At 36.4% G+C, this 144,179-nt stretch overlaps 4 protein-coding genes across 4 annotated transcripts; all 4 read left to right on the top strand.

Moving 5' to 3' along the window:
- The first annotated feature begins 26,257 nt into the window (after positions 1–26,257).
- Positions 26,258–27,920, top strand: LOC124979299 (ankyrin repeat domain-containing protein 26-like). Its single transcript, XM_047543804.1, has 3 exons — positions 26,258–26,553; positions 27,528–27,642; positions 27,741–27,920. The coding sequence occupies exons 1-3, from the start codon at positions 26,450–26,452 to the stop codon at positions 27,918–27,920; spliced, it is 399 nt and encodes a 132-aa protein (XP_047399760.1). The 5' UTR covers positions 26,258–26,449.
- Positions 27,921–31,908: 3,988 nt separating this feature from the next.
- On the top strand, positions 31,909–100,917 carry LOC124979298 (ankyrin repeat domain-containing protein 26-like). The gene is made up of 20 exons (XM_047543802.1): positions 31,909–31,970; positions 36,290–36,354; positions 39,195–39,259; positions 40,770–40,830; positions 40,926–41,080; positions 43,881–43,974; positions 46,614–46,642; positions 46,735–46,804; positions 54,647–54,711; positions 61,180–61,358; positions 64,032–64,199; positions 65,736–65,769; positions 67,883–68,758; positions 80,281–80,351; positions 80,790–80,883; positions 89,075–89,284; positions 89,924–90,138; positions 91,532–91,718; positions 99,650–99,692; positions 100,808–100,917. The coding sequence occupies exons 3-20, from the start codon at positions 39,203–39,205 to the stop codon at positions 100,915–100,917; spliced, it is 2,718 nt and encodes a 905-aa protein (XP_047399758.1). The 5' UTR covers positions 31,909–31,970; positions 36,290–36,354; positions 39,195–39,202.
- Positions 100,918–107,084: 6,167 nt separating this feature from the next.
- Positions 107,085–109,118, top strand: LOC124980487 (eotaxin-like). The gene is made up of 3 exons (XM_047546069.1): positions 107,085–107,258; positions 108,397–108,508; positions 108,917–109,118. The coding sequence occupies exons 1-3, from the start codon at positions 107,183–107,185 to the stop codon at positions 109,023–109,025; spliced, it is 297 nt and encodes a 98-aa protein (XP_047402025.1). The 5' UTR covers positions 107,085–107,182; the 3' UTR covers positions 109,026–109,118.
- Positions 109,119–139,577: 30,459 nt separating this feature from the next.
- On the top strand, positions 139,578–141,367 carry LOC124980613 (C-C motif chemokine 8-like). Its single transcript, XM_047546375.1, has 3 exons — positions 139,578–139,841; positions 140,575–140,692; positions 141,071–141,367. Exons 1-3 carry the CDS (start codon positions 139,766–139,768, stop codon positions 141,174–141,176), a joined length of 300 nt encoding a protein of 99 aa, XP_047402331.1. The 5' UTR covers positions 139,578–139,765; the 3' UTR covers positions 141,177–141,367.
- Positions 141,368–144,179: the final 2,812 nt, after the last annotated feature.

The following is a 144,179-nucleotide window of genomic DNA, read 5'->3' as shown; positions in this document are numbered from 1 at the left end:
CAAATCATGTCAAAAAACAAAAATGAGTCAAATGACTGGGAATACAAATCATATCACAATAATAAGCCTGAATGTTAATGGCCTGAACTCATCAATCAAAAGACATAGACTGGCAGATTGGATTAAAAAGAAAAATCCAACAATATGCTGCCTGTAAGAGACTCATCTCATAGAAAGATATACCCACAGACTAAAGGTGAAAGAATGGGGAAAAACATACCATGCACACGGACACAGCTAAAAGCTGGAGTATCCATCCTCATTTCAGATAATGTGGACTTCAAGTCAAAACTAGTTAGAAGGGATAAAGAAGGACATTTCATACTGCTTAAGGGAAGCATAAATCAGCAAGACATAACAATCATAAATATCTATGCCCCAAACAGTGGCTCATCCATGTACATCAAACAAATCCTTTTCAATTCCAGAAATCAAATAGACCATAACACAATAATACTAGGCGATTTTAAACACCTCTCTCACCACGGGATAGATCTTCCAAACAAAAATTGAATAAAGAAACCATAGATCTCAATAACACAATCAACAATTTGTACTTAATGGACATATATAGAATATACCATCCAACAAAGAACGAATACACTTTCTTCTCAGCAGCACATGGATCCTTCTCTAAAATAGACCATATTTTATGCCACAAAGCTACTGTTAGCAAATACAAGAAGATAGAGATACTACCTTGTACTCTATCAGATCATATTGGATTGAAATTAGAAATAAATGACAGAATAAAAACTAGAAACTTCTCCAATACCTGGAGATTAAATAATATGCTATTAATGATGAATAAATAACAGAAAACATCAGGAGGTAAATAAAAAAATTCTTAGAAGTAAACGAGAACAAAGACACATCATATCAAAATCTCTGGGGCATTATGAAAGCAGTACTTAGAGGAAGATTTATTTCATGGAGCGCATTCAACAAAAGAAGAAAAAAATCAACTAATAAGTGACTTAACATTATAGCTCAAAGTCCTAGAAAGAGAAGAGCAGACCAATACCAAAAGTAGTAGAAGACAGGAAATAGTTAAAATCAGAGCTGAACTCAATGAAATTGAAACAAAAGAAACAATTGAAAAAATTAACAAAATAAAGAGTTGGTTCTTTGAAAAAATAAATAAAATTGATAAACCCTTAGTCACACTAACAAAGAGAAAGAGAGAGAAAACTCAAATTACTAAAATTAGGAATGAACAAGAAAATATCACAACAGACATGAGTGAAATACAAAACATAATTAGAAGCTATTTTGAAAATCTACACTCCAACAAAAACAGAAAACCTCGAAGATATCAACAAGTTTCTAGAGTCATATGAATTACCTAACTGAACCAGAAGGACATACACAACTTAAATAAATCAATTTCAAGCAATGAAATAGAAGAGGTCATCAAAAGCCTACCAACAAAGAAAAGTCCGGGACCAGATGGGTTCTCAGTCGAGTTCTACAAAACCTTTAAGGAAGAGTTCATTCCAATACTCCTCAAACTATTCCATGAAATAGAAGAGGAGGGAACCCTCCCAAACTCATTCTATGAAGCCAATATCACCCTGATACCTAAACCAGACAGAGACACATCAAGGAAAGAAAATTTCAGACCAATATCCTTAATGAACATCGAGGCAAAAATTCTCAACAAAATTTTAGCAAATCGCCTACAAAAATATATTAAAAAGATAGTTCACCACAATCAAGTGGGTTTTATCCCAGGGATGCAAAGTTGGTTCAACATCCGGAAATCAATAAATGTCATTCACCATATCAACAGACTTAAAGTTAAGAATCACATGATTATTTTGAAAGATGCAGAAAAAGCATTCAATAAAATACAGCATCCCTTCATGCTCAAAACACTAGAAAAAATAGGGATAGTGGGAACATTCCTTAACATTGTAAAGGCCATCTATGCTAAGCCCATGGCCAATATCATTCTAAATGGTGAAAAACTGAAAGCATTCCCACTAAAAACTGGAAGAAGAGGTGTTGGAGAGGATGTGGGAAAAGGGTACACTCATATATTGCTGGTAGGGCTGCAAATTAGTGCAGCCACTGTGGAAAGCAGTGTGGAGATTCCTCAGAAAGCTTGGAATGGAACCACCATTTGACCCAGCTATCCCACTCCTTGGCCTATACCCAAAGGACTTAAAATCAGCATACTACAGAGATACAGTCACATCAATGTTCATAGCTGCTCAATTCACAATAGCCAGACTGTGGAACCAACCTAGATGTCCCTCAATTGATGAATGGATAAAGAAACTGTGGTATAGATCCAAGATGGCGGCCTAGAGGGGGACTGCACCCCCAGTCGCTCCAGAACCCAGGAGTTAAGAAGGGCAGGCATTGAGAGACTCAGACTGAAATAGAGCCACAGGTGAGTCTGCCCACTGGGTAAAGCTCGGCCCGGGTGGCAACCCAGATAGAGGTGGCTTATCGGAGCCGGGCAGGGCAGCTAGAGTCATCCACAGGCAGCCCTGCGCACTCCGGCGGTGGGCCCCGCCCACACAGCCAGCTTCTCCAGGTTCTCAGAACGGAACTGGCCCGATAGTGAGAGCCTTTCTGACCAGAACAAGCTCCGAGTCCCGGAGCCACTGCAGCGCAGCGTACTCCGGCAACGAACCAGCGGAGAGCCTCGATCCGCAAGCAGCCTCTGGGATCAGGGCAGGGCAGCCAGAGACCTCTTCAGGTGGCTCTGCCCACTCCGGCTGCAGGCTCTCTTCACGGGGCGATCCAAGATGGCGGCCTAGAGGGAGACTGCACCCCCAGTCGCTCCAGAACCCAGGAGTTAAGAAGGGGAGGCATTGAGAGACTCGGACTGAAATAGAGCCACAGGTGAGTCTGCCCACTGGGTAAAGCTCAGCCCGGGTGGCAGGCCCAGATAGAGTTGGCTTATTGGAGCCGGGCAGGGCAGCTAGAGTCTTCCCAAGGTAGCCTTCCACACTCCGGCAGTGGGCTCCTCCCACAAGGCCAGCTGCACGGTGCAGGCCCACAGTGAGAGCATTTCCGCACAGAGCCAGTTCCAAACCGTGGAAACAGTAGGAGGCTAGGGGCAGTTTTCTTCGAAGAGCTGCTTTATCAGATTCCTCCAAGACATCAGGCTACTGAAGGCTGGGAGGTGATACACTGGAAATCTACCGGGACACTATAAGCCAATAGTGGAAAACTGCAATATCTCAGGGTCCCACTGACAACTGACCAATATGAGAAAACAAGGGAAGAAAATGTCCCAAACAAACCTAGATACTACATCAATAAAACCCAATGACAGCACAGCAGAAGAAATGTCAGAAAGGGAGTTCAGAATGTACGTAATTAAAACGATCAGGGAAGCTAATGAGGAGATGAAAGAGCAAATGCAGGCATTAAATGATCGCACCAATCAACAGTTAAAAGACCAAATACGGGAAGCAAGAGATCATTTCAATAAAGAGTTAGAGATACTGAAAAAAAAACAAACTGAAATCCTTGAAATGAAGGAAACAATAAACCAAGTTAAAAACTCCATAGAAAGCATAACCAATAGGATAGAACACCTGGAAGACAGAACCTCAGACATTGAAGACAAATTATTTAATCTTGAAAGCAAAGTTGGCCAAACAGAAAAGATGGTAAGAAATCATGAACAGAATCTACAAGAATTATGGGATATCATGAAAAGGCCAAATTTAAGAATTATTGGGATTGAGGAAGGCTTAGAGAAACAAACCAAAGGAATGAACAATCTATTCAATGAAATAATATCAGAAAATTTCCCAAATCTGAAGAATGAAATGGAAAACCAAGTACAAGAGGCTTATAGAACTCCAAACATACAAAATTACAACAGACCCACACCAAGGCACATTATTATGAAAATACCTAACATACAAAATAAAGACAGAATTTTAAAGGCCGCGAGAGAAAAGAATCAAATTACATTCAGAGGGAAGCCAATAAGAATATCAGCAGATTTTTCAATCCAGACCCTAAAAGCTAGAAGGGCCTGGAACAACATTTACCAAGCCCTGAAAGAAAACGGATGCCAACCAAGAATCTTATACCCAGCAAAACTTACCTTCAAATTTGACGATGAAATAAGATCCTTCCATGATAAACAAAAGCTAAAGGAATTTACAAAAAGAAAGCCGGCTTTACAGAACATTCTCAGCAAAATATTCCATGAGGAAGAGATGAAAAACAACGATGCAAATCAGCAACAGGAGGCGCTAGCCTAAAGGAATAGCCAAATAAAGGAGAAACCAAATCATGTCAAAAACAAATATGAGTCAATTGACTGGGAATACAAATCATATCACAATAATAACCCTGAATGTTAATGGCCTGAATTCATCAATCAAAAGACACAGACTGGCAGATTGCATTAAAAAGAAAAATCCAACAATATGCTGCCTCCAAGAGACTCATCTGATAGAAAGAGACACCCATAGACTAAAGGTGAAAGGATGGGGAAAAACATACCATGCACACGGACACAGCAAAAAAGCTGGAGTATCCATCCTCATCTCAGATAATGTGGACTTCAAACCAAAACTAGTCAGAAGGGATAAAGAAGGACATTTCATACTGCTTAAGGGAAGCATAAATCAGCAAGACATAACAATCATAAATATCTATGCCCCGAACATTGGCTCATCCACGTACGTCAAACAAATCCTTCTCAATTACAGAAATCAAATAGACCACAACACAATAATACTAGGCGATTTTAACACACCTCTCTCACCACTGGATAGATCGTCCAAACAAAAATTGAATAAAGAAACCATAGATCTCAACAACACAATCAGCAATTTAGACTTAACGGACATATATAGAATATACCATCCAACAAAGAACGAATACACTTTCTTCTCAGCAGCACATGGATCCTTCTCTAAAATAGATCACATTTTATGCCACAAAGCTACTGTTAGCAAATACAAGAGGATAGAGATACTACCTTGTACTCTATCAGATGATAATGGATTGAAATTAGAAATAAATGACAGAATAAAAAACAGAAACTTCTCCAATTCCTGGAGACTAAATAATACACTATTATATGATGAATGGATAACAGAAGACATCAGGAGGGAAATAAAAAAATTCTTAGAAGTAAACGAGAACAAAGACACATGATATCAAAATCTCTGGGACACTATGAAAGCAGTACTTAGAGGAAGATTTATTTCATGGGGTGCATTCAAAAAAAGAAGTAGAAATCAACAAATAAACGACTTAACACTACAGCTCAAAGCACAAGAAAAAGAAGAGCAGACCAATACCAAAAGTAGTAGAAGACAGGAAATAGTTAAAATCAGAGCCAAAATCAACGAAATTGAAACAAAAGAAACAATCGGAAAAATTAACAAAATAAATAGTTGGTTCTTTGAAAAAATAAATAAAATTGATAAACCCTTAGCCACACTAACAAAGAGAAAGAGGGAGAAAACTCAAATTACTAAAATTCGGAATGAACAAGGAAACATCACAACAGACACGAGTGAAATACAAAACATAATTAGAAGCTATTTCGAAAATCTATACTCCAACAAAACAGAAAACCTCGAAGACATCAACAAATTTCTAGAGACATATGAACTACCTAAACTGAACAAGGAGGACATACACAACTTAAATAAACCAATTTCAAGCAATGAAATAGAAGAGGTCATCAAAAGCCTACCAACAAAGAAAAGTCCAGGACCAGATGGGTTCTCAGCCGAATTCTACAAAACCTTTAAAGAAGAGCTCATTCTAATACTCCTCAAACTATTCCATGAAATAGAAGAGGAGGGAACCCTCCCAAACTCGTTCTATGAAGCCAATATCACCCTGATACCTAAACCAGACAGAGACACATCAAGGAAAGAAAATTTCAGACCAATATCCTTAATGAACATCGAGGCAAAAATTCTCAACAAAATTTTAGCTAATCGCATACAAATATATATTAAAAAGATAGTGCACCACGATCAAGTGGGTTTTATCCCAGGGATGCAAGGTTGGTTCAACATTCGGAAATCAATAAATGTCATTCACCATATCAACAGACTTAAAGTTAAGAATCACATGATTATTTCAATAGATGCAGAAAAAGCATTTGATAAAATACAGCATCCCTTCATGCTCAAAACACTAGAAAAAATTGGGGTAGTGGGAACATTCCTAAACATTATAAAGGCAATCTACGCTAAGCCCATGGCTAATATCATTCTAAATGGTGAAAAACTGAAAGCGTTCCCCCTAAAAACTGGAACAAGGCAGGGATGCCCTCTTTCACCGCTTCTATTCAAAATCGTCCTTGAGACTCTAGCCAGAGCAATCAGACAAACCAAAGAAATTAAAGGGATACGAATAGGAAAAGAAGAACTCAAACTATCCCTGTTCGCTGATGACATGATTATATATTAGAGGAACCTGGAAATTCCACCAGAAAACGTTTAGAACTCATAAGTGAATTCAGTAAAGTAGCAGGTTACAAGATCAATGCTCATAAATCCAATGCATTTTTATACATAAGTGATGAATCTTCAGAAAGAGAAATTAGGAAAACTACCCCATTCACAGTAGCATCGAAAAAAATAAAATACTTGGGAATCAATCTCACAAAAGAGGTGAAAGTCCTCTACAATGAGAACTACAGAACACTAAAGAAAGAAATTCAAGAAAACCTTAGAAGATGGAAAGATCTCCCATGTTCTTGGATAGGAAGAATTAATATCGTCAAAATGGCTATACTACCTAAAGTGCTATACAGATTCAATGCAATTCCAATTAAAATACCAATGATGTATCTTGCAGAAATAGAGCAAGCAATTATGAAATTCATCTGGAAGAATAAAAAACCTAGAATAGCTAAAGCAATCCTCAGTAGCAAGAGCGAAGCAGGGGGTATTGCAATACCAGATCTTCAACTCTACTACAAAGCAATAGTAACAAAAACGGCATGGTATTAGTACCAAAATAGACAGGTAGATCAATGGTACAGAATAGAGGACATGGACACAAACCCAAATAAATAGAATTTTCTCATACTAGACAAAGGTTCCAACAATATGCAATGGAGAAAAGATTGCCTCTTCAACAAATGGTGCTGGGAAAACTGGAAAACCATATGCAATAGAATGAAATTAAATCCCTATCTCTCACCCTACACAAAACTCAACTCAAAATGGATCAAGGACCTCGGAATCAGACCAGAGACCCTGCGTCTTATAGAAGAAAAAGTAGGTCCAAATCTTCAACTTGTTGGCTCAGGATCAGATTTCCTTAACAGGACACCTATAGCACAAGAAATAAAAGCAAGAATCAACAACTGGGATAGATTCAAACTTAAAAGCTTTCTCTCAGCAAAGGAAACTATCAGAAATGTGAAGAGAGAGCCTACAGAGTGGGAGAATATCTTTGCCAACTACACCTCAGATAGAGCGCTAATTTCCAGAATCTATAAAGAACTCAAAAAACTCTACACGAAGAATACAAAAAATCCAATCAACAAATGGGCTAAGGAAATGAACAGACACTTCACAGAAGAAGATGTACAAGTAATCAACAGATATATGAAAAAATGTTCAACATCCCTAGTAATAAGGGAAATGCAAATCAAAACTACCCTAAGATTTCATCTCACCCCAATTAGAATGGCGATTATCAAGAATACAAGCAACAATAGGTGTTGGCGAGGATGTGGTGAAAAAGGAACACTCATACATTGCTGGTGGGGTTGCAAATTAGTGCAGCCACTCTGGAAAGCAGTGTGGAGATTCCTCAGAAAGCTTGGAATGGAAACACCATTTGACCCAGCTATCCCACTCCTTGGCCTATACCCAAAGGACTTAAAATCAGCATACTACAGAGATACAGCCACATCAGTGTTCATTGCTGCTCAATTCACCATAGCCAAATTGTGGAACCAACCTAAATGCCCTTCAGTTGATGAATGGATAAAGAAACTGTGGCATATTTATACAATGGAATATTACTCTGCAATGAAGAATGATAAAATTATGGCATTTGTAGGCAAATGGTCAAAATTGGAGAATATCATGCTAAGTGAGATAAGCCAATCTCAAAAAACTAAAGGACGAATGATCTCGCTGATAAGCGGATGAGGACATATAATGGGGGGTGGGAGGGGCTAGCATTAGGTTTAGGGTTAGGTTTAGAGTTAGGCTAAGGAGAGCGGTAAGAATGAAGGAAAGAAGGACTGTGTAGAGGGAAAAGAGGGGTGGGAGGGGTGGGGGGAGGGGAAAAATAAAATAAACATCATTACCCTATGTAAACATTAAAAAAAATAAATAAATAAAAAATAAAAAAAATAAAAAAAAAGAAACTGTGGTATATATATATACAATGGAACATTACTCAGCCATAAAGAATGATAAAATATGGCATTTGCAGGCAAATGGATGAAATTGGAGAATATCATGCTAAGTGAGATAAGTCAATCTCAAAAAACCAAAGGAAGAATCATCTCGCTGATAAGCGGATGATGACACATAATGGGGGGTGGGAAGGTTAGTGTTAGGGTTCGGGTTAGTGTTAGGGTTAGGGAGGGGGGCAAGAATGGAGGAAGGAAGGACTGTATAGAGGGAAAAGAAGGGTGTGAGGGGTGGGGGGGAAGGAAAAAATAACAGAATGAATCAAACATTATCCTATGTAAATTTATGATTACACAAATGGTATGCCTTTACTCCATGTACAAACAGAGAAACAACATGTACCCCATTTGTTTACAATTAAAAAAAATTGATTATATCATCGAAGTAAACGTGTAATTAAGTAGCTGCATAGGGATAATAACATAATAATCCTTTTTTATTAGAAATTTGGGAGGATATATTTAAAATCTTCAATACTTATAACATAATGACTCAACAACTTAATCATTAAATTAAGTATTTGAATGGGTAATCAGAAATACATGAATAAGGACATTCACTGTAATATCATTCCTATCAGGGAAAATATGTTATAGAATATCCCTATGATGGAATATTTTGCAGCACTTAAAAAAAATCAATGTTTAGAAAATGAATAGCCTTTGAAGAGTCTCAATATGATCACAACAGTAAGGTGTATGTACACCTTATGTATCATTACTTAAGCACACACCAGGATCTATATATGTGAATACATATATACATCTGTATGCAAGCTCATTCCAAGGGCACAAAAACAAAGGTATATCAAACTAATATTCCTGGGACTCCCAGGACCTGAAATTGGAATAAAGGAGAGTTTGGTTAAGAAAACCTTTTACTTGATCTATATCCTTTGATTTACTTTTAATAGGGAGGATATTTTCATACAATAGTCAGTCCTGCATGTATCCATAGGTTTCACATGTTCAGATCAAAAAACGCAGATTGGAAATATTTGAAAACAAAATTGTGTCTGTATTGAACAGACACAAATGGACAGACGTTTGTCATTATTCCCTAAATGATGGAGTGTAAGAACTATTTAATAGTATTTATATTGTATTAGGTATTATAAGCAATCTAGTGATGATTTAATAATGTATATGGGAGGGTGTTCATAGGTGATTTGCAAATACTGCACCATTTCATATACGAGGCTTGTGCATCTGAGGATTTTGGTATGGAAGAATCTGAGAACAACTATATAGGTACTATCTGAAAACTTAAAGCCAATTTAAAAGATTGTAAGGTAAAGAAAACATGCAATCAGTAATAATAGTTAGTCTTCCAAACAAAACAGACCTGGGACTCCTGAGCAGGGTTGAATTCCCACACACAAAACCAAAGGAACTTTTTTCAACAAATGCCATCCATCAGAATCTACCTACAGGCAGCAAAGGAAAACAGAGCCAAGCCCATTCTAGCCCCAAAGGCTGGCTGAAGATTCAAGAGCTCTGTGGTCATTGTTCAAAGGGAAGCCCGCAAGGCCCTGAGGAGATCCTAGGCACAAATGACATTACTCCTCAGTCAGAATCATTCTTCAGAACTGGAATGGACAGATGACCAGGGAGGTGGTAATGGAGAGCAGATATCACACACTTTGGAAAGGACAGGAGTTTGATTCCATATGAGAAGAGGTCCTCAGATGAGAATGTGAAAGCCAGACTCTGCCCAGAAGTCATGTGCATGTATTGTATTTAGAAAAGTCCAGGGAATAGCTCTGTTGCCTGGTTCTGGTGACCACCAGCTTAACTTGCCACTTACTTTTGTTGGTCTTGATTCCTTTTCGCTAATTTGAGGTACTAGCATGCATCTCAGAGGGTTTTCTGTAATTATCAAACAAAAAAAGTTGCCATGAAATTTCTCTTAAAGAATAGAGCAGGGCGGGGGGTGTAGCTCAGTGGTAGTGCTTGCCTAGCTTGCATGAGATTCCACCCTACCCTTCCATCTTTTATTCCCATTATTGCAAACAATAAAATGTACAAAATAGCTCCATTAAGGCCAATTTTGAATGGCGTTGTAAATAACCATTTGTGAAAGTTTCTGGCACATCTCCATCTGGGGATGCACCCACTAGAACCCCAATAAGTGTTTTGATATAACTTTGATAGCAATTCATATCTACTCTTCAAATATCAGTACAGATATGCAAACTCTCTGTAAAGAGTCAGTTGGCAAACATTTTAGACTTTGGAGGTCACAGGGTTTCTGTAGCAACTCCTCAACTCTGCCTGCCTTTGTAGGACAAAGTCAGTCATAGCCAAACTGTAAATTGATGGGCATGGCCCATTCATCCAATAAAACCTTATTTACAAAATCAAGTAGCAGCCTGTATTTGGCCTGCAGGTTACAGTTTGCCAACCTGTGCTATAGCAAGACAAGTCAGATGTACAGAAAATAATTGTTAGAGTTGAGTGAAACTGGATTTTTCTCTCCAGGAAAGTTGTTAATTGCAAACTTCCTTTACACAGATCAATGCAAAGCCAGTTCCAAGGGGCAAATCCTTGGACTAATACACAAGCCCCAGTGCTGTGATATTCTTTCCCCCACAAAAAGGAAGTCTGCAATTATTTAACAGAGCCCACATAAAGCACCTGCTGCATTCTCTAAGACTCGCTCAGTATAAGACACAGTATATAGAGGCTTGATAACTTTTTGTGGAATTGACAGTGCAGGGTTCAAAGTCAATCTCCAACCTTGGTGTTGAGCACTAGAATTAAAAACCCTGAAGGTCTCTACAGATCTTCTGTTCCAATGAGTGTCAGGTACAGGGGCTGCTGGCAGGATTTTGATACAGCCTGTGGCTGCACACTCCTCCAGCAGACAAGGGGAAGCCTGAATTGCACAATGACCAAAGTTCCCTTGAAGATCAGATTCTTGCCACAGGAGCAGATGACAATGAAGGAAATACATCTGTCCCCCTCAGCTGCATTCTTAACTACAATCTAGTGGGCCAAGGGCTCAGAAAACATGAATGGTTCATCTGCATCTTACATCATCATCATGGGTCATCAGCCCCTCCCTACCCCTGCCTCTCACCTCTACTTCCACTTTAGGCAACTCATAAAAGTTTTTCTGGCTGAACTGAAAGTGAAAGGAAGGATGATTGCAAGACATTGCATAAACTGGGAGGCCACAAAGAAGAGGTTCAAAAGAGGAGAGAATCACAAAAGCAAACATGAATAATTCCCATTTGCACACATGAACCCCCAAGACCAGGACCTCCACCCCCAAACCTCACAACCCACTATCATTACAAAAATCACAATTTCCCTATTTCTTAGTCTGAATATCATTCCAGAAATAGTTGAATTTCCAAGAGGCTCCCATCCTAAACAGTGTGGGCTTTGCCTTCATAGCTCACCCACTAGGTTAGCATACCTGGAAGCCCAGTGTGGGTTCTGCCCCAGTGCTCAAAAGACTAGCTGGTAGATATGAAATGGTCTCAGCTCTCAGGTTAACACTGCCTGTGACCCATGCAGAAATCAAATCAGACGGAAAAGCTACCCATGTTTTCAGAGCTCACAAAGACAATGAAGGTCACATGGGAGGCTCTCTCAACAGGTAATTATGGGAAGCATAATTACAACAAATATATGGCTGGTGACTAATGCATACAAACCACTTGGTAGATGGAAAGAAGTTTCATGTCAAGGAATTCCAGTTAAACCTGATACAGATTGAATATCACTAACCTGAAAATCTAAAATGCTCCAAAATCTGAAACTTTCTATCAACATGATGCCACAAGTGGAAAATTCTACACCTGACCTAATTTGACATTTCAGTCACAATGCAGGTACACTGAAAATATTATATAAAATTACTTTCAGGCTATGTATATAAGGAATATATGGAACATAAATAAATTTCATGTTCAGACCTGAATACTATCCCCAAGATATCTCATTGTATATATACAAATATTCCAAAATCTGAAACACTTGTGGTCCCAAGCACTTTGGATAAGGGCTATTCAACTTGTAAAGTCATTCAATTAATTGCACTTTTAATTAAAAGGCTCTGTGGCAAACAAACTAGTTTCTTAGTCTAGTTTTGTGATTTGATACCCACATTCTTGTTCTGCTAACTAATTCTTAGACTTGATAAGAGATTAACATGCAACCCTGAGGTACCAGAGGTTATCTGAGACTTGAACGCTAAGCTATAGAATCAGGAAAATCTGGGTAGGTTGTGCTTCTCAAAGAATTGCTCTTAGAAAACTTATCCCACTGGTTGATACAAAAAGGGGTGTATCAGTTGTATGATGGAATATATTAAACTTTCTTTGGACACTCTCAATGTACAATGCCTTATTAAAGGATATGAGAAGTCTAAGAATAGAGTTACTTTACATTAGGTAGAGGGGAGTGAAGGGAGGGGAAGAGGCATGGAGGTAGGAAGGGTAATAGAGTGAAACAGACATTATTGCCTCATGTACATATATGACTGCATGACTGACGTGATCCTACAATATGTATAATCAGAAAAGTGAGAGATTACACACCATTTATGTATCATCTATCAAAATGTATAAATGCATCCTACTGTCATGTACAACAAATTAGAATAATTTTTTTTTTAAAAGCCTGCCAGGATGCAAGCCTGTAATCTCAGCAACTTGGGAGGCTGAGGAAGGAGAATCACAAATTCTAGCCCACCTCAGCAATTTTGCAAGACCCTGCCTCAAAATAAAATGTAAAATGGGCTGGGGATGTAACTCAGTGGTAGAGTATCCCTGGGTTTGAGCCAGTGTACTGTGGGGTGGGCAGGTGAGAGGAGGACCTACTTAACTTTAAAATTTTCATGTTTATTTTTCAAACTGATTTACTGGGGAACCATTTTTCTTAATGGGCTGTTGCCCATGTACAAACATATAATTTGGCCACAGAAGTGGATCACAGAGGGAAAAGGTGCTGCAAGTGCATAACCATGAACTGTGCAAATGGAGATTGCAGAGGAGATATCTGGGTTGCCATCAAGATCTTTGGGTTTAAAATGAATTCTCCTGTAAGAAAAATCAGAGACCTCCTCCTTTTCCTCCCAAAATATACAAAAAGGCCAAGCATCTTGGAATTGAGAGTGGAAAACAAGACAATTCCCACATGCAGTCACAGGAAGCCACCGGCTCTTCCCCAAGCATAAAGCCATTTTGCTCCCTAGACGTTCTGAAATTCTACCCAGTTTCCAAGGCACTTCAGGAGAAGCAACCACTGATGTGGGAGAAATGCCTTTAAATGATGACCTGAAATTCTACCCAATTTCCAATTTCCTTCAGCTCTGCCTGGGTGCTGTCTCAGTTTGGTAGTTTGGTTCTCCAAAGCTGATGAAGACAAGATCAAGGGATAGGGCAAGGCCAGGATTATGCCCTTCTAGCTCTCAGGTACCCAAGTAAACCATGGCCTGTTTCCAGTAATCTCACCCATTCTGCTACACACCAGGCCCATGAAGATGAAATAAAGAATGGAAGAATGCTTTTGTGTACTTGGATTAATATTTGGTAAACTGGAGAATCAAAAACAAAAAGCATCAGATCACTTAATAGCAAGAGCAACCTAATATTTTGTCTAGACCTTCTGTGTCAGATTTTAAACCTACCCACAGAGACTTGAGGACAAGAATTGACACTCTCTACCCAAACCAGAGCTTCCCAGATCTTATCAGTTTAAAAATCTTGGAGCCTAGAAACTAGCATCTTCACCTCTGGTTTGTGTGGATGCTATACCCCCAACTCATGGGTCCTGTCTGCTTCAAACCAAGGCTCCATTTCTTAAGACAGAAATTTCTTGTTACTTATTACTAATTTTCTAACATAAAATCCTGTTTGTAACTATTTTCCAATTGCAATCATTGAGGGAAATGTGAAAGGAACAAAGGTAAAGGACACAGCAGATGAGGTTCCATCTAGGATCATCATTTCATGATATGTCAGTGTGTTTCTACTTTGTAGGATTTCTAAAATATTCTGCCTTATGAATGTTTCTGGACTATTGCTACATCTGGGGATAAAACAGCTCATTGAGAATTTAAAGCAGTTCCAAATGTATTCAGAAAAAATGGAAATGCATCCATGTGCATCAAACTCCTTCCTAGTGTCTGGAAGAACCTTCAAGACTACCTATCCTACTCCTTTACTCTGTTCCCAGCACTCTGCCCTGCTCTCTCCTCTTCACCTAAGCCAAGCTGCTCCCCCCAGCCCTGGTGATCTTGCATCTGATGGTACTCCTGCACGGAATCTCCTCCAAATGTTCATATGACTGACTCCTGGGTATTTCAAGGGGTCATTCTTCAAAGAGGCCTACCCACCCCATTGCAATGCCTCTTCGAAACATCACCGTGTCTTGTTCTCTTTATAGCTCCTGGAGTTGCTCCCAAATTGCCCGTGTTTATTGACTGACTTGCTGGCTGCATTGTAAGCTCTCATTTACTCTTATACCCTTGGTGCCTAGAACAGCATCTGTCACATAATAGGTGTGCAATGAATAGTTCTGAACGAAAGAACAGAAAGAAGAGAGGGAATGAAAGGAGAAAAGGAGAGAATCCAGAATCAGGGATTTATGCTTAAGGGACTAAGAGAATGCTGAAATTCTGCCAGGCATGGTGGCGCATTGCCTGTAATTCCAGTGGATTAGGATGCTGAGGCAGGAGGATGGCAAGTTTAGTCAGCCTCAGCAAACTGTCTCTAAATAATACAAAATAGGGCTGGTGATGTGGCTCAGAGGTCAAGTGCACCTGAGTTCAATCCCCAGTATCCCCTCCAAAATAATAATAATAATAATAATAATAATAATAATAATACTGAAATTCTAAGATGAAAGGAAAGATAATGGTATGAGATGTGAGTTGAAATTTAGTAGAAGCCAGAAGAGACGCATCAGGTAGATTCTTATGGGCCTTGTTAAAGATTTCATCTGGAGATCAAGACCAATGAGAGACCTCTGAAAAGTTTCCAAATCAGGAACAATATGATTAGATTTGTATTTTTAGAAAGATACCCTGGCTTCAATATAAAAAATGAATCACAAAGGAACAAGAAGGGCTCAAGCCAGCTACTCAGAGGCTGCCTCAGTGGCTCTCACCAATGAGACAGACATGGCAACAGACACCAGAATGACAAGAAGGTTTGTGGAATCACAGTGATTCTGAGAAGGGAGAGAGAAGGAAACACGTCAAGGCAGACTCTAGATGTTGGGCTCACCAGTTGGTGGAGCAGCACTGACAAAGCACTAGAAAGAGTCAAAGGGGTGGATTTGGGGGAAGAGGATGGAAATTAACTTTGGAGATACTGGTGTGTGGAGGGGCCCCTTAGACAGTCCAGTGCAACTGTCTAGTATTCAGCTGGAAATATAAGTCTAGAGTTCAGAAGAGACATCTGAATTGGAAGAAAACAAAGGATTCAAGAGACATCAGTAACCATAGCACGACTTTTCTTGTGACTAGGAAGGTGGGAGACAAATAGAGAGAGGCTAAGAAGATTCTGTAGTTTTCAATATGAGTCAGTGAAGACTGGGGTTGGTATTGACAGAGCCCAGGATACAGTAGCAATAGAATATCTGGAGAATGGTAAAATAATTAGGTCCTGCCCTGAAATTGCAGAGGACCTGGCTGAGCTATTGTAAAAGAATACGAATGTGTGTAGTGGGAGTGGTCAAGCCTCAAGGAGATTCATTTCAAGACAAGAGTACAGGGAGGTGCTTGCTTTGAATTTCTACAAATTAAGAAGTTAAGCTTCCCAAGAGGCTGAATTCTCAGGCTCCCTTCTAAATAAGTGTAGGTGTGGCCATGTGACTAAATTTCAGTAAAAGAAACAAATCTGTGTAGAGACATTCCATTAAAAGGGAAAAAAATACATTCTTTTGGTCCTCCTTTCTCCTAGGTGTAAGGGATCCCACGGAAACCATGCCAGACACGGGAAATCACATAAGGGAGTTTATTAAGCAAACAGAGTGTCTTCCTGCAGGGTAAGAGAGAAAATGAGAGGAAAAGAAAGGGAATGAGAAAGGGCGCACACAAGAAAGAGTGTGAAAGTGAGGAGGATAGAGAAAGTGAGTAGGAGAGAGAAGGATTAGAAAAGATGGCGGGGTTTCCATTCAGAATGAATCAAACAACATTACCCTATGTGAATTTATGATTACACAAATGGTATGCCTTTACGCCATGTACAGACAGAGAAACAACATGTATCCCATTTGTTTACAATAAAAAAAAAAAAAGAAAAGATGGCAGGGTAGCCACAGTGAAGCAGTTGAATTGCGCCAGGCTAACAGGACCAATAATGACGAAGGATACTTGCAAGCTGACTGATGAACCAATAGCTAGCTAGGATGTTCACAGACTGACAGTAGTTGGGAAGCAGGGAAAATGACTACACCGGAAAGATGGAGGGGGGGAGCAGCTTTGTACATTACATTCCCCCATTTCTGCTTTTATAAGAAAATCTTTTGTTCTCCAGTTCTTTCTGAAGCCTTCTCTCCCCTTCCTGCCTAAGTGACTGGGGCTGGCTTTGCAGGTGAGATGTAAAAAGTCTATTTCCCTTCCACACTTCCAAAGGCAGACGGTTTTCATGGACTTCATTTCCTCGATTTGACTGATCCCCTATTTCTACACTAACTGCCTGTCCCCAATTCTGACTTCTTACACCCCTCTAATTTTAGGAACTCCTTTGCTGTAGGGAAAGGGGGTTGATGACCACTCTGGCTTCTTCAAGCTGGAAGGGGGCAGCATGGGGCAAGCAGTTTGGAGTTTCCTTTTTAGAAATCAGGTTAATCAAGGGGTCCATGGTTAAAGTCTGGTTGGGGAAGAGCAGGTTGTAAAGGCATCTGGGGGGTGGGTGCTTCTATGAAAGAAGAACAAAAAGACATGAGTACTGAAATGAGATTAATACAATATAAATGTTGCAGAATCTGGAACATGCCAATGAATATCATAAAGATGACAGAAGTCAATAATTCCTCACCAGGGGGTGGAAGAACTGAGTTGTTCCCATAACAAGGCCTAGCAAAGGCTGGAGAGGACAAGGCCTTTATTTGGGAACTTTAACATTGTCTAGGTTATCAGGAATGTAAATACAACATTTAGTAGAGATACTAGCAAACATAGATTAAGCCTACCTGTGTCTGTAGGCCTTAAACTGACTAAAAACTTCTGACTCTGGCAGTTTCTCTTGATAGTTATCAGGCACATTTGCCTAAGAATCTCTCTTTTGTAGCTTTTAGTCTTTATCCTAGTGGGCTAACACAAGTGTACATCTTAAGTTACATATAAGTATTATTTCTTTTAAATGCCCAAGAATGGCTATATTTTGGTTTTAACTGTTTTGCTAGGTGTTTAAGATCAAGCTGGTCAAAGTGACCTGTTCCTGTCTGTTAAAGAGTCAGCTGACTTCCCACAGGGGTCACTCAGAGAACTTGAGAGCCTTAGCTTTAGTGCTGTTGGTTAGGCAGGGTCTCCTCAATGAGGTGGCTTCCCTTGGAAGCATTAGGGGTGTCTCCCTTTTTCCTTGACCCTCCTCTGCAGCAGGTGCACTGAGTGGCTTTTCCTCTAGTGGCCTCATCAATCTCCTTGATCAGGAGGTTGTGTGACCCAGAGTTGCAAACCTCCTTAGAGAAGTCCTCTTGTTCCCTGGGTTCAGGCTGACTTTGAGGGCAAGACCCAAATATGGACTTTTCTTGACCTCTGTATTTAATCTCAATCTCTAAGTTTGATCTTAACCATCAAGCAAGTCAGTCTTACCAGTCATAGAGTAAGAGTACTGGGCTTTAACTTCAATGTCTATGATTTTACAGTTATTTACCCCCTTTTATCTAATTGGGGTTTACATTATCTGTGCTATAGGTGATGGCTTACTATTCCAAGTTAATTTACAGTGTTCGCTCTTGAAGCAGTACTTCTGCAAAATATTGATTAGGCAACAATTAGAATTTACAAGGAAAATACAAAATGTTCACCAACAGTAAAACATTCAGTTTGTGCAATAGCTATCTTGAATTTTGGCTGAGTTACATCCCATTTGAGATCACAGTAATCTTTATAACAAACATCAAACTTTTGAACACAATTTTAAATGAATTAACACAACAAATTCCATTGATGGTGGTGGTCTGGGGACAATTGTGTATAAAAAGCACATTTTTTAAAATATTAGAATCACACTTAGCCCTACAGGATGCTTGCTGGGTAGGAGGCAGATGTGAAAAGATGATGACTGAAGCAAGAGCAGATGTACAGTACTGGTCCAGGTTCACTTGGGGGCGTGCATTTAAGTTAGTTGCATTGTCACAAGGCTTCATGTTATTTTCCCTATGGATTCCTTTTGACTGGCCTCATGTATTCAGTTAGATGTGTTTCTGATGTAACTCCACTGGACACCGTACATTCATATTCTGAGTAGCAAAGGATAAAACCATATATGCTACCTGTACGTATGTGCCACAAATGGGCATTCATTGAACATAACTTTAAATGAGTTAAAGTCTGGCTTACTTTGGAGCCATTCTAATGTGCAGCAAGGTTGTGAGGCAGAGCCCTATCTCAGGTAATGTGGGGCTTTTCACAAATCTTAGGTAAAATGTTCTAATCCTGAAGCTAATTTTTCCTCTTTTGCCATGACCAGCATGACCTAATTCTCAAGTTCAGTGAGAGGCAAAGGAGTATTAGAAAATAAAGGTTTAAAAACACAGATTTTGAAGATTAAGCTGAGATCAGATGGAGCTCTGTTCTATGATGGAAATGCAGATCTAAAGAGTTATGTCAGCAATCTTTATATATGTATGTAAGCATTATTCTTTGTTTTCAGGAAAGTTACAGAGACTCAGACATTAACATAACTTTTTTCAGAGCTGCAAAGTGCAGTTAGGAGCTCTGTGTAGCTCTCAAGGAAGTCCACTGTTCAAAGTTACTGTAAGGTGGGCAGGAACCAGAGAAGGGAGTTGATGAAACACTGGTTATCTAGCAAAATAATTTCTTTCTGCCTAAGAGCTGTGTGCCTGAGATCAATGTTAGAGCTGATAGGACTCCTGTACAGAGTCTCCCCAGGGAGGGTACTGCCACAGCAGTTAGGCATCTTGTGCCCCTGCACAGGAACACTCCCAGGCACCAGGCATGCCACAGCCATGAGGTCATCAGAGACCCCAATCTCAGTCACTGTTGTACCATTTTTGCTACTGCACATTACACTCTTTCTTAAATGTCATTTTAAGAAGTTTACATATATTGACTCCTGAGTCTATATGAACATTAGTTAACACAATTTAACATTATATCTAAAAATGAATTAAAGAAAGGCTGAGAGAGCTTTTAAGTTTCCTTTTGTGTGGCAAAGTGGTAAAATGCTTTCATGCTTAACCTTTAAACAAATCAGGCTCTCAATAACTTTTAGAAATACATTTAACAAGCTTTATATGTACTCTATTGATAATAGGTCCTATATAGAACATTAAATGATGAGTTTAAAATTACCATTACAAACAAGTTTAATTTGGAGAATAGCAGCTTGATAAATTTTCTGCTTTAAAGGCTAGTATACCTGGAAAATATGAACACATTTAATATACAAAGAATAATGTTTTTAAGTATGTTACTCCATGTAAAAACTTTGTAAATTAATTAGATGTCTCTAACAAACACATTTGAGTAATCCCATACATGTCGACTCTAATTCACTCATCTTATTGTAAAAAAACCAAGATATCAGACAAGTGTACCAACAGCATTTGCCGTCTCTTTCCTGTTGCAGAAAATTCCTAGAAAAATTGATGTTAGACATTTTATAAACATCAACATTTTATTAGTGTGACCACCTAGAGACTTGTGAGTTAATTTTAAAGACATTTTACTTCTATTAGTTTACCCAATTTAAATTGAACCTTTTTAAATCATGTGAATTAAATATTTGGATCCATTTTTAAAATTTTAATTTTTATGTGCACTTATATTTAACACACAAGTAAAGGCCTTGTAATGTTTATCTCCATTGCAATGTAACAGATGTTCAAAAATAACTCTAGAGTTGGATAAAAAGAACTGATCAAAAATCATTAACCTAGGTATGTAGGATCCAAATTATGAGCTCAAAAATACAGCATTTAAGAAAAAGAAAAGTCCTAGAAGAAAAATGATAATGGCCATTAATTATAGCATTAGAAAATGGGAAAGAGAAGAGCAGAGAGAAGAGGAAAATGGAGAGATAAAGTGTTGTGTTGTGGCCCAGGAGAAATTTAAAATGGACACTTTTTTTTCCTTGGGTTTGAGACTGGTCTTCCACTGAGCATTATGACTTCCTCCATTTACATTTCAATGTAAGCCTTGACTAAGATTTGGATCTGAAAGGGGCTAAAATGTTCTAGCAGAAACTTGATGCTTAGGGCATTTTAACCCTTTTTCCTGGTTAGTAATTAATTCAGGTTTGGACACAGAAAATTGTCAAACAATTATCTCCACTACTTGTAGGGAATGGGGCTGCTTATATTACACTCCTTACTGGGTCACGCCACTGATGGTTGGAGTGGTTACTCCCTCCACACCGGCGTATGTGGGACTTCGTGGCAGGAGGACTAGGTGGGTTGGGCCAGGGAATGGAAGCAGAAACAGAACGGGGTAAAGGAGATGGAGAAGCTGGGGAAGATGGAGAAGCAGGATCTGGAGGCGCCCGAGCCTGCAGGAAGAGCCAAGAAGCAAGAAAGAAGAGACTTGAAGATAAGGAGTCCCTTCCATCTGCCCACTTGCTCATGGAAGCTGTATGCCATTACACAAACGAATTTTGATGGCTTTAAGTCAGGGGTCAGGTGAAGGGTTCCCAGGGTTGAATCTGCCAGAATGGAGGACCTACATCCCATGGTGGAGGCTGATACAGCTGAGTCTGTGCCCCGGCGTCCTGAGGCCACAGAGTAGTCGACTGGAGACGAGAAGGCAGCACATAGATGGTGTCATCACACAAACATCAATGTGGGGCCAGGCAAAAGCCGAGAAGAGTTGAGGACCTGATATCAGGGTTTTTGAGTACAAGTGCAAGCGTGAGATGAGCCTCAACCCTGAGAAAGAATCTCCACCATAAATTCAGGAATCCACCCTGCAGATAAGACCGACTAAGGGGGCCAGCCGTGTCCAGGGGTGAATCAGCCTAGGAGAATCCGCCTAGGGGACTCACCAATCTGAAGTTCGGTGATGGATGCAGAGCAGAGCATCCGGGCAGAATGGAAGGTAAGGCTGTGTCCGGGGAGTACTGGGGCTCAGATGGGGTTCCACTCACCTAAGAGACAGTGGAAGATCCCATCCGAGTCATGGCACCAATGTAAGGGATCCCACGGAAACCACGCTGGACACGGGAAATCACATAAGGGAGTTTATTAAGCAAACAGAGTGTCTTCCTGCAGGGTAAGAGAGAAAATGAGAGGAAAAGAAAGGGAACAAGAAAGGGTGCACGCAAGAAAGAGTGTGAAAGCAAGGAGGATAGAGAAAGTGAGTAGGAGAGAGAGAAGGATTAGAAAAGATGGCGGGGTAGCTACATTGAAGCAGTTGAATTGTGCTGGGCTAACAGGGGACCAATAATGGAGAAGGATACTTGCAAGCTGACCGATGAACCAATAGCTAGCTAGGATGTTCACAGACTGACAGTAGCTGGGAGGCGGGGAAAATGGCTGCACCGGAAAGATGGGGACGGGGAGCAGCTTTGTACATTATACTAGGCCTATAGGCAGAAGACAGAAAGTAAATAAATAATTTTTTTAAATGTAAGAAGACAGGAAGAGTAGAAGATAGTTAATAAGACATTTAGAACCAGTTAGTAATAAATTTAGAATTACTCTCATTTAAAAAGCAAGCTTGGGGGAAAGATCTGAAACACCTCCATTAAATTCTATAGCATAAATGTTAGATTGTCTCAAAACACAACACCAGGAAGTTTCCATTCAAAGCAAAGGGTGACACACTGGAGAGAGGTGTGGCACGTAGGAAAGGGTGTCCCTTCACTTAAAAAAAAAAAAAAAGCAACACGCAGGCTGGAGCAGTGCACCTATAGTTCCAGCTACCCAGACAGGAGGATCACTTGATCCCAGGAGTTCAAGGCCAGCTTGGGAAATACTGCAACACCCCTGTCTTAAAAAAAAAAAAAAAAAAAAGCACGTAAACCAAGGTATTTTCCGATTGCACATTTGCATCATATTCTTTACAAATCAATATCAAGAATTACTTTGCATCACTTAATAGAGTATGTTTCAAATATTCTAAGAGCAAACACGGACAAGGTAAATGTTTTGTACTAGTAGTTCATTGTATGATACTTTTAAATTTCTCTATTTTCTCACCTTATTCTTTGCAAAGTCATTGCTAAACCCAATCAAAACAGCAAAGAAGGCCTCCCAGGATTCACTACACAGAGCTAAAGTTGTAACACAGGAGGACACAATAGGAAGATATCAGCAGGGATAATTACTATTGGAGAAGTTTAAATGGAAACTTCTAATTTAGAATAAGACCCAGTAGAAACAAGTCCAGCTATCTTAGGGGCATGTTCATATTTCCTCAAAATGTCCTTATTGTGAGAACCAAGAAGGCAAATGTGGAGGATAATGGACATTCTGGGGTCTACATGGAAAGGCACTGAGTGGATTTGGAACCAATACTCAGGACTTCAAAGTCATTGTGAATGAATCCAAGAAGATGAGCGTGGCACACAAGGAACAAGTTAAGGGATAAGAACTTTCCTGTTTAAAATAATGACAATGCTTCTTTGAGATCTGCTTCTAACACCAAGTGACAGCTATTTACAACCTCAGCAGGCACAGAACACAGGTCAGTAACAGGCCACAGGACAGTATCGCTCTCCTTCCTGCAGACGGTTTGCAGCACAGTTTAGCAGTTCCTCTGCTGCCTCTAAAAGTCACCAGAAAGACTTTAACGTGCCTGCCAAAACTTCCCCCCTTTCAGGCCTAAGAGTGCCAGATTCCATGCCAACCCAATGTGGTCAGATGCCACTTGGGGAGAGTGCCTGTGGACACCAAGACCAGAACCTTAGAAAGCCTGCCCTTTGGGGCTCAGTTGCCACTTGTCGCCACAAGGTGTCAGTAACGAGAAAGAAGAATCCCATCCTGAGTCATCAGGGAAGCTGTGGTTTTGGAGACAAGCAGCACTATCATCACTTTCTTAGGTATTCATAAATATTTCATTTACTTATTTGCCAATCCACCATGCAAACTCACCATGCAACCTCTAGGATGGTTTAAATTCTATGTTTCTCACACACTCAAGAGAAAAGACACACTGCTCACTTCAAGAGGACTTAGGTCTTTCACCCGGTCTCCTCCCCTAGGAAGCTGGAAACATAAAGTACAGTTATCTACTTCTTGTCTACCCTCCCCATATAAATTACCAAATGAGTGTGTTAACAGCTTCTATTTATACTGAGGTTCCAGGTACTTGTTTTTTGTAACATGCTTGAGTACTACTGGGTACAGAGCCCACAGGAGGGAAAGTCTAGCAAAGAAATCAGATGGTGTTTCCAGGTCTAAGTTGAGAAACAGACACCCAAGGACAACCTTGTGGTGCAAAAAGTCAGTCTCACCAATAGCGGATAATGAGAAACAGTGCTGCATATTTTCTGAAGAAGATGTGCTACAGTTATGCCAGAGATCTGTCGCGTGTCCATTGCCCAGGATCCACTGCTAGAAATAATAAGACATTCTGAATCAAAGGAGGCAATGAGGAGTGAAGGGAAGGGGAGGAAGCTGTCAGAGGGATGGCAATGAGCAGCCCCATCCACCTGGCTGCCTGGCCTGCTGCTGCTCTCCCCAGTATGATACAGCTGGAGGTCACTCCCTGGATAAGTTCACAGTTATGATCCAGAAACCTCCAGAGAGGTGGCAGTCTGGTACTGACATCATGAACTTTGCAAATGGAAAAGTAACACACTTACACACACACACACAATTACGTACAGAAGTGAGTAGTACAGAAGGAGGAGCTATGGCCTCACCCTAACACAACTGCATTCAACCATCTTTCCTTCCTTCATGTCTTGGGTATCTTTTCCCAAATGATTCTACCACCTCTTTAAGTCTGTTTCCTTATAATTCCTATCATCACACATAATTAAGGTCTTGTGAAAATGCCTGTAAACGATAAAGCAACCCACAAGTCTCTAACATAATTATTTCTCAAATAGACAAGAAAATCATGTGAACAGCTTGCCTTCCATTAAGACATTTAAGTCACAGGCACCTGAGTTGGTGCTCATCTTCACCTGCAAGCAAAAAAGTTTAAAATCTAATATGTCTGATAGTTTTTAACAAGTTGTTCTGCCAACCTAGTCACATCAGTAGAAACTTGACTAACACCCATAAAGGACATATGGAGCTTGCAAACATTTTCCTGAAAAGGCAATTTTAACTTTCTAACCAAGTCTTAAAGGGGTGTTTTATAAAGTAAGCCACCCATCTGACCTACGATTTGGATAAAAATTTTTCTTAAATGCTCCACTTACTTCCTATGGGAAGTATCATCAAGAAAAAAAAAGTTGTTTAACCATCTTATTAAATGAAGCCTGTGGGACAGTGGATGGGCCTTGAAGTTATTTTGGTTTAAATAAAAGCCTGAGCAATTAATCTACTCCAGAGATTGCTTGCTTTCTACTCCAGAATCTGATCTGGTTTTCACAAAACAACTGAAAAGAGGCAGAGTGTCAGAAACTGAAAGAAAGAGGGAAAAAACAAAAACTGCTCTGGGACATCTGAGACTTCTAGTAGTCTGCAAATAACTACCCCGCTCTGAACCAGGAGGGGCACTGGCTGGGAACCAAGGTGAGGAATCGCCTGCCAGGCGGGGAGCCTCCCTGCGGGCTGGGCACTCACGGAGACCAACAGCAACACTAGCACAGCAACATGGAGGACAATGATTACCAGCAACAGGTGGAGCATTTCAGCGGCAAGTTCTGTTCAGTGGAGTTCCTACCTGCGCGGAGAGAGAGCCCAAACCGGGTGTGAGGCCGAACGCACTGATCAGCTAGTGGCGCCAGCAGCGGAGCGAAGAAGGAGCACGCAGAGGGAGGATCTCTGCTCTAGCGGAATGCCAGGGCCTTGCACTGAACGCCGCTGCCCGCCTGCCCGCCCGCACCGCTGCCAAGACGGGGCGGCAGCGGACAGACAGTAAGATCCCAGCCCAGCAGCCAGCTGGACCCGCCTGTAACTGAACATCTTTTTTATTTGGAACAAAACAAACGGTGTGCACGTCTCAGTCACCCTGGGAAGAGTTTCTACAGTGATTAGTGGAGGCCACAGGATGTCTCCAACCGACCCGGGAGCCTTGCAGGGACAGCCTGACTCCGGAAGGGAGAGAGACCTCGCTCTCCGCAATACGGATCCAGATGTGGATACCCCTCTAGGGATAAGGGAAGTTAGCTCCACAATGATGCCTGAGGCCTGGAGTTACCAGAAGCCTACTGTGAGGGACAGCGCAGCAGGAAAGATGGTTTCCCACACCCCAAAGCGCTCTGCAGTTCGTTAGTCTCCAGGCTTCCACCCAGGTTTGCCAAGGCAGGGGAACCGTCCTAGCCCCAGCTAGGCCTGGTGTAGACCTACTGGCGGCTCTGGAGCAGAACCATGACGGACAGGGCCCTGCACATGCGCACTGAGCGGCCTCGGTCTGGAGGCGTTCGCGTGCCAGAGCGCAGCATCCGCGGGAACTCCAAGCTGTGTACGTTCACTGGTGTTTACCGGCGTTGCTTGGCAACCACTAGTATGTGGTTGGTAAGACAAAAGACTGCTTCGGAGCTTCCCTTGTGGGGACGAAGTGATCTATCTTGATTTTACCTCGGTGGCTGCTAGTCAAGGAGGGTGGAGAGAAAGGTCCTCCTCAGACAATAGGCTCAGAGGTCATCTTTGGCTTCGGGAGGGACTGAGGGACCCTGAGGGGCCCTGAGGGGCCCTGGCCCCTGGTCTCCTTCACCTACCGGCACAGGGCCAGTGAGGGATTTGCAGCGGAGAGGGCAGGGTAGCTTCAGCTCGCCCAAGTACCACCGCCCGGACAAGGAAATGGGGAAGATCCACGATGCAGCCAAAGCTGGCAAGGTTGCAAAAGTCCAGCAGTTCCTTCTTCTGGGAAAATGTGGCCTGAATGACCTTGACTGGAAGAATAGGTAACAGGCCCTGTGAGGCAAGGTCAAGGGGTGGGGCCGGGGCACAAATGTGCCTTGAGGCTAGGCCCAGACCTAGGGAACAGGAGGTCTGTGTGTTTGTATGTGTACATAAATGCCAACCAACTGTCTAGACAGCTATAGACTTGTCAATTTTATCATATTTCATTTTATGTAAGGTACCACGGATTATGTAAGGCACCTTAATTTTTTTCTTATGAAAGTTTTAAAATGTTGCCTAGTATAGTTTTAACACCTCACAAATGATAAGTGGTATTCCAATGTTAAAGATGTTAAAACATGAATAGCATCTTAAACTCACTGAACTATGTAATCTTTAAGATATAACTGAAAAATTTATATAATTGGGTTGTTTTACTTAACAGATGTTGTTTTGTTAAGTAGCAGTAACATAATAATTATAAAATCTAGTGATTATTGGGCTGTTGTTGAAGACTACAAACTCTTCTTCATACCGAGCATAGACACTTGTTAAAGCATCACAGTGGTGTCCTGTGAGTTAACTACTATTTTTAAAACCCATTTTTTAACAAGAAAATTAAAGCCTTGAAAAAACCTATCTGCTTTTAAGTAGCAGAACTTACAGTAAAATTCTGACCCAAGTTTAGCTAAATCAAAAGACCACACTCTTCAGTTAGGCTTCCCTGGGCTTGAGCTATAACCATAGACCTACTTTGCCTAGTTTGTGAGAGATACTGGGTTCCATCTCTAGCACTGCAAAAAGAAAAGGAAAGAAAAGACCCCACATTAATATAGTCATACAATAAGAAAAGAAACCTTCATTAATATAGTAAAGGTATTATTAAATATTGTATTTTCTTCAGAAGAAATGAAACATTTACTTTTAGGTATTTAATATTTACAATTTAGGTGTTTAATATTTACAATTGCATGAATAGTTGTATATTTTGAGAGGGTGCACTAAAATTTTCTAACAAATCCTCTTGCCTTCATAGGACTGCACTACACTTGGCCTGTTCCTCTGGACGTCCAGAAGTTGTAACTCTCCTGGTAGATAGGAAATGCAATATTAATGCTCGTGACAGCAAAAAGTGCACAGCTCTTATTAAGGTAGATACCAGCTTAGAAAAAAATGAATTTGTCTGATTTAAATATATCTAATTGATGAAAGTTTGAAATGCTTAATTTTCTTGTTACAACACCAACAGGCTGTAAAGTATCAACGAGAAGAATGTGTGACTATTCTTTTGGAACATGGTGCAGATCCAAATGTTGTAGATGCGAGGGGCCTCACTGCTCTTCACCATGCTGCCTATACAAATAATATATCAATAACAGCGAAACTACTTTCCCACAATGCAGATATTGAAGCAAGAAACAAGGTATAGTTCTACCAAAGCTTTATTTGCAGAATATTTGTAATGCATATTTTAATCGTTGCATACATAAGTTCAGTTTTCCACTTCAGAAGCTTAAGAATTCCCTGAGTTAAGATATATTAAAATAAATTTATTGTTGAAGATTTTTCTTTAAATACTGATGCTTTTAAGAAGAATTGAGGGGGCATAGGTTCCTTTCTGCATTCATAAAAATATTTGTGAAGACTATAAATTTAAACAAAAATTTTTCTTTGTTCAACTATTTTTTCCATCAAGATTTTTCTCAATTAATGTAAAACAACACAAGAAAGCATAATTTGCTTTAAGTTTTAAGATAGTAGACTAAAAATAGAAGGTATTAACATCAAATGGAAATCTGGCTCTTGATAAAGTACATAAAAGACTTCTCTCTCAGAGATAAGATATAAAAAGGAAAAAGGAAGAGGGAAAGCAATCAGAAATGTGCCAGCCAATTTGGAAATTAGATAATCGAGGAAAAATGACAAGAGAAGCTTGGTTGTTTTTTTTTAAAAAAACATATATTTCCATAAATATGGGAGTATCTTTAAAGTTTAGGCATGGAAACACGACATCACCCAGCTATTCCACTTCTCAATATTTATTCTAGCAATTAAATTTATCTTATCATGGTGATACATGCATACCTGTTTATAGGAACACAATTCAAAATAGTCAAACTATGGAATCGCCTAGGTGTCCATCAACAGATAAATGGGTAAAGATAATGTGATGTATAAACACATTGGAGTTTTCCCCAGCCATAAGGAAAAATGTCCTTTGCAGGAAAATGAATGGAATTTGAAAACATAATGTTAAACAGAATAAGTCAAACTCAGAAGGTCAAGTGTCATGTTTTTTCTCATGTGGAATCTAGAAAGGAAAAAGGAAAAGAAATGTGGGGGGTGATTCATGAAACACACAGGAGACCAGTAGAATAGAGGAAAGGGACCCAGGGGAGAGAGATGAGGAGGGAGGAGTGGAGAAAGGAGGAAATGCTAGGGAATGATATTTGCCAAATTATATTGATATATTATGTGCATTTGCTAATATGTGATTGTGGGGGGTCTCTCAGCCACATCCCGCGTGGATGAGAAAAAGGGTTAACTGCCGGAGGATGATGTTGGTTGTAGATCAATCAATTACCCAATTACCCATAAACTTACCTAATCAATAAACCCACAAGAGTCAATACTCCTTTTAAATGAGGGGGGCTTGATGGGTCTGGCCATACCAGCTCTGGCCTCTAACGACATGGAATAACCCAACTCTCTTTTAATTATAGACACACAGGTAAAGGGGCCTAAATGGGAGGAGCTTCTTCTGTGATGAACAAGATAGGGTGGAGTTAGGGGAGCCATTTTCTTAGGGGGACTATCACACAAGCAGACAGCACCACATACCCCCTGGCAATCTGGGACAGACTTCCTTATCTGTCAGTTTAGGGAAGTCAGACCTCTGTGTCATAAGGCTCAGCCTAATCTGATTCTGCTAAGTAGGGATGGCTCCCCACATGTGATAAAATATCTGAACAAATTTTAATGTACAACTCTAATGCACCAATAAAAATGTGGAGGAAAACTATTTCTAGTTTATGTTTATAGATAAGATGCTCTTCATTAATTCTTATTTGAGAAAGAAAGTCGTTCTGTCTTAGGAGGACTCTAATGAAACCTGATTGATATTGATTAGGTAGCAATTAAATGTAAAACAAGAGGGAAGAGCAAGTAATTCACTGATACCTTTTTACTTTCTGGAAGAAATAGTCACTTAAGCTAAGGATGTCAACTCTGCTCTCAAATCTATTATGTCTTGCTCTGAGATGGGAGATAAAGAGCTTATACAATAAGCTGCATTTTTAATTTGCCTAGTCCCTCCTCTGTCCCTACAAAGAAAAATTAAGTGGAGTTTTCAGGACATGACTGTCTCTTTCCTTCTTTTGGTCAAATCCCCATTTGATAAAGGCAATTGACCAGGCACATGAGATGATCCTGTGCTTCTAAGTTCTCAACTAAAGTTGTATGTTACACTGACCTGGAACAACTTTTCACCATTTGCAAATCTAGGCTCTCTCCTGAAGATTCTGATTTGGTAAATCTAGTAAAGCTTGGACATGTACTTGGGAAGGGGATCTCTGCACAGTGCACCACACTGTGTTATGTGGAGCCATATGTGTTCTCCAGTTTGCTGTGAAACCCACCTAGTATTCCTCATATCATCTACTTTTCTTTTATAAGTATCTTAGTGTACAACTCCTATTTCTACTGTATTTCCATGAAGATTTCAGAGTTTTCAAGAGAGCTTGTATTAATTTATAAGAATATGGTTCATATTTTATATTAATCTCTAAGAAATGGGATTGAATTTTAGAATTTGAAGTTGGTACATTTAAACATTTTCTTTATATGTTCTATATATAACGAAGTTCCCTTTGGAATATCTATAAATCTTATTAAGTTAATTATGGGCATAGTTGGTTGAGTTTTGCATATTGCAAATGTTATCTTCCTCCTCAGCATTGTTCCTTAAAAAATTAGTGTCTTTCCAATCACAAAATGGGAAAGACAGTAGAATGAATTGAACACAACTTTGTTCATATATGAATACATGACCAGTGTAACTCCACATCAAGTACAACCACAAGAATGGGAAGGTACACTCTATGTATGCAAGATATGTCAAAATGCATTCTACTGTCATGTAAAACTAAAAAGAACAACTAATTTTTTTTAAATGACTGAAATATTAAAGGACTGGGAATGTGTCTCAGGGTTTCAATGACCCTGGGTTCAATACCCAGTACCAACCAACCAAACAACCAACAAAAAATGTGGTGATTCTCTTTCTGCTAATAGGTGATATTGATCATTATTAGAATTTTTACTGTATTGATAAAAAACCACAGCATTTTAATTTCTTGATTTATATTTTATCTAAAATAAAAAATAACTAAGTAGCAATTAAAGTAGAGCCTGAATAAAAACATGAGAACTGTATATGTGCATTAGAGTCTCAGGATTCTCAATATTAATGATTAAAATAATTGTAGTGAGCATTTTAACAGTTCAGATAAAAATCCCATTTTCTTATAATAGGAGGAATCCCATGGGCCATTAGTAATAATCAATCAAGTTCATTGTAAATCAGGCCTCTTTTCATTAATGACCCTGAAACAATGACCTGACATTGGTATCCGGGGTTCTGACAGCACAAGTAGAAGAGAAATTCATTGAGGTTGAAGAAACTTCCACATTATTACAAAGTTCTCAAAACTGTATCCCTGAAATTTTAATTCCTCAAATGTTAAGGTGTGACACAAAATAGTATTGTTAAAAAGTGATCAAACAAAGTTGAAGAGGTTTCTCGAATAGGAGACATGTAATGCAGTTTAGTAATCTTTCTCAAAGAGGTAATGATGGAATCTTACTATTGCATTGTGATACTTCTGGAAAGGTAAATATTCCAGAAATTGAGTAATATTCCATATTGAGAAACCCTGAGGTTAATAATAATTTAATAATTTAACTCACTATTTCTATGAGAATGCTTCAACCATTTACTACTGTGCATAGGTTTGGGGTTACTGAGATAACAGATAAAACTCTTGGTCTCAAGAAGCCCTTGGTTTACATGAGGAAAAATCAAATATCTCCAAAATACCAAGGTAAATGCTGTGATAGAACCAAAGTTCCTTGGAATCAGCAACTGTTTGGAGTGAGTTTGGGAGATGACTGGTGTCCACAAGGGGAGGTTCTAGGCAGAAGTGAGATATTTCAAAGAGAGAACAAGCAGCACAGGTGAAAATGCAGTGGTGTGAGAAGAGACCACTATTCATTCACTTTCTATTTGATATGTTTTGTTAAACTGGTCATTGATATGATTTTCAGTTCAGTTGAGACATATGTACTTTATCACAAATCATTTTATTGTTTCATAGGATGGCCTCACACCGATATTATTTGCTCTAAAACACAAGAGACAGGATGTGGTAGCATTTTTAATAGAGAAGAAAGAAACTATTCATGCAGTAAAGGAAGAAAGGTATCACAGTTTGTTTTGTGGGGTTCTAAAGTGGGCACCATCATTGAAGTTAAACAATAGGAAGAAAACTAACTCATAAATTATTGGGATATAATGAAAAATAGCAATATAAGCTATCATTTAGGTATAAAAGTAATAACTGGGTAACACAAAGAACAAACAGTATGAAGAAGTATTCATATTTCTTTATAATATTGACTGGTGTTTCTTACTTTTAATCTGATTTTGTTGGCCCTATGATCTCATATTAGTTAAAATATTAAATGATTTGTTTCATGAAATATAACTTAGCTTACTTTTGGTTCAGTTTTGAACTTAACCTTTTGTAGTACTTTTTATTACTTTTCAGAAGTTTAGTTTTATTATGCCTTGATATGCATTTCATAGGTATTTTTTCGTTTGGGGGTTTTATCAGCTTTTCAAATATATAGGTTTGACTTTTACAAAATTTTGGAAATTTTCAGCCATTCTTTTTCAAATACTTTTTAGCCCCACCTCCTTCTCCTCTTTTTCTAGAACTCTGACAGCTTAAACATTAGACTTTTTGCCATGTCCTGAATGTCTCTCTGACACATCCAGTTGTGAATCTGTAGCCTGGTGATAGTATAAGGCATTACTCACCCTTTTTATTTTTGTATTTTATTTTCTTTATCCTTTTTGCTAGCACAGGTGGAGATAGAATCAACTGTTTTTTGTTTATTTTCCCCTTTGATGTTTGTGTGGAGTAGAAAATTTTCTTGTCTAAAAGTTTCTTGCTAGGATTTTCCTTTTCTGCTTCTTTAAAACCTCTGATTCTTACATAAACCTCCTTTTAAAATGCTAAACATAAATAGGAGTCAAATATTATTTTATATTGGATTACTCTGCTTTGAATTGCTTTCTCTGATGACTATTGATGTCAGGTTATCCTTATATGACTATAAACTGATTTTACCCAGTGTTGTTTAGTTCTATTTCCTTATCATTTCTAGTGAATTTGGATGTTTTCTTAGTTGGCATGGGCAGTAGTGGCTTTCATTGGAATGAGTTTACCTTAATGAAGATTAGTCATAAGTGAGTTAAAAAGAGAAAAGAGACAAGCCTTAGATTCATAAGGTACTACAGGTTTAATTCCTAACTTTCACAATTGCTGGGTATGTGACATTGGGAGCATTACTTATCACCAAATATGTTTCCTGATATGTAAAGGAGGGTAATATATCCTTGAAGGGTGGTTTGTACTATAGTGAATATGGCATTTAGTTCAGTGCCTGGTACATGCTTTTTGCATCACTAACTGAAAATATTGTGATTATGACTGTCATTGATCTTCTTATTTTAAACCTGCAAATAGTTTCTATTTATTTGACCATTTGATGACTATGAATTATAATATATTATATCAGAGTAGAGAAGATCTGGAGAAATCTTTATTTAAATCTTTGCTCTGCATAAATGACATCAGCATAGTATTATCCATCAGAGGACTTTAAATTGGTTACATTGAGCTCATTTTACTCCATCAGCACAAGAGTTTTTCTGTTTTTTACAACAATGAACACTTTAACTTCCAAGATGCTTTGATCTGTTATTATTTGTAAATGGTCAACTGCACATAAAAAAGGAAGATAATAAATGGGCAAAGATATCAAATTAACTGTTTAACTGACTTTATTAAAGTGCCTAAGGGTGATAATATCTCTGTTGTTTTAGAACAGCCCCATGATTGCTACAAGGCATCAATCAAAAATAGTCAGACTTCACTTTGAGTAAAAATTTGATGTTTTCTCTAAAGATGACTAAGGATGGCGCACATCAGATCATGCTCTTGCTAGTTGTTATAATGCAAGTTTTGATTAAATTGAGTTTCTGTAGCTATTGCACCTTAAACTTCAAGTGAGGTTTTCTAGTTTGAGGGTCAGGTGGTTTTTAAATGGCAGAATTGTAGTCCATTCCATCAGTCAAAACCAAGCAACAGGCTATACAAGTTGGAAGAAGAAATGGGTACGGAACTTTTGTTTGTGGCAGGACAAGTGCTCTACCACTGAGCTAAACCTCTGCCCTTGCCTTGGTCTTTTAAGACATTCATCCTTAGGGATTCCAGGATTTCCCATTTTAATACAAGTATAACTCCTATGAAAGGGGTGCAAATAGGAAACGTTTTGGATTTTTTTGATTACTGAATTGGGTCTGGAAATGTTCTTTAAGCAGAAAATCATATTACTTCCCTCTGGGAGCTGTTTTCTATACCATGCTCCTTGAATTTCCCAAGAAAAAAAGAGAATCCTAAAGTCCAAGGAAGATTATCCACTTTCATGTCACATGGGGAAATATGATCACTGTAATCATTCTTTGTTTCTGTCAATTCTATTGCTGTGCAGTTGCTATTAAAACTGATCCTTCAGTCTAATAACAATTAATTTTTACCACCAAGTTTGCTTTCCTGACCCAAATCCCTGAGTTTTCATGTTTATTCACACAGTCTTGAAAGTTGTAATTGTTTTTAATTCAAAGATGCATATGCATATTTCAAGGTCACTCATTATTGTAAAAGTGCCCACACATTTTTCAGCTGCTCAACCTTCAAACTTTAGCTATTACACACAGTGAGCACCCTAACCCTGACCACCCAATCAATATTTTATATAGAGCCTACAGGTTAGCTTAAACCTCCATGGTGAGTTATTCTTTTTTATATAGAGCATTATATTCATACATAGCGTGGGGTTACTTTTGACTTAATTAGACATACAAGGGATTTGATTTCAGTGGCCATCCCTGCTTCTCTTTTCTTCTCACCTGCCTCCCCTTTTTCCTCTCTCCTCTACTCTGATTTCCCTTTCACATTTTTATTCATTTATTTTTTGTCACTTTCTACGTATATACAAAGGAAATATTCCCTTTGGTACATTTATATATGTATATAACATGATGCTGTTGAGAGTCATTCCATATTTCTTACTCTATCCCTTTCTTCCTCCCTCTTATTCTCTTATTTTGTATTTTTCTGATTACTGAATTGGTTCTGGAAATGTTCTTTAAGCAGAAAACCGTATTACTTCCCTCTGGGAGCTATTTTCTATACCATGGATCTTTGTGATATCCAGTTCCTTCCTGAGTTATTATTTAAGGCTCTGTGTGTATTTTCTGTCAGCAAATATGAGTTGAGATCATTCTAAACCATCAGATAGGTTCAAACAATGGTACAGAAAGAGATCTGAGTTTTCCCTTTTTCATTGCTACCAGATATATACACAAAGTCCCCTTTAATATCTTCTGTAGCCAATTTTCTTAGGCTGTGGAAGGTCCTAGATTACCCTTCCCCATGGTTGTTTCCAACTTTGTCTACTCAGGTGGTATTTTGACCACAGTAATGACAATCTTCCAAGCTTCTTGCATCTGTGTCTCAGATTTTTTAAATGCATTCAAATTGTGTCTCATAAGGACACCATAAAACTATTCTTTAAATCCAAAATACATTATTTGGATTGAAGAGAGCTAAGCCCCGCTCATGAATCTCCATGTTTAAATAGGGTTTTGTCTTCTAAATCAAATGGAAACAAGGGTAGAGATTAGGAATCATTCTAACAAAGACCTGCTGGTTCCAACTCTGATGAGACAAAGGAGGAATACTACTATTAATTAGTTTCTGCACTTGGTGCAATAGATTAATTCAATAATAAGGGGAAATCATGCTATTTAATTTAGTGAGATAACATACTAACAAGTATATTTAGTTATACATTAATAAGTAGCTGATTCTCCCTGATGTATAAGTCACAAACAGTTCAATAGCTAATGAAAAATTTGAGACATATGTTTTCTGAAAACTACAGCATTTGAATTTTAGAACTATAGAAAAAACACAAATTATGTTTATTTGGAATTCCAAAAAAGTTCAACACTAAAGAACAAATTATTCTATTGCTTCACAATTTCTCCCAGCCTGTTTTTCTATTGTCCTCTTTAATCTTCCTAACAAACTGTTGAACTAGAAACATAAAAGTCTCATTTTATGTGAGAAGATTTTGATCCTAAGAGAAACAACTTATGAAAGAAAAACAACTTTTGGTTCCAGAACTTCTCTGGATTCAGGATACTTTCCATAATGTAAAACTAACCAAGTTCACATAGAGTTGTCTTGCCGTATATTCAAAATAATTTCACCTTTCTTTCTTCTTTAATTATAAAACAAGTTTTTGAGTTCATGAATTTTAAGCATTTGGATAAAATTGTGCTATAAACTCGTATTATATAAAATATACTTAACAATTTATATGTTTGATAAATGTTTTTATTTCATTATTAAAATAGTAATTTATCACATTTTTAATAAACAGCAATAGGCAAATAATTTTTGAAGGTGAAGAACAGAGTCATACAAGTTCTCGAAATAGAAATCCAGGTAAGACCTAATACTATATTATTTTTGGTGACACTACCCTGGATATGAAAGTAATAAGAAAGGTTTGATTAAAAAGGAGAAGTAAGTAATCACTGACTAAATTTTTAGTGTTTATAATTTTTCTTTTTTCCTAATAGTCTTTAATTCAGATACATTTAAGATATTAAGTGTAAGAGATTTATAATCTGATACAGTATTGTCCAAAAATTTTCATTTACTTATTCTCTGATAATTTATATATCTTTGTATGAACATGAGAATGATTTTTTAAATTAACATGTTGTATCTTTCTTCTAGTCACATTATAACAAGATTGAATTTTTATCAAAATGAATTTTCTATTTAATTTTTTAATAAGTGGATTATAGTTAGTAAATAAATATTATTACATATTTGTTTTACCATAAAAATGACTTATGTCACTGAAAAAGATGAAATATTTGGTAATATTTGTCAATTATTTTCTTGCCCAAAGATATAATTTAAATATTTTAAGTATTTTAAAATTCTATTTAGAGTTAATACACATATCCTTTCCTATTTTATCTCCAGTCTTGAGGTGACTATATCATGCTCTAATATATGGTAACAGTAGAGTTAATGAATATCTATTTTCTTAATTAATGACCTATCTTGGGTATTAAATCCAGGGTCTCATCCATGATTGACAAGTGCTCTACTCCCAACCCTAACAACTTTATCTTTTTGAGAAGTTTTTGTCTCATATCAAAATGGAGGTGAAGTCACAGAAATTTCCAATATACCCTGTGTCTCCCACACATGCCTACCCACTCCATTATCATACCCTCTGTAAGAACCGTACACATTACAACTGATGAGCTTACATTGAGACATCATTCTCATCCAAAGTTCATGGTTTATATTAGGGTTCACTATTGATATTACACATTGGGAGGATTTAGGCCAGTATACAGTGGCATGAATTTACCATGTAGTATATAACATATGGAAGAGTTTCAAGACCCTCAAACTCCTCTGTTCTCCACCTATTCCTCCCTTCCACCCTCCTGGGGACCACTGGTCTATATTCTGTCTTTGCTTTGCCCAGAATAATATCATATACTTAGAATAATAGAGTGTATATCTTTAGACATGTTTAAAATATTAAAACTACAAAGTAACTGAATACAATCATTTAAAATGTTCTTTGTTCTTGCTTTTGCTTTCTATTTCCTTTTTCTCCAGGACCAGGGCCTTGCTTATTCTAAGCAAGTATCCTAAACTCAGATAAATCTTCAGCCCTTGTTTTCTTTTTTATGCATCATCATCAGATATGAAGTCATATGCTAACTTGCTAAAAAAAAGTGACTTTTATAGAAATTTGTCACATAACAAGGACTGTTGAGAAAAATATCATGCTGACCTAACAGTACTCACTATACCATTGAGGTAGATTGGGTCCCAAAAGATTTAACTATGATAAAGAAAATCAAAATAGGTTGCAGTTTATAAAACTGTCATCACACAGTTTTTCATATTTACCATGTTATTGGAAAGAAAACCAGACTGTGAATACCACAGAAGAGTCAAAATAATCCCTTCCTTTGAGGGATGAGTCTATGCTATTATAATATGGCTGAGTTTCTTTTTAAATTATTATCTCTGGTGCTTGGGATTGAACCTAGGACCTCGCTCATACCATGTAAGCATTCTATCACTGAGCCAAAACTGGCAGCCCTCTTTGTTGTTTCTGTGGTTTTGTATATTTATTCTTGGGGGGTTTTTGGCAAGTCAAGTGCTCTAACCTTGACCTACATCCTCTACCCTATCTATTAGTATTTTCTCTGTCATGGAAAATTCCAAGGAAGACTAGCACTGAGGTTTTCTTTTTTTTTTTTTTTTTTTACTTTACATGAAAAGAAAAATACTTAAAATTTTATTTTTTATAATTATAATATATATTAGTTGTAAAAATTGTTGGGATTTGCTGTGACATTTTCACTCATGCAGGTATTATACATTGCTCATGTCCAACCACCTTCTACACTTTCACCACTTCCCTTTTTCCCAATCCTCCTGACCTCTTTCAGACCATTACCTCCTAGTTCCTCATCTATTTTCAGGTCACCACTTTTTTATTTTGGTTTTAGCCTTAGTTTGCACATGTGAAAGCAAACATGCCATACCTGTCTCCTATCTGGCTCATTTCATTTGAGAAGACTAATATTTTGAGAGGAAATATATAGTAGAAAAAGTGATAAACTACTGAGATAACCCCAATGACAGAGACACCTGTCTGTCAAGGATAAGATAACCAGAATGAAAAAGGACTTTGGACATAGTAGTCTGAGTCTAAAAGAAAAAAAAAAAAGAAATACATCAGAATAATGGTTGAAAAACATTCCAGATATAAGGAACAGGGCTTTCACAAATAAAGGTGTAGAAAGTAACCCTAATTTTGGAATTCATTAATTACAAACAGCACTTTCAGTGGATTGTTTGAAATGTATTATGAGGTAGAGCATAGTGCACAGCATGAATATGTATGTCTAGGGTATTTTAATATTTTGTTTGCGAGGGTTTGTTTATGTTGAGTGGATAAATGTGTGGATTTATCTTTGAGAAACTTGTATGCCTTGAACCTGGTGACATCTAGTGTCCCTCCAAGTACTTTATTGAAGGTTGGACAATAAGAAGCATGTGCTAAAGAAGTAAAAATTCAGCTAAAGAATAAATTTAATGAAAATTCTTTATTGGAAAATGGAAGTAAAATGTTATTATTATTAATTTTTGTTCTTTTCAACATATTCTTATAAAGACTATTGCTTTTATTTGATTGTTCAAGTAGTTTATTTTAACTAAATATATATATTTGTCAGCACAACAAATGACATCAGAGAAAAGGACAAGGAAACTTGATAGAAGACAAAATATTCAGTCTCTGGTATGTGTAAATATAAGTTTCTCTTGTGATAATGTTTTCTTTGCTTTTATAATGTAGCATAGGTCAAATGAAGGTAAATCTAAGGCCAGACTAGTAGAATCAGTAGATAACAATTTAATATTTAATTTAAAAATTATGTATCTACCTATAAAATTTAAAATGTTCTTAGAATACATAGTAACTTCTAGCCAAACTTAATCCTTGAAATTGAGGCAAGAGTTAATCTAAATATTCTTCGTGCTTCCATTTTTGTAATCACCTTACATGATAAAGAAAGTAAGGTCAAATTTGAATTTTATTTTTAAGTATTTGAAATTCTAAACAATATAACAATTTTTTTCTTTGACATAGTCTATTTTAGCACCTTATACTTTGTTATTCTTGCTATAGAAATTCTGAATTTAGACAAAAATAAAATAAATTTTGGAAATTTGAAAATTAATGTTTCTCAAAATTGGCATTACAAATAATTGCAATGTGCTTTCTAAGTCATTCCAATAATAATATATTTACAACTCTTTGTTAACTGAAACATGCATGCTTTGTCCAAAATAATATTAGTTAGAAGCATGTACTCTCTAGATCTATGTGGTTAATCTTTCAGTATTTTTTCCATTTTAGATTTTTTTAAAGATTTCCTCAAAGTACATTTATGTCACATTCTAACATTACCAATTTGTTTTTTGATTTTTTAATTTTTTGCTCTAATGGTACACAACAGTGGAATGCATGTGTACATTTTGATAGCGCATACATAAATGAAGTGTAATCTTATTTTTCTGATTATACATATTGTAGAATCACATTGGTCCAATTTTAGAACTTTTTCTTGTGCTTTCATTTAAATATTTTTTTAAGTTCCTTCATCACTGTGTGCCACTGGGGGTTACAAAACATATATGTATATATGGATCCAGGCAAATCTAGAATAATGTAAGAGGAATTGTAAATTTTTGAATATGGATAAATTAATAGGGAAGTGAATTTGTAACCAAGTGTTACAGGTAACAGCATGTGCATAATATATCTAATAATTTATTCTATTAACTTTTAAAATAATAGTATAAATACTCCCTTTTAATGTTAGGATATATAGAATATGATAAATGTTCTTTGGGATGTTTCATAAATACGAAGGAAACAATGTGAGTAATGTTATAAATATGAGAGAAGGTGCCAGAATATTTACAGATCCTCCAACTCTGAGTGTAGACAAGGGCTTCAGATGGAAAAAATTTAGACCCAATCCATGGTGTATTAATTATATCTTCTCAAGCTATACATTACTCTTCAGAATTTTATTTTCCAGTTATTTCTCCCCGTGGAAAATTTTTCCATGTTACACCTTTCAAGTAGTAGTATATAACCATGATTGCTTAATTGAATTATTTAATTTTTAATGATAACATAAAACTCTGCAGAAGTATTTATGGAAAAGTAACTTTAGCATAATATGTGTAAGTATCAAATGTGATACTCGTTTTTCCTTAAAGCTATTATTTTCTTCTAGAATGTTCCTAAAGTTAACCAAAAAGGCATGTGGGAAACTGCTCAGCAATCCAGGAGAAACAGTAAGCTATCTGAAGACTGCCTATTCCCTCACTTTTCACTGATTTAAAATTACAGACATTTTTACATACTCTTAACTTTGTCTTTATTGTTGTAGAAGGAAAATACGCCATTGGGAGATCACCCAATATAAGCTCAGTTAAAGTTGGTAATTCTGAACGTAGAGCTAAAGGTATGGCTGCAACCCCTCCCGAAACATCAACCAAGATCCAGAGATTCCCTAATCCATCCTTTCCAAATGCTAAAGGAAAGGTAAGATGTTCTTCTTCTTAAAGTTGTTTCTCCCATGCTTTTTCCACATACCATCTCCCCAATCTACATAAAAATGATAAAGATCTTAGAAAGAAATATATCACCAGAATATTGTAATGGAATCAAGTGTATTAACAAGACATATTGATGTGTAGGATTGAGACTTAGAAAAGAAAGTCAGTGTGATCCATTCTTAGGTATGCCATGATATTAAGAAAGAATTAGATAGCACCTCCAAAAAACTTCAAGAGAAATATCAGGTTAAGGACAGGAATGAATGAGAATAATTTGTTTCAGCAGGACAAAATAAATGTCAAGATGAGTATGAGAGTCAATATGAAAGACCTTAAGGAAATACAGTAGAGCTGGTCGAGATGAATGAGAGCAGGAACTCTCTGTATGCAAAGCAGTGCAGAAATTAAATTCAAGTTAGGGTTGACTTTAATAGAGAAGTGAAAGAAAATTTAGGACTTGATTCATTTAAACTGAGTCAAGCAATATCTTATTTTAAAATATTTTTATTAGTGCATTATACTTATACCTAGTAGAGGGGTTCATTTTGACATAATCATACATATGTTGCTCCATTTCAGTCCCAAGTACTACAGTTAACCTAGAAAAACATGTGTTCATTGAAAATGCAGTGTAATATATTTTAAGCCTTATCCTAGTCACTATGAATAATTATTGACTCTATATCTGTAGATCTCACCTAATTTAGTCATTTGTATATCCCTAACTTATTTAAATGATTTATCTTACTATTTTTGCATAATCATGCATAACACTTAAACTTTTCAATAATTGCCACCAACATGGATGAATGATGGCTTCAGCAATTTTCAACAGTAAAAATAATAGCCATGAAACTTGATCTAGCTTTAAAGCAAGTGCCAACTATATTATCCACAACAATAATGATTATATTAGCATTAATGGTGGAGACAGGAATTTGTTCTTAAAGATGGTAAAAATACAGTTAAGTAGGGGGAAAATAAACATGTTAGGAAGTTCAAAAAGGCTTCACAGTTTCAAAAAGTGAACAGAGAAAAGGCAGAAGAGATGTAGCAGTTGATGCTTATAGGGAAGGAGGGGGAAATAGAAGCAGCAAAGTATTGGGAGAGAATAAGAGAAAGTACTAGCATTTGGACATCAGCAGAAGATGAGAGAGAAAGAGAAACAAGGGAAATAAACAAATGAAAATTATACAAAATCAACCCAAAACATACAATACAAACAACTTGAACCCTCAAAAGATGATGCTAGGGAAAATTAATGGCATTTAAAAATGTTATAAAAGAGATAAAAGGAACTGTATACCAACCATCACAGATGGAATTTGCATGCATGCACACACACACTCCCCGATCCTGCAAGTGCATGTGTGCACACACACACAAAGAATAAGAAATAAAATCCTGAAAAACATTTTTTATAACAATCCAAGATCTTAGTGGAGAATGATAGAACCTTGTCCACTGACATGATCAAAATAGTTACCCAGATCTGGTGGTCACTATATTCCACAGTCTGTCTTTCCAATTCTTCGTGAGTTATGTACTGATAGAGCAAGGGGTGGGGATTGCTGTCCCCTTCCTGTTTTTGTGTTGTTCTCTTAGCTGCCAATTGGAGCAGCCTAAGATTGAAGCTGTTTGATATAAGACTCATCTTCCCTTCTCACTCGTAGGAGGTAGGGTGGGTTAGGACATACTGTAGGTTGGGATTTTGTCCATTCGAACCAGTTGGGTGCAGTCTCAGTGTACAGCATCTGCAGCTTTCTGGAAGGGGTTTCAGCAGGTGGGGCTCATGTCTAAATCAGGCCTCAGGAGCTCTGCTGGGTGGCACCTGCTTTGGAGAGATTAGATCAATCAGGCCCTAGGGCTAGAAAGTAGCCCAACTCTTCTGCAGGTCTGGTTCTCAGGAGCCACCCAAAAAATCCACTCATGGGGCAGGGAGAACGATCCTTCACTTACTGCTGCCCAGAAGCACAACTTTCCTAGGTTTAGGCTCTGACTGTATTCATTCCCATCCACCTGTTCAGACACCTGACCCACTTAACTGGTTATGTGAGCTGCGAGACACAAAGGAGAGTGTAGTCAGGGCCCCCTCACCCTTCCAACTGGAATCCCCCTAGATACAGTCTATTTTGTGCCTGTTTTGCTCACTTTTTGTCAGGCCCAGTCTTGGCTATTTGATAGATGCCTGGTGGGATACTCTGTGTGTGTGTGTGTGTGTGTGTGTGTGTGTGTGTGTGTTTGTGTGTGTGTTGCATTTCATGCTGTTATTTAAACATGACTTAAAAGTTTTTCTTAGTACTTTGTTATTTTACTCATTTTTCCTATTAGTAAGAATTTTAAGAAAAATAACTTACACATTTTTATCTTCTTGTTTACCTAATGAAACACATTCTATAATTTTCTGTTTAGAGTTAACCTGGCATTGTCCCAACACTCTTATCCCAAGTATCTTGCTTTAAAAAAAAAGTAATTTGTCATTGTAATTATTTTTAATATTCAGTGGTATATTATAGTAAGTGGACTTATAAAAAAAATCTTTACAAATTTACTATTTGCATGTCCTGTTAATTTTGGTGGCAATAAAAAGTAGCATTAGGTATTCTGAAGCTAAATATATCAATTAGTTTTTTTATCTTTTAATGTATCTTTTAATGTTTTGGTTTTTAATACATGCTTCTCTTATTTTTACATCTAATTGTTTTTGAGTTGGAAATTCAGATTATCTTCTTAGGAAGTGAATAGGAAATAATTAGGCGACTCATAATTGATATTGATTTTAACAGATTATCTCTGAGATACTTCAACAGAACAGTGATGATTATTTCTCTGAAGAGGAAGATCGAAGAGAAAAATATATAGTACATGGAAATGTAGAAGGTAAGAACTATTTTTTAAGAAAAGCAACATGCTAAATTGAGAGCATGTTTATTTAAAACATGAACTCTGTTGTATTCTAATAACCAAATAAAGTTACCTATTGATTGTACAGTAAGCTAAAGTAGACGTGAAATAGTAATAAGTTATATGTCTTATCAAGTTTCAGCTACCAGTTAAATTGAGATTGTTCCTTAAGGAGCTAAATTAATAGTTGAATTTTAAGATATTATAAGATTTGAATTCAGTTAGGAAGTAAGGAAGAGTAACAGAGATGAGGGAATTAACAATTAGGCAGAGAGAACATGGTGCAAATGAAGGAGGGAAGCAGGTATAGTGGTGTGGGGGTGAAATAAAGTCATTCTTTAGAAGAAGGAAGAGCAGGGTATTAGAAATGTGGAAACAATAAGTGTCTTTAGTTCCAAATCTATCCAGGAAATAATAGCAGAATTTCCCTACTCTTTTTTTTTTTAAATCACTGTTAGATTTGCACTTAAGTATTCAGCACTGCATTTGCAGAACTGTTTTATTTGTCACAAACAAATATCAACAAATGGTGTCTTCTATACATGTGTATCATTTCAGGTCATATAGCATGTTGCTGCTTCACAGGCTAGTTTCATGTAGGTGAAATTAAGTATGACAAAGAACAGAGAAGAATTAATCATTGGAGAGATGAGGAAATTCGTAGTCTGTCTAAATGTCCATTATGAAGTTTATGTTGCCTTTTGCAATTTTACTTAAAGGAATATTACAGGAAAATACTACTTCAGTCTAGACTCCAAATGGGTAAGCTAATGCAAATGAATTTGTAAGGAGGCTCAATACACACAAGAGTTTTTCAAACTTTAATGAGTCACCTTTCAGGAACCATGTAAATAATATGCACTCAGATTCAACATGTCTGGGATTCTGCAGATCTAATAATAAGTTCTCAGGTAAACCCATGCTTCTGGTCCTCAGACCACTTTCTGAGGAGCAAGCATATATCCTTCCTTTAGAAAAATCTGCAAGGACAGACACTGAATGATAGTTCAAGACTTCACAGAATCAAGGGAAACCATTCACTTTATTTTTATGTCTATACCTGGAGTCGGTTAGAGGGCAAGAAACAAAGAGATGAAGAAACAGCACTTATAATTCTAGAATACTGCTGTTAAATAAAGAGGAAAGAAGTGGTGGATATAGTCCATAAACAGAAAGAAAAATGTAAAGAATCAAGATCACAGATCTAGTAATTACTTTTGAAAGGGAGAGGAATTGATTAGAGGAAAGGAGGAAAGAAAGAAAGAAGTTAGCTATGTAATTCTGGAGTTAATGATGAGGATATTTGAGAGAACTCACTTCAGATGGTTTTAGTACATTTGTCTTCAAACCAAAGATTAAATTATTGCTGTTCCAGGGTTATTTGAAAGCAGGAGCAAATGTTAGAATTGGGATCAACCCAGCTACTCATTTCTCTTCTCCATAAATGTTAGGCATCAAAGGAGGGTGTTGCATTGATGTTATTTGTTCAGAATGGACTAATTTGGATATATTGACTTTGTTTTTAATGATAGCTAATTTTTCAATAAGATGATTGTTTTGTAAAAATTCTTTCAAGACAAACATGATATACCAAAACAAAATAACTTTGGATAAAAAATTCATATTGAGGGCTGAGGTTGTGGCTCAGTGGTAACGCACTCGCCTACCATCATTAGGCCCTGGGTTCGATCCTCAGCAACATATTAAAATAAAATAAAGGTATTGTGTTCATCTACAACTAAAATATATATGTAAAAATTCATATTTAGTTCTTTTTTTGAGTTCTATAATTATTATTTTAGTGAATATTGCACTGATTTTGAAATAAAATGGTTACTGATAACTAATAATTATTAATGAAAGGAATAGTTTTACTATTATACCACAAGTGTATATCCATATCTATCAATTCAGAAAACTTTCTTTGAGGAGAAATTATATATACTCTTGAACTGTTATTAAAATTTTCCTCAACCTAAATTCTAAGAATAAATGAAGAATGTATAAATAGTGAATACCTATATTATAATTGAATTACATGACTGCTGTGTTACATTAAAGATACATTCTGGACATATACTATTGTCTTTGACATTTATCCTCTCAGGGTTAGAATTTGCTTCTCTGAATAGAAATCATTCTCCTCTTCATCTATCAACATAACCACATTAGAATATGTGTTACTTAATTAAGTCATGGGAAACAATTCCACTGTTGAAATCTTAATGGCTTGCTTTATAAAACCTATATTCTTGGGAAGAGGAAAGACAGTTGAATGAATCAGACATAATTTTCCTATGTTTATATGTGAATACACCATGACTATGTGAAACCACATCCTGTACAATAACAAGAATGGGATCCTAATTAGAATAAGTTATACCCCATGCATGTAAAATATACTATACTGTCATGTATATCTAAACAGAACAAATAAAAAAACTATATTCTTATTAGCCATATATATATTTACAAAATTCTTTGTTCCTAACCAAAAAAAGGTAAGTAACACATAACCTAAGCATGACGATTCAACTTCACAATAACTACATAAGTATGTGTTGGGCTTTATCATATTTATATATAATTAATTATACATCACTATTGCTTTTCAGAATTCTATGAAAACTGCTATCCTCTGAAGGTAATAACTTATACATTTATCTTAAATTATTAATTACTCATTTTATGAAATATTTGATATTTATTAAATATCTTATTTTTACAAACATCTAGCATACTTTTGGAATGACTTCTTTTCCAAATAAAGCAGTAGGAAAAAAGGATGCATACACATTCAAATCAGGTAAATTTTTCAATATAATTTATTATCATCATAATCATTGTTATATTTAACTAATTATTATTAAACTACTTTAAAATATTTGAAATGCTCCCAGTGCAGTCTTCTCATTCCTAATTTTTCCTCCATATTTGATGGAAATATAAATATGCCAAAGTCATTTTTTAAATCATTTGAGAAATGGTATTTATATTTATAACACAGATTTTTTATTAGGAATTTATGGTTATATATAGTATATATATATAGTATATAGTAGTTGGGTTTATCCCAACAAACCATGCATGCATGAAAATCAATTTCAGTTCATCTTTTCCACTCCTTTTCTCCTTCTTCTAGTATACTATACTTCCTTTTGCTTCTCTATTAATCTATATTTGATTGGTTCTTTACATAATCTTATTATTCCTTCCCCCTTTATTTTATTCTAGTTTCTGCATATGAAAGAAAACATTTGACTTTTGAGTAATTTCACTTAGCATGATATTTTCCATTTACATTTTTTTACCTGGAAATGCCATATTTTTAGTCTTTTTAATGACTGAGTAGAACTCCATTGTGTGTGTGTGTGTGTGTGTGTGTGTGTATACACATATGCATATCTTCGAAGTTCTTAATTCATTCATCTATTGATGAGAATCTGGGTTGATTTCAAATTTAGCTATTGTGAATTGTGCTGCTATAAACATTGATGGGGCTGTGTCACTGCAGTATGCTAACTTTAGATCTTTTGGGGAAATACCCAAGAGCATGATGGTGGGGTTGTATGGTGGTTCTTTCCTGAATTTTTTTTTTTTTTAAGGAATCTCCAAACTGCTTTCAGAGTAGTCGAACCCTGTGCACTCCTGCCAAAAACATGAAAGTGTTCCTTTCTTCCCACAACCTTAGCTGTACAGAAGCTTTTTAGTTTAATGGCATCCCACTTATTGATTGTTAGTTTTATTTCTTGTGCTTCTGAAGAGCCTATGCATGAATTGTATCTACTTATATTCACTCTATTCAAAATTAAATGTGAAAGATTTAAAATACAAGGAGCAGAGTTCACACATTCCAATGTATCTATTCATCATTAGAGCTATGACATTATGATACATCACATGTCCAGAAAATTCCACTGTACACTTACAAGGGAATGAGGGTAAGAAGGAAAACTGACATTTGGTACTATTTAACCTCTTGAATGGGTCTTGAACTGCAGGAGTGCTCTGTGCATGGTTTAGATACACTGTTTTAAACCCTATAAATGTTCATAGATGTCAAATGATAAAAGGGTGCTTAGTGATGGATTTTTAAATTTCATCCCTATATTTTTGTCCTTTTTCTTCATCTGCCTGAAAAAAATTTAAATGTTCAAATTATGTTTATAAAGAAATAAATATTTTGTTACATATTTATTTCCTGTCTCGTGGTATGCTATACTTATTTGGATTTAGTGTAGATGTAGACTTATTCTTTTCTGATATAGGAAAAATTAGGTCTTGTTGAGCAACCATTTTTCATATAAATGTGTGATATTTATCCAAGTTTCACAAAATGAATTCTGATGGTGTTGAGGCATTGAAGAAATACCATATAATTATAATTAGTTTTAACTACATACAGTATAGCCAAAAACAATATACAGGTTTAATGCAATCCATCAAAATTCCAAAGACACTCTTTACAGAATTAAAAAAAAAATAATTCTTAAATTCATTTGGAAGAATAAAAGACCTGGAATAGCCAAAGCAATATTAAGCAAGAAAAGCAAAGCAAAAGACCTCAGAATACCTGATCTAAAATTATACTACAGAGCTGTAGTAACAAAAACAGCATAGTATTGGCACAAAAAATAGACATAGATGCCAATGGAATGAATAGAAGACACAGAGACAAACCCACAAACTTGTAGTTATCTGATATTTGACAAGTTGCCAAAAATAAATTTTGGAGAAAAGGCACCCTTTCAACAAATGGTGCTAGGAAAACTAGATAGCTACTTGTAGAAAAATGAAATTTTAACCTGTCTTTCACCCAGCACAAATCTCAAATCTAAATGCTTAGGAAACACAAGTCCCTGGAATGAATCCCCAGTATCAATATATATATGTGAACACATACATATATATGCATTCATAGTTATATGATTTATATATGAGCATATATATATATATATATATATATATATATATATATATATGAAGTAATAAGAGCAAACATGTCACTTGTATGAGTTAGTAGCTTTGGATTTCTACCTTTTGGTCACTACTCTTAAAACATAATTTAAAATATTCCCTAAACTAGATTCAGGAATTAGATCAGTTCAATTTAGTACAGTTTACATTCAAAAGGATTATTTATAATTCTGTGATTGAACTACCAAAAGCATCTTCCAAACCCAGATATTGTTATGCCCTATAATTTATGTGGAATTGACTTTCCCTTTACTAACTGGGAATCATTGAGAATTTTCTCTATGTTGTCTCATGAGATGTGTCCATATACTCTCTCACATTCTTTAAAGAAGTGATAAATATTGCAAAAGGATTATTAGTATTAAGGTGTGTTATATCATTGAAGATAATATATGAAAATCTTACTGGTCATGGGGGCACATCCTATAGTACTAGCAACTCCAGATGTTGAGGCAGGAGGATCACTTGGGCCCAGTAATTCAAAGTCAACCTGGGCAACACAATGAGACCCTGACATTTAAAAATAAAGTGAGAAAATCAATTTTAACTCCACTAGGGCACCCAGTGTGTTGATTAACTGCATCCCATATGTGTTCCATTTTATGTCCCACTTAATTCAGTGACCTAATTCAGTCATATGATTGCCTCTCAGGCAATCAGTAATGCTATAATATTATATATCATGTATTTTAGTTTAGTCCCTTTCCTATAGAATTAACATAGTATTTTTTTTTAATTTATTTATTTTTTTTACGTTTACATAGGGTAATGATGTTTATTATATTTTTCCCCTCCCCCCCACCCCTCTCACCCCTCCCACCCCTCCCACCCCTCTTTTCCCTCTACACAGTCCTTCTTTCCTTCATTCTTACTGCTCTCCTTAGCCTAACTCTAAACCTAACCCTAAACCTAATGCTAGCCCCTCCCACCCCCCATTATATGTCCTCATCCGCTTATCAGCGAGATCATTTGTCCTTTAGTTTTTTGAGATTGGCTTATCTCACTTAGCATGATATTCTCCAATTTCGACCATTTGCCTACAAATGCCATAATTTTATCATTCTTCATTGCGGAGTAATATTCCATTGTATAAATATGCCACAGTTTCTTTATCCATTCATCAACTGAAGGGCATCTAGGTTGGTTCCACAATCTGGCTATGGTGAATTGAGCAGCAATGAACATTGATGTGGCTGTATCTCTGTAGTATGCTGATTTTAAGTCCTTTGGGTATAGGCCAAGGAGTGGGATAGCTGGGTCAAATGGTGTTTCCATTCCAAGCTTTCTGAGGAATCTCCACACTGCTTTCCAGAGTGGTTGCACTAATTTGCAACCCCACCAGCAATGTATGAGTGTTCCTTTTTCACCACATCCTCGCCAACACCTATTGTTGCTTGTATTCTTGATAATCGCCATTCTAATTGGGGTGAGATGAAATCTTAGGGTGGTTTTGATTTGCATTTCCCTTATTACTAGGGATGTTGAACATTTTTTCATATATCTGGTGATTACTTGTACATCTTCTTCTGTGAAGTGTCTGTTCATTTCCTTAGCCCATTTGTTGATTGGATTATTTGTATTCTTCGTGTAGAGTTTTTTGAGTTCTTTATAGATTCTGGAAATTAGCGCTCTATCTGAGGTATGGTTGGCAAAGATATTCTCCCACTCTGTAGGCTCTCTCTTCACATTTCTGATAGTTTCCTTTGCTGAGAGAAAGCTTTTTAGTTTGAATCTATCCCAGTTGTTTATTCTTGCTTTTATTTCTTGTGCTATGGGAGTCCTGTTAAGGAAATCTGATCCTGAGCCAACAAGTTGAAGATTTGGACCTACTTTTTCTTCTATAAGATGCAGGGTCTAGAAGATTTTCAATTTAGTCTTAGAGTAGTGACTAATATGTGGAAATCCAAAGTTGCTAACTCATACTAGTGACTTGTTTGCTCTTATTACTTTATATATACACATAAAAGTAAATATATCTACATGCATATGTATGCATATTCATACATATATGTATATATTCTTATTACTTTATATATACATATATAGATGAATACATATATATATACATATATATATATGTATTCATAAATATGTATTGATACTGGGGATTCATTCCAGGGACTTGTGTTTCATAAGCAGAATTTATACCACTAAAGTACATCTCCAGGTCTACATAATTTCTTCATGATATGGTATATGGGAAAAGAAGGACCTTTAAGGCAAAATACCTAAATGAGCTTTTAGTTTCAGACCTAAAAAATGGTTGTTGTTTTTTTTTTTTTTTTTTTTTTTTTTTTTTTCCCGGTACTGGGGATTGAACCCAGGGCCTTCTGCTTGCGAGGCAAACATTCTACCAACTGAGCTATATCCCCAGCCCTGAGACCTAAAAAATGTGAAACAGAAGAACTACAGAGTAAATGGAAACAGTTTCTTAATTTCATATCTAATTTTGATATATTTGGTAAAGTAATAAACAGAGACTGTTTCTCCACAAATTTGGATTTGTAATTATTCATTTTTGTATTGTTAATTTAACAGCAATTCTTTCTCCATTGGGCACTGTTAATTTTATATTCTAATATTTCTGGAATTGCCCCCAAAATACAAGCCTGTATTATTTTCATTTTGCACTGTTCACTTCTGTTAATTGTTCTGCCTCAATATAATCATATGCTTGTCACAAGTTTGAGTGATCTCTCTCCAATGAAATATTGCCACAAACAACTTTTTGAAACATAAACACCCAGTGATCTTAAGGTTACATAACAGGACATATGTTCCACTTTTAATCTTTAGCCCTTTCCTCTGTCCACCCTTTGATACTAAATTGCTGGTGATACTCTCTACATCCATCCCTTAATTTTTACACAAATGCATGCCCATTTCATACTTCTCTCTCTTTTCCTACTGTCCTTTATTCTTTCACTCTTTCCTGCCCACTTTCACTAACTCTTAGAACAGGGAAAACATCTTGGAAAACTACCTTTGTTACCTTATTTCTGCTCTTTAAATCTAAGTGTTTAACCCTTAGCAGAAACTTATTGTAGAAAGAATAAAGACTTTATACCACAATGATTTCAAAGATTGACCCTCCAGTGGAGAAGAGAGAGAGATGTAAAAAAATAATCTACAGATCAATAGGGTAAAGATACAGTAGAAACAGTGACAAATTACCAAGGTAAGAGAAACCTGTGTATCTGGAAAATATGGCCATAATCAAGGAAAATTTCACATATCAGCCTAAGTCTTAAAGAGAGAGAGAGAGAGAGAGAGAGAGAGAGAGAGAGAGAGAGAGAGAGAGAGAGCCTTTACCCATTGATTGATAGGGTTATTTGTTTTTTCTGGTGTTGTTTTATATATCCTGACCAGTGTAACTCCAAATCACATACAACCACAAGAATGGGAAATGGGTTGCACTCCATGTATGTATAATACATCAAAACACACCTTACTGTCATGTACATCTAAAAACAACAAATAAAAAACCAAGCAAACTGAATATCACAGTAAATATAAAGGATTGCATACCTTGGGGGAAAAAACAAGAGAGGGAGAAAAAAACTTTGTTGAAATATTGAATGAAGCCATTTCAGAAATAAGGAAGAGGCTAACTATTCACAGATAAAGGTAAAAAAAAGTAGTAATTTCAGAAATCATTAATGACAAACAATACTTTATGTGGGTAATATTGTCATCACAATGGACTTGAGGACCAATGGAATAGGAAACAGACAAATTCATATAGACGCAGTTATCTGATTCTTGATGAAGGTGCCAAACCATACACTGGAGAAAAGATAGCATTTTTAACAAAGGTACTAGGAAAGCTGCACATCCTTTTGTAGAAGAGTGAAACCAGACTCCTCTCTCTCATCCTGCACAAAAATCAACTCAAAGTGGATCAAAACCCTGGGAATTATATTAGAAACTTTGCAACAGCTAGAAGAAAATATAGGGCAACACCCCCACATATTAGTGCAAGCACTGACTTCTTTAACACTCCAAAAGCACAAAATAAAACCAAAAATCAATGTGTGGCACAGGATCAAATTAAAAAGTTTCTGCATAACAAAGGAAACAAAAGTATGTATATAAAGAGCCTATAGAATAGGAAGATCTTTGCCAGTTTTTCTCTGTCAGGGATTTAATATCCAGTATATATAAAGGACATCAAAAAAATCAAATAATCCAATCAATAAATGGGCAAAAGAACTAAACACAAACTTCTAAAAAGAAGAAATACAAATGGCCAACAAATATATCTTTTAAATGTTCAACATTCATAGCAATCAGAGAAATGAAAATCAAAACTACATTGAGATTTCATTTCATTCCAGTTAGAATAGCAATCATCACGAATACAAATAATAATAAGTGGATGGTGAAAATGTGGGGGAAATGGACATTCATGTATTGTTTGTGGAACTGCAAATTAGTACAAATTTGCTTTTTGAATATACACAAAGTTGAAATTCACTGTAATATTTTCATATATATACATAGCATCATTTTGTTAATTTCATTCTGCAGTTAGAATTATGAAGATTATTGGAGACTAGGAATGGAACAATCATATGACCCAGCTATCCCACTACTCAGTATTTATCCAAAAGAACAAAAACCAGCATACTACAGTGACACAGGCATGACAATATCTATAACAGCAAAATTCACAATAACTAATTTATGGTACCAACCCATGTACCCATTAGCATATTACAGATCAAGAAAGTGTATATATACTCCACTGTATATACACACAGACATACACAATGGGGTTGTACTAAGTCATAAAGAAAAATGAAATTATGTCATTTGCTGGTAAATGGATGGTTTATTTTATGCTACATGAAATGAATCCAGGTCAGAAAGTCAAGGGTCAAATATTTTCTCTCATATGCAGAAGTTTAAGCAAAATGAGGAAGGAAGTTGGGGGAGTCCCATGAAGATAGAAGGGAGCAGAGTGGAGAAAAGGAAGGAGATAGAAGTGGGTGTAGGAAAGAGGGAAAAAGGGAGAAACTGTAGAATGAAATTAACAAAATGATGCTATGTACATATATGAAAATATCACAGTGAATTTCAATTTTGTGCATATTCAAAAAGCAATAATTTCAAAAAACTAAATGGAAGATCAGTAGAGTAGAGGAATGGACACAGTGGTAGGAGGGAGGGAAAAAATCTAGTACTGGGAACTGAAGTAGAGCCAATTATATGCCATGCTTTTATGATCATGTCAAAATGAACCCTGATATTATGTATAACTACGATGCACTAATAAAAACATTATAAGATACTAATTTTAGATAGAGAAGGGTATACAGTGTGAATTTACATGGTTCCAAGTTATTTTATTTTTTATGAGTTTTTTTCATGGATGTTGAGTAGATGAGTTTATGGGTGAATCTTTGTGATGTTTGGACATGTTCAACCTGGTGATATTACTAAGTTCTTAGTATCTCTTCAGAATGATTTCTTCATGATTTAGGTAATTTAAAGTATTTCCTAAAGAATATCTAGCTAAAGATTTAAGTCCATGTAAACTCTTCATTTGGAGAATAAAAATAATTTTATGGTCATTATTTTTTTCTTATTTTGTATTGTTTCAAAGACAATTACATAATCAGACTATTCAAATTATTTCTTTTAACTAAATATATGCATTTGTCATCAGAATCAGACCTAGAAGAGTCATCATATCAACAAAAGAATCTTGATAGCAGTGAAAGTAATGAACTGGTATGTTTTCTTTGCTTTGCAAATGTAGCATTTTCACAAAGGAGTGTACCTTTGGATTAGCCTTTTAAAAATTAATAGATCTTCATTTAATACTTAATTTTGAATTTTAAATCATTTTAAAATTTAAAATATTATCACTCAGAGCTAAACTTTATGCTTAGAATTGAATTTTTAAAAATTCTGAATATTATTTGTGGTTTCATTTGTTAATCTCCTTACATGACAAACAAAATAAGATCAAATTTGAATGTTAAGATGGAGCAGTTAAAATTGTGAGCAGCATAACAAGTAAAGGCCACTGATTTGGATTCATGTTCAAGGATAATGATTCCCAATGATTCAAAATATGTAGTTTCAAAGTATCTGTCATTAATGTCAAGGTTTAACATTTTATTCTACTCTGTGTCCTCTAATTGATTTCATTATCTATGTGGCAAAAGAGGGTCATAAAATCGATCTAGCCTAGCTGCCTATTAAGAGAATTGCACATTACAGAAAGGGACTGTTGGCATTAGGGACCAAACAATAACTTTCTACTTTATCATTTCAATTTACAAGTCAGTAAATATTACTTGAAATAAGCCAGACCCAGAAGGTCAAGTCTGAAATGTCTTCTCTCCTGTGAGAAAATTGGAACAAAATAGAGGGGGAAAAAAAGGAAAGAAAAAAAAAACTGGAGGACGGGAATGGGAGGGGAGTTGAACTCCATGAAAAGAGAAGCGAGATCAGTGGAATAGAGGAAGGGGATTAAGAGGAGCGAAGAGAGAGGAAAAGGGAGGAATTATGGAACATATCTCATCAAACTTTCCTACGTACATGTGTGAATATCCCACAGTGAATTTCACCTTTATGTAAATCCACAGTGCATAATTTTTTTCAAAAAACTATAAATAGAAGAACGATTTACTCAGTAGAGTAAAGGTAAGGAAATAGGGAGAGGGAGAAAAGGAAAGAAAGAGGAAATACTAAGAACTGAATTGGAACAAATTATATCCCATGCTTGTATAATTTTGTCAAAATGAATCCCAATATTATGTACATCTACAATGAACTAATAAAATTTTAAGAAATGCAACAGAGCTACTGGAGTGGAATGAGAGCAGTAGCATTTTATATTATAAAATGTGGTAGAAATTAGGTAATTTTGGTTGATTTACAGTTGATGTTATGAATCAAGTGATGCCTTATATTTAATCTAGCAAAACAGTGCAAAGTGAAATCATTTTAGGCCTTATCATATTTCATATGATGTATTAATTTTTGACTCTTGTGTTTTGTGGAGTCTTATAACTTAGCATTTGTTATAGCCTTATATTACTTAAATTATACATCTTATTGTTTGGGTAAAATATTGGTAAATGTTTCAGATCTTTTTGTAATTTAGAGAAAATAAACAAGCATTTTATTTAATCTCATTTATTAAAAGTTCTGGTTCATTAAAATGTGCTCCTTCCTCTCTTTTTTCCTTCTCCTCTTTCTGTGCTGGACACCATCCCAGTACCTCAGTCATGCTATACAATTACTCTATCACTGAGCTAAACTCCTAGTCCTAAACAAGTTTTTAAATCTGTATTCATTAATCAAGAAAATTAGTTTTAAGCTACAACACTCTTAATTAAAGAACTATACAAACGATTTGGGGGAGGGATTCTCAAATATCTCTATCTAAAAATAGCTACATGTAATGGAAATGTATAGGCACACCTGAAATGAGTGAAATTACAATTTGTGATTTTTTTCTAAAATAAACTAGTTATCAAAGAATTATGTGATCTTGCAGTATGTATAATAGAAAAATAAGGGATTATACTCCATTTATATTTGATCTACCAAAATGTATAAATGCATTCTACTGTCATGTACAACTAATTAGAACAAATAAAATAAATTTAAAAAATCATAAGGAAGGAAAGATCGCAAACAGCATACAATATTACATCTGCAATAAGATTTTTATGTTTTAAAATATCTTCAGCAATGGGAACACTTCATATTTTTCTCAGGAAACTTTATTAACTTTAGTATTCTAAGGTTTTTTTTTCAATTTTTTTTTTTTTATTTTGCTTTGGTGTTTGTGTGTTTACAGTACTAGGGATCAAACCCAAACTCTGCCACTCAGTTATATCTCCAGTATAAATATTCACTGTTGTTAATAATTATATGTAAATTCATCTTAAAACTCAGGAATTTCATTGTTAAAATCTTTGTTTTCTATCTCATGAATATATCTTATGTGCATTATTTACTTATGCCAATTTCATATTTTTAACAAAGGTTTATCTTCTTAAACCCTATGTTTTTACTGAGTGTGATCACCTACTCCTAATATATTTATTTACATCTGTCTTCTAAGTCCTCCCTGTGCCTCCAAAACTGTTATGTCTCAAAACTAAAGACACTTGACCTTGACTCTTTCCTGTTTCTTTTGACCCTATGAGGATCTCCTCTTTCATCCATTTTTTCATCCTAGTAAATAGTACTTATTTAATAACTCTGATACTATGAAATTAGACAAATTCTGGACCAACCCTGCCTCGGGTCACTAATCCAGTCACTTACCAGGTTCTGCATTTTCTACTTGCTTTGGATTCATCTCTTACTTACAGAGTTCACTTTCTTAGAGGTCATTTTGAAAACTCTTGTCTGTCCTCCTTCCCTCATGATATTCATCTATCTTTACCTTGTTGCCAGGTGACTTTTTAAATTTATCTGTGATTCAAGAACTTTTATGCCTTTTGCCAGGATCCCCCAAAGTTCCCATTATAAAATAACACATTACATTAGTGCTTTAGGGTCATAAAATCACCCTACATGTCTGTTAAGCACACTGCACCTTCCAGAATGGGACCTGTGGCACTAGGGTATAAACAATAACTTCTTTACTCATTTTCTTTCAATATAGGAAATCAGTAAATATTATTAAAATGTTGAAATCTGCTTTCATTAAATTATATCAGACATTAGATTATGTTAGAACAAATTTGATGTTCATAATCCATACAGATGCATGACACTATCATACTATATAATTTGAATTACAATTAAGAAATTTGATTTTATTTCTGATTGATGTTTATTGATTATGGTGCTTAATATACAAAGTTAGCCTATTTTGCAGTTATTTATCCTTAGGAAAATTACTTAAATATGTAAAAATACTATTTAAATTATAGTTAGGCAAATGTCTTAGGTTAGTAAGTTTTCATAACACTAAAATCATATGATTCAGTTTTGCTAAATTTAGCACATAATGAATTAAGTTTAATTGAAACAAATAGTGACAAATTTAACTCTATTGGTTCATATTTTTATCTGCTATTATGGTAAATTACTTTTTGCTTCTTAGAGTCCATTAACTTGAGAGTATTTAAACATGTACTAAGTAGTTCTAAAAATGAATTTTAAATATGTGCTAACATTTCTTTGTCCGTAGCCTTTGATTTCTTAAGCATAAAATTATTTAAAAACCTATACCCCCTTGGGAATATGATGCAGGAAGATTGCAAGTTCCAGACCAGCTTTACCAATTTACTGAGACCCTAAGATACTTATCAAGACTCTGTCTCAAAATAAAAAATAAAAAGGACTAGAGATGTGGCTCAGTGGGTTAATCACACTGGGTTCAATCATCAGTACAAAAAAAAAGAAAAGAAAAAGAAAAAAAGAGAAAAAAACTATATCCCAGCAGAAAAGATATATGGAAAAAATCAAACAAGCAAGTTACTCTTCCACCTTTGCCATCTACAAACAAAATAGCTCAAGAAGCAGAAATGAATAAGGATAATAATAGAGAACATATATCTATCTATTCAGAACTTTCTTTTTTTATAATTTATTTACTTTGATTCATTGTAAACAAATGGGGTACAACTTATTTCTCTGTACATGAAGTAGAATCATACCATTTGTGTAATCATACATGTATATAGGGTAATGATGTTTGTCTCATTCTGTTATTTTTGCTTCCCCCTCCCCCTCCCACTCCTCTTTTTCCTCTGTATGATCCATCCTTCCTCCATTCTTGCCTCCCTCCCACCCCCCATTATGTATCATCATCCGCTTGACAGAGAGATCATTCATCCTTTGGTTTTTTGAGATTGGCTTTTCTCACTTAGCATGATATTCTCCAATTTCATCCATTTACCTGCAGATGCCATAATTTTATTCTTCTTTATAGTTGAGTAATATTCCATTGTGTATATCTCTCACAGTTTCTTTATCTATTCATCAATTGAAGGGTATCTAAGTTGGTTCCACAATCTAGCTATTGTGAATTGAGCAGCTATGAACACTGATGTGGCTGCATTACTATAGTATGCTGATTTTAAGTCCTTTGGTTATAAACCGAGAAGTGGGATAGCTGGGTCAAATGGTGGTTCCATTCCAAGTTTTTTAAGGAATCTTCACACTGCTTTTAGAGTGGCTGCACTAATTTGCAACCCCACCAGCAATGTATGAGTGCATCTTTTTCCCCACATCCTTGCCAACCTATTGTTGCTTGTATTCTTGATAATAGCCATTCTAATTGGGGGGAGATGGAATCTTAGGGTAGTTTTGATTTGCATTTCTCTTATTACCAGAGATGCTGAACAGTTTTCTATATATTTGTTGATTGCTTGTAGATCTTCTTCTGTGAAATGTCTGCTCATTTCCTTAGCCCATTTATTGATTGGGTTATTTGTATTCTTGGTGTAAAGTTTTTTGAGTTCTTTACAGATTCTGGAGATTAGTGCTCTATCTGAAGTATGTGTGGCAAAGATTTAGACTTTCTTATGTAAAAAATCGTGAGGAAATGTTGATTCAAAAAAGGCAAATTAGAGTAGAAACATAATGGACAAATAATTCCAGATAGTTAAGGCCATGGCTTGGTGAAACATTTTCTTAATTGGTGCTCCTTAATTATATTAAGTCTTTCTAGAAGTCTTTCAAGTGGCATATGAACTGTAAAAACTTCTACCATGTGACCTTGTAAACCAGGAAAAACAGAGGATATTGGTAAAAAATGAAATATGTTCTAGGTGATATTTTTGTATTGGTAAAGAATTAATTGCATTATATAAGCAATAAAATAAGAATATACTATGAATAAAGCAGTGAGGGAGAAGGAATATACAAATGTACCTGGGATTAAAGTTATAAGTAATATACCTAGCCAAACTAATCTATTGCTTATGCTTTCTTCTATACAAATTAATATTTTTTACTTCAAACTGTTGGAACTTATAATTACAATGCAAATACTTTAGATCTTCTGACAAGCATATAAATTTCCATAATTGCCAAGTGTTTCCTCTGAATTGGCACTTTACATTATGTTGTTTCATAATGTTTGATAAACTTGGGCATGTATGATTTTATCATATAAGAATCATAAACACTGAACCAAAAATTTGGTATTTAAAATTCAAAATAGAAAGTCAAACTCTAAGGAGCATCAAGTTTCAAAGTTTTTAAAAATGTAAAAGTATTCGTTAAAAGAAAAAGTACATGAGGCTTTAGGTCCCACACAAAAGCATTAAATTACCTTGCCAAAGTCACACTTCTGATTTATCTGATTAGTTATATTATTTGGAGTCTGGTGATATAAATTTCTTACATGAGGATGCTTTTATAATATTAAAATCATATAAATGATTATTGGTATATTTATCATATAATGAATGAGTTTAGTTCAAACAAAAACTATCAAAGTTAACTTTACTGAGTTATGTGATTATGTCATAAATTATCTGAACCAGCATTATGGAATTATATTCTCTCTTTAGTGTCACAAAATGTCAGGTAATGCCACTTTGAGCTGCAAATGATCATTTAATCTTTCTTGTTTTTACTTCTATTATAGGTGAACAGTGGGGTTAAAGTAGGGTATTACTTGTATATCCTCAGCTGTAAAGTTTTGTGGTTACTTAACATTATCTAGAATTTGATGCTAGCAAAGACTAAAAAGTTTCACTCTGCTCCATTTGTTGTTGCAAATTTTGATTCATATATTTCAGTGAATATCTTCATGTTTTTGATGTTCCAAATAAAGGAATTATAAAAGGCAATGGGAGAAATGGAATAGCTCTGTGCGGAAAGGGAAAGTATGTCACATACTCTAAATCTGTCCATTTAATGTAAATCCAGGTAGAAAAGTCATAAGACGCATTTTGAGTCCTTTTCTGCTACAAAACATACAGAAAGTGAAAATGTTAGATTAAAAAGAAGAGTGAATAAAAATAAAAGCAAAAAATTACAATCGTAACTGAAATTTTTGGAAAATTTTGTTTCTTTCAAACAGAAATTAAACATACTTTCCAAAAACTTCAGTGACGTTCCATGAAAGATTAAAGTAACCTAAAAGTATTTTTGAACTAAAAATCGTAACAATTAAAATGAGCGCCTTGACAAAAATCAATAAAAACAACAAAAACCCTTCTTATTACAAAAATAATAACAGTTATCCTTAATATGGAACTTTTCACTAAGGTTGAAAAAGAAATGAAGCAGCGCAGAAGAAATGTAACAAAAAGATCAGAAAATCTATGTGATAGTGCTTCTCCTGAAGAAGATGATGATGGCCATGGTGATGGAGTACATCGTATAAGAAAGAGTAGAAAAGCTGATTTCCAGCTATTACCTATTAAGAGGAATAAAGTACCTAAAGAGTAAGACTGTGGTGATAATAAATAGTTGATAATTGCTTTGTAAAATTGTTCTATTGTTTTATAAAACTAAATTCAACTTGGATTGATATTCATGGTTGACACGTGTAATGCATTTTCTAGAACTATTCAGCCTTGCATGATTATCACAAAAGTGTATATAAACAATGAGATGCCAAAATATCCTAGTATATTGATGAATGTTTTATTTAAAAAATGATAGTGTGGTCCGGCAATTGAGGAAAAAAGACATTCTCTCCTGCACTGTTGTTAAATAAAATTTATACTTTTTGAAAGGCAATATAGTAGCATATATCAAAGCCTCATATATATCATATCTATAAAAACAGAATATTCAACCATTTTAAAGTGAGATTAGATTTACAGTGTATGTGTAGTTCACACTTAAAGTTTATCTAAAGCATTAGTTTGATGATGAATTTAAGCTAATTTTGTTCCTGTACTTGTGACTTCTGCTGAGTTGCAGAAGGAAGAGACCTGTTACATTGGCACTCTACTCTTGTTACCAGCAAACCTATTAGTTATTTGATCTGTAGTTGTTCCCAGTGTATGAGTGCACAGTTGTTATACCTTCAAGTTAATCTGAATTTTGCCTAGGTATTGCACTTGGGGATTCATATCCTCAATGCCTGGAACTTTGCTTCACAAACCATAAGTAGTTAATACGTATTTACTAATTCAGTGAATGGAGATGACCTTCAGTGTATTATTTTAAGCATTAGATTAATTTTCACTGAGGAAAAAAATTGATGTGGGTCAATTTGGACAATTCTACCTGGCAAATACGTGTATTTTAAAAAATTCTTTCAGTTCTTTCTAATAAATTATATTTTCTATATTATTTTTTTTTCCATTTAAGCAGAAAATTCTAAAGCTGTAGCTTACCCACTCTTCATTTTTCTTTTCATTGTATTTGTGGTATTTTCAATTATGGTAAAATAGATCAAAGATATTAAAAATTTCATTTGTATTTCATTAAGAAATATGTAACATAAAGGTAGTAAATCTAATGTGCTTAACAATTATTATCAAAGAATAAGAGCGTCAATATTTGAAATGAAAAGAAAAAACATGTATTTATTGTGCTGGTCAATCAACTCACAATCTCTTCTAACACAGCAGCTTAATTATACAAGGTTTCGAAAAGAGCAAAGTTTAAAGATGGGTCGACTTTCAGAAGGTAATTAGGTTGACATCTATAGCAGCAGCATGGTTTTTCAAGTAATACCTTTGTTGATTGGTTAGCACTCACAGGAAGGTTTATGAAAGTGAATTTTTCTCTGATTGACCACCTTGCAGGAAGCAAATGGCTGACATTGATTGGTCACAGTGGTCACTGATTGAATAAGTTTAAAACTGGATGGGGTAGCCACATATTACCATGGCTACAGCTAAATCCTTTCTAAACAACAACTAGATGTTTTTGGTTTAGAAGTTCATTGAAAATCACTTCATAGTCTAGGATGATAGACTTATTTCTGAAGTTTAACTCAAGAAGAAATGTTTCATAATTGCTCTTAAGAATAGCTCCCTTTTTTTTCAGTTTCTGAGCCTTAACTAGAAGACTTAGCTTTGTAAGTTTATAGAACATTATTGTTATGGGTTTTGCTTGTTTGTATTTTTCATACTTTTAGGGGCTTGGGCTTAGCTCCTAATATATAATGTCCATTGAGAAATTTCTGATTCTTTGTAATATGTGTAGGTACGTGATAGCAATAGCCTGTGACTACTTCATGTGTTTATTCCACAAGAAAGTAATTACAATGGTCGGTGGTTGTAGCCAACTTTCAACTTTTGTTAGGATTTTATACTAGGCAAAAAGTATACAAAAGTTACCAAATTTATTTTTAAGCAAAATTCTATCTAATTAGAATATTGCTATTTTTGAACTATGTGTAGCCACAGGTGGATATTTTAAAAGATTTTAAAACACATACTTGGGGTGTTTCTTCTATTTCTCCTTTAGTGTTACATGTCTCTTATCATTTTTAAAACTTCACTTAAATTTAATATTATTGTATTCAAAAATAATACTCAAAAGATAGCATATATCTGATTTCTTAATACCATGCCTAGCAGTCATTACCTTTAGACAGTAAGCTTCAGTCCTTCAATGCAGCACTCAAATATTGCCCTTTCATTTTAGGTATGTTGGTGATGCAACCTGGGGTTTCACACATGCTAGGCAAGAATTTTACCACTGAGCCATATGCCTAGTCCTAGCTTCAAACTTAAGTGTAATTTTCATCTCTTACTATTTCCTTCTTTATAGTTTCTATTATTCCTTTTAAGTTTCTACAAAACACCTAGATGCCATGTTCCTAACCTTTGTGCTTAAATTCTTTTCTCTTTTAATAGTTTTCTGTCACTTTTTTTGCCTGGTGAGATCTACTATATTTTCCCACTTCTATGAAGTCTTTGTTTTGTGCAAACATAAGATTTCAGTTATTACATAGTATTATAATTGTGCCTTTACCTGTTTTTAAAGCAGGAATTACACATTTCCTTTTATTTGGTTGGTAATTCAGAAGTGTTGTTTTCAATTAATAAATAAATTAAGAGGGGAGAGTGTTGGAACTTTACCAAATTGTTTTTTTTTCTTTACCATTTGAATCATTTTTAAAAACTTTACTTTTCTTTGGATCTTTAAATTAGTGGTCCTGCCCTATGTATGAAGGAAGTAAAGAAAAACAAAAATGAAGAGTGGGTCTCCAGAGATTCTGTGATTCTAGCAATGTTTAGGAGGCCTGATTCATTACCTGGTGGTCTGCTACAAGTGAAGGATGACTACAGTTTAAGTGAAACACTTCAGAGTGAAGGAAGGCAAGTGTATAAATTATTAATTTTTCTTTGACAGAATGTTGGCAGTGATTACTTTTTCTGGAAATAAAATAGAATAGTATAGTCTGCAGGTCAATCAGGAAAATCATCAGTTGTATCAGTGCTGCTGACAGATTGACTCAGATCTTGGACAAAGGAAGAGTCAAAAGATCATTGTTATAGTGAATAAGTGTCAACATTTCTTTAGAGAAGTTTTATTGAGAAAGAATAGAAAAATGGGCAATAACATAACAAGAAAGTAGTGTTTAAGAAAGGGGTTTTCTTTTAAAATAGAAGATTTTAGAGTTTTTTACATGCTGTTAGAATAATCCAGAAGAGGACATGTTTATTCAATTAAATTTAGTTTGCATGTGCAAGTATTAGAAGGCTCAGCATGTTATTTTTGAGGGATTTAAAGTAGTTATTGTTCATGCGCATGTATATAGATATGTATTTATGTATATGTATATATTTGTGTATTTGTGTAAATAAATATGCAGATATATATTTATACTCATATAAATATATTCTTATACATATGAGCACAAAATCTCTCTAGAAAAAATAAAGCTTTTGTCTTTCAAAAGTACATTTCCAAAGTTGCATCAAAAGTCTTTATTTTTAAAATATATTTGCCATTAGAGTCAAGAAATGGGAACAGGTGGAAGGAGGACTCGAGGGAAATAGGAAGCACTAGAGACTAAATTGGAGCAACCTTTATTCCATGTGTATTTGATTACATCAAAGTCAACCTCACTAATATATATATATAACTATAATGCACTAATAAAAACATTTAAAAAAGAAAAAACTAGGATTCAAAAATTTTTCATAATTAGAAATGGAATAATAAAATGAATTCATGTTCTATTTATCCTTTAAAACACTTGAAGACAGTTATTACTATGTGAGACATTCCTGGATTTCAATTCTGGGAGTGCCACGAATCAGCTATATATGGACATAGGCAAATTACTTGGCCTTTATTTTCCTAGTTTCTTCCTTTATAAAATATCTAATATGTTACCCACCTCACAAAATTGTTGTGAGGATTAAAATGAGTTTAACACATATATGTGTTTGGATAATGCATGGTAATTGGAGAGTAGGTCCTAAGAAATCTAACTCCTATCATCATTAAAGAAAGGTTTTCCTCATAAGGACTTAGGTAATATTTTCAAAATGAGTCTAACCTACATATAAAGTTTGAAAATGACTATCATAAAAATGCTGGCATATTTCTTTATATCAAGTGATAAAGTAACATTATATTTTTCCTTTGGAGTTAGTTATCAAAAGTATGGTCTAAATTTAGTTTTTGTTATGATATTACTTAGGATTATTCTTTATCCCCAGTGTTACTGTACTCATACTTGAATCCCCCTGCAGAAAAGTATCATATTTTAAATAATGTATGAACTTTTTGAAAGTGAAAAAATTATAAATGTATAGATTTCATAAAAAGAAAATGAATTTAGATAGTATTTGTATTTTTCATATTTACTATTTGCCTAAATGAATTTTGTGCTTTTTTTCTAGACCTGCAAAGAAAACATCTAATGAAAAGAACAAGGTATTGTAAAAAAAAACCAAAAATAGTATTTATCAATAAAGCATTTATAAAAGGCCAAGTGATTTATTATAAAATTATAAATTCAAACATACATTACACCAGATAAAATGAAAAAGTACAGAATCTCATTATGGCGTTTTATGTTAAAACACAGGCTAACAAACTTTGAGACTAGTTTAGGGTTTGTAAAATAAAAAATTCATTTCAAAGTACCATCACAGAGAACCATTATATAAACATTGTTTTTTCTCTTTAACAAATTTAGCTATCATTAATGCAATTAAAATTGCAGTAATTCTTGTGATATGAAAGTCCTTGTGCTTTAATAGGCTATTTCCTTTTAATAGATTTTTTGGAGGCGCCACTCTAATTAAGCTTTGAAACTTTCTTAAAAGTCATTATGGTTTGAAAATAATGTGTCTTTCCCAAATCTCCTGTGTTCATGGAGGAATGTTTGGAGATAAAATGATCAGACTATGAGAGTTGTAACCTAATCAGGCCTAGTTTGAATGGATTAAGTGGTAACAGTAGAAGGGTGGGGCATGGTTGGAGAAGGTGGTTCACTGGAGGTATGCCCCAAGGGTTTCTCTTCTCTGTGGCCACTTACCCTTCCTCAGTCTCCACTTCCTGGTTACCATGAGGTGAATAGTGGTCCTCTGCTATATCCTTCCACCATAATGTTCTGCCTCACTTTGGGCTCAGAGCATTGCACTTGGCCAACCATGTTCTAAACCTCTGGAACCATAAGCTAAAATAAACTTTTCCTCCTTTGAGTTTTTCTTGTCAAGTATTTCAGTCACAGTGATGAAAAGCTAAGGTATAGAGAATTTTTAAACCATATACATTTGTATATAATATACATATCAGCATATTGGGCCCACTGGACAAAGTACTGTTCTTAATTCAACTTCATGAGTTTTCAGCAGTCAAGTAGTGACATTCAAAATGATCTCATCCGAAGAAAATTCTTTTGATATATTCCAAAGGAACTGATGATTTTTCATGATCTCAAGGTAGTAGCTACTAACAATACATGATCTAGTTTTGAACTGTGATTTCACCCCCTCTATATTAATGTGAAGATTTGTTTATAATTTCCATTAATAAGTAATGGAAGTAGTATAGCATCAAAAGCCACATTTTGGATGTCTATTTCCTAACTTTCGAGAAAGAGTAACAATTTGCTTTTGAACTACTTTAAACATCTTTAGAAAACAGTCATATATCATAATATATACTTAGTAAAAATGTATTGGCAAGTATATTGTTCCTAATAAAATAGGTCAGAATACCTTCTCTTATTTCACATTTATTTAGTGTCCCAATCATTACAAAGAAATAATACCTATTGCAACAGCAAATCTCAAGATTTCCAAGAAGAGCTCTACACATTTTTCCTTATTTATCAGTATTATTTTGGAATATATTCCTTACTTTGTATTTCCATATTTAAATTATAGAAATAACTAGTTTGGTGGAAGAGCTCTAGAAGTAGAGTCAGAAGACATGGCTTATATTTCTAACCTATCCTTTTCAGAATTGTGATAACTAAATGAGATCATTGATGTATGTAGAAGTACTTAGTACAGTGCCTGGATTTATCATTTATCAGTCAATGTAATTCTTATAACTGACTAAAAAGTTTAGGAAAATAAAGTATCTAGAAATTTCATTTATCCAAACATGAAGAGGTAAGGCCCTTATGGAATGACTACATACATTAAATATCAGAGTATAAACCTAATTTTTTTATTAAAAAAATAAATAAATAAAAAATAAATAAACCTAATTTTTAATGCAGTCAGACGTATTCATCTTTTATTTTGTGCCTTGGGTCTGTTTGTAATTCAGAACAAGACCTTTTTATTTCTGAGATTCTAAACAATTATTTTATTTTTACTTTTGTGAATTTATTGTCTACACTTACATTTTTGAGCTTTTGGGAATTTATGCTTCTATAAGCTTTGAAGTTTAGATCTCATTTCTTCAAGCTGGATATGCTTTATTGAAACCCTTTCATTTTATAAACATATAGTTATTCTTATAATTCAGAGGAAATGGTAATATGTCATGTTATTGAGTGCTGTCTAACTTTCTCCTTTTTCTTACTTAGGTTTCTATTAGTTATGAAAAAGCAAATGATCTAATGCATAAAATGGACATGTTGCAAGATGAAATAGCCATGCTTAAACTGGAAAGAGAAACAAAAAATCAGACACAGGAAAAGGAAAAGAAATACCTTGAGCATATTGAAAGTCTAGAAGAAAAGGTTAATGACTTTCAAAAGACAGTAAAACTGAAAGAGGAAACAATGAACCAGATGAGAGCTGAGATTGCAGTGTTAAAGTTTAATCTGGAGAGTGGAAGACACAACAATGAAAGAAAGGAAACAGACATTGGATCAAACAATTCTAGACTGGCTAATGCTTCACGTGATTGTGATCAAACACAGACATCAAAAAGAGACCTTGAACATGCTTCCCAGAGAGGAAGAGATGAGCATTTTCATCTGCAGGATGAGATGAATGCTGCTATATCTAACCTAGGAAATGAAAGTGAAAGGAAATTCAGTGGCCTAGAAAATAAGTTACATCTTGTGAGAGATGATGTTGGAAAAAATACATTGATTTTAGAACACTTACAAAGAGATGTAAGACGAATACGGTGCCAAATGAAGGAAACCGAATGTGTGCATCAAAATGAACAAAGGAAAGCAAGCAATTATGTTGGAAAGAAAGAATATGAAGAGGAGAGATCATCTCAACTACAAAGTGAAAATACACTTCTTCACCAGGTGAATGAAGTTGGCAACAAAGACAAGATAGTAGTTAATATGCAAGACCAATTTCATGATGTACCAGAAAAAGTTCAACATCATATGAAAACACCAACCCTTACATTAAAAGAGAGGAATAAGGAAAGTGATAATAAAAGTGATCATTTACAAGAAAAAGTTCATCAATACAAAAATGTGAAAGCAGAAAGAAGCGTAAGTATCAAGAAATATGAAAATATTTTCAAAATTCCTAAAAGTCAAAATCATATTGGATTATAGCTAAATGCTGATCCTAATTCAACATAAATATATAGAGATTATAAATGTATTTGCTATTTCATCTCAGAAACACCCTTTGTTTCCAGCAAATACAATTTAGACCTAATTCCCAACACAAAGAAATAATCACTGTTTAAAGTGATGGATATGCCTGTTACCCTGTTCTAATTATTACCCATTGCATACCTTTTTTGAAATATCACCTGCAGTACTTCATAAATATGCACAATTATTAACTCAGTTATAGAAGAGATTCAAAGTTATATAGAACTGAATTTAAAATCCACAGAAAGTGGGAGAAATTTTACATGGACCTGAGATGCTTTACTCTGAGTAAAGACTTTAAGGAAATTTTAGGAAGTTAAGTTACAAATTGTTCATAGATATGTATTTTTTTATTTTTGATTCATTGTACACAAATGGGGTACAACTTGTTTCTCTGGTAGTACACGAAGTAGATTTGCACTGTTTGTGTAATCATACATGTACATAGGGTAATGATGTTTGTCTCATTCTGTTGGTTTTCCTTCCCCCTCCCCCTCCCCACCCCTTTTTTTCCTCTATATAATCCATCTTTCCTCCATTCTTGCCTGCCTCCCACCACCCATTATGTATCATCTTCCACTTATCAGAGATGTCATTCGGCCTTTGGTTTTTTGAGATTGGCTTATCTCACTTAGCATGATATTCTCCATCTGCATCCATTTACCTGCAAATGCCATAATTTTATTCTTCTTTATAGTTGAGTAATATTCCATTGTGTATATATACCACAGTTTCTTTATCCATTCATCAATTGAAGGGCATCTAGGTTGGTTCCACAATCTGGCTATTGTGAATTGAGCAGCTATGAACACTGATGTGGATGCATCACTCTAGTATGCTGATTTTAAGTCCTTTGGGTATAGGCCAAGGAATGGGATAGCTGGTCAAATGGTGGTTCCATTCCAAGCTTTCTGAGGAATCTTCACACTGCTTTCCAGAGTGTCTGCACTAATTTGCAACCCCACCAGCAATGTATGAGTGCATCTTTTTCCCCACATCCTTGCCAACCTATTGTTGCTTGTATTCTTGATAATAACCATTCTAATTGGGGGGAGATGGAATCTTAGGGTAGTTTTGATTTGCATTTCTCTTATTACCAGAGATGCTGAACAGTTTTCCATATATTTGTTGATTGCTTGTATATCTTCTTCTGTGAAATGTCTGCTCATTTCCTTAGCCCAATTGTTGATTGGGTTATTTGTATTCTTGATGTAAAGTTTTTTGAGTTCTTCATAGATTCTGAAAATTAATGCTCTATCTGAAGTATGTGTGGCAAAGATTTTCTCCCACTCTCTAGGCTCTGTCTTCACATTGTTGATAGTTTCCTTTGTTGAGAAAAAAGATTTAGTTTGAATCTATCCCAATTATTGATTCCTGCTTTTATTTCTTGTGATTTGGGAGTCATGTTAAGGAAGTCTGGTCCTAAGTCAACATGTTGAAGATTTGGACTACTTTTTCTTCTGTAAGGTGCAGGTTCTCTAGTCTAATTTCGAGGTCATTGATCCATTTTGGGTTGAGTTTTGTGCAGGGTGAGAGATAGAGGTTAGTTTCATTTTGCTGCATATGGATTTTCAGTTTTCACAGTACCATTTGTTGAAGAGACTATATTTTTTCCAATGTATCTTTTTGGCACCTTTGTCTTATTCTTCCAAATGAATTTCATGATTGCTTTCTCTATTTCTGTGAGGTACATCATTGGGATTTTAATTGGAATTGCATTGAATTTGTATAGCACTTTTGGTAGTACGGCCATTTTGACAATATTAATTCTGCTTATCCAAGAACACGGGAGATCTTTCCATCTTCTAAGGTTTTCTTTAATTTCTTTCTTTAGTGTTCTGTAGTTCTAATTATAGAGGTCTTTCACCTGTTTTGTTAGATTGATTCACAAGTATGTTACTTTTTAGGCTATTGTGAATGGGGTAGTTGTCCTAATTTCTCTTTCAGAGGATTCATCACTTATAAATAAAAATGAATTAGATTTATGAGCATTGATTTTATATCCTGCTACTTTACTGAATTCATTTGTGAGTTCTAGACATTTTCTGGTGCAATTTTCAGCTCCTCTAAATATAGATTCATGTCATCAGCAAATGGGGATAGTTTGAGTTTTTTTCCTTTTCGTATCCCTTTAATTTCTTTGGTCTGTCTGATTGCTCTGGCTAGAGTTTCAAGGACAATGTTGAATAGAAGTGGTGAAAGAGGGCATCCCTGCCCTTGTTCCAGTTTTTAGGGGGAATGCTTTCAGTTTTTCTCCATTTAGAATGATATTGACTGTGGGCTTAGCATAGATAGCCTTTGCAATGTTGAGGAATGTTCCTACTCTCCCTATTTTTTCTAGTGTTTTGAGTATGAAGGGGTGTTGTATTTTATCAAATGCTTTTTCTGCATCTATTGATATAATCATGTTATCCTTAACTTTAATTCTGTTGATGTGGTGAATTACATTTATTGATTTCCAGATGTTGAACCAACCTTGCATCCCTGGACTGAAACCCATTTGATTATGGTGCACTATCTTTTTAATATGTTTTGTATGGGGACTTGCTAAATTTTTGTTAAGAATTTTTCCATCTATGTTCATTAGGGATATTGGTCTGAAATTTTCTTTCCTCGGGGTATCTTTGTCTGGTTTTGGTATCAGTGTGATATTAGCTTCATAGAATGAATTTGGAAAGGTACCCTCCTCTTCTATTTCATAGAATACTTTGAGGAGTATTGGAATGAGCTCATCTTTGAAGGTCTTGTAGAACTCAGCTGAGAATCTATCCAGTCCTGGACTTTTCTTTGTTGGTAGGCTTTTGATGACTTCTTCTATTTCATTGCTTGAAATTGATCTGTTTCAATTATGTATGTTCTTCTGATTCAGTTTGGGTGGATCATATGTCTCTAGAAACCTGTTGATGTCTTCGAGATTTTCTATTTTGTTGGAGTATAGATTTTCAAAATAACTTCTAATTATGTTTTATATTTCAGTAGTGTCTGTCATGATGTTTCCTTTTTCATCCCGAATTTTATTAATTTGAGTTTTATCTCTCCTTTTTGTTAGTGTGGCTAAGGGTTTATCAATTTTGTTTATTTTTTCAAAGAACCAACTTTTTATTTTGTCAATTTTTTCAGTTGTTTCTTTTGTTTCAATTTCATTGATTTCAGCTCTGATTTTAACTATTTCCTGTCTTCTACTACTTTTGGTGTTGATCTGTTCTTTTTCTAGGACTTTGAGCTATAATGTTAGGTCGTTTATTTGTTGACTTTCTTTCTTTTATTGAATGTGTTCCATGCAATGAATTTTCCTCTTAGTACTGCTTTCATAGTGTCCCAGAGATTTTGATATGTTGTATCTTTGTTCTCATTTACCTCTAAGAATTTTTTTATTCCCCCTCAATGTCTTCTGTTATCCATTAATCATTTAATAGTATATTATTTAATCTCCAGATATTGCAGTAGTTTCTGTTTTTTATTTTGTCATTGATTTCTAATTTCATTCCATTATGATCTGATAGAATACAAGGTAGTATCTCTATCTTTGTGTATTTCCTAAGAGTAGCTTTGTGGCATAACATCTGGTCTATTTTAGAGAAGGATTCATGTACTGCTGAGAAGAAAGTGTATTTGCTCATTGATGGATGGAATAGCCTATATATGTCTATATAAATCTAAATTATCAATTGTGTTATTGAGATCTATGGTTTCTTTGTTCAATTTTTGTTTGGAAGATCTGGCCAGTGGTGAGAGAGGTGTGTTAAGGTCACCTAGTATTATTGTGTTGTGGTCTATTGGGTTCCTGGAATTGAGGATTTGTTTGACATACATGGATGAGCCATTGTTTGGGGCAAAAATATTTAAGACTGTTATGTCTTGCTGATTTATGCTTCTCTTAAACAGTTTGATATGTCCTTCTTTATCCCTTCTAACTAATTTTGACTTGAAGTCTGCTTTATCTGATATTAGGATGGATACCCCCACTTTTTTACTGAGTCCATGTGCATGGTATGTTTTTTCCCATCCTTTCACTTTTAGTCTGTGGTATCTTTCTCTATGAAATGAATCTCTTGAAGGTAGAATATTGTTGGGTCTTTTTAATCCAATCTGCCAGTCTATGTCTTTTGACTGATGAGTTCAGACCATTAACATTCAGGGCAATTATTGAGATATGATTTGTATTCTCGGTCGTTTTGGCTTATTTTTGGTTTTTAACTTGACTTCATTTCTCCTTTATTTGGCTATTCCTTTAGGGTAGTTCTCCCTATGCTGACTTAAATCATTGTTTTTCATTTCTTCTTCATGAAATATTTTGCTGAGCATGTTCTGTAGTGCCGGCTTTCTATTTGTAAATTCTTTTAGCTTTTGTTTATCATGGAAGGATTTTACTTTGTCATCAAATCTGAAGCTAAGTTTTGCTGGGTATAAGATTCTTGGCTGGCATCCATTTTCTTTCAGAGCTTGAAAAATGTCATTCCAGACCCTTCCAACTTTTAGGGTCTGGACTGAGAAATCTGCTGATATCAGTATTGGTTTCCCCCTGAATGTAATCTGATTTTTTTCTCTCACAGCCTTTAAAATTCTGTCTTCATTTTGTATGTTAGGTATTTTCATTATAATGTGCCTTGGTGTGGATCTCTTGTAATTTTGTACATTTGGTGTCCTTTAAGTCTCTTGTATTTGATTTTCAATTTAATTCTTCAAATTTGGGAAATTTTCTGATATTATTTCATTGAATAGATTGTGCATTTCTTTGGTTTGTATCTCTGTGCCTTCCTCAATCCCAATAATTCTTAAATTTGGCATTTTCATGATATCCCATAATTCTTGGAGGTTTCATTCATGTTTTTTTCCATCATCAACTTTGTTTTTGAGATTAAATATTTTATCTTCAATGTCTGAGGTCCTGTCTTCCAGGTGATCTAACCTATTGGTTATGCCTTCTATTGAGTTTTTAATTTGGTTTATTGTTTCCTTCATTTCAAGGATTTCTGTTTGGTTATTTTCAGAATCTCTATCTCTTTATTGACATGATCTTTTGACTTTAACATTATTGTAATAAACAGGATGAGTTTGATTATTATTTACAGTAGTTCTAGTCGTGAATGAAGAGGATGGGGAAGGGTATAGAATGTAAGTTAGTAAATAGAGGTACCTGTCAAAGGGCCTCCAGTCTCCAGTAGTTGTCTCAGGAAGGGAACCACCCTTCCAATGATGGTAGCCACACCCTCAGGAATAATTCAAAATGCCTGCACCAGCCTCCAAAGAAGCTGGGGAGCCACAGTGTGGTCACAAGGAGTCAGCGTGGTGTGTGGGAAGTGAGGGAAGGGATTGGGGTAGATGGGTGGACTTTGTGTCCTGCGTCTGTCTGTGGCATGGGGCATGGGCAGGTGCTGTGTCTCTGAAATGATCTTTTGCTTCCTGCATTTGCTCTTTTAACTGTTGATTGGTGTGATCATTCAATGCCTGCATTTGCTCTCATCTCATCATTTGCTTCTCTGATCATTTTAATTATGTAGATTCTGAACTCCCTTTCTGACATTTCTTCTGCCATGCTGTCATTGGATTTTATTGATGTAGTATTTAGATTTGTTTGGGACCTTTTCTTCCCTTGTTTCCTCATGTTATTCATGTATCTTCCCCTCTATGAGTGCAAATCTGAGGTATTGCAGTTTTCCCCATAGACTTATAGTGTCCCTGCAGGTTTCCAATACCTCACCTTGAAGTGAGAGATCAATATTAGCAGCACACCATACAAACAATATGCATCCTTAACTTCAATAGTCCCTTTTAAGATATTAACCATATTGTCTTAATAGACAGAGATTATGAGTTAAATTATTATCTACACCTTAGCCAATAGGTTTGCAATAAGGACCATAATTTCTAATGGTGAACAAAGAGGATGGGGAGGGGTGTAGGATATAATGTTAACGAGATAATAATTGTGTCTATAGAGGTACTACGTCATAGGTTCAATGGAAGCATAATTAAAAGAAATTGGTTGTTAGCATGTGAAAAGGGAGAAAGAGTCACCAAGGAAACAGATAAGAGAAAAATAGGATGAGAAAAATATTAATAAAAAAAAAGAAAAGTAGGAATAATAGTAGGTATAATAGGAATAATCATAATATATTACTAATTAAAAATAATCTACAATAAACTATACAGTACTGTTCAAACCTCTTAGTCTTCAGTAGCCTGATGTCTGGGAGGAACTTGATAATGCAGTGACCCAAGAAGGGTGCTGCTCCTCTAAGGACGGTGGCCTCCAGGTGGGGTATAATCCCTGTTAGGAGCAGAGGCACCTTCATGTGTTGACAGATGGTCAACCACAGTACGAGCGCTAGACCACTGGCTGGGGCTGGGCCTGTGTCTCTGGGCCTGCCTCCCTGGCGTGGAAGTCTTGTGCAGTGGCACTGGGCTGCCATAGATATGTGTTGACATTAATAATGTATTCCCATACTCCTGAGATCATTTATCTTGAGTTCTGGGGATTGAACATGATAAGCACATGTTCTACCTCTGAAGTATACGCCATCTCTGAAATAATAATCAATATGTTTTTCTGTTGTTGCATTTTAAGACCATGGTGAATCAGATAAACAGACATACCAATACCTAAATTCAATTAAGTGGGTTACTTTGACAGTTCATTCCAGATTTCCTTGATGAAATGAAGTGTAAATGCTGTGGTTTGTGGTACTTCTGCTTTAGTAGGTTTCTATGTTTCTAGTTGATGATATGATTTTTTTGCATGTCAATTTCACTTCAATCTAAAAAATATTTGTCTCAGATTATTTGCATGACCTCTCACCACTTTAAAGACAGCAACTATTCATTAAATTTTAAGTTGGAACAAATGTGAATTTCCCAGACTAAACCATTGTCAATTTAATCTTCCCACTGTTATTTATATTTTATTAAAACAATTTCACAAATAATTTGTACATTTTATTTCAAGACTAAATTGCTCTCATGTAATCATATGATTTAGTCCAGTTCAAAAAATAATTCTGGCTGTTATTTATTAATTTGGCATTAAATCTCCATGTTCACAGTTAATGTAGAGGGGCAGGATTCATGTGAAGCTGGGAAAAGGAGTGGAGTAGGGGAGAGAGTTGCAAGGACTGAAGTCAGTGAGGGAGTTGAGGTCAAGTTATCTAGTACCTCACTGTCATTCTGAGAAAGGAATCTACTAGAAGGATTCAAACAGAGGATTAGAGGTGTGAGGCACTCTGGAGTTAATCTGAGCCTACAATAAAACATAGTGGAAATGTTCCTCTGCATAAATCCATCATTCCTACTTGCATACCTATCATTGTTTTGTTTTGTTCTGCAGTACTGGGAACTGAATGGAGCACCCTGTCACTGAGCTGTATCACCAGCCCTCTTTATGTATTTATTTTGTGACAGGGTCTTCTTAAATTGCCAAGTCTAATCTCTAACTTGTGATACTCCTTACTCAGCCTCCAAAATAACTGGGATTACAGGAATGTGTCAGCACCTATGGTCCAATTTCTTCTTGAAAATCCAGTAGCTTGTTAAGAATTAAAACCTTATCAGGGGAAGAGTAGATAGAAGTCTGAATCTATTGTCTATGAAAAAATAATAATTAGGAAGACAAGTGTCCGAACTGAATTTGGTAATAAATATTAGTGCATTAACATGAGGAAATAATGAATTGAGGTATGTGGTGATATTTTTCAAAGTCCATGTAGGAGTTAAATATCACAAACATAATTTAGTCATAAGAAGACAACCATGAGTTTCATTCAGTCGCCTTTTTCTTAAAATGTCCAATCTTTCCTTAAAAATATTTGCCCTCAGAAAATTTGAGAATTATAGGTCATTTTTCACATAAGTTGAGGAACTTTTTTTCTGCTAAACAGTAATTTTTAATGTTATCTCTATTGCCATGGTGAGGCAAGGCAAATTAAATCAGAGCATAATTGATGGATGGTTTCTGAAAATTTCCTTTGGTTTTTTTTGTTCTTTTTAGCTACACATTACAGTACATTATAATCTGACTGATTTATAGTCACATGGAGTACATCTTATTCTAATTAAGATCCCAGTCTTGTGGTTATACAGTATGTAGAGATTCACTGTGTTGTAATCATCTATGTATATAAAAAAGTTGTGTCAGAATCATTTGTCTTTCTTATTCCCATCTCCCCTTCCCTTCATTCCCCTTTGTCTAATCTACTGAACTTCCATTCTTCCCTTTCCCCGCTTGTTGTGTGTTAGCATCCATATATCAGAGACAGCATTTCAACCTTTGATTTTTGGGGACTGGCTTGTTTCACTTACCATAATAGTCTTCAGATCCATTCATTTTCTGGCAAATGTCATAAAGTCTGTCTTTTTTATAGCTGAGTACTATTCCATTGTGTACATATTCATTTTCTGTATCCATCCATCTGTTTTAGGGCACCTTCTCGGTTCTTTAGCTTGGCTCACCTTTGTAAATGAATACAGAATGCATGTATGTTTCTTTCATAAATTTCAAGAAAATTTTTACAGAAAGGCCATTATACTTTTCTCAAAAATGCAAGTGTTTTAGACTAATTTTATAACTATGTGAGAAGTTAGTGATTTCCTTCAATTTCCTTTCATTTTGGATATATTAGAAAAGCATGAGAGTATTCAGATTATTACAGTATTTATATCCAGAAAAGGGAATTATTAAAACTTTCTGATTTTGTTACTGGATGTTTAAAAAAGCAACTTTATTGATATATGATGGATATACCATAAGTTACCCATCTAAAGTATAAAATTATATCTCATTATATCCACAGTGTTGTGTAACCATCACCACAGTCAATTGTAGACTCTTTTTGTCGTTGAAAAGAAACCCCAAATTCCTTAGCTTTTTCTAAAACCAGTCCCTTCAACATTCCCAGTCCTTGGAAAATATCAATCTATTTTTTTATATCTGATTTCCTAGTTCTAGACAGTTTTTTTTAATAAAAAACTGGGTAAAGAAGAAAGAATTCTTTCAGCATAAGGTTTTAGGGTTTATCTATATTTTAACCAAATATCAATACTTCATTTTTTTCTGCGGATGCGTAGTATTCTATTTTGTGGTTATACCATTCATTCATTAATGCTTGAGCAGAAGGACCTTAGGTTGCTTCCAGCTTTATTCAGAATGCTGCTGTGAACATTCATTGACAAATTACTGTGTGGACATATTTCTATTTCCTTGCCATTGGATTTTATCCTCTGTATTAATTGGGCTGATTCCACTATTTCTCTGACTTTACTCATGACATTCTTCCTCTCTTCTCTGATTCATTCATATGGCCTCATTTATACCCAACTGATTCACAATTTGCTCTTTTTTCATGAAGCTTTGTCTGACTGCTATCATGCTCATTGACTTTACTATTTTCAACACTCATCTGTGCAGAACAATTTAGCTTGAATTCACATTGCTTTTATTTTTATTTTTGCATGGGAGATTCTCTTGTCTAAGTACACAATTAGCTATTGGGGAATAATATCTGATTGCATGTATACCACCAATCCTTGAATAAATTGAACATATTTTGCTTCACAGTTGTAAGGATAAAATTAACTTTATACCACAGCAATATTTCTTTTTTGAGGCACTGACATCATAAGAATTTTATTCTGTTTTTATTTTATTTTTTTCCCGAGGTGCTGGGGATTAGAACCCTGGTCCATGAGCACACTAGTGAGCACTGTATAAGATGAGCTATTTACTCACTTAGGATTTTATTCTAAATATATTTTAAGCAATAAACTATAAAGTGAAAAGTGTTTACTTTAATAATGGAGAATTGCTCTACCAGTGCTGATATCTTTTTCACTAGGGAGAAAAATCTAGATTTGCTTTCCTTTATTATATAACCAGTACAGACCAGCTGAAAAGCTCTGGCTATAGTTTTTCTGATATGGCATAACACAAAACTTTGATCTAGTCATCAGAGTGCTTGCTAAAGCAATTCAACACCAACAGTTGCTATCAAAGAATTGATTTGGACATGGTATGGTGGTATAGACCTATAATAGCAGCTACTGTGGAGGCTGAGGCAATTGCATTGCAAGTTATAGGCCAGCCTGGATGACTTAGTAAGAACCTATCCCTAAATAAAAAGCAGATAAGTACTGAGGGTGTTTCTCCAAGATACAGCAGTTGCCTAGCATGTGGGAGCAGCTGGGTTTAAACCCCTCTACTGTAAAATACAAAAATAATTTATTGAGAAACTTTGGCTTAGCACTAATCCAATATTTTCAGGTCAGTTGGTTTAACCTTCTTGTGATGTCTGGGTCAGTTACATACTACTTAATTCATGAGGTGCTATTTGCATTGAATACTACATGATCGTTCTGCACTGAATCATACTGAGAGCAAATAAGTTAGAAATTATTATAAGTGGAAAAAAGTACTGTTGGCTAAAGGAATTGGTGAAATTTTAATGAAGTACTGAAAAATACTAGGCCTCATGCTCCCCACTTACTATCACTGTCAATGGTATGAAGAATGGTTCCTTGCAAATTGTATAAAAACTTCTATTAGCATGACACCTGCCTAAAATGCCAAATTTTATTAGAATATATACATTAATTCTAAAAGCAAAGAGCAAATATATGTATCTCACTATGTGCAAGTGATTTTCTAAGTACTATTTTATGGTCCCTAATTCAATTTTCCCAAGTCTAGTGAGGTAAGAACTATTATTATCACCATTTCACAGGTTAAGAAACAGAGATCCAGAAAGTTAATTTGTTCAGGATCACAGTTAGTAACTGGCAAGCTGGGATTCAGTAGAGGTTTTCATGTACCCTGGTGTCTCTTTAGATACTACAACTCAAAGGAGTGTATAAAACATCTAGTTGTCACCTTAAGCATTATGCTAATTTTTATTATTGGCACAATTTTGGTCCCATATGTATATGAATATTTCAAATTATAGTTAGGTGGTGATCAGAATATATATATATATATATATATATATATATGCATATATGTGCATATGTACAAGTATATGTAGATTAGTATTTATATAATATATTATACACTTTAAATAGCTTCAACACATACATATGTATTTACCTTAAGGGGATTTCCTCTGTTTTTCCCATTTTCCAAATATTATCAGTTTGAGTATCTGTTAAAACTGAGTTTTAAAACAAGAAAAATATGTTTCAGTACTAGAGCACAGGTCAGTAAAATTTTTGTAAAGCAACAGATAGTATTAGTTTAGCTTTGTGGGCACTAAGATCACTGTTGCAATAATTCAATGAACTCTGCAGTTACAGCCTAAAAATACCCATAAACAATATGCAGGAGAACAGGTATGGCTATATTCCCACAAAATTTTAGCACTAAACTAGATGATGGGAAGATTTGTACTAGATTATTAGTAAAGTTTGTTTTTCCTCCTTTGTTTCAGTTGCTTGAAGACAGGAATCTAGACGAAAAGGATGTGGAGTTCTTTGAGAAGTTGCGAGATCTCTTACAAAAGTATAATTTAAAACAATATATGAAATAACTTGAATACTTAAAAAGCAAATAAGCAGTGTATGATGAGAATTTTATGCCAGTCATGATGATAAATATATCTGTGTGAAGCCAGGGGAAATTTTCAGCATTTTTGTTACTTGAAATACATAATATAGGGATGTTAATGTGGCTCAGCAGTGGAGTGGGTGCTTTGAATGCACAAAGTCCTGGGTTCAGTTCCAAGCACTGAAAGAAAAAGAAATGCACAATATTTGCACATTATCTCCCAATTTTGCACATTATCCACAAAGTACATCTAGAAAAATGATATAGTTACAAAATTTACTTTTCAAATTTTTAGGAGTTCATTTAATTACTCTTTCAGATGTTTGCTCAGAAATGTTGTCTTATTTTAAAGATTGGTGTGTGAGAATAATTGTTTCCAAATACACCTTTTAGGCTTCAACTTGAAAATTCCACATTAAAACTCAGAGTGAAAAATCAAACAGAGGTAATTGAACAGCTTCAAAATAACCTGGTGAAGGTAAAATTGGTAAGTCAGTCTCCTATTAATTCTCATCATATGGAAGAGAAATTTTTCTTACTCTAGGAGTAATATTTAAGAGTATTTTAGGCAATATGAAAAGTCTCACAAAAATATTTGTTGTATTCATATTGATACTACTTGCTACTAGTAGTACAATTCCTCTTGACTTTATAGAAGTTGACTAAATACATAAAACTACTCATTTTGTTAGTAAAACTTTAATTTCAATGGTTGTAATATTCTAAAACTAATGTATTATACATAAAACATTTTTAATCCATTCATCCATTGATGGGTTTTTGAATTATTTTCAGCTTTTGGCTGTGGTGAATACTACTTCTGTGGACATTAGTGTACGACTATCTGTTACAGTCCCTACTAACTTTTTAAATTCCAAGAAGTTTAAGTAAATTTAAGTGATTATTTCACCTAGAATTTTGAGTTTCTATTGTAATTAAGTCTTTCAATGAGGTTTAGAGGATGGATTATTGTTATTTGTATTCCTCAAGGATGGATACTGGATCATTACATATGCACATTTCCAAAGGAATATAATATTCTCTTTGAATTTTTAAAAGAAAATAGATGCCAATGAAAAGGTAGAAATGATTGCTTATTTTAATAAGACCTTATAGAGTGATATAGTGCAGAATTGGAGTTTCAGAAACCAATTTTTCCCATTCACCTGTTTTTTTTTTTTTTATTGTAAACAAATGGGATACATGTTGCTTCTCCGTCTGTACGTGGCGTAAAGGCACACCATTTGTGTAATCATAAATTTACATAGGGTAATGTTGTCTGATTCATTCTGCCATTTTTTCCCTTCCCCCCCCTCCCCTCCCACCCTTCCCCTCCATCTATACAGTCCTTCCTTCCTCCATTCCTGCCCCACTCCCTAAACCCAACTCCAACCCCAACACTAACCCTTCCCACCCCCCATTATGTGTCATCATCCACTTATTAGCAATATCATTCTTCCTTTGGTTTTTTGAGATTGGCTTATCTCACTTAGCATGATATTCTCCAGTTTCATCCATTTGCCTGCAAATGCCATAATTTTATCATTCTTTATGGCTGAGTAATATTCCATTGTATATATATACCACTGTTTCTTTATCCATTCATCAATTGAAGGACATCTAGGTTGGTTCCACAATCTGGCTCTTGTGAACTGAGCAGCTATGAACATTGATGTGGCTGTATCTCTGTAATATGCTGATTTTAAGTCCTTTGGGTATAGGCCAAGGAGTGGGATAGCTGGGTCAAATGGTGGTTCCATTCTAAGTTTTCTAAGGAATCTCCACACTGCTTTCCAGAGTGGCTGCACTAATTTGCAGCCCCACCAGCAATGTAAGAGTGTACCTTTCTCCCCACATCCTCGCCAACACCTGTTGTTGCTTGTATTCTTGAAAATCGCCATTCTAATTGGGGTGAGATGGAATCTTAGGGTGGTTTTGATTTGCATTTCTCTTATTACTAGAGATGTTGAACATTTTTCCATATGTTTGTTGATTGCTTGTATATCTTCTTCTGTGAAGTGTCTATTCATTTCCTTAGCCCATTTGTCAGTTGGATTATTTACATTCTTGGTGTAGAGTTTTTTGAGTTCTTTATAGATTCTGGAGATTAGCTCTCTATCTGAAGTATGATTGGCAAAGATTTTCTCCCACTCTGTAGGCTCTTTCTTCGCATTGCTGATAGTTTCCTTTGCTGAGAGAAAGCTTTTTAGTTTGAATCTATCCCAGTTATTAATTCTTGCTTTCATTTCTTGTGCTATGGGAGTCCTGTTGAGGAAGTCTGGTCCTAAGCCGACATGTTGAAGCTCTGGACCTACTTTTTCTTCTATAAGATGCAAGGTCTCTGGTCTGATTCCGAGATCCTTAATCCATTTAGATTTTAGTTTCGTGCATGGTGAGAGATATGGGTTTAGTTTCATTCTGTTGCATATGGATTTCCAATTCTCCCAGCACCATTTGTTGAAGAGGCTATCTTTTCTCCATTGCATATTTTTGGCCCCTTTGTCTAGTATGAGAAAATTGTATTTATTTGGGTTTGTGTCCGTGTCCTCTATTCTGTACCATTGATCCACCTTTCTATTTTGGTACCAATACACAAGGAAATATCACAACAGACACGACTGAAATACAAAACATAATTAGAAGCTATTTTGAAAATCTATACTCCAACAAAATAGAAAATTTCGAAGACATCAACAGGTTTCTAGAGACATATGAATTGCCTAAACTGAACGAGGAGGACATACACAATATAAATAGACCAATTTCAAGTAATGAAATAGAAGAAGTCATCAAAAGCCTTCCAACAAAGAAAAGTCCAGGACCAGATGGGTTCTCAGCCGAGTTCTACAAAACTTTTAAAGAAGAGCTCATTCCAATACTTCTCAAAGTATTCCAGAAAATAGAAGAGGAGGGAACTCTCCCAAACTCATTCTATGAAGCCAATATTACCCTGATTCCTAAACCAGACAGAGACACATCAAGGAAAGAAAATTTCAGACCAATATCCTTAATGAACATCGACGCAAAAATTCTCAACAAAATTTTAGCAAATCGCATACAAAAACATATTAAAAGATAGTGCACCATGATCAAGTGGGTTTCATCCCAGGGATGCAAGGTTGGTTCAACATCAGGAAATCAATAAATGTCATTCACCATATCAATAGACTTAAAGTCAAGAATCACATGATTATTTCAATAGATGCAGAAAAAGCATTTGATAAAATACAGCACCCCTTCATGCTCAAAACACTAGAAAAAATAGGGATAGTGGGAACATTCCTTAACATTGTAAAGGCCATCTACGCTAAACCCATGGCTAATATCATTATAAATGGTGAAAAACTGAAAGCATTCCCTCTAAAAACTGGAACAAGGCAGGGATGCCCTCTTTCACCACTTCTATTCAATATCGTCCTTGAAACTCTAGCCAGAGCAATTAGACAGACCAAAGAAATTAAAGGGATACGAATAGGAAAAGAAGAACTCAAACTATCCCTATTTGCTGATGATATGATGGTATACTTAGAGGAACCAGGAAATTCCACCAGAAAACTTTTAGATCTCATAAGTGAATTCAGTAAAGTAGCGGGATATAAGATCAATGCACATAAATCTAAGGCCTTTTTATACATAAGCGATGAATCTTCAGAAAGAGAAATTAGGAAAACTACCCCATTCACAATAGCTTCGAAAAAAATAAAGTATTTGGGAATCAATCTCACAAAAGAGGTGAAAGACCTCTACAATGAGAACTACAGAACACTAAAGAAAGAAATTCAAGAAAACCTCAGAAGATGGAAAGATCTCCCATGTTCTTGGATAGGAAGAATTAATATTGTCAAAATGGCCATACTACCAAAAGTGCTATACAGATTCAATGCAATTCCAATTAAAATCCCAATGATGTACCTTACAGAAATAGAGCAAGAAATTATGAAATTCATCTGGAAGGATAAAAAACCCAGAATAGCTAAAGCAATCCTCAGTAGAAAGAGTGAAGCAGGGGTATCGCAATACCAGATCTTCAACTCTACTACAAAGCAATAGTAACATTCACCTGTTTTTAATCAATGTTTCAAAGATTTAACAGTATAATCTCAGAAAAGATTGATGCATAATTCCAGATGTCAATTTATTGATGTACAATGAAAACTGTATAACCATTGATCAAGCAGAATAGAATTCTCCTGTTATTTATGCTTTCCTTTGTTGAATTAAATCCAAAATATGGCATTGTGTACACTAAATTACAGTAATGAGGGTGTTAATCACATTAACTTGTTTAAATCACCATGCTAGATTCATGCAACTCCATTATTCAGATTCACTTGCCAACGAAATCTAGACTATTTTTGTTGACTGCTCTTTCTCATGGCCAAAGAAACAATATTGTACAAAAATTTCTAGGTTTCCTAGAAACTGGTCCCATTTTATTCACATACATTTTATGGACATGACATGACAATATGTTGATAAGGAATCTTTTAGAATAGAGTTCCAGGACACATACTTTATATTCTTTCATATTTTTCTTAGTTCATTATAGTTATGCATAATATTTAGATTCATTTTGACAAACATAGAATATAATTTGCTCCAATTCAGTCCACAGTACATCCCCTTTCCCTTCCCTTCTTCCTTCCCTTTTTCCCCTACCTCTACTGGACTTTCTTCTTTGTATTTATGATTTTTTAAAATTTCTACTCTTATAGATATGATGAAAGATGAAATTCACTTACATAGTTATGATGCAGAATGTATTGAGGTATCAAAAATCAAAAAACTGGTGAAAGCACCCAAAATCTATTAAGAGTATTCAAAAATAATGAATAGTTTTATGTAGATTCCTAAAGAAATGAATTAAGGATGCAGCATAGAATTATTAACTGATTTGAAGTCTACTCTTTGAATCAAAAATTTAATGAGACAACTTTTAATCTACTCAAATCAGTAGCCCTTAACTTCTCCCAAAGTCTCTCATATCATCAGTCCCTACATTGTGGATTACCTGGGTTAAGAGATTTGATATACACAATTTTGAGGCAAAGAAGCTGCATTGAAAAGAAGATAAAGCTCTACTTGACTAAATTTCCAAATAATACAGTTGAGGATACATCTAAAAGGAACTTCAGACCAAAACTACCATAAGGCCATGCCTGTATAAAAAAAGGAAATTAATCAAAAAGAAACAAAGGTGAACAATTGATAATCTGACCCTCATAAAAAAAAGTCTAGCATTAAAAAAGAAAAAGTATGCTGGACACCCTCCTAAGAGTGAGTTCTGCCCCCTCCCCAACCTGATGGGAAAATTACTACACTTCAACTAACACCATTAAGAATCAACATAAACGTCTGTGATGTTAGATACATGCTGAACAAATCCCCGCAAAGTAATGGTTTGTGAGATTGTTCTCTATGATAAGTGAACTTAGAAGGAACAAAGAAGAGCATAAATGACCTCTGTAAGAGTTCAGAGCTGGTAATGTGGATTAGGCAATGTGGGTTGAAGTCTAGAAATGTAACAATCAGGCAATAGTTGTTTTTGTATGTTATGGAGGAGACTGAAATTTTTAAAAGCATGGTTAATAGTAAAGGAAATTTTGAAACAACTGAGTATTATTTCTCATGCCAAAGTCAGGTGAGGATCAAAAATGTAATGGGAATCAGATGGGAGTTTTCTAAAAATTGTCTTAGTGAAATGATTTAAATAAACTTGAAATATTTTGAGCGATTGAAGAAAATGCTTTTCAAGCATCTCTAGAAACTAAAAATGTAAATATAAACCAATCTTGTAAAATTTTTTCCATTAACACTTACGTGTCAAAACTTCCATTTTTAACCAAAAAAATGAATAAGGGTTATAATTTCCCCACATTCCTGCCAACACTTGTTTTCCATTGTTTTTAATTAAAAAAATGATTCCATCCTAGTGATATGAACGGGTACTTCATTGAAGTTTTCATTTGCATTTCCCTAATGTCTAATGGAATGGTGTTGAGTGCATATTTCGTGTGTTCATTAGCCATTTGTATATCTTCTTTGCATAATTGTTTATGTGAACTTTTCTCCATGTTAAAATAGGATAAATTTTTTTGTATTAAAAATGATAAATTTTTAAGAGTCATTTATATATCCTAGATAGAAATCCCTTTTCAGATATTTTGTCACTCAGTGGTTTACCTTTTGACAGTGGATGGTATCTTTTCAAGCACAATAGTATTTAATTTAGAGGATGTTAATCTATTTTATTCCCTTTTGGTTCCATATCTAAGAAACTCTTTTCAAATCTAGTCATAAAGTTTTGTGGCTATGTTTTCTTCTAAGAGTTTCATTTCATACATTTAGTGCTTTAATTTGGAGAAAATTTCTACACATATTTGTTGGGAATTCAACTTCATTCTTTTGCATGTACATATCCAGTTGTCCCAGTACCATTTCTTGCTGACAAGAATATATTTCTTATGTAATTGTTTCATCATGTTTGTTGAAAACAGTTAACTGTAACTGTGTGCATTTGGTTTTAGATTTTCAGTTCTAATATGATGATCTTTGTCTATCCCTCTGGCTGTCACAAGCCAAATTTCACTTTCAAAGATAGCTCTCTTCCAGTCATGTTGCATATTTCCAGTTGTCTTATGTAATAATAAACAACCAACATAGTAGAATGTCACACCTATAGCAGCTTTTTGCTTCTTTAAGGAAACTGTGGTCAGCTCAGGCCTTGCCAACTCCATGAAATGATAGAAATCAGGCTTACAAAATAGTCCATTTCTTTTCTTTTCTCTGTTAAAACCTTAGTCTCTCACCCAGTGCTTCCCTCTTCCCTCTCATTTCCATCAAATCTTGGTCCCAGGATCTGCTGACTTAGTCAATTTACTGTATTTTGCTCTACTAACTCATTATAATTCTTGGAGTCATCTGTCAACTTTTAATCACTAGGAAGAAAAAGATTAAATCTGAGCCATAAGCTTTCCTGACTGGAAATTAAACTGTCTCTTACAGTATATAATTGAAAACTTTCAACCTGGTATCTGGGTCTTGTGTATAGCACTGAAGCTAACCCTTTTCTTGACACAGATTCCACATTCTTCGTATTCACCTCCTTTGACTTAAGCAAATAGAGGTATAACTAGACTCAGTACAGGTTATGTGGGCTAAATAGTTTATTCAACTCATCCAAAGAGTACAGCACTTAAAATCAACTAGTATTCAGATTACTTATGAAAGACAAATAATAGTCAAAGTGATTTGAACTTCAAAATTTCAAAGATAAGCTGTGTGTTATGGAGAAGCATTGTGCTACATAAAGACTATCTCATCATAAAGATGAGATAATCTTCTCCATATAAATAAGCTTTGAAGTAAGGTAAAAGAGATATTGTATGCAAATTGTTTATATTCAAGGGACACTACATTTGTTTTCCTACTTAGAAAATTAAAAATGATTCCATAATATTCTCTTTATTTCCACACTGATGAACAGAAAATGAAGATATATTTCAGATTGATAAATAAATACTCAGAGCTGTCTCACTTACAGTCCACTAATTGAAATCAGGTGAAACACCTGATTTTTCTAACCTAGTGTTTGAAATTAAGTGGCCTCACCTTCATCACACTGTTTATTAGAATCAAGTCAGAGATTCACCTGTAGTCTACCGTCTGCATGGCATAAGTGTTAAAGAAGGGAATGTCCTAAAACCAGCACAATCTGCCATCTGGCTACAATGCTTTTGTATTCCTGCTGTGTGAAAAAATACACTCATTTCCACTCAATACCCACTACAAAATAAGTAATTATGTCATCAAGTTCAGGCATGAAATGCAAGAATGATTTTACCATCCTTATCAAGTCCAGATGGGGATGAGGTACCTAGGTGGTGGTTACTAGAATGTAGCTCCTTCAATACAATTCCTTTTGATTTGAAGACTTTGGAGCTAACAAGATACCTCCTACACCACCCACACAAACCACCCATCATTCTGCTAAACTGCTAAAACCCCTTATTTTGATTAGGAGTTAGTTCTGAACATAGGAATGATTCTCCATATCACTTGACCCTGGGATCTTCATTTTATTCTTGTCTTAGAAATAGCCTGCATGTGCAGCCAAGTAGTTTCCTCAACGTAGTTCCTCCTGAAGAACTCCCAAATCACCTAGTAAGTTCTTGAGTAATTTTAATAAGACACAAAGCATTCATAGAAAAATAAACATCTATTAACTGAATGAATAATAGATCAAATTAACTACATGAGAATGTTAAAGGGGAAGAAAGTCATCAAAGAAAGGTAGTATAAACTCTACTGAACTAACGTTTAACTTTAAATTCATTTAGCAACATCACTTTAAAAATTATATTGTCTAGTTAACATTCATATCCTATTAGTAATCTCATGAACCTGTCTCACTAGAAATTAGGCTTTAGAGAAAAATTAAAGAGTTCAATATTTTTCTATGATTCTATGTTTTGGACACATTCTCAGAATCTAGTAGAGTATATGTTACTTCAAGTGAATGTATGTTAAGTGTGTTTTTTTTATTATTCTCAGCCTACTTCTTTCATTGCCCAACTGTATTACTTTATTCACGCATATTGATGAACATACAGCAAAATTGGAGAATACATCTTTAAAGTATGTTCATCTAAATAATAAATATCAATGTCTTTTTTTAGGAGCTTTCAAGTAAGAAAAATCTTCGTGAGAAATGTGAAAAATTAGAGGAAGAAAATAGCAAATTGATACAGGAGTTAACAAACCTGAAAAAGCATACTGAAGAGCTTACTAAAGAACACAGTCAAATAGAAAAATATAAACAAGACACAGAAGAACGTGCAAAAAAAGAATTAACAACAAAATTAAAACAAGTCAACCTACTTTTACAGGTGAATTTATCTGCAATGTGCTTTAATACATTTCACTGAAAATCATGTTTTGAATGTATTATGTGTTTCTTCTACTTCCCTTATAGCAATTTAATAGATTTTTAGAAGGAAGACGCATCTGTATCCCCTGTAAATATTTCCATTTCAAAAATTAATATAACTTAGTTGATCTTTCAGAATAAAACCTTTTATTGGAGAATCATTTGATTTATAAGACTAGTCGGCATTAGACAAGACTATTAAGAAGAAAATAAAAATTGTCATGTAGAAATTGTAACACTTTTAAATTGTTCCTATGTTCAATTTTTTTATTTTTTTAATCTACTTTTTGAATCTATCTTATGATTCTTTGAATTTTCAACTCACATGAGACCTAACATAAGAGTGATTCAGGGCTGAACTATAGCTCAGTGGAAAAATGCTTCCCTAGCCTTCTTGAGTACCTGGATTCTATCCTCAGTAACACACACACACACACACACACACACACAAACACACATACAATGATTCTAACTTTTTATATTTCAGATACAATGATTTTGATTTTGATTTTTTCACTGACTCAGAAATAAAGGAAACAAACAAATGGTAACTTTTGGGGTTATAATTATTTTTAAAATGTTATTTAATTTGCTTTAGAAAGAAACAGAAAATCAAGAACATTTAGATGCGTTAAGAAAAACTAATATGGATGCCCAAAGAAGCAAGCTGGAACTCCAAATTAAAGAACTGGAATCTGAAGTCCTTCAAACTAGAACCAAGAGAGATTCTACCAAAATAAAACTGCAAAGATTTAAACAACTCTATCGAGAAGAACGTAAAACTAGAAAATCATTGTCAAGTGAAGTAAATTAGTAAGCCAAAACATAGAATCATAGAAAAATATTGAACTCTTTAATTTTTCTCTAAAGCCTAATTTCTAGTGAGACAGGTTCATGAGATTACTAATAGGATATAAATATTAACTAGACAATATAATTTTTAAAGTGATATTGCTAAATGAATTTAAAGTTAAATGTTAGCTCAGGAGAGTTTATACTACCTTTCTTTGATGACTTTCTTCCCCTTTAACATTCTTAAGTAGTTAACTTGATCTATTATTCATTCAGCTAATAATTTTTGAAGCTTTATAACTAGTACATTTCTACTGTTATAAAATTTCTTATCAGCATTCCCTAATACAGATACAGAAATACGAAGAAGTTTAACTATTTTCTCTAAGATTACAACTTCAACCTCAAGTTTCAAGTATAACTTATGCTAATCTTCTAGGCATCTTCTGGCCCCTGGTAAATTAACTTGATTGGGTTCTTTGGTATTGTTACCTGAAGATGCCAAGATATAAACTGTGCTACTTGGGGTTTTTCTACTCTACATAAAGAATTCTTATGGTACAGGGGAAAATTATCACAGTGGTGAAGGGAAATAGAATTCATAAAGTGCTTTAAAATATCCTTCGGTCAGTGTAAATGGGGATGTGGAAGACAGAAAGGGCAGATCCCACCTCTGATATCTTGGTAATGGTTTCATAAGTTAGCTTTCTTTGGATCTGCTTCTTCTCCCCCTTCCCTTTAATTCTTTTGAACCACTAACTCAGCTATCTTCTTATCCCTTTGTGGTGGCTACTCTGAATAGTTCTCATTGTCAGATGCTTAATTTCTCCAGGTCATCATGGGTAAAATGCCCAGATGGTGAAAGCAAACACTTAAAATGTTTTTGAAGGAAGACTTTTAAGTTCTTAAAATAGTTTTCTAGAAGCAAGCTTTTTTAGGTTTTTCTCTCAGTCTCATTTTGTATAAAATTCAAGAATACAACATGGTGTTTTAATGTATTTATACATTATGAAGTGGCTATTATAGTCAAACAAATTAGATCTCACAGTTACCCTTTAAATGCAAGTGTTTCTAGTGCAACCTCAAGAAACTTTTAAGAGCCTTTAAGAAAGCAGCAGGTCTCCCCTTGAAATCATATGTCATGATAGCCATTTCTCTCCTACCTGCTTTGTTTGAATACTTATTAGATAGGAATGCTCCTGGAAACATAAGCACATCTTTAGAACAATATAAAGCCTATACACTATAAATACATGTTTTTATACACTATGTATTCTCTGACACATTATTGGTATGAAGACACAGTATTGGTATGTTTGATGGGAAATTCCATTTATTCTTATGGTGATTTTTAAATGCAAGTTATTTTAGAGTCATTTAGAGGAAAATGAGATGCTAAACATTTGCCTTTCAGTCTTCACAGAACAATTGATATTCTAACTGAAAGCAATAGTAGACTTCTGGAGATGCAGCAAAACAGTAGTGACAGTACAAGACCTCCTGTGGATGTTCCTCATGAAAGAGATCTTCATGGCCTCATGGCCACACCTACCTCATATGCACCATATGTACATCAAAGTACAAACCACTGTATAAATTTGGTTAGTTTATTAGCTTTTTTCTTTTGGGTTTCTGATTTCTGATAGAATTAATTTTTTTTTAATTTGGTGAAATACCATGTTGTTTCATTGACTTATACATTTATGCTAAATAAAGATCGCAGTGATCTGTGTAGAAAGAAAGGAAGGAAGGAAGGAAGGAAAAAAGAAGGAAAGAAAGGCAAAGAAATGTCACTATTTTTAGGAGTCCTTGGGCTCTCATTTTCAAGAGATATTTACTTGCTATATTTTTCAAAAAAGTAATTAAACTGATACATCTTAACTTTCTTTAAAATCTCAATTTAAATTGGATTTCCCAAAATGAGCATTATTGCCTATAACTAAGGGGTATGTTGAGGTACTCTGGCTTACATTCTAAGTGATTTTGCATTGGCTGTGCTTCATAATACTTTTCAAGTTTTCTTGCACCATCCCAAGGATCCCACCCCTTAAATGATTAAATGATTAGTAAATGATTGTTTACCAAATATTTTATCACGTATGTATTTGTATGATTTAAAGGAGTCTGAGATAAATTCACTTATGAATTAAAAACTATAGCGTTAAAAAAGATCAATTAGTTAATTTAAAAAAATTTTTTTTAATTTAAAATATTTTCAGTTTCTTAAAGAATGTATCTTTAATTGCTGCTTCATTATAACATCTTTCTCTCAATTTTTGTAAAAGTTTATTACTGTTACAATAGTTTTAAAAATAAGCAAACATCTGAAATGTTAAAATGAATTTCACTTATGTCTATCTTTGAATAATGACTTTAATGGCAGTAATATCCAATTCTTCAAATAACAAATACCATCAAACATAATTATAACTTGTCATCCGAAATCTCATAAAAGCTGTACACTGTTCTTTTTCCTGAAGATGTAATGGGAACTTTCCAATCCAACCATAAGATTTCATTCTTAGTAAGAATCCATTTCTGAGGATTTGAAAATGGTTCCAACCGTGACAAGCTACATAAATTGTAGAGTTGGTAAGACAAGAAAAAAGCATTCAGTTATGCTACACTCAGTTTAAATATTTGTCGAATATTTGTCCTTTTTTTATGAAAGAGAAATTATAAAAACAAAATATTTGTTTTACCAAAATATAAAGAAATAGTACCTAGTTTTTATTATACATTATTGTTATTGAAATACCCACTTCAACCACTGCACTTTGGCTAATAGTTTTGATGGTGTTTTCATCTTATTGCATTGAAAGGTAGTTTAGGCCAGTATTAAATGAGGCTTCTTTGTTTTCTTTTTACCTTAGCTTCATGTCCTAACTAAATAATAGAATTGCAATCTAATGTTTCCAACACACATTGCACTCAATTAGTTTTAAAGGAAGCATATTAAATGACTATTCTAATATATAAGTTATAAGACTCCTGCTAGCTGATAGTTTTTCATTATTTTGTTAGCTTAGTTTCATATTTTTTCTGGGAATAAAAGTGAGAGAATCAAGTTTTGGGTGCTTCAAAATCATGAAATTAGACTACTATTAACAAAAAAAAGAAAGAATTTTAAATTCTTCTCTAAGTTGTTAAGCATGACACAAAAATAAAATATTACTATAGTTCTTACTAGGGAAAAGAGGTAATGAATCATCTCACAAGAATATGATGAATGCGTGTGTAAATGCTGGAATGATGCAAAAGAAGATTTGCAGAAGCTATTTTCTCTTAATTACAGGGGAAGATAGGAGTGTTTTTAAATATTTCTAAATAAACTGAATATTAGTTTATTTTAAACTTAATCTAGTCATTCCAGTGTGTACATGTCTTCGTTCTGGGCCATGAGTTTACCAAAGCTTGCTAAACATATTAAGAGATTTAGTATCTATCAAGATACAAAGCCATGTCTGCATAATTGCTGCAGAGTGCCTTGAACAGGTTCTTGTAAAGTTGTCCATTACAACTGAAGGAGGAAGTTGCTTTCAAAAATTGCTAAGAATTTGATTATTTCTCTGAAGGCAATCTGACAATACTATAAGAGATGGTAATATACTGTTTAGAGTGATAGGAAAGTGTGGATTTGGGATGAGCAATTACAAAACAACAGACTTTTAAAGAATTTTAGCTCTAATATGAGAAAGCAAATTGTTGAGCCTAACTAACATTAATACTGAATTTGTTTGTCCATCTCCTATTTTGTGAAGTTCTTACTAGCATTTTTTATAGCTTAAAGGAAAATGATTGCAACAAACTGCACTATTCTGTGATTTCATTTGTATTGGCTGTTGAAGCAAGTTTTCCCCATGTTCATAACATTTAGCATTCATTGCTTTCCTTACCATGACATGAAATTTAGCCTTGACGCTTAACACCCTTATGGTGATAAGTGAAAGTGACATATTATACTTTACTAAGTTTTACTTTTAGATTAACATTCTAGTTTGAATTATGAGAGGCTATGTCCTGTATATCAGAAGTAATTGTGGGGTTTTTTTGGCTCTTCATTCATTTTTATTATCATAAAAAAGAAAAATAAAACAGCCTGAACATGTGTACCATTAGTTAGAAATTTTTGCACATAGTTATTTTCTCATGTCAAATATCTTTTTCATTTTGGTGATTCTTGGAATTGAACCCAGGGTCTTGTGCAATCGAAAAAGCACAGGCTTTACCACTGAGCTGTGTGCCTTGACCCAATAACTGAAATTTTAAAAATGTATTCCATTTAAAAAAAATTATATGGTTTAAAATTTTTTTATTTTTAAATGTTATTTGGTACTTATGCACATAACACCACATATGACACAATAGTCACTCAGTGTTTTAAAAATAAAATGAAAGGCATGTGTGTGTGCATGTGTGCACATACTCATGGTGTTTTGGATCAAACTCAAGGCCTTGCAATCTCAAATCCAGTGCTCTACAATTGACCCACATCTCCAGATAAACGTTTATTTCTACCATGATTTGTTTGGGATTCTTAGTTCATTACTTACACTTCCAAAAAATTTCTAGTGATTTATTTACATTTTTTACTTCTCAATTTTTCACTCAGTTTAGCATCTCTTATTCTGAATGTGTTTCTCCAAATATATCAGAACCAAAACAATATTCCTAAACTCTAAACTTTTACATGATGGAACATTGTGTGTCAACAAAATATTGCATCACATATCTTCCAAACTAAAATAGGGAGTGCCTGTCAACTATCAATTCCAACTCTAATCCCACTATCAAAATAGTTGTGGTTATTACTTAAATGGAAAAAAGTAAACTTGTTTTATTATATCAGCTAAATACTTTGTCGTTCTTCCTGTCTCCCCTTCATTTGCCTACTGAGTTAAATGCCTAGTAAGTATTTTATCCTTTGAAAGATTCAGAAAATCTTACAACATCTTCTGATTTTATTCTCTGAAATTTTTTCACAATGTCTTTAAATGTGTGTGTAACTCTGTACTTAATTCTTCATCATCTCAATCAATAACCTGGTCCTCAGTTCTTTTCTTTGCAGCAACCAAATACACATATTTAATATTTACAAGTAAACTTATAACTTCCTTTTTACATTAATCTATTTATAATGTGATAATTATAATTTAAAAGACACGCTTAAATTGTTTTATTATGCTCTACTACATATTTAATTTATAACATTTTAGTGATCCTTAAAAATAGTAAAAAAATATTAATATTAATATTAATATTAAAAATTCAATAGCTACTGAAAATATATTCTCACTGAAAGGTATTCATGTATGTATACACACAGTGTATTTCTCAAATTGACCTCAAAAAGAGAATGCAACATTATTTTCCAATCTCTCTTTTCAAGTATAATTTAGCAGTAGCCTGTCAATAAACACAGTTGAGAAAGTGAACATGCATTTATGTTGACTCTGCTTTGATATTATTGATTTTACCATATTTCACATTCTAAATTTTTTCCAACACTTTCTTTAAAGTGGCAGTTGTTTGGTAAGATTATAAAGTCATATGGTAAGATTATAAAGTCAAGAAGAACGGAAATATTTCTATAAGTGTTATGTTTACTTTCTTGTTGAGGCTGTGTTGGGGATAAGCAGCAAAGGAATCTCCTCTTCCCCTTCTGAGTTCAGAACATAGAAGTCAGACTGACAGAGAGCAGTAGGCTATTATTACACATGATAAATAATCTGCGAATGTGTCTTAGATGTGCTGCCACAGTGGTCTTTCAGATATTTCATCACAGATATGACACCTAGGCACACAGTTGTCAATGGAAGAAATCAATCCTTGACACATGTCCTGGAGCATTGTAGTGATGACACAGACCTGAATTCATGTTACTGGGAAGATTCATACTTTCAAGGAGAGAAGCAAAGTCAAGCCAGGGAATTCCATGTATTTCATCCAATTTCACTATTAGGTAAATATTCTCTCCTCTCATGAGGAAGGTAGAGGCCAGGGAAGTGAAGGTTTTCCTATTATTTTTGCCTCAATTTAAACAGTAATTGAAATTAAGCATTTGTCTTTGTTCACCCCAATTAATGATGAGAAAGTTGGCCAGAAGTATGCTAGATGGTAAAGAGAAATCTCTTTTGTGTTTTTAAGTTTGCTAGAAATAACCCACAGCATGGATAATTCATTTATCAATTGATTTTGGTAAAACAAATCATATTTGGAGGACATAAGCAGTTTTGAAAGAATTTTCTCAAAATCAGTTTGCTTGGTTCAAGAAAAGATTTATCCTTTCAAGTTATTTGCTCTGTTGCTTAAAATATGAGTGTTTTTTTTTAAATTGAGTATATTGTACTCCTTAGGAATAGAAATGATAAAATTGTATTCCCTTTTATTCATAACTTTAGAACTTTAAATTTCTTAGACAACTACTCTTTTATGTCTTGTGCTTTAAATATTATTGAGTTACATGACAGTTTTGCATATGCATTTTCTCTGAGCTGGGCCTAAAAATCTTTGTCACTTTCCTGAATATGAAAGAAGTAACTGTGTAGAACTCCACACTTTAGTAAGAAGAACTAAGTCCAAGCCTGTCCTGCAGTCAGCTGGATTTGTGACCTCATCCAAGTTGTAATATCACCGTGAATGTCTTGGTTCATGTAAAACTAGTGACTTTGTGGCTTTCAAACCTTTCTAAGCATTTATGCTCAAAATATATAAATTTCTTTTAAAAAACTTTATATGAATTTTCATGACATAAAACATAGAATTAGTGCTATGTCTATAGGAGCAATGGAGACTGTGAGGATGTGACTTTCTTATATCCTCATCATGCAGTGCCCTCTGCGGAACCTTAGATTTCTGAAGACAACTTGAAAACTACTAACTATAAGGGAATTCTTTTAATGAACTAAAGTTCATGGTGTATTTCTTTACTGTTGTTATGGTTCAGTATGAGAAGCTCCCCCAGAGACTCAGGTGTGAGTCAAGGCAAGAGGATTTACAGGTGACTGGGTTATCAAAGCCTTAACCTAATAAGGCCATTAATTCACTCACAGTGATTAACGTGGCAGTAACTTAGGCAGGTAGGATATGACTGGAGGAAGTGGGTCATTGGAGTCGGGTTTGTATTTTGTCCCTGTTGAATGGAGTCTCTCTGTTTAGTGGTGCCCTGTTTCCAGCTGTTTCCCATCATCTTATTCTTCTACCATGATGTTTTGCCACACCTTTAGCTGCAAATGATGGAGATGGCCTACCATGGACTGAGATCTCTGAAACTGTGAACATCAGAATAAACTTTTCCTCCTTAAAATTGTTCTTGTCAGGTCTTTTGGTTACAGGAACCAAAACAAAAACAAAAAAAAAACTGACTAAAACAAATGTGTATTATTTTCATGATATTTTTGAAAATTGAAAAGTAACAAGTTACAACATCACTCCCTTCTTAGGGTTGGACTTCAAGAGTCCTCCACCATCTCAAACACAATCACCACCTAGAAAAATATATAAAGTTTACACAGGAAGGAGAAATGTCTTCTGGAAAATGTATTTTATTTCACAAGGAGCTAATAGACTTTTGATTTGGCATTGAGCATAAAATGAAAACTAGCAATTTAATAAGTTTTTTATTTCTTTTTATAACATTCAGTTTCTCCTAAATTGTTGCTTTAAACACTTTGAAAACCTTCAGCAGCACTGTTATCTAACAGAACAGGACAGAAATTAGTGCCACCAAGCCACATTTCTCATTTTTTCTTTGATATTCCATGCTAGAAAATGTTCAGCCATTCAACCAAGGGTAACAATTCTGAATTTCTATTAGTAGAAATATTTATAATTTAATAGAAAAGTAAGAATTAAGAGAAAGAGACTTTAAAAAAACTCATTTAGTATTTTCCAGATTTCACTTGTGAACTAAATCACCCCAACCTCCCACCAGTCAGGACAAATCTGGAACTTTCTGTACTCCACACATTTAAGAAAGCTTTTATGTACTCCTTTCAAGAGCAGCCTGCTCACACTGCCCACCCCATTCCCCGGTTTCTTTGTCCTTTATCGCTCTGAGCTTTCTTTTCTTTCTTTCTTACTATCTCTTTCCCCCAAAGCTCATTTATGCTGCAATGTTTCTAGACTCAGAGAAAGAATGGAAAAGAATTCATGCAGTGGGGTGGAGCAGAAGCATCCACTTCCACTAGGTGATCATTTTGAGTAAGAGAAAAAGACAACCTTGACTGAAAGTTGTCTCTCTATTTTAGAGAGTTAAGATTTATTAAGCATGGGGGTAGGGATGTAGCTTAGAAGAAGTGTATGTTTAGCATACAAGAGACCATGGATTCAATATCCAACACTAAACAAAGTGTCGGGGAAGAAAAAGGCAGAAAATGTTTTTCTGTACAAAAGTAAGAAATGTTTTAAGAAGGTATTTCATTTTTATCTAAGCAGAATTTTGTGTATTGTGAACATATTTGGGAATGGGGTATAAAAACATGAAATCTACCACTTATAGTAAATAAATTTATAGAAGACCTTTTGGGGGAAAAGATAATAACATTACTTTTGTAGTTCTTTCTTTCAAGTATTATAAAATGTAGAGTTTATTGATGGTAATACAAGATTTTTTCAAAAAAGGCTTCTCTCATCATCTGGTAATGAGCTCTTACTTTTACAAGACTTGTGTGTAATGTTATTCTCACAGAAATGAAATGTGATACTCAAAATATTGTGATAACTTTTAGTCAAAGACATTTGTCTTCATACCTAAAACTTGTAAAGGTATAAGGTATCACATTATCATTATCACCATAGAGTATATATTAAATTCAGTACACCCTGCTAAGACCCTGTTAGGGGCATTAGTAAGAGAATAGCTTTTATGAAAGACATTTAAGTAAGAACACTCTAGATGAGGTTACTTGGAAAGAGTTTGATATTTCATAATTAAAGAGATAACTATAATTAATCAATAAAACATGTTTGATCATTATCCAGACAACATAATATTTTAAATCTTTGCCAGAAGAATTTCTGGCAAATCATATCACATACATGTCCTAGATGCTATGATAAAAAATTAATAACATGGAACATATGTTGAATTCATAATTTTCTAAAAGTAGAGAATGGAAATTTTATTTTAAGGAAAAATCCATTGAAGTGAAAAAACTGATTAAACTTTTATAAATGGCAGCGTTTTATGAGAATCACAAAGTAACACATTCAGTATAAATTATGAATGGAATAATTTAACCTTTGTATTACTAAACTACATCACTCTTCTAAAATTATGTACATTTAATAAACTGATATTAATTATAATGCTTCTCAGATTAATCTAAACCACACTTTACATGTGTTCTCTATTATATAAACAAAATAAGTAAGAATTTTATATTATTTTTATGATTATTTTGTAAGCAATCCCTAATTTAGCTCTGATCACTATAAGTTTCATTTGAAGTTCAAATATTTGAAGTAATATTCATATGATAAGGCTTCTCATTTAACTGAAACATTATAAATAATATTTGACCTATTTCAGTTCCAGCATAACTTGCACAATTTGGATACAGAAACAAATGAAGGTACGTTGCCAAAATTTGTGAATCAAATATAGACTAACTGGTTTTTCAAATAAAAAATAAGTAGATATTTTCCTTGAATTGAAGGAAGGATGTGGAAACATACCCCTAATGAAGAATATATTTATTCCTCATTTATTCATGTTTCATTTCTTTTAAAAAATCTTTAAAAATGTGTGCTTCTCTTTTCTTGGTTCAACATTTTCTTTACTTCTGCCATCTCTGAAATTGTCAGGCTGCCTACTGAAACTGTTCGTGGAAAACAAAGGTTTCACCAGCTTCTCAGATTTGTAGCCAAAAAGCCCAGAATCATCTATGCTACTTAGGCAACTATTTATAATTCATGACCTGTCTTTGATAAATGCCACCTTAATCTGCTGTCATTTACATTGCATTGAGGATGGTTTACCATTGGACATCAGGAAAAGTTTCAAATTCTTCAACATGGAATGCAAAAAAGCACAAATCATTTTGATTCTTGACAGGTTATTCCTCTTCAATTTTCTCTTATCCTATTCTGTCTCATTGTTATTAACTTCTAGCCAAACTGGATTACTTATACTTCCACACGTTTTCTTCCTCATCTCTGTCTCTTTGTATTGTACTTCTTCTCTCTTTCTAGTGTACTTTCTCCTTATCCTTCAGGTATTAACTTACATATCACCTTTCCTCAAAAAAACTGCAATATTTACATAAACCTGGGACAAAGTCCCTTCCCTGTGTTCCTATAGTTCCATGGTTTATACCTGTCATTGTATCTATGACTCTGTATATTGCCTGTTCATCTGTTGGTGGGAGGATTACATAATACAACTGTTTAAGGGTGAATAGTATCACCTTCCTATTTTTATTCCAGTGCTTGTCACAGTACCTTAGCATATGCTTGTTGGATAAATAAACAATAGGAAAACCCAAAGTTCTAATACTTAGCTCCAATGAAAGTTAATTCAATGTGCAATGCTAATTGAATTATATTTAATCAAAATTTAGTATTGTAAGCATACATATTTTTTATTTATTAACACTGATAAAATGCTCAACTTACTGACTTGTGCTTAGACAATTATGAAATCTTTCATTTAAGGGATGTAATATTTTCATTTTCTTTCTCTTTCTAGCTCTTGATGAATTACAGTGGGGAACTTTTCAACCTTTATCCCCATCACCTAGTACGAAGTCAAGGGGAAAACATCATCGGAAGACTGCATCGAAGCAGCACAGATATTAAATATATGTGTATATATATATATGTAGGAACTGCAATAGGACATTTTATGAATAAGTCCATATATTTATAATTATATTTTAATCTTATATTTTAACATTTTATTCATAAGTCCAGATACTTATTACATTTTAATATTTTATTTTATTCATAAGTACATGTTTATTACATTTTAATATATTAATTGCTTCTCATTGACTGTGGAACATGAGAACTTTATTGGAAGAACATATTTTTGTAATGTGTCTAATGACAATTCATATAATATTTTTGCTATAAATTATAAGATTTTATTTTTAGACTGCTGTACAATATTCTATTGTATGCTCATACAGTATTGCTCAATCTATTCATTCATGATGGACATCTTGGTTAGTTTTGTATGTTGGTTAATTTGAAAAGTGACATGGTTTTTTTAAAAATCAGGCAAAAATCCTGGAGCTAAGAAATAAAATAAGTGAAGGGAAAAACAGAACAGAATGCACCAACATCGAATGAATGGAATATAGGAAAGGTTCATTTCCTTCCAAGAATAGCCTCAAAGACAAGCAAAAATAATGAGAATGCAGAAAACTTAGAGCATCCAGCATCTTTTTCCAGGTTTGAAACATTTTCTGTTATCATTTGAATAAAATTTCTGTCCCTTTGTTATAATTGAGGCATCTTTTGACACCAATGACAGGAGGATTGATCTTTTGATGGTGACTCATGGATCCTCTAAGTTTTCTTCATTCTCATTATTTTTGCTTGTTTGCATATTTTCAGTAGCTTCAAAAAATAGCCTCCAAGATGGGCTATTTGCAAATATACACATAGGCAAAAATTATGAGAATGAAAAAACTTAGAGGATCTATAAGACACCATCAAAGACCAGTCCCCCTGTCATTGGTGTCAACAGCTGGTTCAATTATAATAAAGGGACAAAAAAATTATTCAAATGAATGATAACAGAAAATGTTTCAAACCTAGAGAATGATACTCATATACAGACACAGAAAGTTCAAAGTTAAGCAATCACTTTCAACCAGTATAATATAATTGTCAAACTCTCAAAGTTCAAGGACAAAGAGAGGATCATCCATGCAACAATAGAAGCAAATAACATATAAGGGAATTCAATAAACCCATTTGAAGTCATATCAGCAGAAAAATCCACAGGCAGAAGAAAGTGGAATCATATATTGAAAGTGCTAAAGAGAAAAAAAAAAACCACCCAGAATATACAAAGCCACTCTTCATAAATAAAGGAGAGATTAGGACATTGCAGATTAACAGTGACAGACCCATTGAATACAGACCTACATTATGAGAAAAACCAAAAGAAAAAGATGCCATGTGCTTTTCTCATAAAGGAAAATTAAAAAACAAAACAAAAAAATAATAGCTACAATAATTCTTTAAGGGAAAAACAATAAAAATGATGTCCATTATGAGCTTGGAAATGCAAAACAATATCTTTAATGGTTTCTTAGTATCTGTAACTACATCTTAAGTAGATTTTACAAGTGGAAACTTATTGTCTTGAATAGTCTTGAATTTTGCATGTAATATATATAATATAGTCTTGAATTTTGTATATAAATGCCAATCATTTAAATAACAACCAACAATAAAGTTGCCATTAAAAGTTTGGTGGAATTAATCCTGACTTTGATGATTTATTTGTGTTTTTCAAATTTTCATAATGTTTGTATTAGTCCATCATAGTTACACATAATATCAGGGTTCATGTTGATAGAATCATACATTCATGAAATGTAATTTGCTCCATTTCAGTTCCCAGTACTTCCCTTTTCCCTACCATTATCCCTCCTTCTATTCCCCGTATTCTAGTCATCCATCTATTTATCTAGTCTTCCATATATTTATCTAATGTTTTTTCAGTTGGTCCTTTATAGGTGTACATAAAGTTGGAATTCACTTTGGTTTATTAATGTGTACATAGGATAATTTGTTCAATTTCATTCTGTAGTTCCTCCCTTTCCCAGTCCCTCATCCTTTTCCCCTTTTTATTCTACTGAATTCCCTTCTATTTCCATTGGATTGCCTTTTTTACTTTGCTCTAGTTTTAACATATAAGAGAGAACACTTGACCCTTGATTTTCTGAGTCTGGCTTATTCACTTAGCATGGTGTTCTCCAGTGCCATCCATTTACCAGCAAACGCTGTAATTTTCTTCTTCTTTATGACTGAGTTAAAATCCATTGTGCACATATATCTTATTTATCCATTAATCTGTTGATGGGCACTTAGGCTTGTTTCATAACTTGCAATTATAAATTGCACTGCTATAAACATTGATGTACTTTGAGATAAATACCAAGTGCTATAGCTGGGTCATATGGTGGTTGCATTCCTAGACACTTAAAGAATCTCCATAGGGCTTTCCAAATTGGTTGTACAATTTGCTGTCCCATCTACAACTTAGAAGTATACATATTATGCCATATCCTCACCAGAATTTGTTATTATTTGTATTTTGATGGTCACCATACTAATGGGAGTGAGATGAACTCTCAAAGTAGTTTTGATTTGCATTTACCTCAGTGCTAGGGATATTGAACATTTTTTCATGTTTGTTGATCATTTGTAATTCTTCTTTTGAGACATATTTTGTTTAGATTTTTGCCCATTTATTCAATGGGTTTTTTGTTGTTGGGTTTATTTTTCATGTTACTTTTTTTCTTAATTTATATATTCTGGATATTAAACCCCATTTGGAAAAACAACTGACAAAGACTTCTCCTATCTTCACATTCTTGTTTCCTTTGTTGTGAAGAAACTTTAATTTGATGCCATTCCACTTATCCATTCTTGGTTTTATTTCTTATGATTTAGAAGTCTTCTTAAGGATGTCAGTGCTATGTTAATGTGTTGGGGTGTTGGACCTACATGTTTTTCTAGTATTTGCAGAGTTGCTAATCTAATTTCTAGACCTTTGATCCACTTTGAGATGACTTTTGTGCAGGATGAGAGAGAGGGATCTAGTTTTAATCTTTTATATATGGATATCCAGTTTTCCCAGTACCATTTGTTAAAAGACTTCCTTTTCTCCTGCATATCCTTTGGTACCTATTGTGAGGATCGGATGACTGTATCTATGTGGATTTTTCTCTGTCTTCTATCCTAGTCCACTGGTCTTCTTGCCTGTTTTGATTCAAATACCATGCTGTTTTTTGTAACTATAACCCCTCCAGAGTTGCTCTTCTTATTCAATCTTACTTCAGCTACTTAGCATATTTTATTATTCCAAATGAATTTTAGTACTGTTTTTCTATTTCTTTGAAGAATGGAATTGGTATTTCAATGCAGGTAACACTTTTGGTAGTATGGGCATTTTGACAATATTAATTCTGCCTATCCAAGAACATCAGAGATCTTTCTGTCTTTCGAGATCTTCTTCAATTTCTTTTTCTTAAGTGTTCTGTAGTTTTCATTGTAGAGAACTCCATCTCCTTGGTTAGGTCTATTCCCAAGTATTTTTTGAGGGTAGTATGAATGATAGTTTTCCTGTTTTATTCTTCACAGATTCCTTATTGGAATGTGGGGAAGTGATGGATTTTTGTATATCGATCTCATATCCTGCTACTTTACTGAATCAATTTATCACCTCTAGAAGTCTCATGGTGAGATTTTTGTGGGGGCAGTGGGGTCTTCTGAGTATAGGATCATGTCATGCTCTGAAATAATTAGACTTTTCTTCCTATTTGTATCCCTTTAATATCCTTTCCTTGTCTAATTGCTCTAGATAGAGTTTCAAGGAATACATTGAATAAGAGTAGTGAGAATGGCCAAACTTGTTTTATTCCTGATTTTAGAGAAAATTCTTTCAGATCTTTTTTATTTGTTCATTTTACATATGCATGAGAGTAGAGTGCATTTTGACATATTATACATACATGAAGTGTAACTTATTCTAATTAGGATACCATTCTTGTGGTTAAACATGATGTGGAATTTCAGTGGGCTATATTCATATATGAACATAGTTATGTCTGATGCATTCTACTCTCTTTCCTATTCCTATTCCCTTTCTTTCATTCCCCTTTGTCTAATTCGTTGAACTTCTATTCTTCCCTTCTCTTCCTTATTGTGTGTTAGCATCTACATGTCAGAGAACATTTGGCATTTGGTTTTGGCAATTGGCTTATTCCCCTCATCATGATAGTCTCCAGATCCATCCATTTATTGGCAAAAGTCATAAAATCATTCTTTTTTATGAATGAGTAATATTCCATTAGAGAGATATATATATAAAATGAAATAAATATATATATACATATATATCTAAACATTTGTTAATTTCTTCTATATTTTCCTGGTTTTGAGTATACATTCTTAAAATTATTTGAAATAATCCTCCATATTTCAGAAGTGTTTGTGGTGATATCTCCACAATTCAGAAGTTTCTGTGGTGATATCTCCCTTTTCATCTCTGGTTTTGATGATTTAGTTTTTCTCTCTTTCTTTTGATTTGACTGACTAAGGGTTTATTAATTTTGCTGATTTTTACAAGCAACCAACTCTGTTGATTGATCCCTTGTATTCTTTTTTATTCTCAAATTTATTCTTTTTCCTCTGATCTTATATCATCTCTTCTAAATATTTTGAAATTAGTTTGTTCCTCCTACTCCAGGGTCTTGAGGTGTATTATTGTGTTATTTGGGATTTATCTACTTTTTTAATGGATGCACTCAGTGTTTTAAACTTTCCTCCTAGAACTGTCTTTAAACTGTCCTAGAGATTTTGACATTCTGTACCTCTGTTCTTATTCATTCCTAAGAATTTTTTCTCTCACCCCTCATGTCTTTTATGACCCAATTCTCATTCAAAAGTATATTACTTAACTTCCAGGTGTCATAATGATTTCTATTTTTTGCCTTGATTTATAATTTTATTCCATTTTAATCTGAGAATGCAAGTAATTATAATATTTTTCTATTTGCTAATAAGACTTCCTTTTTGTCATGAAATATGATCTATTGTAGAGATACTTTCACGTGCAGCAGAGAAAAAAGTGAATTTGGTGGTCAATGGATAAAATATTCTGTAGATGAGTGAGTAATTTGGTTAATAGTATTTTTTTTTTAGTTCTGAAGACTGTCTACTAAGTATATGTCTGGATGACTTACCTATTGGTGGGAGACATATGTTGAGAACACCCAATATTGTATTGTGGTCCATTTGATTCTTTATATGAGTACAATTTACTTAATGTACATAAGTGCACAAATAATTACAATGATTATATCTTGTCATTGGATGATTCCTTTAATCATCATGAAATGGTGCTATTTGTCTCTGTTGATTAACTTTGGCTTTAAATCTACTTTGTCAGATATGTGAGTAGTTCATCCTGCTTACTTTCAGTCTCCACTTGCATGGTATAGATTTTTCCATCTTTTCACTCTCAGCCTGTGAATTTCTTAGCCTGTAAAGCGAGTCTTTGGTAAACAATATATGGTTGAGTCTTATGTTTTATAACAATGCTGTTATAGAGAGATGATTTTTATTTCCTGTCATTTGATTATTTATTTATTTATTAATTTTTTTGTTTTCTAATTAGTTGTACATGACATTAGAATGCATTTTCACATTTTGATAGACCATACATAAATAGAGTGTCATTTTCATTTTTCTTTTTATACATATTGTAGGATCACATCAGTCATACAGTCATATATGTAATGTATGTTTCACTCTTCTATCTCCTACCCCATTCCTCTTCCCCTCCCTTCACTCCCCTCTACCTAATATAAAGTAACTCTATTCTTCCCAATCCCTCCCCTCATTGTGAATTAGCATCTGCATATCAGAGAAAGCAGTTGGCCTTTGGTTTTATAATAGAGAAAACATTCAGCCTTTGGCTTTTTGGGTTTGGCTTATTTCACTTAGCATTCTTAAATCCACTGATTTCCCCATGCTGATAGTTCCTTTGCTTCTTTGCCCTGCTACAGAAGTGGAATAGTATTTCATAATCACATATGCCCTTCTTTCTCCAATCCTCATGAAATGGGTGCCAAATCCCACCCACAAATTTGCTTCTCTTCTTTCTGCGATTTTCCCAAGAGCTGAAGTGTGGTCAGCTGTTTAGAATCTTTCCTTCAACATAACTTGATCATGACCCCATGTAGGCAAAGTCTTCCCTGGAAACTCCCACCCACTCTGCTCTCTATAAAGACGGACAGAACAGTCACAAAGGCAGAGAGGCTGAGACCAATCCCAACACCTCCACCTCTCACACAGAAGCCCGCACTCTGGCCCCACCATGAAGATCTCGGCAGTACTTCTGTGCCTGATGCTCACAGCAGCCACTTTCAGCACTCAGGTGCTTGCTCAGCCAGGTAAGCACCCCCACTTCCCTCTAGGAAAGCTACCCACCTCCAGAACCATCAGGTCAGCAAGCATCTTCAGAGATGCACTGCAAACTCTGCATTTTAAAGATGGGAAAACAGGTCTCTGAGCAGACAAGAACTCCCAGCCCCAAATCCAGTCAATGGAAGAGCCAGTCTGGTCACTGAGGCTAGTTCCCAGGTTTTGTCTCTGTTTTGAGCATTGGGGCAGATGCTGAGTACATCCACAACCAGATATCCTCACAGGATTTGGTGTGGCATGGTGATCATTTTTGATAGTGATAAAGGGAAATAAATCTGTTGACTGGGGTCCAGAAGTTTTGCTGGACCCCAAGACAGCTTTCAGAGACATGAATTAGAAAGGGGTGAGGTCCCAGGGCCCCCTCTCGAGGTAATGCCTTTTGAATCTGCTTGGGGAGTATATGTAGGTGTTTGTGCCAAAACTCATCTTCCCATCCTCTGATGACTTACATTTACTGAGTGTAGCAGTTCCAATAAGCTAATGCATGCTGCAGTAACAAACAATCCTAATTATCAATGGTCTAACACAATTCAATCAAAAATGGTCAATTTTTTATTCATAACCATTTTAATGTCTATAATGGAAGGGCTCAAGATTCTAACCACATCCTCAGGACTCTAGATCAGTTAATGTGATGAAGAAGAAAAACTGTTAAGGGGCTTCAGCAGTAACATGTACCTGCTCAGAAATGAAACCGGTAGCTCCATTTTCTCCCTTATTGGTCAAAACTAGTAATGGCTCCAAACCAAAAAGAGTGGTCAAGAAGTGTCAGTGTTTCCTGGGTCCAGAAAGCAGAGAACAGAGAGTTTTGGAGGACATTCCTGTGGCCATCACAAAGCTAGGTGACTTCTCATCAGGAGTGGAAGCCTATCACATTGATCAAACTTTTTCTGTATTCGTGGTAGCTGTGATGGTTTCCCACCATATGGAGGGATCCATGTTAAGGCAGAGGCAAAACCTTTCATGGAAAATGAGTGAGACCTCCATCTCTTCCATGTACTCACCCTCTCCTAACTTCTTTCCTTCCTTACAAAGTCATGCTTGAAAATACCCATTTACCATGAGTGGCTCATTCTTTCTGTGTATTTCCCATCTCCCCAAATTCAGCTTCTGTCCCTACCACCTGCTGCTTTGCTATGGCGAGTAAGAAGATCCCAAATCAGCGCCTGGAGAGCTACAGAAGAATCATGGGCAGCAAATGTCCCCAGAAAGCTGTGATGTGAGTAGACAGAGCTCACCCTCCCCTAGACTAAACATTTCTGCTTATGGCACAGAGTCAAGAACTGCGTCAAGAGTTACTTGGAGTCATAGACAGTTTGTAATCCAATCCATGAATTTTCCCAAAAGGAAATATTCACACTCATTTCCTGCACAGGAGCTTGTTCAGGTCATACAAGGTCCTTGGAGTAAGAGAAAAAGTGGTTTTACTGGGCCATCAAGAGCAGCAGCCTACCCTAGATCCCACCCTTCCTCTACCCACTTTTGTTCTCCCACAGCAACCCTTTTAGCAAATAACCCAGCAACCTTGTTAGCAAGAACCCCACAGCAAATGATCCCAGAAGGTGTAGGATTCAGTGGGCAGAGTTTTCAAGGAGACTCATTCAATTTTCTCCCTCCCTTCCCACAGTTTCAAGACCAGACTGGACAAGGAGATCTGTGCTGACCCCAAGCAGAAATGGGTCCAGGATGCCATGAAGTACCTGGACCAAAAATTCCAAACCCCAATGCCACAATAATCACCTTTTGGAGACTAAACCAGAGACTGAGAAATGCCTGATTTAGTTCCATTCCTATGATGTATTCAGAAATAAACTCATTATCATACCCAAGGAATCGGTTTTATTTAGTAATTAAAAGACATTATATTTAAGTTATTGGAATTTTTAAATGTATCTTCCATGAATGTTTAAGAATGAATATGTCATTATTAAAATGTAAAGCTCCGAACAGATTCCTTCCCTCTGAGAACTCCATAGGTTCCCCTGTGAGGGTGAGCAATGAAGCTCCTCTCCTGTCTACCTCCCTGGAATCGTGTAAGGGTCCTGGAAAAGGTGATCAGTGTGAAATGCTTTGTATTTTTGGGAGGACATTGCTTTCACGAACCCAGATTTGATTCACAATGAAAGTTAAATGTTGTTTAAGGAATATATGAAATAAATATAAAATTCATTACAGTAAGTAGTTGTCTATTTTGGTGTGGGAGGGGGATTCACACTGAGTTGGAGGGAGAATCAGGCTGTGGAGTGTAAGGTTCAGTTATGGAGGTGGGGGTGTGATCCTGATTAATGACCCTTTGACTTGGCTGATCTTCATTGAGACTCAAGGCCCATTCAGACCCTCGGATTTCGACCTCCAGCACAATTTCCCAGGCCCAGGTTATTTCTGTCACTTACTCTTCAGGAGCTTCCTCCCCACTCCTTTCCTGGCCCACTTCAAACTTGCCCCAAGCCTCTCCCCTGTCCTATTACAACACCTGTACTCTTCTCCTGCTCCCTGACATGGTTTCTCTTGTTATCTGCTCTTATAACAGCTATAAGTTAGTACTGTCCCAGGCAAAATGGAGCATCTGGTCACCCTAGTGATCACAGGCACTGAAAATTTCAATTCAGTGGAAAGAGAAGGACCACGACCAGAGTCCCCCAGGAAGAGCAGATGACTGATATGCCTGATTGGGCTGGGAAGGGAGAGGTGTTAGCACATTATCATAATACATAGGCAAAAAACCATGGGGCATGGACCAGAGCATGGGCAGACAAGGTGGGGAGAAGGTAATTAAAGGATGGGCCAAGGCAGGGCAAGTTGCTCTGTGTTAAGGCGAAGAAGTAGGACTGGTTCAGGAAACTTTCCAAACTCCATAGAGCTGCAATTGAAGCATAGCTGCTTAGACCTAAAAGATTCATTTCCTTCTTACACTCTTCTCTCCCCAGCTTGAGAGTTTCTGGTCAAAATGGATAGGACTGCCTCTTCCTGCATAAGCAACTCAAGTCAGTATTTAACATATGAAATCAACCTGCATTTCTGTCAGTCACATAACCTCCATATGGGGACACAGAGAGCAACTATTTCTCCAAGGGTAGAAAAGACTCAGGGTTGCCCTGCAGGGAAAAATCTGCATGATTAGAGGTTGTCAATTCAGGGGGCTGATGACCTGGTCATGCCATATCTAATAGGGTCATTGTGATTAGAGTTTGTCAATTCAGGGGGCTGATGGCCTGGTCATGCCATATCTAGTAGGGTCATTGTATTCACAGCTCCTTTGCGTACCATTCACACCATCTCTCCTGGGACCATGGCAACCATGGCACAAGGCCATATAAAAGGCAGCACAAGGCAATAGGAAAAACACTGACCCGGAATGCTGTCTAGTTAGCCTTGGTTTTATCACCAGAACTGATCTCTCTCAGTGTTTTACATTGAGCCTTGGTTAACCCATCCATAATATGAGAAGCAGCATATCTTTTAGGGAGGTAACTAAGGAGTCCACAAAATCTTCCTTGCTGAGAGCTCTGGCACTTACAAAACATCACTACCCCACCCACTAGAGCATGGAAGGCTGAAAGATGGTTCAACCCTTGCACTTCCAAGGTGGACAGGGGCTGAGGTACCTGGAACACCTACTGCATCATACACTGAGTCTGGAAGTTTCTTTATGAGAACATCAAATAGAAGCATGGACTCCAGGAGTCAACAGAGAGCTTCTAGTGATTATTACACAATGGCACCCATTCATAGCCACAAGTGCCTTTCACTTCAGGCACAACAAACCTCTCTGCCTTCCTATATCTTAGCAAACTTCAACCCTAAACACTAACTGGGAATGTACCTCCATATCCAGGAGGCATGCAACAGCCATGGGATGATTACAGAAGAGTTCCTTGAGATCTCCAGACCCTCTAATGCCTGAAAAATATTGAAGACAGCATCAAGAAGAGGAAGGAAAGAAATACTCTCCATTTGTAAAGGATTGCAAGAAATTTGCCTATGTCCCCCATGCCCAGCTCTCTCTCAAGAAATCCTGAACCCAATTCACCTGCAACTGAGAATAACATTTCCTATCCTTGGAGTATGAAAATGTGGGTACAAAGAATTGGAAGTGATTAAGCTTTCTTATCATGCACAGACCCCAATCAAGATCCCACGGTTTCCTTGAGAAACAAACTCATGTAGAGTGTGTCAGAGAATATGGAAAGCAGAGAAAGAATTTATATTTTGCTGTAGTAACAGCCCAATTCCATAGTGAGCTTCAAAATTGGGATAACCCAAATGGGGCAAAGGGATCCAGCATTTATACCCCCATCTCAACCAGTCGTGGCTGCAAGCACTCCTGAAGTAGGGAATGACTGAATAAGACAGCTCTCTTCAATTGAGGAACACTTCAGTCCTGGGAAACAGAAATCTGGCCAGCACCCCACAGACTCCATAAGAACCCTCCCCTTGTCCTCCCAGAACCCATTTGCTTACACAATAAGTTCTTAAAAACTCCAGGAATCTTTCAAACTTCTTTTTTCTCAGGAAATTTGCAAGAGAAATGTTTTGGGGTGAGCTATAGTACCCCTACTCCAATTGCTGCAGCTGATCTTGAGGCCATAAATAATGCTTATCACCCACTCCTTGGGCTCTAATTCTAGAACTCCCTCACCCTCAGCCAACACCTCTGCTGAGGTTCCCTTCAGGTTTGAAGTGAATCCCCTTCCCTGAGGGCTGAACCCCTTGCCATCACACACTTCTGAAGACTAGGTTGTAGCTGCTGTTCTTGTCCATTTGCCTTCAAAAATAGGTAAAGGAATACCAGAGAGGCAGCCAAAAGGGTGACCTACATGACAATCATATCCAGGAAGCAATAACAGCTCCACTTTCTCCTGATTATTAGAGACCATTACTCCTTCCCAGGTGGTGACTTCTTCTTCTTGCCTTTGGGTCTCTTGGCCTGCAAGTTTTAAGAAATGGAGTGCAGCCATGGCTTGAGGTTAAATGAAATGCTCTAGAAACCAAGTTAGAAGAATTCTTCCTCTGGGAACCCAAACTTTGAAACCCACTCAATCCTTATTTTCATGAATGTGAAACACAAATTCCCCCCAACCTGGTCTTTAGAAGTGATGGTAAGTGACATCACTCTCATTTCCACCTCTGATATCTAGTTCCACGTATTTTACCTACCAGGGATTCAACACCATAGGTTGGTTGATTCAGGGTAAATATTGAATCCTAGAGGATGGACTTTCATTCTTATGAGGTTTTCTTTCCAAGCTGGTGCCTCAACTATGCCTCTATCTAGTCATCCACTATTCTATCAGACGAGGATCTTCTGGAAAATGTTGGTACTTATAGGATTAGCATATCCCATAGGTCTATATCCTGTGATGCACCCCATTTGCTGCAGTATGCCTATTATAGTGATGTGTTGTGGGATGTCATGCCAATGGACAGTTTATAAGCTCTAAGATAGTGGTGCTAGCTGAGGTGCTAGAGACAGAAATGTCAAACTCATTCTTCAAAGTATGTCTAATCTAGTCAAAATGAATCATTGCCATTTTCAGGTTAAAGGAGGTATAAAGTAATCAAATACTTTACTTTCCACTAAATAGCTAGCTAGTCTCCTTGATGAATGAGTCCAGAACAGGTACTCAATGTTGGCCTTTGTTACTAGCAGGGTGGACAGTCATCTACATCAATATTGGTGAGTGGGAGCTCTTGCCATTGAACCCACGTGTTTTATAAACCCCTGATACGAGGACTACTTTGTGCATGTTTCTGCTGTCCTAGCACTGCAGTGGCCAATATCAGAAACTGGCCAATGTCAGTTAGTCAAGTCATTCTGTCTCCTTGCTATTCGGTGCCATTTTTGTTTTCCAAATTCTCTGGTGGTCATTAATACCACATCTTCATATGCTGTGACCTGTCTCATGGTACATCTATATATCTCCACCCAGACTTCCTTTCCTTAAAAATTTTTGTCTTTCTCTTTCCAGGCCAACCATCCAGACCAATCACTATTGCATTAGTTTTTCATCACTGTGACAAAATACCTGAAAATTAAAACAAAACAAAAAAATACTTGAGGGAAGATTTATTTGGGCTCAGGGTTGCAAAGTTTTCTGCCCATGATTGACTGGCTCCATTGTTTCTTGGCCTATAGTGAATCAGAGCAGTACGGCAGAGAGGACATGGTAGAGAACAGCTGCTCAACTCATGGTAGCCAGATACTGGAGAAGAGGGAAGAGGAGCCACAGACAAGGTATAATTCCCAAGGGTATGCCCCTCCAGCACCAGCTCCCTTCAACGAGGTTCCACCTTCTACCGTTTTCAACAGCTCCCAATAGACCATTTAATTATGAACCCATCAATGGGTTAATCCAGTGATGAAATCAGAGTCCTCATATTCCAGTCCCTTCCCCAAAGCCCCACATCTAAAATTACTGCGTTGGGGACCAAACTTTCAATTCAAGAGCTTAGAGGAACATTCCAAATCCAAACTATAACAAATACTATCTATGTGTCCATATACACAGTCACATGCCACATAATGGCATTTCAATCAAGTATAGAGTGCATGTAGTTGCACCTTATGATGGCAGCTCCGTAAGATTACACAGAACTGAAAAATTCCTATTGCCTAGTCATATCAGGGTTTCTTGAGATGGAATCCACTCCTGGTGAAGATGCTATGAACATTGAAATGATAACAAATGATGCAGAACATGACATAAACCTAGTTGATGAAGTAACAGCAAGGTTTGACTGATTTTTAAAGAAGTTCTACTGAGGGCAAAATGATATGAAATATCATTGCAAGTTTTCACAGAAATCTTTCATGAAAGGAAGTCATTTGATGTGGACAAGTTCATTAACGTCTTATTTTAAGAAATGACCACAGTAAGTTCCACCTTCAGCAACCACCTTCCTGATCAGTCAACTGTCATCCACACCCAGGCAAGACCCTACACCAGCAAAAAGATTAGGACTGGCTGAAGTCTCCACTAATAGTTAACATATTTAGTAACAAGGAATTTTTAAAATTAAGGTTATATACATTGGTTTTAGACATTATTCTATTGCACGCTTAATACATTATAGTACGATATAAGCATAACTTTTAGATACACTGGGAAACAAAGCAATTCATTCAACTCTTTCCTTGCAATATTTTCTTTGTTGCAGTGGTCGGGAACCAAAACCCCAGTAGATCTGAGATATGCCTCTATGTGCAATAAATGATAGTTGACAATGATAATAAATCAAAATTTGCTAACCTGCATATTTACTACACTACAATTTCTATCATTGTTTGGAATGTGTTTCTTCTACTTATATAAAAAGAAAATTCACTTTAAAACAGCTGCATCAGCAGGAGCCTCATAGATCTCATGATTGCTGCATATCTCGTTTGCATCGTTTTCTCTTGTGGTTGATTTAATCCCCTGTTGTCTTGTTCATTATGGCCCCAAGTATACAAAATCCACCAATGGTGCCAACAAGAGGTCACATCAAGTGATTGATCTGGAAATGAAATTAAAATTGATTAAAAACTACAAAGCTAGAAAATGGGTGATGTTTACTGCTTGCCAATCAGGAATGTCCTGTTCCACCACAGCTATGATATGGAAGAGTAAGAACAAAGTGATGCAAGTTGCTTAAAGAATCTGCTGCATTAAGAGGCAACAAGACTAACACCAATTTGAGAATGGCTTATGTCAAGTGTGATAAATTTCTAAGGATCTGGATGGATTGAAGCTAAAACACAGAAGCATATCCCTGTCTGCACCATGAGGAACATGGTCAAAGCAAAACTTTGCAGTGTTGAGGGCTGGGGACATGGCTCAGTGGTGGCGCTCTTGCCTAGCATGCATGAGGCCCTGGTGTCCAGCCCCAGTACTGCAAAAACAAAAACAAACGAACAATCAAAAATGTTTGCAGCATTGAAAGAAAAGACTGGACCCAATTATGATGCTGAATTTACTGGGTGGTTCAAATGATTCATGAATTGTTTTTCATTACATAATGTGGTGTGAGTGATGGGCCCATCCATGCTGACATCAAGACAGCTGGAGGGTGGAGGAGAATACATATAGGTTGATTATGGAAGAAAATTACTTGCCAGAGCAAGTCTGCTGAGAAAAATTGGTAGAACTAAAGACTGTACCATGTAGCCTAGGTGAGTGGTAGGCTGTGCCATCTGGATTTGTGAAGTATACTCTGTATTGATGACACAATGACAAAATCTAATGACACGTTTCTCAGATTGTTACCTCTGTCCCTACATGACACGTAGCTTTAATTCTAACCTCAGGCCACTTCTCTTTCTACACAAGCAGATGACCAGGAAAGATATACAAACTCTATCCATTGGAGGGTTTACTCTGTCTTTGAAGCCCACCCCAGAGTTGGACTGAGTCCATGTACCAAGCCCTGCCCTTTTCTTCCTCCATCACTGGTCAGAAGTGACTCACCCTGTGAGCATGGTGTGAGAAGAGCCAACCACACTGCAGTATGGCCAACACAGGGTCCTAGCCACCTGCTCATCTGGCAGATTGTGACCACTCATGCCTGACCCCAGGTGGATGCTTCATCTTACCATGGATTGCTGCTGGGCCCATCTGACACCATGACTTGGTGGGTGTTTAGCACCTGGCTTGTGATGGACAGTCTGGCCTCAAAGTCCCTTGATATCCCACAGCCAGTCTCTCTCTCTCTCTGTAAGAGCCCAGCAGCACTCAAGGAACTATTTCTTTCAAAAGATTTAGGCTCTTCTGCTCAGGTGACCTGACCTTGCTCTAGCACCCCAGGTTCTCCTAGTGAGCCAGAGACTGCAGTGCACAGGTGTGGGGCGGGGGCTTTTCCCCATCACTGTTAACGCTGCTGCAGTAACATCTGTCCAGTTGTGTAGCTCAAGCTGAAGGATTCCTTGCACTGCAGCGAGAACCTGTTGCAGAGCCTGTTTCTGCCACCATAAGGGACAGTCCTTGTGTACCTAGGTGAGGATAGCCTCCCCAAGAACAGGTAAACTGCCAGAGCCTCATATTTAATAGCAGGAGGCATGAGAAGCAATTATTAGTCTTTTACTTAAGAGAGAATGTCCCAGAATATTCTTAGATGGATCTTACGTAGTGCTCTGGAGTTGAAATGACCCTTCAGAAAGTGTGGGGGTGGTGAAGAGCAGAACTTTACACACCCCCACCAACCCCATCATCAGATATGGGATTTCTCCAGATGGGGACTGTGATTGTAAACTGAGGGAAACCCAAATTAAACCTCTAGTTCCACTTGCTTTCAGTTGATTTTACAAATTGCTAATTTTGGAGGCCACACAGCTGAGCAATATGTCATCAGTCTCCCATGGGCTTTGCTCCAGAGGCCACCTCTCACTACAAAAAAGGTCAACACTGTTCTCTGGTGAATATCATCTTCTCCAGCCCCCACAGAAAAGGTTTTTTCTATCCCTTTAATATGATACTAATTAACTACAGAGTTAGCTATTCCTGGGGAAAAGAACTAAAAAGACATGAGTCATAAGATGCTCTAATCAGTGATTTTCCTTTAGAGATACAGACCCCAGGACATGTAGTCATCTATAGACATCAGCAGTGCATGCCTCAGAAGAGAAGACCACCTAGCACTTGGAATTCCCAGGGATTCCCCCCTATCTGATATGCCTTCCTAAAATCCCTATATGAGTCTTATTCCCGCCACCCCTAAGACGACATTCTGTAAGGCCAAAGTCCCCATCTTTCAACTTTCTCTCTCATTGCCAATACATCTCGTCTTTCCCCTGGTACTCTTTCTCTGAGTCATTGGCTTCATAGTCATTGACCTTTCATGGTTACATGACCTTGAGGACAGCAGCTCCCTACAGCCAAGACTAACTCACAAGGACACACTCCATGAAGACCTATTGGTCACCAATGTCACCAAAACTACCTGGGAGGACTACCTGGATCCTGACAGGTGGGTGGGGCCCTGGGCAGAGCTCCATGACCTCCACAAGATGCAGGACCTGGACCTGAGGCCCTGAGAGGGCCTGTGAACCCTGGCTTTGTTTTGTAGCCTTCCATTTCTCACTGAGTTAATAGTTAATCCAATCATAAAGTGGGTTCTCAAATTCTATGTGTAACTTCTAATCATCTGTGTGTTAACATCACCAGCAATATGTCTGAAAGTACAGATTTTAAATTATCTTCCTTGAAAGTTCTAGTTCAGGATGTCAGAGTGCACATGGGTCCAGCGATCTCTACCTCCTGAGCTTGTTCCAGCTCTGAGGTGCCTCTCGGACCACTTCATCTCACTGGAGAAGTCGTCAGGATGAAGATGCCTACCATGAGAGGATTGTGTGAAATAATGGGCAAACGGCACTATCAACAAAGGTAGGTGTCCACAGCCTCTGCCTCCCATGAAGAAAGCACTGAGCTTGGCTAGGCCTCAATACTTGTCTCTTTGTGATGAGCATCATGACAGCAGCTCTTCCATCAGAGCTTGGTCAGGAGGAATAAACTGGCCAACCCTCATAGTAGTCCCTGGCCCAAATAGCACGTTTAACAGAAGCAACCACCATTATTCACTGAGTATCTACTAAAATGCTGAGCTCTGCATGAAAATGGGTGTGTGGGATATTTCTTCCAAGGAGCCCCAAGCAACTTTGAAAAAGCAGGTAGCAAATCCCTTCTGCTTTTTGTGTATGAGGTCATGAGAAAGAACATGGCAATAGATAGAAGAAGGCTCATGGGACAGTCAAAGGACCCCAGAACCAAACACATTGCAGCACTGAGAGAGGACCTACTGTGAGAACTGTATTTCTATCCTTGACCCTGTTTTTCTACCCAGGGAAAGGGTAGAGTTCCTATTCAATTCTCAGTTTCTATTCGATTCTCTCTCCAATTGTGTGATCTTAGAGGAAATCAGAGACAGTCGTAGAACGGAGCACAGATTTCCAGGATTACTCCTACTTCAGCCTCGGTACTCTTTGGGAACCAGGTAGGAAGCTGGGAGATCTCTTCCTACCACAAAGGCCTCACTTCCAGCCCTGCTCAAGAGTTATTTGTGACCACAGGCTTCCCATTCTTTATCTATAGAAACTATGACTTGAATCCACTTTAAATGGCTGCTTCAGGGAAGTCACCAAGAAAGAGAAGCACAGAAAGAAGCCAGAGAGGCAGCCACTCCCTGCAGAAAGTCATGAGCTGGGCAGAAGCACTGCCATACCCAGTGGTCTGAAAAGTTGCTTTAACTGTTTACTCCAAAGTCCCACAAATGGCACCAAGTTCAAGTATAGGGAGGGAATTTGCAAAATGAAAATAGGAGTCTGCCTGCCTGGGGTCACTGAACTCTTGTCTAGGAGAGGCTCTGGTATCTCTCAGAAACTGTCATTTCTGGAGCCACACCAGCCACACGCCTCTGAGGCCCAGTGCTTCAGACATCTGATCCTTGACCAGAGATTGTGAGCTCTTCCCTCCATCCAATATTCCTCCTTGCTTCTTTGCCATAACTTGAGGCATTCTTTGGGAAATCTGCCTAATGAAACATGTCTCAATTGGAAAGCATGAGTCAGTTTGGAGGAGGAAACTGTAGAATTCCTCTTTTGTACAATTTGAGTCCCTTTTCAGAATCCTACACTTTTTCTGAAGTCCCTAGGAGTAGTCCTGTTACATTTATTGAAAACTTACTATGTTCTTTCAAAGCACTTCATAGTCTTTAAAATACTTTTTTTAAGTTGTTGATGGACCTTTATTTATTTATCTTTAAGGGGTGCTGAGGATCGAACCCAGTGACTCATGCATGCAAGGCAAACGCGCTACCACTGAGCCACAACCCCAGCCCTCAAAATACTTTTAATGTGTCAGTTCATTTAAGCCTGGTAACAGTATTATACCACTGGTTCTAGAAGTGGAAACTGAGGTCCAGGATCTCATTCTTCATCCTTTTCTTCATGCCATGATTGATAAGTATAGGTGTCTACCTAGTGGACCTAGTGAGCATTCTTCCTGGTGGAGGGAGAAAGACATTAAGGTTTCACCTTGAGGAAGTTCAGTCATAGATCATAGCCTGTGACCTGTTGATTCAGCATTCAAAAAAGGTATCCCACCTCTGTGCAGAGTTCCTGCACCTTCTGCCATGGCTATCTGACACCCCTAGGTTTTCAATGAAGATTATCTGTTGGTCTGTAGAGATCCTAGGTAAAATCTACTCTGTTTAGGAGAAAAGAGTCAGGTCTGGTCTGGCAGCTTTACTGTCAAATGAATAAATGTACAACTCTGTTGTCCAACGTGGAATCTGAGCAGTCTAGGGACTGGATGGATATGATCGCCCACCGTCCGCAGGGACAATCACAACGTGTACGCTCTTCTTGATCACAGGAACCAAAAGGGGCTTTATTCCACAAGTCTCAGACTTATATTGAGAACATCAGCCTATCAGAGAATAGACTACCAGGAAAGTCAGCCTATCAAGGAACAGTCTCCAGGCAGATACCAGGATCGCCTCATGTACAACAGCCAACCAGAGTTACTTCCTAAAACTTGTATATGAGTGCAGCTATGTCTGGCAAGCTGCCAGGCGCCATCTTAGAGATCAGGCCACAGTGCGGCTCTGGGGCCCTCAGAGCCTGCCCCTGACATCTCCCCCTTATTCTTTAAATAAAGAAAAGATGACTTGGGACCATGCCTGTCTTAGGTTGTCCATGGCAAATCACATCCTTACCCGTCATTGGAATTCTGACCTCCAGGCGTCAGAACCCTGTCTTAGGTTGGTATGCATTTCAACGGATCTTACCCGTCTTTGACTACTGGTCCAGCATGCTTAGCCATACTTGGGGGGATGTGCCTGTCTCAATGGCTGTCAAAGTCTGTACTATAGCCCGTTGATGACATCGGGCATCTTGGCGAGCTCTAACTTGGCTGCGTATAACATAGGCTATCCCTAAGCAGATAATAATCAGAACAGCTACTGTTCCAGCCCACTGTTTTGTCAATCCCAGGGCTTTAGATAACAAAGAGAACATCTCGGATACCGATGCAACTTGAACCCTGATGGCATTGACTCTGAGTATATCAGCTCATAGCTGACTGGTTAAATTATCAAACGTAGATGACCAATTACCAGTAAGGTAGACAGAGAGGTTTTTAGATAACATAACCACAGAGCTAAGGTTATTATAAGCAATAGGGGTGACACACACTGCTCTTAAAGGATAAACACATCCCAGTCCCAAAAGTTCTTGCAAGATATCCACTTGTTCTTGTAGTAAGTCCACTCTTTGATTTACAAGGAGTATGCCTGCTGTTAGATGTTGGTTTAGGGTCTCTTTAGTCTATAAGGCTGCAGCTGTATTTTTGGCCAAGTGATTGTTGTTGCTGTCTGTATGGTTGTGTCAATGCTGCTGCTGCAGTTGTGGCTGCCGCTACCGTGGCGACCACGGCCGCTGTGATGCCAAAATCTCTCCTGTTTCTTGATAGTAACACTGGCAATTCTGCATCTGTAACAGAGACTGGGACTAGTTGGAAGGTAGGAACACACATTAAGACTGCCAGTGGGAACCTAGAAGCATTCCAACATTGAGAGAGATAGCATGCTAAGAGACTAAAAAGAGGTTGTAAGTTAGTTCAAGGGGGGCTACGAGCATCATGGTCATCAGGAGTATGTTGGTCTGAGTTACTTGTTGGTAGCGTTGGCACTGGTCGAGTTAGTCGTGCAGGAACCCAGATAGGCGATGTTTTATCCTGTGGAAACACACAAATCGAGCCGCGGTTCCAGTAAAGCACCGGGTCCGGGCCGTTCCATTGTCTGTAAGAACATCCTTCCATTTTACCGTCGCTCTATCATGTTGTTTATGATTGCCATGTCTCTCAGTGGCAGAGCGACCCTCATTATCCAGAGTTAAAAAATTTAAAATAAAGAGGCAAAGAGAAAGTTTATCTTTAGGGGACCTGAAGGTCTCCCCTCTTCCCCCTTTTTGTTTATAAAGAGTATTTTTGAGAGTGAGATGTGTGCGTTCAACAATATCTTGTCCTAGTGGGTTATAAGGTATACCTGTGGTTAGAGTTATTTCAAATTTAGTAAGAAATTGGTTCTTACCAAATTTAGTTTTTAAAGAAAAATTTAGACTCTATAATGTAGTACAATACTCTAACAGTTGCTTAACCATAATTGTATAAATTAGTGTTTCTAAGAAATCCTTGTTATTTTGCCATGTCATTTTACCATATAGATTAAACTTTGGTTTATATTAGAACATTAGTATTTCACCTTAGGAAAAACCTTAAATAGCTTTAAATGTTTCACATACATACAATCAACTTAGTTACATGCAAACTTGTTGAAACTTGCCCTTTACTTACATAACACAAAATCAAAGACCTTGAAACTTTATAGGTGAATCTCCATTGCAATGTAACAGATGTTCAAAACTCTAGTTGAATAAAAAAAAAATAGAACTGATCAAAAAAGTCATGAGCTCAAAAAATATGTAGAATTCAAAAAAAACAAGAGTCCTGGAAAAATGATACGGCCGTTAATTACTTTAGTAAAGCACCATAAAATTCACTTTTGCTGGAGTTCAGGTAAGACTCTTTTTGCTCTTTTTTTTGTGGGGGAGAGGTTTGAGACCGGTCTCCTACTGAGCCTTCAGGCTTTCTCTATTTACATTTCAATGTAAGCCTTGACTGAGATTTGGATCTGAAAGGGGATAAAATGTTCCAGCAGCTTTCCCCTTTTATTTCCTCCAAATCCTCTTCCCCTTGTTTTATGGCCTCTCTGCATTTGGTTCGGGCTGTTTTAGTTTCAAGAGGAATTCCATTGGCCCGGAGCAAATCCTTTAAGGGACCTTCCATGCACATTCGTGACATTTCAGTGCCCATATTTCTCTATTAAACTAACAGAATGCAAAGCACTTTAACTAGCAAAACAAAAGCGAAAACACTTACACTCAATCTCCGTCGCTTATCACGCGAACTTTAACTCCGTCGCTTATCCCGCGAACTTTAACTCCGTCGCTTATCCCGCAAACTTTAACCTGGCCAGACTTTACTTTACTTTCCCTGTATTTACCTGATCAGTTCCTTCTTTGTAACTCGAGATCCCGGGTTTCGGCACCACTTATGATCACCCACCGCCCGCGGGGACAATCACAACGCGTACGCTCTTCTTGATCACAGGAACCAAAAGGGGCTTTATTCCACAAGTCTCAGACTTATATTGAGAACATCAGCCTATCAGAGAATAGACTACCAGGAAAGTCAGCCTATCAAGGAACAGTCTCCAGGCAGATACCAGGATTGCCTCATGTACAACAGCCAACCAGAGTTACTTCCTAAAACTTGTATATGAGTGCAGCTATGTCTGGCAAGCTGCCAGGCGCCATCTTAGAGATCAGGCCATGGTGCGGCTCTGGGGCCCTCAGAGCCCGCGCCTGACAGATGGAGGAGGGAGGGAGGAAGTCAAGTTGCAAACAATTTCTAGGATTTGGAATAATGGAGGGGAACAGATAACTATTCAGGGAGCTGAGAGTCAGGACCAGCAAAGTCAGAAGCAGTGATGAAGACAGAGCACAGAGGAAGCTGGACAGATGTCCTGAAAACACCTCCAAGCCAGTGTTGATGCAGTTTTTCTTTAATGACATACATTACAAAATTTCCATCCACTGGAGGGAGCCAGTCCTCAGGAAGCAGAAGCCATGTCAGACCTGTGTTGACGCCTTGTTGGTTAACAACTGCTACCTTGCTGTGTAGGTTTTGAGAGGGGGTTTTACACTGTGTTTTTCCATATCACTGGGCATGAGGGACAAGCACCTCCAATTCCTGCATCTCACAGACAGCTCCACTCACCCAGGTAATACACTGGGATCCCTGTGGTGATTTCACTTGGGGAAACACTGACAGCCAAACCACAACACTCCACCATCTTCCTGAGCTGCCCAGCTGTGATGTCTTCTGGTGCTAAGACCCTCAAGCATTATGACTGCAGGTTTCTGTAGTCTTTCATCCAACCAAAGTTCTGGTTTAATACCACTCCAGGTTTTAAAGAAGTTAGCCAGTTTTAGAAACATAGGGATGTTGTGTATTTGCTTTGTTCTGTTTTTATCTCTTTGTATCCCAACCACAGTTAGAACCCAGGATACAGATGCTTCTAGAAGGCAGGAACAGGAGAAATTTTGGATCTGCTCAACTTTCTGATGATTGCAATGTCCTTCTAACATTTTTTTTTAACAGAAGGCATTCCAGTGAAGAGTTAAGTGAAGCCAGTAAGATGATCCCACTCAGAGCATTTCCTGAGCACCCCTCTGCTCCTGTCACACCCATTAGTCTGTGATCTGTGGAAAATGTGCCCAGTCTCAGCACACGGTTCCCGTTTTCACTTCCTGGAAACCTCCCCCAGGCCCAGGGCCTACTCTGCAGATTTTAGATCACATTTCATCATCCTCAGCCATGACCCTACCAAGGAATTCTCTTTCATCTCCTGAACCCTCCACCTCCTGTAAAATAATCATTTACACATCTAAAACACCAGTAAAGCAACAAGAGAAACAGAGAAGACAAAAAAATCCAAAACACCTCCAACTTTCACCCTCTGCCACGAAGGCCTCCACAGAGATCTACACATGTGTGTACTGCCTATCACAGGTCCCAGGTGCTGCTGGCTCACCAGGGAAGACCTCTTCCCCAAAGCCAGGCTAAGCATCTCCAGGACAATCAGATCACTAAGGACCTCAGTACTGTACTACCAACACTGTATTTCTGAGAATGGAAAATATGTTCCAAGAGGGACCTGAATGATCACACCATCTGTGAAATGAAACAGAACTGGAAGTCCAGGCCACCAAAGCCCGTTTCTAGGCTCTTTTCTAGACATCAGCTTTGGGCACGGACCTACATGGATATTACATGGCTCTGGGATTTTTAAGAATGCATTTTGCTTATAAAATAAAGCAATTTTATTTTCTTTTAAGGTAACATAAATCCAGAAGTGTGAAGCTGATAGAAGAGGGAGCTACATTTTTAGAAACTGAGACCATCATTTCAATGTATGGCCTTTTCTATAATTAATATTTTTATTTGTTCTAACTGGTTATACATGACTGTAGAAGGCATTTTGACACATTGTACACAAATGAAGCATAACTTCTCATTCCACTGGTGCAGAGTCACACCAGTAGTGTAATCATACATGTACATAGATAATAATGTCTGTCTCATTCTACACTCCTTCCCATTCCCACAACCCCACCATTCCCCTCACTCCCCTCTGCACAATCCAGAGTTCCTTCATTCTTCCCCACTATGGATCAGCATCTGCATATCAGAGAAAACATTTGGCTTTTAGTTTTTTGGGATTAGCTTATTTTACTTAGCATGATATTCTCTAGTTCCATCCATTTACCTGCAAAGGACATAATTTCATTCTTATTTAAGCCTGAGTAATATTCCATTGTGTATATATACTGCACCTTGTTTGTCCATTCATCTGTTGAAGAGCATCTAGGTTGGTTCCATAGTTTTAACTATTGTGAATTGAGTGACTACAAACTTTGATGTGTCTGCATCACTGTAGTATGCTGATTTTAAGTCCTTTGGGTATAGACCAAGAAGTGGGATAACTGAGTCAAATAGTGGTTCCATTCCAAGTTTTCTGAGGAATCTCCATATTGCTTTCCATAATGGTTGCACCAATCTGCAGTCCCACCAGTAATGTATGAGTGCACCTTTTCCCCCACATCCTCACCAACACTTATTACTGCTTTTATTCTTGTTAATTGCCATTCTGACTGGAGTGAAATAAAATCTTTAAATTTTGATTTTCATTTCTTCTGTGAAGTGTCTGTTCAGTTCCTTAGTCCATTATTTATTGGGGTTTTTGTTTTTGTTTTTGTTTTTGTTTTTTTTTTTTTTTGATGTTAAGTTTTTTGAGTTCTTTATATATCCTGGAGATTTGTGCTATATCTGAGGTGTGTGTGGTAAAGATTTTCTCCCATTCTGTAGGCTCTCTCTTCACATTACTGATTGTTTTCTTTGCTATGAAGAAGTTTTTAGTTTGAATCCATTACACTTATTGATTCTTAATTTTACTTCTTGTGCTTTATGAGTCTTTCTAAGGAAGTCAGTTCCTAAAGTGACATGATGAAGATTTGGGCCTACTTTTTCCTCTATTAGGTGCAGGGTCTCTGTTCTGATGCCTAAGTCTTTGATCCACTTTGTGTTAATTTTTGCGTAGGATGAGAGATAGAGGTTTAATTTCATTTTGTTACATATGGATTTCCAGTTTTCCCAGCACCATTTGTTAAATAGGCTATCTTTTCTCCAATATATGTTTTGGCACCTTTGTTTAATGTGAGATAACCCTATTTATGTGGGTATGTCTCTGTGTCTTCTATTTTGTGCCATTGATCTACATATCTGTTTTGGTGCCAATACTTGTTTGGTCTGTGTCCATTCAAGACAGACAAGGCTGCTCTGGTACAGCTGTTCTGCTACCTAATATCAATTTCCTGGGACCCGAGGACTTCAGTTGCTGTCTAGCTCCAACCTGCACCAATCCTTTCTTCTGCCACCCTCCCCTTCCCACTGGGAGAAGTGTTCCTTCCAATTCATTACAATAGCCTCCATAACATTCTCCCTATGCCTAGTTATTCCCATCCAACCTATCCTCAACCCCAGAGAAATGCCCATCATATATGAATTGAGACCTCAGAGTAGTGACAATTGCATTGAAGTCAGTGGCACTTTTCAGTGAAGAAGTGACACAAATGAGACCAATCCTAAAGGATGGGGTGAGATCAAAGGAGAGGATTCTGTGGAGCAAATTCAGGATGGAGTAAAAAAGTAGACAAGAAGCAGAAACCTAATCTGTTTGGATTTGGGTCCTGGAGTAGGAGAAAAGCTTAGAAATTTCAAAATGCAAGCTTACAGTCATAGGCTGAATGAATTTTAGTGTCAAGAGGGACAGTTTGGGTTCCATTCTGAAGGTGATAGAAAGTCACAGAGGTGTTTGAACCAACTGGGAAGAGAAGAAGCCTAATCAAAAGTATGCTTGAGAAGGAGGGAGCCAGTGACTGGGAAGGATGCTGTTGGAAAAGGAGTAGGTCTCACAATGATTCAGGCCAAAAGAGATGGGGAGGATGGAGGACAGATGAATGCTTGAGGAAAGAATGGAGTATGCTTGGACTTACTGAAAATATTTAGTCATAAGACAGAGTGGGAAGGCCAAGACCCAGGTGCTAGAACCAGCTCCCACAACACCATAAGACGGCAACCACCCTCTCTCACTATCCCTAAAGTCCCAATACAGAGATTCAGGAGCAAGTGCTTAAGGAGACATAGTCCTCTTTCTGGATTGCCTCCTATAATTCTGCAGCAGAACATGAGCTTGGCCAGCTCCTTTTTCCAAATGGGACACCTGTGTATGGAAACCAGCCTCTGCTAGGAGTAAAACCCAACTTTTAGGTCCCATGCCTGCAGGGTTTGTGGGGAGAGTGATACAGAAAGCAGAAGTATGGGGCACTGGAAGAGGGCTGGCCGGGGAAGCCAGAGATACAGGTGCTGATTTCAGAGGCAGCACTAACCACCTGTGCATCAAGGCATCTCAAGGTCTTCAGGCCTCAGTATTGCCCTCCTTTAAATGGTGGTGATACTGTGTTAGAGACAGGAAGTGAGGGAATGTGGCAGGTGAGCTCACAAATTTTCTCATCTCTAGGAGCCATGTGTCCTAGAAGAAAGCATCATGTGCACTGGCTGTGGAAAGAGCTGAAAGGCAAAGTATTTGGAATCTACACTCATGTACAGCCAGGGACCTGTAATGCACAAAATCTGCTCCTGGCTCAGGAGTTGCCTATGACACAGATTTTTTTTCACTGAAGTCCCTACAATGTACCCAAAGTCCTGGGAGCAATTAGCAACCAAGCAACTTCATTCATCTTCTGTGTACCTCTTCACCTACCACCAAGATTTCATCTCCCTACCCCAATCAGGAGTGAATCCTAAACTCCAGCCAAGTGTACAAGCACATGGCAAGTTGGAATAAAAATGACTAAGATGGCACCATGTACATTGGTACTCAGAACCCTCTGGCACTTGGCAAGTCTGGAGCAGAAGGTGGGGAAGGGCACTATGCAGGAAGTAGTGAGGTGGACCTCACCTACCCATCTTCAAGTAGAATCTGCTTGCACTCCTCTATGATACTCTATATCAGTTTTTTGTGGAAGTCTTCATACCATCTGTCCTCCAGCTTCTGTAACATGAACCTACAAACTCAAAGCAGTGAAGGTACTGGGGCCTCCTCTGAAGGTACTGGGGACTCATACATCCTCAAGCACTGTACTCTCCACCTTTTCTTCAGGCTGTGCCTCTGCACTACATTGTCTTGTACTTGCATAAGCCTGTGCAAACCATTTGCCTTCACAGGACAATGCATCCATTAATACACTTCTGCACTAGACTGAAAGTTTCAAATTGCCTAGGAATCAAAATCACCAGGACTGTTTCTGAAAATACGTATTTCCAGGCCTAACACCAAGATTCTGAGTTAGAATATTGGAATTGTGGAAAAGGGACCCAACAGGCTTTTAACCAGTTTCCTTGGGGATCCCAAAGTACAGAGCAGTCTGGAACTAGACCCTGATGCTCTCTGAGATTCCTTTGTGATCTCATACTTGGGTTCTGCAAGTCTTGAATTTGTAGGTGGTCTTTGTAATGACTTATCCAAGTTCTACATTAGTCACTGTTCACTTTCCAGATTCTGTTTGTCATGGACTAGTTGTGTGTCTCTTTGCATTGTGTCTGTGATTTTGTAATCTCTGAATAAATCTAGACCAAAGCTGGGGAATGCAGTCAGAACTTCTACCTGACCCTATGACCCTATGACATTTCTCAGGGATTCACTGAAGACAGAACAGATTCCATTGCAGGAAATTTCTTTCATTTTTAGATAAACTGATTTCTGTCCACCACTAACACATGATCCAGATCATGGCCTCATCATTCACCAGTGCCTAAACTACCAACAAGAGATCTGATCTGCTTTAGAAACTGCTAATCAGGAAGCTACAAAGGAGGACAGAGAGATAATGCAGGAGAACCTCCTCCCTAGAGATCACAGCCCACAGCTGGACAGAACAGCTGCACCACTTGGTAATCTAAAGTTTCATTTTAACTTTGCGAATTAAGGTTCCTCAAATCCAGATTAAAGCCAAACAAAAGGAAGGGAAATTGCAAAGTCAAAGGAACTTGTTAGACTGAAATCTCTGAACTCCTAGCAGACACTGGGCATGGTGTGTCTCAGTGTCTCATACATGGGATCTTTCTCCCAGTCTCTCTAGAACCCAGAGCACTCTGCATCTCTGGTCCATGGGAGAATGCTGGGGCATCATGTTCCTGTTTCCAGGAGAGATTCTTTATTTCTTCATCTATAGTACAGACATTCCTGAAAGTTTGTCTTTCAAGTGTTTTATTTTGAGTTAGGGCCTCAGAAACATTTCAGAAACAGTTCTTAGAAATATTTCCTTTAAATGCTTCAGATAAGCAATGGTACTGGAGAGGCCTCCACCAGTGAGATAGAAACCTCCTGACTTCTGTGGGCAGATACCTGCAGGAGCACAACACTCCTGCTGCCACAGGTCAGCAAGGGAACACTTTGTCTCCTTCAATTATGTATGATTAGACAATCTCAGAGTTTGGATTGGGAAACTCAATCAAATTAAAAACCACAAAGCTAACATTGAGCTCCTTGGGAGCTGTCAGTTGCACTAACAATTTTGTATTGGAGGTCCCTTGTGCTGGAAGGAGGATGTCGTTGGTGCTGCAGGTTCATAGCATAATACTGTGCAGGCCCTTGCCTGACCACACCAACGTTTGCAGGTCCCTTGAGAGAGATGGTTTACATTTCTTCACAAGTCCTTGTAAAATAAAACACATTAATAGTTTTTACACTGACCTCAAGATTCTACAACCGACCTCATAAGATCCTTTTTGATCTTTAAAACGTGTAGCATTAAAAGGAACTGTTCTTTTTAATGCAAAGTTAATAGAACATGTTTGGTTCAGAGTGTTAAGGAGTATAATACCTATTATTAAATCAGGTAGACTGCTGTAGTTGGTCTCAATTAAAAAAAAAACAGTGATATATTTTTTATAAAAGACTCTTTTGTATGCAACATGGAACTTTTAGTAGGACAATGACATCTTTCACTGCTTAACAGATATTAACCCACAGGCTATTGGCCTTCATAAGCTTAATTGTGATCTTAATAAATAATGAAATAAAATACTACCCTACATACCAATTAACACCTGTGCCCATTTAGGGCTTACTAATAATTCCCCACATAACTGAGCTAATGTGGCAATCATTAGTACTTTTTCCTGACATTTAGATAAAAGTCAGTTGCAGGTTTATGGGTTTTTTTTAATTAAAATGAAAAAAAAATTAAATTGAGTGTGCAATTTAAATGGGAAGCATTGGAAATTGTTTAGTCTAGGAATGTCACATAGCACTTACCAATTCTTAACCATTTCAAGACTGAATGACTAAAATGGAACATGTGGCAGTGATTAGAGATAATTACTAGTATTTCTGGTTTGTGTTAGGAGCACATGGTAGGATTGTATTTCCATGTCATCCTGAAGGCAGACAAGACCCATGTGACCCACTTGGAACAATAAAATGTAAGCAGAAGTGATATGTGTCACTTTGGGCAGAGTCCTTTAAGAACTAGGACAAGAATTCCCATGTCTCTTTTACCTGCCACAGTGACCAGGGATGTTCCCAGTGATAATGATTCCAACAGCCCAACTGAGGAGACAGAAGATCAGAACTCCCTACTCTGCCTCTGGTGAGGAAACTATTGTATTTAGGGTCAGAGGCAACCCATGTAGTGCTGTGCCCATCAGTTCCATACCATTCCAAACACTACACCTGAAGCTAGAGGTCCTGGCAGAACCTGATCTAGACAGCCTGAGAGCTGGGTGCGCTATTATATGACATCCAGAGCACATCAAATCTGTGTTCTCTTCCTCAACTGCTTCATTGGTAAAATTGAGACCATGGAAAATATTCCCCAAACACACCTAAAGACTTAGGGGCACATGACAGCTTGCTGTCATCAAGACAGCCTCTTAATGCTCGTTATAAAACATCCCTGCCCAACTCATACCCAGCCCTAACCCCCAGACACCATTCAGGAGTTTATCTCAACACTCCAATGGATTCCACAGACTTAGAGAAAACAAGAATAGTCATCACCAGATAGTATATTGCATCTCAAAAAATCCCCTGTGCTGTAAAAAATTGTGCACCAAGTGGAGACTGGTAAGACCAGGGCTGCATGGAGTGAGTTGCATGTTCCCAAGTCCAGATGGAGTCTGTTCCTGCTCCCTTTTTTCAGACAAATCAAGCCATCCTCCTTGAAACTGTTTAGCTTCCAACTGAGCTCAGGATTGCTTGGTCCTGCCACACAAACCTGTAGACACAAATACTGGAGATCCTGGAGCCCCATGAGAACAAAGGCCTTGCCAGGTCCCAAGGACCAAACCAGGAGACCCAATGCAGAGTTGGGCATGGCAACCCCATTTCTGTGCTCTGGATTTTATTTTTAACTGAATTGTTAAAGTGACTTTATGGAAATACTTTTTCCCACCCTGTGCCTCAGCTTATGAGTCCATAAATAGAGCATTTAAACTATATTAATGACTCCCAGAAGGGCCTTGGTTAAAAGTCCCATGGCCACCAGGAGCACTTCACAGATAATTCAAGCCATCATCTGCCCTGTATTTTAGGCAGGACTAAAACAGCCTCTCATATTATCAGTAGTTGTCTGTGACACCCTGATATTACAAGCAGGCCTGGGACCCAGGGATTGGGTAGTCTCAGAGGTTCCTGACACCTCACTATAGTGTTCTGCTGGGTTCTTGCCCTCTAATTGGAGTTACATGAAGGCTTTTGTTCTGACATGACCAATTTCCACTTCTGGCTTGTCATGGAGTAGCTGTATGCATTATGATAAATCATTTCACCTTGTAATTCTTTCATTTGTAAAGGCAAAGGATTGAACAAATTAAATGGAAATGCTTCCTTCAACTCATTCTGTAATATTGTGACCCTTAAGGACACTTGGGACAGAGCTGGAAAATGAAAGCAGAAATTTTGATTCCAAGGAGAGCACTGCCATTTCATCGTATTTCTTAAGAACCAGGTAAGTAAACCAGAAGATCTGTTTATACAGGCAGCTCATTTCCTTCTCTACATTCAGGAAGAGTCTGACTTCAGCTTCCCTTTTGTTAACCACTGAACAATTGTCTAACCTGCTTTAGGAAATTGTTCATTGGGAAGTTACCAAGGAGAAAAGGAAGAAAAAAAACAGAATGATCACCTCCCTGAACTACACAACCAGAACCCTAGACAGAACAGCTGCTGAACTTGCATGCCCTGAAGTTTCGATTTAACTTTTTACATTGGGATTCTTTGAATTCAGTTTAAAAATAAAGCAAAAGAGGGAAATTGCATAATCAAAGCAGTTTGCCAACTGAGACCTCCAAAATTCCTCTTAACTAGAAACCTGTTGCCCCTTGGTGTCCATTAACACTGGGAATCTGATTTCTATTCCCTCTGAGGATCTGGAGAACTTTCTGCTCTTCTGGTTCATGGCAGGATCCCAGGACCACACCTCTTCCCTGTTTCTGGGAGACAGTTTTTCTTTGTGCATCTATAGCACAGGCACTCCTTGAGGTTCACCTTCCGAGATACCTACATCTCTTCACCTTCTGAACACCAGGCCCACTTACTTGACTGTTACAACTGGCTAACTAACCACTCACATATACTGCTCACTCTTCAAAACAAGTTCTTGGTTTCAGATGATTTAATATTTGCAAGAAACCCCATTTCCATGCAAGAAAATTAATGAATAGGTAAGAAAGTTGAATATACAGGAAAAAAGAAACTACCTTATGCCTTCTCTGACACAGATATTAAGTCCCAAGTTTTCAATTCTGAAGTATCTCAATAAAATTGATATACATTAAAATAGGTTGGAAATCATAGTCTAGAGCTTATATATATCATTATATTAATTAATGTTATATGTAAGTATTATTATATGGTTTATTATATATTATATACTGTATTTAAGTTTTTACAGATGTTCCATATCTGGGATGATAGAACAAAATAGTTTAATTACTGCAGTATCCAAATCCAGTCCTTCACCATCACATTATTCTGCTTCCAGTAGGAATGACAACTTATTCACTTTTCTTACCATTTCCTACTGTCCTAACCACTCTGTTGTCTGATTTGGTTCTTTGCAGATCATTATAGATGATTCAAGTTAGAGAAGAGCTTAAGAATCATTTAACCCAGGAATAACAACCATGGTGCATGGTTGCTATGGTTCCCTGTTGCTGCACCCACGACAGACATACCTGGTTGATCACAGCACCATATTCAGTAACTTAAGGTAAGACCTCTCTGTTTTGTTGTGTTTTGTTTTTGTTTTTTTAATTTTTTGTTTTGTTTCATTTTTTTCAACAAAACTTTTGGTGATCCACCACCAATTTATTAAAGCTGACATAACTGACTTCTTGTCATCACTGAACTTCTCAAAGACCCATATTTTGATCAAAGTCAGCAAGCTTTAATCATGGTCACATTGGGCAGGTTGTTGGCAAACCATTGGCTGAATCATGACTAGTCTCCAAATTGCTTAACACTTAATTCCCCTCCCTTTTTTTTTAACTAGCATTTTTTGATTTCCCAGTAACTCTGATTTACATAACTGTTTCTGCTGTCTGCTTATGGATGCACTTTCCATAGAAGTCAGTTCAGAGGAAAAATTAACGAGGTTCTGAAGGTATTATGTAAGATGGTGACTTTATTTCTGAGTGAAAAAAAAATGTGTACAAACCCGAGCTCTAATGTCCTGTCCCACCCCCATGTTGACACCATAGGACACAGCTGGCAGGGGACCATCCCCAGAGATTAGGAAGAAGGCATTCTAGAGGACCCAAAATTTTTTTCTGGCTAGAGGAAATCCTGATAACACTCCTGTGCTCTGCATGCAACTAAGTCTCTCCTGTTAAAGTTTATATGATATTTGTAATAAATGGAAAATATCTTCTAAATCATTTTGACTAAGGGCCACCTGATTGAAGAACAGGAACCTATTAATCACAAGAAGAAAAGAAGAGCAAAGAACACACACTTTTAAAAAGCAAATAAAATGTAAGCAACAATAATACTGGACGTTTTTCCCGTAATTTACCTATATTGAAATGTAATAAATGTAAGCAAAAAATGCTGGGCATTTCTTTTTGCAATTTATCTATACTGAAATGTAATTTACACATAAGGTGCAGATATTTTAAGTGTATATTTTAATAAATTTTGCATATGGACCCAACTACTTAACCACCACTCTGATCAAAATATAGAATGTTTCTGGCTCCCAAGAGGTACCCTAATGATATCAGTGCCCAAAAAGGAAATCACTGTTCTGAGCTTTCTTACCATAGGCAATAGTTTTGCCTTTTAGCAAAATAAATGACCTTTTAGAAATCTTCATAATTCACATTTCAGTGGTGCTGCAAAGTTTTCAACAATGTAATAATTTGCATAAGCATTTTAATAATATCACGCATTTTGATTAATTAATCCCTTAGCTCTGAAATTAAATGAAGACAATGATGATAATGTTTTATCAGTTTTTTCATGAGTATTGTTTATAATTATTAAAAAATGTAAATTGCATGACTCCAAATAATATAAAAAATGTTTAAATTAATTATGGAGAATTGATATATGTGAATTTCTATGGAACTTTTAAAGTTCAAGATTACTGGAAAATATTTAGTGACTTGTGAGAAACCTAAGCATGTTAATTGAAAACGCAGTACAAGATCTTGGGTTGGGGATGAGATTTTAGGTATAATGTAAAAGCAAGACTCATGACAGGAGAAAATTGATAAATTGAACTTTATTAAAATTAAAAACTCCTGCTCTAGGAAAGACTCTTAAAAGAAGAAGTTATAAACAGAGAGAAAATACTTGCAATGCACATTTCAGATAAAGGAATTGTTTCCAAAACTTAAAAAGAACTCAAACTCAGCAGTAAGAAAACAACCAACATTCTAAAATGGGTAAAAGATCTGAACAGACACTGTCATCAGAGAATATGTACAAATGGCGAATAGACACATGAAAAGATACTCAGTCACTTCTGGTTTCCTTCCTCTGAACTGGAAAGATTTTGGAAGTCATTGCTCATGTCCCCAAAAGAAGAAAAATGCTGAGCAAACCGAGAGTCAACAACTCTTCTTAGACCTACAGGAAAGCTGAAGTCACAAGGCAAACTGCAGCCCCAAAAACTGAAGGGAGAGAAGAATGCTGAGAACCACAAGTTACCAGAAATAGAAGCCAGTGGACAGGAACTGTTGGGAAAACTTAAAACTGTGCAGACACACTGTTGGGCCCTGAAAGTGAACTGGATGGAGAGCTTACCTCCCCATGGACCCAGCTCTAGGACATCAAAGTGCATAAATTTTGCTTCCAGAAGCTCCACCAAGTCCTTGTAGTGAATTGCAGAGAAATATCCACTCATGCTTCTAGTGGGGGAAAGGGAAAGTTTCCTTGTTGAAACATATTCAGAGGAAGTGTAGTCATTTGAAAAATGCTCAGAAACTTGTGCTCTGTGTCTGTCCTAAAGGAAAACTACCTTACCAGACTCCAATCCACCTGGAGAAAGGAAATGCCCAACTACAGCCCTGGCCCTAGCCTCCCTGACTGCGAAAAAGGCATAGAAATGTCCTGTGAAGTTCAAAGCCCAAGTAAGCACAAAATTTCACTACAAGACTGAGACCTCTAGCCATAGGGTTACAGAACACTTCTCCTCCCCCAGCACCTGCACCCACATCAGCAGGGCTCCTGTGTAGTAGCAGAGAATTAGAGCTAAAAGAACTGCCATGCTCAGATTCTATTTAAGAAGAAATTTGTAGAGAAACTCAACCTAACTCTTAGTCAGATAAACATAAGCCTTGACACTAAAGATTTAGTTACTTCAGTTTCTATTACACAACACATTAGGTGTGAATTTCTAATGGAAAAAGTGAAACAATGTAAGAATAGATGAGTAATGTAAGCAGAGAAATGGAAACTCTAATAAAGAAACAAAAAGGAAACAAAAAAGAAAAAGGAAATAACAAAAATAAGCAATGTCATTTATGGATTCACCAACAGAGTGGACACAACTAGGGAAAGAAAAGGAAATAATACTTACAAATAGAAAATTCCTAAACTGAAATGCAAAAGGAAATAAAATGAAAAACAATGGAGGTGAACATTCAAGAACAATGTGCAACAAACAAAAATATACCATGTGCATAATGGGAATATATAAGGGAAAGAAAGAAGAAAGGAGGAGAAAAATATGTCAGGCATTGATGGCTAATAATTTTTCAAAATTAATGACAAGCACCAAATTCCATATTATAGTTTAAGACTTCAACACATCTCTATCAGCAATTGCCAGATCCAGCAAGAAAATCAGCAAAGAACTAAACAGCACCATCCATCATCTGGATCTAATTAGCATTTTAGAATATTTTGTCCAATAAAAACAAAGTGCACATCCTTTTTAAGTTCTCATGGAACCAAGATGAACGAAATTTTTGGTTATGAACAAATTTAAAAAAACAGAAACCAGATAAAGTATGCTCTCAGACCACAATGACATTAAGCTAGAAATTAATTAAAAAAAGATAGCTGGAAAATTCCCAAATACTTGAAGATTAAATTACATACTTCTAAATGATACATGAGTCAGAAGAGAGACCTCAAGAGAAATTTGTTGGATGAAGTCAACGCAATACTTAGGAGGAAATTTACAATGTTGAATGAAAATATTAGAAAATAGGAAAGATTCAAAATGAACAATCTAAGCTCTAACCTGCAAAAGGAAAAAAAGAAGAGCAATTTACACTTAAACAGGCAAAAGAAAGAAAAATTAGAGCAGAAAATAGGAAAATAATAAAGAAGACCAATAAAACCAAAATTGGTTCTTTGAAAAGAACAAGAAAATTGATAAATCTTATATATACAATCAATGATAAAAGAGAACACTTCCAAATTCAGTTTATGAGGCCAGTATTACCTGACACCAAAACCAGATAATGCATTAAAACAAAAGAAAATTACAGACCAACTGAAAACTGTAGACTGAACAAATGAACATTAATTCAAAACTCCTAAATGAAAATATTAGCAAATACAAGCCAATGATGTATTTAAAAATTTTACAGCACAAACAAGTAGAATTTATTCTAAATAGACAAGACCAGTTCAACCTTCAAAAATTAATTAATGCAATCTATCACATCAACAGGCTGAAGAGAAACTCTTATGATGTTATGAATAGAAATAAGAAAAACATCTAACAAAAGTCAACACAATTCATGATTAAAACTCTTGGCAAACTTGGATTAGAGGGGTCGTTCCTTAACTTAATGAATGTTTGCAAAAAACCTACAACTGACAACATATTTAGTGGTGAGAAACTAGATTTTTTTCTCCTAAGATTGAGAATAAGACAAAGATGTTCTTTCTCACTACATGCCAGGAGTCCTCACTAACTCATTAAGATAAGAAAATAAAAAGATGTACAGATTGAAAAGAAAGAAACTGTCTCTCTTTTTTTTATTATTGTAAACAAATGGGATACATGTTGTTTCTCTGAAGAAACTGTCTCTTTAGAAGACTTAACTATCTTATGCAGAAAATCTAAAGAACCACCAGCAGCAACACCAAAAACCTACAACTAATTAGTGATTTTAGCAAGGTTGCAGAATACAAGGTTAGTATGTAAATTTCAATAGCTTTTCTATACATCACCAGTGAACAATTGGAACAAATTAATAACATTGCAATTTACGTTAGCACCAAAAAACTACTCAGGAGTTAATCTAAGAAAACATTTATGAGGACAACTTCAAAACTGATGAAGAATTAAAGAAGTTCTAAATAACCGGAGAGATGTTCCATATTTACAGGTAGGAAGAGTCAATATTGTCATCATGTCAGTTGTTCCCAACTTGAGTTACACACTCAGCATAATCCCAATCCAAATTTCAGAAGATATTTCATGGGTATTGACAAACTGATTCAAAAGTTTATGCAGAGAGGCAAAAGATGCAGAATAGCTAACACAATACTGAAGAAGTCAGCAGATTGACACTATCAGACTTCAAGACACTGTGGTGCTGGTACAGGAAAAGACAAATAGATCCATGGAACAGGACAGAGTGCTCAGAGATACACTCATACAAACAGTGTTAGCTACTTTGAAAAACGTAGCAAAGGCAATTTAATGGAGAAAGGATAGTTTTTTCCAATAAGTGGTGGTATAGCAACTACACAAATGTGCAAAAAAGAAACATCCAGAAAGAGACCTTTTGCTGTCACAAAAAAAAAAAAACACCTCAAAATGAGTCATAGACCTAAATGTATTTACAGTTCTAAATTCAAAGCTATAAAGCTTCTAGAAGAAAAAATATGGGAAAATCTTGACAACCTTGGATTTTGTGATGGTGGTATAGAAACAAAACCAAAAGCATATGACATTGGACTTGGCAGTGACTTCTTAGATTTGGCACCAAAGGCACAGACAGAGAAAAACAAACAAATTAGACTCTGTGACAATTTTTAAAAATGTGTGCATCATGAGCAATTCCAATGAAATAAAAGGAGAAAATATTTTCAAATCACATATTTAATGAAGAACTGATAAAAAATAGAGAATTCCTAAGAAGTAGCCAGATTCAAAAATGGGCAGAAGGTTTGAATAGACATTTTTCCAAAGAATATAAACACATGAAAAGGTGCTCAACCTCACTAATGGTTAGAAAAGTAAAAGTCAAAAGTATAATGAGATGCTACTTCACATCTATTAGGATGGTTACTATCAAAGAGACAAAAAATATCAAGTATTGGCAAGAATGTGGAGAGAATAAAGCACTTGTGCATGGTTGATGGGAATGCAAAATGGCATAGCCACTGTGGAAAACAGTAGGGCAGGTCTTTAAACAATTAAAAATATAATTATCCTCCAATACAGCAATTCCACTTCTGGGTATATATACCCAAGTAATTTAAATGGTGTCTTGAAGAGATATTTGTTCAACCATGTTCATAGCAGCTTTATTTGCAACAGCTAAAATGTGAAAGCTTTTCAAGTGTCCATCAACAGACAAATGACAAGCAAACTGTAGCATGTTTTTAACCTGGAATCTTATTTAGCCTGAAAAAGAAAAGAAATTCTGACATATGCAGCAACACAGATGAAGCTTGAGAATATTTTGCCAAGTAAAGTAAGACAGGAACAAAAAGTCAAATATTTTATGATTCCAATTGTGGGCGATAGACAATCAAAAGCATAGAGACAGTTCATAAAATCATGGTCACTAGGGACTGGAAGGAGGTGGGCACTGGGTTTAATAGATACAGCATTTCAGTTCACAAGATGAAAAGCATTGTGGAGGCCCCGGGGCCACAATGCATGCCTGTAATCCCAGCAGCTTGGAAGGCTGAGGCAGGAGGACTGCAAGTTCCAGGCCAGCCTCAGCAACTTAGTAAGGCTGTAAGCAACTTAGCAAGACCCTGTCACAAAACAGAAAATAAAAAGGGCTGGAGATGTGGCTCAGTAGTTAGGCATCCCTGCGTTCAATCCCTAGTACCATAAAAAAGCGTTATGGAGATTGATTGCACGACAATGTGAATATACTTACATACTTGATGCCAATGAACTACACACTTAATGGCTAGGATGGCAAATTTTATGATATGTGTATTTCACCACAATAAAAAATACTATTTTTTTAAAGAAAGAAAGAAGCTATCAAAGTCTATAAAGACAAGGAGGAACCTCAAATTCATATTGCTTAATGAAAGGAGCCAGTTTGGAAAGGCCAAGTGCTATGTGATTCCAACTCTATGACATTCAGGAAAAGACAAAATGAGAGAGTAAAAAGATCAGTGGTAGCCACAATGCAGTGGCCTGCATGTGACGAGGATCACAGGTGACACCTGAGGGCCCCATCCAGGGCCCCCTGGTTCCTCTAAGGGGGTAGCCCTTGGCTTGCAATCTCCACTGTGACTTCAGTTTCCATTCTTTCTTTCCTACAGATCATTTCCATTTCAAAGAAATGAGAGCCCTTAAATAGCCCAATGAGATCACTTCCTAGGCATTATTGGGTACAAGCACACATTCTTCCTCCTCTGATCCACAAAATCTGAGAAAAAGATAGAAACTGCACAGTTTCCTTCTCTATTATCTGGAAATCACCCCGGGATCTGATGTCTGCTCAGCACATTTAGGATCTTCTTTCTTCCCTGATCACAACCCTGCCCAATCTTTCTGCTCCCTATAAAAGGCAGATGGAGCCTCCAGAGGAGTAGAGAGACTGAAGTAATCCAGAAACCTCCATCTCTCACACAGAAGCCCACGCCTGCACCCTCCACCATGAAGGTGTCTGCAACCCTTCTGTGCCTGGTGCTCACAGCAGCCTCTGTCAGCTCCCAGGTGCTTGCTCAGCCAGGTAAGTCCCTCCTTCCTTCAGGATAACATTTTAATTACCAGGGGCACTAACCTTCCAGCACAAGTCATCCCAGCCTTGCTGTTTAGTTGGCACTTTGAAGATGGAGAAAGTGAGGTGAAGAGAGGAATTATGAAGGGCCATTACTAATCACAGTCAGTCAGAGACTGAACCAGAACTGAATACCGAGGCCACTGAGGCCAGTCCCTATGATCTCTCCTGACACCTGCTTTGGGAAGTGACCCTGAGTGCAACCACATCAACATGCTCATGTTGTTTGGGGAATCAGCACTTCCCAGTGTGGGTAGGAAAGACTTAATCGGACAGGAGAGTGGAGGAAGAAACTTGAAGTTTCAAATTTGGGGTCATAGTCCAGTGCAGCTTTCACAACAGGGATTGTGTAAGGATAAGAATCCAGGAGATCTTCAGCATATGACATAGATTTGCTGAAAAGCCCATGGGGGTAAATAGCTGGGAAGCAATGCCTTAGAATTTTTTTTCTCAGTGTCAGACATTTTTGGTTAGCAGATGAGATTTCTCTGTACCTAGTCGACAATGAGGAACCCCATAGTTCAGTGGAGGAAACCGACTCGGGTAGCATTTTATCTCTGGGATCTGGACTAAGGCACTGGACTTGGCAATGGTGACTCCTAGGTCTTCTCTTACCTCTCCTTTGCTTGTGTGTGCACACAACAATGTCTCCTACCTGTCTCACTCTTGGCAATATTGCTTTCAGGGTCACCTTCCATCCCAGTGACCTGCTGCTATACCATGACCAATAAGAAGATACCCATCCAGAGGCTGGAGAGCTATAAAAGAATCACCAACACCCACTGTCCCCAAGAAGCTGTGATGTGAGTGGACCATGCCCAGCACCCTCAGTCAAGTGTCCCTCAGTCAAGAGGTCAGGATTCATGGCCAAATGAATCAGACAAAACTTGGCATATAATCCAAAGACCTCTAGTCCTGTAGTGAGGGAGTCCATAATCATTCAGGCTCCCCTCTAATACCATGGTGAGATTGTCCCAGTTTCTGTAGCTGGGAGTCTGGAAATCTTCAGCCGGGACAACCAGAGCAGGGCTTCCTCCTGAGGCCTCTTCCTTCCATGCTTTCTCAGATCCAAGTCCTTCACCTAAGCAGAAAGGGTTGATCAGGTCTTGGGACCAATGGACCATGCTGCTGGGTCAAATCCTCCAGACTCTCCATCTAACTATGCCCTCTCTCTCCCACAGCTTTAAGACCATACTGGGTAAGGAGATCTGTGCTGACCCCAGTGAGAAATGGGTCAAGAATTTTATGAAGTACCTGGATCAAAAGTCTCAAAGTCTGAAACCTTGAAGTCTCACACAGAGCCTGAGGAAAACCTCTACTATTTTCCCCAGGGGAAGTGTGACAGTATTTTACCTTAATGTATGAAGAGAGGTGCTTTTGTTTAATAACTTAAAGCACCATATTTCTTAAATAATTCTTAACTATATTTAAGTTAATGATATTTTCACTTTATATGCCAAATAAAATTCATTCATATACACTGGTGATGTGTATTTGTGTGTGTGTGTGTGTGTGTGTGTGTGTGTGTGAACTCAAATTCCTGGCAAAATGTCATTGTTCTCCCTCCCATTCAATTGTAGGATTATGAGATCCATCCAGGCACATTGATACACACGGATTCTTCTGTATTCTGTATTCAGGGGGAAATAGTGCCTCTTCAAGTCAAGAGTGTTTTTTGTACTGCTGAGTTTAAAGTAATGTAATTATATGACTATGGAATTTTCAAAGGAAAAATAGGTAATTTTAAGCTACTTACTCTTATTTTGCATGTGGTAGCATTTAGCTGGGAGGCAGAATGTGGCTGCAGTTGGTGGAGCTGGGGAGTGTGGTGATCCCCTGCAGGATGGTTTTGGCTGGGATGGACTCTACTGCAGTTCAGGGAGAACTTGGTAGGAGCAGCTCCAGTCCTATTATTACCTATTCCTGTTTATTAGGATCTCCAGGCCCATTTTTCTCACTACAACTATCTTTGCCCAAAGTCTCTCTCTTGATCTTTTGTAACAGTCTACAAACCTTTCTCTATAACCCCAATTTTCTCCACCTAATTAAATTTCAAACTCAAGAGTAATATCTTAGGAGTGAAACCAGACCTGGAAGAAAACTACATGTCTATAACCCACATCCACTTAGGGCTATTCACGAAGATGACCCTTCAGCATGACGGTCCTGGAGGGATGGTGTCTGATCTATTGCAGATAAAGCTCTTCTGAGTTGGCACAAGAGGAAGAAGAAGGCAGGGGGCCAGAGGGAGGGACTTTCACAGCTGGACTCTGAAAAGTCAGGGCAGTTTGGGGTTTTAGAAATAAAAGGTTAGATCCAGATCATAAGGGCTCTGGAACTTCAGATTAGGATGTTAGCAGATGATAGGGACTCTCTGTGAGTTTTCAAATAGCAGAGGAGAAGAGTGGCACATTTAGGGCCAGGCATCAGGAAGAACAGCCTGGCATCTGAGGAGAGGGTGCATGAGGAAAGGAAGAGCCTAGCAGGAGCCCACTGCAGTGATGTGGGAGATTGCGAGGGTCTGAGCAAGGTGGCAGTGGGGGTGAAGTGAGGTGGAATGAGCCAGACAAGGTGATGATATGGCGAAGGCTGCAGAGGGACAGCAAGGGGCCTAGGGCAGAGGCCAATCCCTTGCCATTTCACAAAGCATCTGTTGAAAGTGATGGCAGTTCTGAGACTCAAAATTAATTTCTCTCTGTTATAGGCTGAATGTTTGTGTCCCTCCAAAACTCAGGCTAAAACTTCTCCCCATTATCTTAGTTCACTTGTGTGTCACCATTTTAAAAAAATACCTGAATTTGGCTAAAGAAAATAAGTTTATTGGGCTGAGTGACCAGAGAATCCAAATGATATGGTGCTGCTTCTTGTAAGGACCCCCTGACTACAGTCTCAACATGGCAGAGATTCAACAAGGGAAACAACTATATGCAAAAGGGGCAAAGCACATGGGGTGGACTTGGCTTTATAACAACCACTCTCCAGATAATTTATTCCTGTGAGACCCAAACCACGCCTAGAGACCAGCACCAATCCATTCATGAGGGTGGAGCCCCATGACCTACACTGCTTTCTACTAGGCCTCACCTCACATGGCCATTCTGGACACCGAGCTTCTAGCACGTGAGCCCTGGGGGGACAAACCATATACAAGCCCTAGTGTTATGGTTTAGATATAAGGTGGTCCCCAAAAACTCGTGTGTGAAGCAATGAAAGAATTTCCAGAGGTCAAAAGATTAGATTATGAGAGGTGTGACCTAATCAGTGAATTAAGTTGGTTGCACCTGTAGACAGGTAAGGTCTGGCTGGAGGTAGTGTATCACTGGAGACATGCTTTTGATTTTAATAGTTTGTGGTGGGTGAGTAGAGTTCTCTCTGCTTTCTGGTTGCCATGTCCTGAGCTGCTTTCCTCTGCCATGCTCTTCTGTCATAATGTTCTTCTTCACTCTGACCAAGAGCTATGGAGTCGGCCAACTATGGACTGAGACGTCTGAAACCATGAACCAAAATAAACTTTTCTTCCTCTAAATTATTCTTGTCAAGAATTTTGGTCACAGTGATGCAGAGCTGCCTAAAATACCTGGTATCCATTGTGGTAGTAGTAAGAGGCAGGGCCTTTAGGAGGTGATTAAGTCACCATGGGTCTGCCCTTATGAGTGACATTAGTGCTCTTATAAAAGAGGTTTGAGGGAGCTTGTTTTGCCCTTTCACCAGGTGAGGATACGTTAAAGATGCAATCCATGAGGAACAGGCCCTCACCAGACATCAGATCTACCAGTGCCTTGATCTTGGACTTCCCAGCCTAGAGAAATAAATTTCTGTTGTTTGTAAATTACTTAGTCTAAGGTATTTTGTGATAGCAGTGAGAAAGGACTAAGACAATCATGATCACTATATTCTCATCCTCAATCCTAAGAACTTGCAAGTATTCATTTAAAGGCATGGGATCTTCTCTTCTTTGAAGCTTCTTAAGGTCAAGGTTCCCCTATACTACATGAACCCAGTGACTTGTCTCTGAGACACATGACCCACCATGTGGAAGCACACAAACCAGACTTCTCACAAAGAGAAAGAGGTTTATTGTCCTTCTGAACCAACTCCACAGAGCCTGTGGTTCAGGATCATGTGGACAGATGCCACAACTCCAGCATTTTAGAATTCCAGAAGGCAGGGGACTTGGATTCTGATCCCCAAACTCACCTGACTCTGTTTCCTCTGGCATTAATATGCCCCATCCAAAAGTGAAGTAGGACTGTGTCACAGGAAGGAAGTGAGAGGTTCCAGCCAAAGACC

Source organism: Sciurus carolinensis, chromosome 3, assembly GCF_902686445.1.
Source record: "Sciurus carolinensis chromosome 3, mSciCar1.2, whole genome shotgun sequence".
Lineage (NCBI taxonomy): Eukaryota > Metazoa > Chordata > Mammalia > Rodentia > Sciuridae > Sciurus > Sciurus carolinensis.
Note: the sequence above shows the minus strand (reverse complement) of the source record. Positions and strands in the feature narration are given on the sequence as shown.

Bases quoted from the DNA above. Each gene is read 5' to 3' on its own strand.
- LOC124980487 (XM_047546069.1), top strand. From the start codon at position 107,183: ATGAAGATCTCGGCAGTACTTCTGTGCCTGATGCTCACAGCAGCCACT. The intron at 107,259-108,396 runs GTAAGCACCCCC...CCCCAAATTCAG, and splicing joins TCAGGTGCTTGCTCAGCCAG to CTTCTGTCCCTACCACCTGC. The intron at 108,509-108,916 runs GTGAGTAGACAG...CCCTTCCCACAG, and splicing joins TGTCCCCAGAAAGCTGTGAT to TTTCAAGACCAGACTGGACA.
- LOC124979299 (XM_047543804.1), top strand. From the start codon at position 26,450: ATGGGGAAGATCCACGATGCAGCCAAAGCTGGCAAGGTTGCAAAAGTC. The intron at 26,554-27,527 runs GTAACAGGCCCT...TTGCCTTCATAG, and splicing joins GACCTTGACTGGAAGAATAG to GACTGCACTACACTTGGCCT. The intron at 27,643-27,740 runs GTAGATACCAGC...CAACACCAACAG, and splicing joins AGTGCACAGCTCTTATTAAG to GCTGTAAAGTATCAACGAGA.
- LOC124979298 (XM_047543802.1), top strand. From the start codon at position 39,203: ATGACATCAGAGAAAAGGACAAGGAAACTTGATAGAAGACAAAATATT. The intron at 41,081-43,880 runs GTAAGATGTTCT...TGATTTTAACAG, and splicing joins TTCCAAATGCTAAAGGAAAG to ATTATCTCTGAGATACTTCA. The intron at 54,712-61,179 runs GTATGTTTTCTT...CTTTTCACTAAG, and splicing joins GCAGTGAAAGTAATGAACTG to GTTGAAAAAGAAATGAAGCA.
- LOC124980613 (XM_047546375.1), top strand. From the start codon at position 139,766: ATGAAGGTGTCTGCAACCCTTCTGTGCCTGGTGCTCACAGCAGCCTCT. The intron at 139,842-140,574 runs GTAAGTCCCTCC...TATTGCTTTCAG, and splicing joins CCAGGTGCTTGCTCAGCCAG to GGTCACCTTCCATCCCAGTG. The intron at 140,693-141,070 runs GTGAGTGGACCA...TCTCTCCCACAG, and splicing joins TGTCCCCAAGAAGCTGTGAT to CTTTAAGACCATACTGGGTA.